General features: G+C 39.9%; 1 protein-coding gene across 8 annotated transcripts; it reads right to left on the bottom strand.

The window, feature by feature from the left end:
- Positions 1 to 39,663: 39,663 nt before the first annotated feature.
- Positions 39,664 to 87,528, bottom strand: MAP3K7 (mitogen-activated protein kinase kinase kinase 7). 8 transcript variants are annotated; one of them, XM_061460292.1, is made up of 18 exons: positions 87,251 to 87,528; positions 76,416 to 76,526; positions 74,731 to 74,796; positions 73,779 to 73,824; positions 73,012 to 73,150; positions 71,564 to 71,688; positions 68,459 to 68,587; positions 65,515 to 65,645; positions 65,041 to 65,122; positions 61,554 to 61,705; positions 60,790 to 60,949; positions 58,135 to 58,215; positions 51,659 to 51,726; positions 45,961 to 46,069; positions 44,013 to 44,099; positions 43,125 to 43,186; positions 42,460 to 42,575; positions 39,664 to 40,499 (listed from the first exon to the last, which is right to left on the bottom strand). In XM_061460292.1, exons 1-18 carry the CDS (start codon positions 87,338 to 87,340, stop codon positions 40,319 to 40,321), a joined length of 1,935 nt encoding a protein of 644 aa, XP_061316276.1. In that variant the 5' UTR covers positions 87,341 to 87,528; the 3' UTR covers positions 39,664 to 40,318. The 8 variants fall into 8 exon arrangements, with proteins under 8 accessions (XP_061316276.1, XP_061316269.1, XP_061316270.1 ...); XM_061460285.1 differs by lacking the exon at positions 44,013 to 44,099 and having other exon boundaries at positions 87,251 to 87,522; XM_061460286.1 differs by lacking the exon at positions 44,013 to 44,099 and having other exon boundaries at positions 51,659 to 51,723; positions 87,251 to 87,522.
- Between the last annotated feature and the right edge of the window lie 56,651 nt (positions 87,529 to 144,179).

Here is a 144,179-nt window from a genome sequence, read left to right as displayed (position 1 = left end):
CGATGATAACTTGCCCCCCAAGCCCGACCAAGCACCGACCCATACCTCCTCCAACCCTGCAGTCTCCCAGCCCTTCCGACTAACTCCCAGTTACATCCTGGACATGACATGCTGTGGTATGGAATACCTCTTTGGTCAGCCCTTCCAGGTAACTGCCCCCAGTTTATATAGCGATCATGACGTGCTGTGGTATGGAATACCTCTTTAGCTAGTTTGGGTCAGGTGTCCTGTCTCTGCTTCCTCCCAGCTTCCCCTCCTCCCTGGCAGAGCATGAGGCTCACAAAGTCCTTGGCCAAACCAAAACATCACCATCAGCTCTGTTCCCAGGCCAAAAGTCAAAACACTGCACTGCACCAGCTACCAAGAAGGAGAAAAATGACTGCTACTGCTGAACCCAGGACACTGAGCAACAACTAAAAACATTGATGTTATCAGTACTGTTGCCAGGCTGAAAGTCAGAAACACAGCACTGCACCAGCTACTAAGAAGGAGAAAAAATGACTGCTACTGCTGAACCCAGGACACAGGGGAGGAGAGTGGACACAAAGCAATGTTTAAGAAAAAGGAAGAGTAGGGTGGCCCCAGATGCCAAAATGTCTTCACCTAGCTCTGGACCCAAGCAGAAATGTTCAGGCACAGCAAATGCTGTGATGACAGCAAGTACGAAACGAATTGCATGCTTCTTGTATGATTTGTGTTTTGGTTTTGGGGACATTCTTTTCTAGGGTTATATGTCCAGTGGGGAAAGCACAATACAAGTGGAAAAAAAAAGGCAAGTGGGATGAGGGGGGAGGAATGAGAATAGGGGGGAAATGGGTGAGGAGAAAAGCAGAGAGTGAATCCAAGATGAAGAGATCATGAGAAATTTACGTAGATTTGAAACAAGGAGCTGACCAACCCAGGCCAAAGAAAAGCCACCCTCTACTGTGGAAAATTTTGAGTGCACCATATCAGACTTTAGCCTTACCCTGCCCAAAATGTTCCACGTCCATATCAGACAGATAATAAAAGTTCCTATAAATTTCTCACACAGTAGCAGCTTGAAAAATACAGTGAATCCTAAGAGTGTAAAAATAGATCGAACACTGACAGTCATTCGGTTTACCTTGGAAAAATTAAGTGTTGCATTGGTTCCACTAAAATTGGGACTAAAGTCAAAAGGCTAGATGACAAAACTTGCCTCCCTGGTGCTGTACAGCAATTCCTTGCAAATGGTCACTAACTCGTGGCTTGCCTTATTTTCCCTTTTTCTGATAAAAGTACATTTTTTAAACTGCAGTAACCTGAGCTAAATAGAAACTTTTCTACCAGATACAGGACGCTGAACACCAGACATGCTACTTCATGGCCATGTCTCTTGGGCTTATGCTTTTGTTTTGTGTATTTTTAAGACTTTGTGCTGTTTATAGAGTAGCCCGCGGTTGAAACAGCAGGCATTTATAATATATCCACAGTCCCCTCCTCGACTAATTTGATCCCCAAAGACACAGAAACAGGTTCTCAAGGCAGAATTCTTCAGTCAGTCCTTCTTTTCTCTGTGCTTTTATTTTTCAGGTTTTAGTGTAAAAATGTCACAGTCATGATCTGTCTTGTTTGTTTGCTGGTAATTTAATTTCACAGCTTTGTTCAGTTCCCCTTGAGCTATTTAATCCAAAATGCACAACGGAAAACTAAAAATACTTGAGTCTAGTGGGGTAGGGTCAGCTTTGGGCCTGAAGTATGAGTGGGGGAAAAGATAATCTCTGGCAGTGTGTCTTCATGCACATTCTGCAATGGCATATATTAATTTTTAATCTATTAATTTTCTAAATTATTCATGTCAGAGAAATAGAATAAAGAGAGGAAAAGCAATAGCAGTCAGTACCTAAACCCATCATTCCTGTGCAGCTAATAGCCTCTTTCTTCTCTCGGTATGTTCTAATTCTCCTTCTCTCCATCCTGGTACTCTTGTGGCACAGCTGTGAATGGGCTTATGTTATCCATCAGCAGCAGAGGTGGCCATGCCTGATGCTCTTGAGGCTGAGCTTTGCAGACATCCCAGTGCTGGTGTCAATGCCATTTTCAGGAACATCCATCCCACTCTTTTCCCCTCTGTGCACGATTCTTTCCTTTCAACTATGCTGACAGTGCTGCCTGGGGGGTCCATGCTGTAAATTAGATCAGTCATCAATTCTGTTTGAAAAAAAGAAACAAGTGTGTATTTTTTGGGTTCCTAGGTCTAGAAGCAGGCACAGCCCACAAAGGGTTGTGTCGATACAGATGAGGAGAGGGTTTTCTGTGGTGTGAGGGTGGGAAATAGAGTAGGGTCGCCTTGCCAGTATTGCTGAAGCCTCTGCATTGCTACACCATAGCCCAAGTCCATTCCTCCATGAGAGGCGTAAAGCACTCAGGGATGAAACAGGCTTCAAAATGTGCAGCTTTCCTGAATATTTCTGAGTAGCTGGCTCACAGCTCAGATGCCTTCACAGCGTAAACGGTTGGGGTGCCCATGTGCCGACTCACTACATGTACATATGCGCAAAGAGTGGACTGAGGATTTTGACTATCAGCTCAGGAAAACAGCCAAAATTCAGCTAAAAGTACTCTTAGAAAGGATGCAGTGCATGGACAGAGCTACGATTTGGTGACTCAGATCAAGTTTTTCTTTGACAACACCTTGTTTTAATAGTGTCAGTAGTGCCTGTGTGTGCAGTTAACACTGAGCAGACCTGGCCTCTGGCTTCTTCAGCCCTTCTCTCTGTCAAGTGAGAGTTACTGTTACCTCAAGAGGCTATACAGATCAAAAGCAGCTAGTTAAATATGCGTACAGATTTTCAGACCTGTATCTCTGTGTATTTGGGCAACACAGCACAACTGATGCTGATCTCAATTGTGCCTTTTTTGCATTACCGTCAAACAAACAATGAAAGAGTGTGAGCAGCATTCTCTAAGGTATTGCTGTCTGTGTGCTGTCTCCCCGCTTCATTTCTTCAGGTCGGTAAGACTGTAAGAGCCATCCTCTGCAAGAGCTTTTGTTTTAAATTAAAGATGCTACAAGACTATTATGTCACAAGACATCATGAAAAATACCCTTTCAGAATACCAGATTGATGCTTCCACCCTGTAAGTGCACAGTGCAATGGCTACACATATTGCTAATGTTTGTATAGGCACAGCATAAGGTCCTTGAGGGCAGGCAGGGAGGCACTGCTTTGTTCTTCCACCTGTGCTGAATAAAAAGGGCTATGGGTATGCCGATAAATCCTGCCACAGAGTTTCATCACGTTTGGAAGGAAAATAATATGTGTTACAAAGCCTGTTAGGTCAGAAGAAAAGAAAAAATTTGCTTTGCTTTGTTTTAAATAGGGGTTGTTTTGTGTGTAGGCATCTGCATAACGGGATACAGCAGTGATGAGGATATTGATAGCTGTGATTAAAGACCTAAATTCCAATGCCCTGCTCTGTGCTTGTTTCTTAAGCCATCTTCAGCACAGTCTTCAGGTAAAACACTATATAATAAGTTAGAAAATTGTCTGGTTTTGTTCATTGCTCAGCTGCCAGCTGTCAAAGCAGTGTGCATTTCAGCTAGCATCTCTAGGGGTGAAACCTGTAAGAAACCTGGCTTTATATTGCCCTCCACAGCATCCATTCTTGGAAAGATGGATGGTGCTCTTCAGTACCCTCTCTGGAGTTTGCTCTGAGTCCTCCTGTGCACAGCCATGAAGGTGTGAGAAAACTGTGTGACAGGATGGATCATATCCTCATGTACCTTCCTGCAGTTTGCCTCCACAGAACCACCGAGACACAGATAGAAGATATATCCTGGTTTATGGCCTGCCTGAAGTCCTGTGTCCTCCTTTACATACTGATTGAGTAAGTATAGGATTGCTGCTTTGGGAAAGCCACCTGCAACAGCTACCACTGCAAAGAGGTTGTGGCTGATGGCAGCAGGGGTTATGGATAAATTCATGCCACAGAAAAAGGGAAGAACTGAGGAAAGCCTCCAAGTTAAGGGTGGAAACAGCCCAGGAATGAAGTAAGGATGTGGAAGGGCAGTTCTACCACAGATGTGAGATGCTCCACATGGCATCTACCAGTGACACTGCAGACAGCCCTGGGAGAGATGAGTGGCTGAGGCGGCACATCTGCAGGCTTGTAGGTCTTCTTCTGACACAGCTACATCAGTAGCCCAGCAGAGATCTCCAACAGCTGGAGCCGAGTCTCCACTTTGGCTTGGTGGTCTGCTTGTCAGGATTAACATGCCTTCTGATTGTTTTACAAAGCTCAGGTAGACTGGACAGAGTAAAAGACATCCTGGAGGTTGCTGAGAAGATGAGGAATGAGTTTCATTTGGAGAGCTCCTGTAAGTCAAATGCTTAAGCAGTGGACAGCATCTGGACTGTTCATGTGCTCAGGAAGACCCTGAGGAGTAGCAACCCAAGGAATCCTGAGGACGCTTGGCAGAAAGAACTTGACTGCCAGACCTTAGCTCTGCACCACTCTTTACAAGACCATGAATGCATAGCCATAGTTGCCCCCCACACCTCCTCAGTCCATCAGAGAGGGGTTATACAGGCTGGTCTCACTACTGTGAGCCTCTGGCCTCTGTCATGGTAGCCCTGTCTGTGGGACACTGACCTCAGAGCTGGGCAAGTGAGCTGCCAGTGGTTTAACAAGTTGGTAAAGCAAAGCACAAAAAGAAGAGTACCCAAGGGAAGACCATCAGGCTATTTTCTGGATTTCCAAGCCCTTTGATTTTCTTTCTGTCTCTGTTCTTTTATACGTAATGGTAACGGATCCACTTTACCAAGAAGATGGATGGATAGCCCATAATCTGGATTTGAGACTTGACACGGTTAAGTCAGAAAAGGCTAGTGGCTGAGTTTTATTTATATCACTTCTGCAGACTCCAAGTAAGTGCTAAAAAGGCAGACTATACTTTTTACTTATTTTTAAGGTTTTGGCCACATTACAGTTTCATGCTTTCTGTTTTTCTGCAGTAACTTATTCCAGCCATAAACCAATGATGGTCTGAGCATGTTTAATCTGAGGGAATTCCAAATGGCTGTCGTAATAGAGAGTGACCAGTCTTTCAGTGTGTGGTCTGTGGTTAATCTGAGCTGGCCCAAATAAAAAAGTGATATGAAAATACCTCTATAACTGCGGATTCCCCAGTGAGGAAGTCCAGAATTTTTGTAAAAGTTTTATTTTATTTTTAGTCCTTAATGGCACAAAGCTATTAAATGTGGACTGTTTTTCATGTTTGCCCTTTGCCAGTATCCTCTCTGGAGGAAACCATTACAATTTTCTTGCATTTGAAGACAGAAGTTTTTTGCATTTGACAATTGAAAAATATTTTTGCACTCTACAACATCTGCTTGTTATTTTGACTTAGGCCCTTTAGCGAACTTTTAGTTCACACACTGTCTTCCGTTTCATCTGTACAAAAAACAAGTGAGGCTCGTGATAGGTACCCTGTATTTAACAGGTCTGAGCTTGGTGGAAGCAGACTCTAGAGATTTTCAGAGCTCCTGGTACAGGGGAGAACAGTCTGCCTGTGGCCCTGTGTGTTTGATCACCTGGGTGGTGTAATTAACCCCTTTCTAGAAGGTCTGCCATGATCAGTGGGAAGCTGAGGGCTGCAGAGGTTTTGACACCTCATGTATCTACACTTCCAGCAGTTGGGATCAGACAGTGTAAGACATTCAGGCATGTCAGTCTGAGACTGATGCTTGGAGGCTGGTTGTATGGTCAACCATACCCCTGGGCTGATGGCAGCAGGGGTGCTCTAAGGACTTGCACCGTGGTGGTGGCCTTCAAGAGGGATCTCACCAAACTCTATGGGCACTGCCTCAACCTCCTGGGGCCTCTGCTGTGAGCATAATGGAAGATCACAGTGCTCCGCTACCTAACAGAGACATTGCATTTGTGTTCGTAAGGTTTTCTACAATGGCAGATAAGTAATTATCTAAGTAGGGGAAACTAAGTACCTAACAGAAGTAGATGAAACTTCTCATTTGCTTTGCCTCATCTCTGGCTGGACTAACTCCAATGACCAATGGTAATTCCCCCTCTCCTTAAAAAAATCAATACTCCACTAAATCATTGTCTTTTTCAAGTCAAAACACGAACAATTTATTGCACAATGACATCTACCTTAAATCCAGGCAATATTTCATCCTGAACACCAGTGAATTTTAGGGCCCGATATTTGATGATATTGAGAATAGCATAAATGAGTTATGTAGGGTATTTTGGTCTACAGGTTCTGAAAAACACCAGTAAACTTGAAATAAATATTCTGTCAAATGCAGCACAGAGTGTATACTGAGATGGCATAAACACACCGTCTACTATTCCTGGAAATATGACATTACAATTTACTAGTCTAGCATAAGGTCTATTCTCTTAACTGGTCAGCCAGCACCATATGGGAGTCACCTGCCTATATGTTAATTACATCTTATAGTCTGGCACCAGAGCCACCCTCACCATGTGTCAGTAAGCAACCCATTTTCTAGTGCTGTCAGACCTTTTCTATAGAAAAAAGGGGAAGCAGTGGAAGGTAATTGTTATGTTCTGCCAGAAAGGCCAGAAAACAGTGATGGGGACTTCTGGGGTTATTCCTGGCAGGTTTCCATTGCTCAGGGTAGATGTACCTATGTATGCTCCCATGGTGTCATGAGATGGGGCAGGGTGGGAGACCAGGACATCAGTGTGAGTGCCAAAAATGCATCGGACTTGCAAGCTTGAGTTGGGTTGTCATCTGTCCCTGTATGGCCACCACAGATGTTTAATGCACTGTAGGACTGCTACAACTAAAGGTTTAAACTAGCAACACTGATCACTGCCAGCATTGGTCTGGTGGCCCACTAAGAAGCTGAATGAAGTGTCCTTCCTATAAGCTATGTGACATGTTAGGACAGTGGCTTGTGTGCATCTTTATCCATTTCTTTATGCAAAGATGACAAGTTTATTGAATCAAATTGTGAAGCTTTTGTTCAGTGGTGGTGGTTTTACTTGAGGGGAGCTTTGCCGGAATAAATCCCAAATGAAAAGGAGGCAGGCCTTCAGGTTTTGATGGGGTGTTCTAGCTGACATTTTAAGTTGAAGCATAAGTTGAAGCATATTTACTAAGGGACTTTACTGAAAGAAACTTCTTGTGATAAGTGTAACAATTTGGGATTCAAAAGAAGTTGCAGAATTGTTGCCACATGTGCTGAATCTTATCCCATGCAGGACTCCTTCAAATTGACCTTGACTAGTGGAGTGGGTGAGATTAATAATGATTTGAATAATTTATATCATTGAAATATTTTTGCGGGGGTTTTGTACTTCCTACAGATGTCTCAGTTGGACTTTCAGCCACAATGTCTAGCACTTTTGAGTATATGATTACAAATGCTTAAACGTATAACAACCATGTCATACTTTTTCATGTTATTCACCTATTACTAGACATCCAGAATAATAAAAGCTGACCAGGGCATAAGGCTTCCTTTCATAAGATCCCCTGTGCAAATATGAAAACAGAGGCATAATGAAGGTACTATTATTTTCTGTTCACATCACTTACATGTGCCACAGAGATGGAATGGAGAAAAAGTTTACTAAATAAGGAGAAAAGGAAAGCTTTTAAGTGGGTCCTGAGTGGCTTTCTTTCCCAAACAGAGATCATTTGTCATGGCATTAATACAGAAGAAGAGAGCAAAGGTGGGACTCTCTGGCAGTCCTGACTCTAGGCAGATCTCAAATTAACACTGCCACTCTACAGCTTCGCGACTGCTTGTACAGTGGCAGGGGTGGAAGATATGACACCTGCAAAGACTTTGCCTCTAGAGGGGAGTGGAAAGCCTGAGCCAACTGCTGGCGCCATGCAGTACCCACTGATAAGCCACTTGGTAGCATCATGTCAGTGCTCCTGTCCTCCCGCTCACAGAAACTGCTGCTGCCTAGGTCCTTGCATGTGTGTTGTCTTCACATAAAATCATAGAATACCAGATTGGAAGGGACCGCAGGGATAATCTGGTACAACCTTTCTAGGTAAAGCACAACCTATATGTCCCAGCACCCTGTCCAGCTGAGTCTTAAAAGTGTCCAGTGTTGGGGAATCCACTACTTCCCTGGGGAGATTATTCCAATGTCTGATTGTTTCCATTGTGAAAAAAATTTCCTCTTGCGTCCAACTGGAATCCCCCCATGGGTAACTTGTGCCCATCCAGGTCTTTGAAAGAGGGATGGATTTTTTTCTGTTACAGGGGAGTAGTGTCTTGTCATGTGATGCCATGGTTTTCATGTTACGTCATGGAGTTTACCTTCTACTGCTGTTGATGACAGTGGTAGCACTGAATCTGGATTCAAAGAAGTAAAGGTGAGATGTGGACTGAATAAATGAAGCTTCAGAGACCAGGAAAGACGTAAATGTATGAGGCCTCCTGCATCCCTGTGAGAGAGCCCTTCTCCCTTGCTGTCCTTCCGGTGTCTTGGAGGGGAGGGGGACCTTGTGAGACCTCATGAAAGAGCTGACTGAAAATGAGCAGACGTCATTAAAATGATCCAGTGGACCTCAGTAAAAATGTACTTAGCAGTCCTGGCTGAGAGAGACATTTTTTCACACTCTAATGGCCACACAGCTCCCTAAGTGGAAGAAGGAATGTCATTTACTTCACAAAAGGGGAAAAAAAAAAGTCTATGAGATCATTTATAACATTACTCACAACCATTATCTATCCCAAATCATTCTTATGCGTTGTCTGTGATACTGGCTGCCTTGCAGCGCTCAGAGTCTCTCTTAACATAAAACTCTTTCTTATTCATTAATGGCATACCAACTGAAATATTTAAAGCATTTGCAGACAAATGTAGCTAATTGTATCCTAGATGCAGGAAGGCCCAGGGGAACGCTAACTGCTGCCACAGTCACATTTACCTGCCCTGGGGGAGGCTGTTGTTTCACTAAAAACCCTGTCAAATACAGGTTGGTTAATAAGAAAATGCTATTCTACAAATAGAGCATATTTAGGCTCACATCCTGCGCTGACGCACTCGTCTGAGTGATAAAAGCTTCCTGACCTCACCCGCATTCCACTGGCCTACTGCATCCTGGTGAAAGAGCTTCATCAGCTGAACGGCTGGCAGCACTCAACCCATCCTGGACCAACCACTGAGGTACCCTTTGCCAGTGGTTGAAGAAAGCCAGGGTTACGGGGACTAGGGTGTTCTACAAGAGGCTTCCTCATTTAGGTCTGGTCCTGAGTGCGTGATTAAATTCAGGTGCAGAAAGAAAGACCTAAAAACTTGTTCAGGAAGCTCAGGCAATGAAAGAAGACTAGATCTTTGTCACCCTTGAGGCATACAGTTTCATGCTTGATTTGTACTCAAGTCCTGTTTCCCATCCCCACACGAGACCAGCCTCAACCCTGACGTGTGTGGCAATGGTTTCTCATGTGTGTCTCTAGCAGATATCTCCAGGCTCCAGCCCACTGCTATGGCTGACACAGTGAACATCTTGAATAGCTTCTTGCTTGTGCACAGTTTAAGCGGCTGAACTAGCCATTACAGAATAATGCCCAGTTCACTATGTGCAGGGCTGCTAAGGATTGTTCATGATCTCCTGAATATTTTTTTTCTCACTCACTGCCTTTATTTGTCTGGGAATCCTACACTGCACTTTCAAAAACATTTGTTTTGACTCTGAGTTCATGCTGCAGAGCAGGATTAATGCATTGCAGGGCCCTTGGGGAGTATCTGGGGCCTCCCACCAAGTCATCATCATATTTTCTTCAGATCTGGCACAGCTGCTTCCTCTGACTGGGGCTATCAAGTGGGTGCTATTTACCATTGCCAGGAACACGAGAAATGGTGATGCGCCTATGTGAGTTAGGGCATCCAAAAAGAAAAACACTTTGTGGTGTGCCCCAGTGCTGGAGAAATTGCAGCTATTGCTCAGGTTCTCTGCAAACAACCCATGAACATAGCACATTCAAAATGACCACCACATTAGCAAGAGATTATTTGAATAGCAGACAACTGTGGAAACATTTGGCAAGAAAACGTGGAAGATAACAAAGCAATTGCAAATTTTGGCTGCCACAAAGCACAGTGTTTGAAAATCCTGCCCAGAAAGTCCTGAGGTGAAAATGTTACATGTGGTGCCCCAGATTATTTGTACATATGAGACGTCGACGCTTTTGATGGTAATGACTATTGCTTTTCCCATGCTACTGGCAGTGCCCTAAACTGATACAAGGGCAAAAATATATTGTCTTGGCCAGCTCTTATAACTGGAAAAAGCATGCCCTATTCTGCCGAATAAAAGTGGTTGAAGGATCTACTCTAAGAATCATGACTGCAGCTATTTAGTGGCAGTGCAGCCTCAATAAAAAAGATAAATAAATTGAGAGGTGGGTGGAGAGCAGCTGAGAGCACCATGAATGAGCATGGGTTAGTCCTAAACCTGGGTTAAGGCTCACAGCCAAAGAATAAAGGATCTGGTGAGGGGGGAACATGTTGTTCTCATTATCTGCCAGTGGTTGCACATCTGCATTGGAAGTCAACAAAAGGGCTTTTTTTTCTTTTGTACCATTATACATTGTGTAATAAGATAAGAATAAAACTAATCCACATTTATCTCAAATTTCTCAGAATGGCTGTAGACCCTGCAGACATAGCTGACTTTATAAAATGTGAAAGTCTGAGTCACACCAGCAGATTGTACATGGCAGGGAAACTAATCTGATGTAATAGGAATGTTTACAAGCCCAGTAACCCTTCTCCCTCCACCCTCATCTGCTTTAAAAAGCCACGTAAGGCCATGGATCAAAGCAATGCAGTGGCAGCATGCTGAACACTGAAACAATAACAGCCCTGACTTCCTCAGGCATCATTAGTATGAGTTACCAGAGGATTTTTGCATTCACCAAAGAAGGAGGTAGTATAATCATTTACATCAAAGACTGGAAGTGGAGCTTTAATACCACCAACTCTTATCACTAAAATATTGCTAAACATGATTAAACACAGTTCACTGGAAATATCAGAAGCTGACTACCCAGTGGGATCAAAAAAGCAGCAAACAGCTCAGAAATGTGTACTCAGTTAATGCTTACCAGATGCAATCAATTTAGCGTAATAGTCAGTTCCAGTCCTTAATTCGTATCTTTATGAATTGAGTGCAGATACACTCCTGTCTAATAGATTTCCTGCCTCTGTTTTTTTCTTTCTTTTCCAAGCAACACACCACCTTTGGTTCCTTGAACTCTTCGTCACTCCCTAGGAAGGCTGGATGTTCCTTTCACATTTCAAATTTGATATTGGTCTCTGGGCAGATCTCAGGCTTGGTAAGGGTAAATATGATGACAACACATTTAGGAGTTTGTAAGATATGTGACTTCACTGCTCATGACACTGAAAATAAATAAGAAGTGCAAAGTCAAAAGAGCCCATGCTGAACAGATTAAATGCTGCCTGTAAATGAGAATTTGTCACCCTGGGGATGTAACTTGCAGGGTCCCATGGGTTTCCTTTCTGGTGCTGGTAGAAGATCTGTAGATAACAAAAAAACTGGGAAGAAGTGTTAGGGATACGTCAGCCAGAAAAATTGGTCTGGATTACTTGTTAAAGGAAGGTCAGTCAAACAGTATACATTTTGACAGCCAAATGAAAGACCATGAAGCTAGGGATAAGTATAGGCAGCTTACCTACAGGAATGGGGGCTTTATTCTAGAAAGTGGTGGTTTAGCAAAGGATTTAGGTGAAAAGCTGGTAACCAAGACTACATGGGAGCTCTCAGGATAATTCATAGCATAAAGGCCAATTTGAATCTCAAAGAAGAGCAGCAATATATTTAGCTGCCCTACTAACATGCTGGAGAAAGCTCAGACAAAAGTAACAAGAGTGATCAGAGGTCTGGTAAATGTGAACTCAGGGGTAAAAGTGAAAGATGAGACTGTGTCTAGTCTGGAAAAGCGAAGGCAGGACAGCTTTCAAATACATAAAAGGTAGCTGCGAAGGAGACTGTAATAAACTGTTGTCCATATCTGCTTGCAATAGCACAAGTAACAGCTTAACTTGCAGCAGGAAAGATTTATGTTAGCCATCAGAAACATTTTCTAATGATAAGGACCACTGAGCAGCAGAACATATTGCAGATTACCAGAGGATTAAGAACTGGTTAGGCTGGTGATTTCCAAGCTTTACTTTACACCAAACCTCAGCTGAGAAAACTAGCAGGGTTCTGCCTCCCATTGTTAAATGGCAAAATTGCTTTGTCTTAAAGAACCTTGAATACGGGAAATAATGGTGGTGATGATGACTACTCACATGAAAGAAACTGTGCAGGGAATGCACCAGTTCTATTAAAAACAAAGGAAAAGTCAGCCTGGGAGTTAGCCACCTTCTGTAATGGTATTTAAGAGTAAGAGGGTGCTGGAGAACTAGCTGGGATGTGACTAGGGCATGCAGGAGCTGATACGGTGGTAGAGGTTGGGAGGCTGTGCAAAGAGGAACCATTGAAGAAAACCATGATGAATCAGTCTTAAAGCAAGCAGGAAATAAGTGGGTTTTGGGGTGAGTTCAGATGAAGGGGAACTAAGGACTTTTGTGAGGTGACCATGGGGTTATTGGCATGACACAGAGCTGGGAGCAGAGAGGGCTGATGCAGGGGACATGAGATGATAGTAAAGCAGAGGACACAGCTGGGTGCATTTGCGTTTGGGTTGCAGCTGCTTTTCCTGCTTTCATTCCTCCTCAGCTGTGGTGACCCCACAGTGTACACCTCGCTGGCGTGATACCCAAGAGAAGCGGCTGTGCACCTCTGAGGGATGCTTAGACCCAGTCTTGGGGTGACGTTACTCAAGCAGACTTTGTTATGATTGCAAATACCTACTGAGCAGCCTTTGTCAGAGACATTGCTCTTGACAAGCAAAAAGTAATGCAGAGCTGCTGACAAAGGGGACCATCTTTCTGTTTTCCATGCTTCTTACCCTGTTTAAACTGTACCTGTCTGAAGCCTAAGGAAATGTGCACTGATGTAAATGTGCGTGTGAAAATGGGGAGGTCCTGCTCTGCTGGCAGATGGTGCCCTCATTTACCCCTTTCCCGAGAGCCCAAGGGCATGTCCTCATGTTGTGTCACTCCTACCACTATGACCAAAATCCCTTATTGCTCATGTCTGGGAAACAGAGTCACGATCTCAAATGTTGTCACATCAGCTGAGTAGAGAAATGCTAGGCCTCCCACTATGTACGTGTGGGTAGCACCTTTTCTTTTATTAGCTCAGAATACTTTCTAATAGCAGTTAACCTTTGTGAGATCCTTGAGGGACTGGCCTGCTATGATTAATCTGTATCTTGCATATAGGAAAATCACTACCAAAGCAAGAAAAACTTAGCTCAAAATCATCCTCTAAATCATTGCTTGAGCCTGGAAAAGAATATGCTATTTCTTGTTTCCCCCCACAGTGAGCTGCTCTAGTGATTAAAACACACTGCTAGATATAGAGAAGACGACAATCTGGAAATGCAACTCCTTAACAGTATCTGTACGTTAAAGAAGGCTTTACTGCTATTGTAAGCCTTGCCTGGACAGATCTCTACATCCTCTCAGTTCCTGGCCAGTGAAGACCTGAAATGTGTGGGGCTGAAGCCGCAAGGGTGCAGTGCTGCCCTGGTTGTGTATATACTGTAATTCCTGTTGGAGGTAGTCCCAGCCCATGCTCAGCACCCCAAGATTAAGAAATGTTCATAACTGTAAAAATACAAATCACAAAACAAGCTTGGTGAAGTTTGAAGAGCAGTTTTTGAACACCCCAATGTGGACGGTAAACCACAACAACAGGAAAAGCAGCACCACAAACGAAAACCCAGTACTCCATTTGAAACTAAATTCATTTAATAAACTAGAAGAAATTGCTCAGCAATGAAAAACTTCAGCACACCACCCTGACCACATAAGATACATGAGAACAAACAGACTTGTGGGCACACCTCGAGCAATGTTCAAACAGCAGCCTTCTCCAAAACAGTCTCCACACGAGCAAGGTGATCTCACTGTCTGGTAGAAATAATGCTCATCAGCCAACTGTAATCAATCAATTTCACAGCAGTGCTTGCTATATATAAAAAGTGAAGTTGTTAAAATGCACAGGACGTTTGTACCAGACCACTACCTTCTGACCTCAATGAACAAACAAACTGAAACTATTTCTCACGGGAACCAGTTTTAGGTTACAGATGAAGTAGTAATTTGGGAACTTCAGCAAAGAACAAATTAAAGCCCAGCAAAACCTCCAGAAAGCATTTGCAATGATGCTTTAGATTTGGTGGCAAAACTCCACTTGGGGTCATCTTTTGCAAAAGGGTCCAAGAAAAGAATTTTATTCTCACTAGTGCCCTGGCAAAGCAACTTTGAAAGGTGGGCAGTCCATGTTGGAGAGGCAGTTCATGAAGGGGATGAAGGTCTACTTGTTGCAGCAGGTGGCAGGCAACCAGGAGCCCCTTTTTGATGCTTGGGACCAGTTGGCTGAGCAGGGGAAACATCTAGCTTCTCTGATCATGAACAAGGCTGTACATATAAAACATATAGACACACAAGTGTTGTATCAGCAAATGGTAAATTACAACATTTCTTACTCACTGTGTAAGAACTAATTTTCTGTGATTTGTATCAAGCAGTTGATGGGTGGAAGTGGAAAGTCAATTAAAAGCACACAGATCAGATCTTTTAACATCATTTGCTATTAATAAAAAAAAGCTCCCAGCTGCTTCAAATATGCTCAGCGATTTGTGGGGAAGGTTGAATAGACGAGGCATCAAAACAAGTTTTGTACTTACATCTAACGGATGTATTAAATAAGGGAAGTAGTAACTGCAGTTAATAATGGACAGGCTGTTTCTGGTTACTGTGAAGTAGATACTCAAAGACGTAAGTTCTTAAAGATATAGATGAGCACTTTGTGATGTTTCCCAAGGCATTGCACTGGAAATCAGTGACAGCTGTGTGAAGTGAGAACGCTACCTGCTTGAGCTGCAGTTTGGAAAATCTCACCTACATCCTTCATGTTTCTAAAATGAGTGTGCCTTAACATTGCCCACCTGTTTCTAGTCATAGACTGGAAGAGGAAATGAGCTTTGTTTCTTCCACTCTCCATTGATCTCTCAACTGTGAATGAACAAGCCCAAATGAAGATAGTGCCCTTTTCACACCAATTAGCTAAACTGAAACTGAAAGTCACTACATGAAACACTTTTCTGCATAACAGAAACCAAAAGTCTTTGCAATTAAAAAGGGTAAATACTGAGCAGAAAAAATATTGATAATGCTATACATGATGTAAACCAGTCTCAAGTGTTAAGATGATTTCCTCTTTTTTCCTGTGATTTTGCAGTTTGAATTGAAAGTCACCATTATCAAACTGACAAATCAAGGGCAGCAATTGCTGGAGCTGAAGAGAAAAGTTTGTCTGAAGTCTCCTACTTCTCTGTGTGGTTCCTTCTGCTGGGCAGTGTGCACAATCTCCACCCAGGTGCGGGGCCTGATGGCACTAGGCCTTCTCCCAGTGTAAAAGATGTAGTGAAGCGTTTAGATGGAAAGGATAAAGAGGACCAGGAATGGCGAAAACTAAAAGGGTCTATGAGGTGCTGGGAGGCTGGCTGCATTGTCCAAGGCCACACAGAAATTTGGGGCAGACAGGTAAACCAGCCACTCCAGCCTGTGGGAGGTGTGCGCTGATTTCAGTGCCTCTACCCTGAGAAGCTGCCAAGGCAATGATATGAGGATTATCAGCAGTCACCAAAGAATCCCTTCACAGTGACATTATCATTCATCTACTGGGAGAGTGTGTCCACAAGTGACTTGGCAGGGAAAAAATGATCTTTTGTGCTAGATGACATTCTTCAAAATATTTTGCACAAAGCAGGAGGTATCAGAATATCTAGCAAAAAGTGAAGCAACTGGAAGACACCTTGTGATAGACACCATAGGGATACATTTAATACCTAGCCAAAGCAACTCTTCTAAAATTATTGACTAATTCAGCCCAACCCTGGCACACACAAGCTGCAGGACTGCATTGGCATGTGCAAGATTGGTGCTTAACATGGTAGACAACTTAGTCTTCATGGTTGAAGACACCTAGCAGAAGATGTTGTGAATTACTCTGTCTCATGGTAGCTGATTAGGAAGGAGTTTCTATTTTGACAGCAGCTGTGCTACCAAGATGGGACACTATGAATCTTGATGTAAGCATGCGCTACAGGTAAATAGCCCTAAGGGAGTTTTACCATGTTCAGAATGTTTGTGAGCATAACTACTCCTGGGCAGTTATTATCATTGGGTGGGGAAAATGAGGCGGGGAGTTACCTGTCTTTGCTATGGCCACAGAGGTAGGTAGCACTCCAACCAAATTCCTACACCTTGTTTGCAGAGGTCCCCTGGGTGTCTTTGTGTCTCCCTCATACATACTCCACAGTGCCAAGGCTGGGGACTGGACAGATCCTACAGGTGAACTTTGCAGAACAGGGAGCTTCAGGGGTTATTTAATCTCTAGAGGTCTGTGAAGGGGAATCAGAGAACGCAAACAAAACACTATAGACTTTCCCTAGAGGAGTAGGGCAGCGCCTACAAATAGAAAATGGTGGGTTTACTTTTGCAACATGCATAAATCTGTACTTCCTTTCCTATTCCCCACACCCTGCTGGGATCTTCTGCTGAATTGTAGCTCCCTTGACATGGCCCTCAGAGCAGTGTGTGGCTTTCAGCCATAGCGTTTCTAGCTCTCTTTGGGATACAAACTTTGGGCTTCATTCAAGAAAGCACTTAGGCATGTGTAATTCCTTGAATTTCAATGTGACTATTCATGAGCGTAGAGTTAGCACATATTTAATTGCCTTCCTGAATACGGGCCAAAATAGAGAGTATCCCTGGGGTGCATGGGAAAGAAACTTAGTTTTCATTGCTTCAGTAGAGATAGCTACTCTACTTAGAAGCATTTGCAAATGGTTTGGGAAGGTTTGGGACTTCTTGCTAGCACATCTCTAGAGGGCAAAGCAGGCAACCAACCCTACTGCAAATGAGATGAGGATTACCTGTGCCTGTACCACCCAAGAAGAAGGGCTCACAGGAGATTTGGTACTTTTTCTCATTTTTTTCTGTCTGCCCAGCAAATGCTCTGCCCCAATGTTCTCCCCATCCATTGGGGGAATTTATCAGTTTTTATTAATGTCCTTTGAGAAAGAGCTCTGGATTTAGGATATTCAATTGTGCAGGTAAAAACAGAAGAGAAAACTCCTTAAGTGTCTCATTTTTAAAGACTCTGGTTTCCATTTGAAAAGTAACTAGAAAGTGATGAGGAGAAAATCATGCTTTTTTTGTTAACTCTGATGTGGTAGCAACCTGGAGGTACAATACCAGCAGAGATGGTATATTTTCTTAGTGCTCAATTTGCCACCTAATCCAACAGACCTCCATTGTATTCCACTGAAATTGTTACTGAGCGTGAAAAACCACAAAAGTCTTTAGTATTTACCACCAGTTCTTAACCAAATACCCTCTTCACTTTTCAAAAGCAGCTCTAAAACTTGATATGGTGTTGTTAGTGAGTAGCAGTTTCCATTTGATTTTTCAGTTGTAACTAGTGAACATCTGAAACTGTTCTGGAATTTTGAAAATGAAGCATTTTGCCCAAGACCTACATTCATTCACATATAGGCAATTACAGTAGATACCTCCACATCCCTGATGAGAATCATCTCATCTTAAAATAGATGTCTTTTAGATATTTATTAGATGGCTAATTGAGGCTGAGAACCCAGTTTGCAACAAAAAGCTACTTTCCCCACGGTCACTTTTATTGGTAGGTTGGCCTACGACAGTCATGACCCATATATGAATGCGCCAAGTGGGCTGAGCCATGATGCTGAAGATCAGCATGCTGACTGCTGCTGCAGCCTCGCAGGGTTTTGGGTTGAGTTATGTGTGGGTGGGGGTAAGGCTTTCTCCTTCATAAGCAGTGTTGTTTTCACTGGCTGGCTGGGCAAGAACGGGGAGGAAGGAGGTTAATCAAACAGCCTGCTTGTGGCAGCATCCAATGCGGCTGCTCAGCATGCCAGGATTGAGAGCGGGTGTCTGTCCTCTGCACTGGGTGAGAGGCTGCTGAAGGCTGGAGAGGGCATGTAGATGGTCCCCTGGCAGCATGAGGCCCTGGGGTGCAGGATAGTCCTGTTCTTGTGGAGAGAGGCACAAGCTGAGTCCTGGGATGGGGCTGTTCCTCTCCTACAGCACTGCAGAGTGCTGGGGACAATAGGGAACAGCTGGAGGTGATGAGGGCTTGGTGCAGTGCCTTCGTGCTGCCCCATCCCACCTCTCCTCCTGCCCTGTTTGCAGCTGAGCTGCTTTTCATGGCATAAAGGCTCCTTTAACTACAGGATCCTGGGCCATTGCAAAGCTTACAATGGGCAGAGCTGCTTTGGGCCATAGAGTGAAAGCAGATTAAGACACGGTCCTTCCCTGCCATGCAGGAAACAGGGTCAGTGTGCACAGGAGTGCACAGTGTGGCTGATGGTGATATGCGGCAAAGTACATTGCTGATATTGCAATGCGCTTCTCTGCCTGAGATGACACATGAGTATCTCCCTGTCAGAGGTGAGAGAAGTACTCTTGAAAGACATAGGAGAGAACTTGAAAGATAATTTCTGCTTTAGCTGTTTCTGAGGAGGATGGCCCAGGAAAGGCAAAACACAAAGGCATACTCGCATTTACACACAAGTATGTATGTTGTCTGTGAGGATGGTGATTATGCATAGTGACAGGTAATAGAAAGTTTGCCCAGGAAACATGCAGTTCTAAAGCAAGGCTGGCCTGCACAAAGAAAGCACACTCTAACTGAATGGACTATTTTCAAATTAGCAAACCTTAATGGTTAACTTTGGGATTTAGAAAAAAATAAATCTTATTTCTAAATATAAAGCCATGCTTACAGTGGCATCTAGTGGCTCTTGCATTTATGGACCTCTCCTCCCCAGCACGGCTGTGAGAATAGGACCAGGAGAGATTTACAACAGCATTTGTTCATCTTTTTGTCCAAGATTGATGTTCCAGCAGCGCTTTTCTTGTGCAGACTTCCCCCCCACCTTAGAGTATTGTCTAATGGATCAGTGCAAAGATTAACACTGAAGTCAGGGGAGTCCCAGCCTTGAGGGTTAGTGTTGGGTTAAAAAAATAGGTGAAGTTCTGGACTCAGATCTTTATTTTATTTCATAATTATAGAAAAGGAATTTGAAAAGGCAAAAAATTAGGGTGTTTCAGATTCACAAAAGCTGGCAGCAGCTCAGATCCAAGTTTCCATTTCCCATGAACTGTTAATGTTTCAGCAAGTATGAAATGCACACATGCAGGTCTATCAAAGGGCAAGGGAGACCGGTTCTGGCTGTGCCTCCCTTCATGCTGGGTGGTGCCAGAGTCAGGGCTGAGAGATGGGCCTTCTTCTGCCAGTAAATACCCTAAGGGAGGATATTGACAGCCAGGTTGCTGATAAAATGACTCAGTAAGCACTCTTCCTCTCAAGAGACTGATCTGGCAGAAGAGCTCTTTCCCACAAGGCAGCAAGAAGAGAGGGAGGTCAGTGCTGATGGCAGCTGCGAGGATGTACCAGGGAAAGTGTGACCTCCTGCTCCTTTACTTCACCTGCAGCCACCTGACATTGCTCCTCTTAGCTGTCTGCCAGCCTTTCCTCAGTGCAGGCTTCCCCTTCATCTTCTTGGGGATTCACCAGCAACCCCAGCTTCCTCTGCTCCCACCATCCCAGCTCTCCTCAGACTTCCAGCCTGTCAATGCCCACACACTGCTTTCTCCTTTTGATATGCTTAAGCCCAGTTCCTCACTGCTCACAGCTTCCAGAATCTCTTTGGTCCCCTCCTGATCTGCTCTCCAGTGGCATCTCTCACCTTCCCATGCTGCGGACATCACTGATATAAATATTAGTGTCACACTGAGTTTTTCGAATGAAGACTCCTCTGTTTCGTCTATCTATTTTCTAGCTGGTCCCTCCACTTTCATTGAATCCTACATCAGGAATTTCAGCTCCTTTTAGAATCAGAATCATAGAATGGCTTGGGTTGGAAAGGACCTTAAGATCATCAAGATCCAACCACACTGCCATAGGCATGGACACCTCACACTAGACTAAGTTGCTCAAGGCCTGGCCTTAAGCAACCTGGTCTAGTGGCTTTTTCACCTGCTTTGGCTCATGCCTATTTCCTTCACCACATTCCCTGCTGCCCCTTTCTGCAGAGCACAGCAGGTTTTGCTAAGAAAAACAGTGAGCTATGCTGTGACCTGTCTTCTGGTTTGACCCACTCTTTCCTTTAGTCACAAGCACAGCTTTGACCAACATTATTCTGGGGTTTTTGTCCTCTCCTTCTGTGAAGTTCAGACACAACAGCCATGCCTCTGCTAACAAAACTCAACAGGCCAAGGGAAAGGGCCTGAACAGTGGCATATTGTTGTCCATACAGTTAGTTAGCAAGGTCCTGGCACACTAGCGTTCTGTTGACCATGCTTAGGCATAGTTCAGGACCACTCCTATATAGGCTACAGCAGCTGGACAGGGTTACCTGTGTGGTGTGAGCACGTGTGTGTCAGACCTAAAAAGAAGTCTCAGAACCATTTTATTTACTAAGGTAGCTGCAATCAGCATGATCAAAACTACTACGACAAATGACTCATAAGCCAGAAGACGATAGCATCCTCACTGAATAGCACTCTGATCCTTCCTTCTCAGCAAGCAAGGGCTGTACTTGTACAACTGTGCACCTCCCATGAGATCTGCCCTTCCTCACCATGCCTATTGGGAAGATGTAACAGATTTGGGGAAGCATTGACATGAACTCATGGCAGAAAGACACACCAAGGAGCTTCAGACTCTTCAGGCTTTCTTCAGAGATCCCTAAGCCCCAGGTAACTGTGAGGTGAGAGGAGTGATTAGGAGAGGAAGATCACCTCATACCTGCTCTGCATCCGACATGGTTCCCTAAGTGCTCCTCACCAGCTGCTCTCAGGGATGGGCTGGATGTGCCCTTGGCTGCTGTTCCTCTTTGCTTGCCCTATACGCAAGAACAAAAGCACTTTCAAGGGCCAGACCTATACAGGTGGTGTTTTCTGCAGTGGGAGGACAGCTATATTTACATACTGAATTGTTGTGTTAAAACAAGTCAGGTCAGGCAACAACACAGTGGAAGACCTAGAGAACTCATGCACTACAAAAACCCAAGGGAGTTTTTTCTTATGTGCATACCTTATATTATAATGTATGAAATATTGTAGCTAATGAGTCCTACTTACGTGAGATGTTAATACATCCACATCCTCTACTACTTTGTCTTTTGACATTTTAGAGCCTCTTCTTTTCTTTTTTTTTATGGAAGCTATAATTTTCTTGAGTACACTATCATGAATTCATTTAAAGACCTAAAAGCTCAACTGTAGTCTAATTGTGACATAGATATCAGTAATACGAAATCTGCTTTTGCAATGCAAATGCCTGTCTATTAGCAGAATCTTGTACATTTGATTCTGAGTTTGGAGCAGCAGCTGTTTATTCAGTTCGCAGGTTTCTTGTGGTTTGTGGTTTCTTGTGGTTTAAACATTTGCAGGGTGTAGACACTAACGAGAGCACTGAATTGTTTACGGTGATCTTTGAAGCAGCATTGCAGATTTGTTACGACTTTTTGCCGGGCCAGCAGAAACATATTAGCCTCTCCTTATGCAAAGTCCCACGTGCAGAGTAACTTCTCTAATCCAGCACTTCAGGACCATGCCACCATGCAGGTCAATGAGAGTTTATACTGCTGCTGTATGGCAGTTGATCACACCCTTTCTTCAGCTCTTTCATTTGGAGGTTTGTCTTTTCCCCAAAATAGGCCATTCAGGCATAAAGGGGAAAAAAAACCCAACCCAAAACCTCAAACCAACTAAACCAAAACCTAATTTTAAAGTGCTAGCAGCAAAAGCCCATGTAAGATCATTGGACAAGGAAGCAAATTAGGTCTCATCTCAACAACTCATGAACCAGCTCTGTAAAGCCGGCTCTGCACCAGGAATACAGGAACACCCTCTCCTAGTTGGGAACCCATCTCTTACAACAACAATCTCTTACCAGAAACTGTGAGGCAGTGCTCCCCTCACCTTTCCTGTGTACTTTTGTTGGTAATTCCAAGCCAGTTCCACCACTGCCTGTTTTCCACTTCAGTAGTCAGCAAAATGACTTTCCAGGAGCCTGTTCACTTCATGAAAAGCTCCCTTGCATGAGCTCTTGGGAGAAGGGGCTGTTTGTCCCAGAGTAAGTCATTAGACTTGTCCTAACAACTCCTAACTTGATAAATATTGATTGCAGAGTGGTCCACTAGATCGTTGTTGCCTCCATTGGGAAGGAGAGGAAGATTTAGTTGAAATACGTTGGGCAAACCTCTGGCGAGATATAATTGTTGAAACAATATTGTACTATGGAGGAACAGGAAAAATTAATCTCACATTCCCCTTCTACCTAATTCTCGATTACATGCAGTCTTCCTTAGGTATATGGCAAAAGGGAGCCCTCTAGGGTAAGAATTGTATAGGAAGGACTCAGTTTTCAAGATGTTTCACAGCTGGTTTTGGTTTGTACTTCAGCAGTTATGAAGGTTCATGAAATATGATGATTTATGTTGTAACCTCCAGCTCAAGGGAAACCCAAGCTGCTCACTGAAGGCCAGGACACTGCCAGCAGAAAGATCGCCATGTCTATGCCATGCTTCTCTAAGCATTTGTCAAAAAACAGGCTGGAAGGGCTGGGAGTCCTTTGTAACGGCTCAGACTGGCCCTTCTCATGCTCCCTAAAAGAGAGCGATGGAGGATGAGAACAGCTGAAAGGAGCAGGATGAATGTGATATTTAAAAATACAAGATCTTTGTACTTAGCAAGTTAAGTAGCTTATGGCTTATGTAGGTTCTCTTCCATGCTATTGACTGAATGCAAGACTCAGACCTGCTCTGGTCCTGTCACCACAGCCCCAAGGACAGGAGAGCGCGACATCACCTCGTGGGATGGATGTCCTTCAAACCTGGCACAGCAGCAGCCTTCCCGTTGCATCCAGCTCAGAGGCAGCACAACTGCTGGGCACCATAGCCTCGTGCTGTTTGCTCAGGCAGGATTTACTGTCATGTCTATAGTGTAATAATACTCCCTCCATTATCCCTGCCATTTCACTAAAGCACATGGCCATACCTCAGGTAAATTACAGGCCCTCAACAGAAATTACTGGGTGTAACTCCCTGGCCTGAGTTAAAAGGATGGTAGACTAGACCTGGGGATTGCAGAACTTCTTCCTGAGCCTGAGAAACCGTGAATTGCCTTGTGAAGCCTGTGGCTTTGCACAGTACTGCAGAGTCTTATTGTTTTCAGTCCATTTTGTTTACCACCCCAATGGCAGTGATCTTACTGGCTTGGGCAGCTGCATTGCTAAAGGATCATATGACTGTATATTCTCTGGTCTTTCCTTCTAACACAGAAATACCATAGACAGTAACAAATTCTTACTGAGGAATTGCTGTCAGGGAGGCAGTGTAAAGTATTTTCATTTTAACAGGATTTCCCAATTCTTTTTTTTTCAACCCTCACACCAAAAAAATGAAATAAGTAGTTTTGCCTTGGGTGCCAGCCTATGGTGGTTCGGTGGTTCCTCTGCCACACACAGCAGCTCAGCACTGTTCTTCCACTGGGAATGAGGTTTCTGTGCAGCGCCTTACTTCAGGCAATGAAATATGAGGTGAGAGTGTTTGGGTGAGGCAGCTGTTTGGGTGAGAAAGGCACCACAACTCATGTACTACTGTGCTTCTTAATATTGGAGTAGAGCAAGGGTAATAATAGCAAAATCCATTTCTGTTTCTTTCCTGATCAGATTCCATGGCAGTGTCAGAGAAAGTTATGTGAAAACTTCCTCTCAGACCTCAGTGCTGACCTGAAGTGTGCTTTGGATTTCAGGTTTTTAATTCCTCTAAAACTTTCAGCCAGTTTTGAACTGGCTTAACTGGGGTCATCCCTATGTTGATTTGCCCCTCTGCTATCTGCTGGGGTGCCATGAGTGCAGTGAGCATTCTCTGCAAGGATGCTTCCTTCTCTCTATCTCTCCTATCATTTCTCACTCTTCCATCTGACTGAATTTCTGAAGTGCATCCTGGTAACAACAGAAGCAGAGGGGCTTCAGGCACGGGAGCATGGCTCACAGGAGCAGGGAGGACTCATGGAGAGATCCAGCTGGAAGAGAAGACAAAGGGAGCAATCACCAGCAGGGCAAAACAATTTCAAGAGCTATCATATGGCACAGTGCCCTTACCTTCCCCTGATGGGAACAGCTTGTCTTCATCAGAGAAGTATGAAGGCTTCATCTTGGGTCACCAAATGACATCAGTCTGCCAAAATACCTTCCCTGTTGTAGCACAAATCTGGTTATTGGGTCAAGTATATTCAATACCCAGAAACTAAAACAAGAGTTTGTCTGTGACAGATGCTGATTGCAAAAGGCTTCACCTGGTAAAGAACTGCTCAATTAGTCTATGCGTCGCTCTGAAGGAACAGAGAATGGCAAAAGACCGGATTCTGGGTAATTGGCTGCCACCTCTGGAGTGACAGAAATCAGTGTAAAATGAAACACACAGGTGAGCTGCACAGTGTTTCCAGCCAATATCCCGGTCTCTGGACCAGAGAGGGGAGGTCAGAGCATGACTCTTTTTTTTTCAAAAAGGCTTTTCCATCCCAGCAAGCTCAATGTTCCCAACACTGAATACTTTTTATCCAAATACTCTGTCCTTGGAAAAAAAATCCTTTATAAAGGATTTGGTCAAAACCCAACCCACAACAACCAAATAAACTAGCAAGCAAAAACTCCAGGAGCTCCCTCAGGATAACAATTATGTTGCCTCTTGAACTTGGGAGAGGCATTTCCCATGGTAAATGTGTCTAGGCAGCATGAGGCCACTTGTAAATAAGTGTCATCCACTGTATTACAAAGAGTCAGACTCTGGTACAGATGTAGTAGCTCCAGAGCATTTATGAGACAAAGGATAACTTAACAGCTCCCAATTAGCTTCTAGAAAAGAATACATGGCGCTTAAGGTGCTCCAAAGAAACAGCATGCAACTCTTCTGAAAAAGCAATGCTGCTACTCCTTGTGATGCTTTAGCCTCCTGTGGTGCCAGATGTAGCTAGTGTTTTACTATATTTCTTTCTTCAAATAGCAGTGCTCAGGGGGGATAAACTTTACTTAACCTAATTAATTTTAATCACAGCTTTCAAATCTCATACTGTGCAAAGAATTACAAATTGGAATACATTAATAGAAGCCATGGTTTATGCTGCAAGCTAAGAGGGAAGTGTGCATTTACATTTTCTGCATGAGTTTGCAATTACCATTAAAGTAAAATTCAGTTATGTCCTTTTAAATTACTAAAATGTGAAGAGCAGATTGAGCTGGTCCCATTTGTTGTAGAAAATGACTTGAAAATGGCCTTCATTTCAAAGAATTAAACGATTCTTACTGAATAAGAGGTTTTAGAAAATTATTTCCAGTTGTCTAGAGTTAAGGTGTTTCCAAGCATTTTGTTTAAACAATCTTTCTGTTAAAATAATGGATCACTTAATGTTTCCTACCTGCTTCAGTACAGGTTCATGTAAGGAACAAAGAGAGTTCTCCCACGAAGCCTCACCGATGTATTCCTTTAGGAGTAAGCCAGAGAAACAACATCTCAAATGACCACATCCAAAACATAACTCCGAGGTACCACAGCACTGAGGATCTATCAGTCCAGACAATTTCCTTCCCAATGGGGAGATTCCTTCTTATGTTATGAATAATGGGAGACGGAGGTCAAAAATACCCTCAAAATATTAAAATGCAGCAGCTCTGGGGTTTCATTACAAACACAAAACTCTTCCATGTGTCTCTGAAATTCTAACTCTAGTGGGACCAGGCTAAAAACTTTATGTATGCCAAATGATTTAAGAGCCTTTGTCCCATTTTAAAAAAGTATGGTCTTTGAAGACTGATCCCTTCAGCCACTGGTGGTGACTGGGGGGCATTCCCCAGTGCCCAGCTGTGCCACTGCTGGACCACTCTTAGCAACACCTACTTTTGTATCTGGAAGACCAGGTGTTAAATTTCAGTGGTCTGTGCTGCCCCAAGTGCAGAGGCATCAGTTCCGGGGAAGACAGAGCACAAACAAGGTGGTCTTGGCCTTGCATCTATTGATGCCAAAACAACCTGGTTAATTTTACAGCACTGTGATACCAGATCAAAATGATCTGGCCAACTAGTGCTCATCTTCAGAAGCAACTTGATCTTGTAAGAAACTAAGACTCATTGACTTAGTGGAAATCTAGATACCAAGGTGCCAAACATCCTTTTGAGCATGCAGTTCAGATAAGTAAGTCATCTGGCTCTTTTGAGAAAGCGTTGTCTTCCTAGAAAAGGCCTTGCTTGCAAGAAAAGTTGAATCTTTCCGAAAGGAGTGTTGTCCTCGGGAGTGTATTCTGTGCTGCAGTCTGACAGTGCCCAAAATTGGTTTTCATGTAGTGTTGAAGACAATGTCTGCAAGAGTACAGCAGTGTTTGTATTTACTTCCCTGTATAAACCTCCTGTAACTTATCCTTTTTATTTTTTTAATTCAAGATCATGTAAAGTGAGCAGTGCAAGAGGAAAACCACAGTCTTGTCATAATTTGTACAGACACAGAAACAGTTTATACCTTTGTATAGCAAAAAGGTCAAAACACATGGCTTTGGGGAAAACAAGCAGATGTATCTATTATAGATGACAACCTTTAGCTAAGCTGTAAACTTCATGCTTATTAAATAATTGATAGTACATCAGAGCTTCAGGAAAGCCATGCTTAATGTGCTAAGCTTAAATAAAACGGCTTGTGATAATGATATTTTGTAAAACATAATATAAAGTACAAATTGACATACAGACCAACAGGATGAAACATTCCAATTTTATTAAACAGATTATTATACCTAAAACAGCACTGAACCTCTGGAAAAGGAAAATTAACCATGTTTTCACTGTGAAATATCACTTCAAACTTGTATTTGCAACAGAAAGCTTGTTGAGGGTTTCTTATCTTTAAAAATGCAGCTAAAATGCTCTGTAGAGTGCTTATAACCACAGAATGATATAAGTAACTTTAAAGGAAATGATGAGCTGATTCTTAACTGATGCAAATCACCAGAGGTCTGTGAGAGTAAGTGGAAACCTACTCAATGGACAATTTCAATTTTAAATAAGATACAGACTGCAGATCTACCAAAATAGTTTCCACATACTTTCTTTAAATTGCAACAAGAGGAGGAAAATCCACTTTTTCACCAAGCCAGTTTCCGTAGGTGACCTTGAGAATACATACTCATCTGGCAGAAGGAAATGCAAAACCATACCTTGTTTTCCTTTCTGTCATGCCCAGGTAAATCACTGGTAAGTTTAGAAGGTTGCACTGCTGTAGAAAAACAGAGGCAGGCTGTAGCTGAACAGAGATGCCTCATCTCCAAGTGATTTGTCTGCATCTTTTATGCCAGCTAGCAGGATTAGTGGTGCAAATGCCACACTTCTGCCTTCAAAAGAGCCCTGTGTGCTGCTGAAGCAGAAGCTGGACTCCAACAAGCACTTTCTGAATCCTTTCAGGGTTAAAACTAAGAAGCCACCATGGGTATGAGGCTTATGCCAGGGTTTACCCATAGCAGTCACCACCTGGAGCAGAAGAGCTCTGCACTTGTCCTTCTCCCCTTTGTTGGCAGCTGCACATACTGCAAGCATCCTCTGGTTGCCGGAGTCATTTCAAAGGCTACTCTAGTAATTAATCTGAGTGACTCAGGGACTGTGTTGTTTTTTCTTTTATTTATTTATTTTTAAATGTGGAAAATCTTAAATCAAAAGTACCACCCAAGGTGTTTATTAAAAGTAAATAAAGGCTAATTTCTTAACTGCTACAATCCAACTTCCTTTTTGTTTCTAAGCCTGTCCAGCCACCATCAGAGTTAGCCTGGGACTTAAGCAGGCTCTTTGTAGTAGCTGCAAACCCCAACTTTTCCCCAAGCACACATTTTCTTTGCTCTTCAATTATTAACAATGTCTAAATCCAGACACAAAACCATTTTGTACCCATTAGAGAGGCTTTGTGCATTGAACAGGCTCCGCTCAACGTTCCTTCCCAACAATTCAAATTCCAGACCAGAAGGAGGATACCATACCACTGCAATTCCCATTTCCAAGCTGTAAAGCCACTTTCAGCACCACAGATGATTACTTAGTGCATTTCAATTAGCTCAGGAATGTTCCCAGGCCACGGTGTTGAAATGAATTGTGCGCATAACTGAAGACTCGCTCATTGACAATCACATTTTTAAGTTACCAGGCCTGTCGTGTTCTCTCTGTGGAGCAGAGATGCTTCTTCAAAAGCAGTGATATTCCTCTGGGGGCAAGGGGAAAAAAACCCAAGCCATATTTTTGCATAATCACAGCATTCAGTAGTACAAAATTCACTGCTCTGTGGGAAATGGCAAAAACAAAAAGCCTCAGTAAGTACTAAGTGCTCAGTGCTCTGACTTGTTAATGCCAGGGAGAAATTGCCTTGCACAGGTGAGAATGTGAGGCCTACTTTGCACCATTTTTCTGCTGCCATGCCTTTATTCAGGGTCTCATCACAGTTACAGAGCATAACGTCATGGTTTGAAGGCCTCCATGAGCAATACTAAAAAGAAGCTTTCTTCTGCTGCTCAGTCCTCCTTCAGCAGAAGTCCTTCAGGAAACCCAGGTTATACATGACGTAATTTAGCCTCTGCTGGCAGTCTCAGTACTGTTTAATTAACTGCTTCAAATTTATTATGGTTTCTTGCAGATCCAGCATAAATGCTGTGTCTTGGCTACCACAAAGCTGACATTGAGAAATTCTCCAGAAAAACTGCATGTATTTATTACCACTTACATAGTGAAAATATATTGCTCCTGTCTGCTAGTATGCACAATAAAAAAGGAATAACACATTTTTCTTCTTCACTTTGCTTGAATTTAGAGGCCAATTTGTATCTACCATGTATATTGGCAAATAAGGTCAGCAAGCAGGAAGTTTATAACCCCTCTATGCCCATGTCCAACATTACATCAGAGACTGCAAGTAGAGGATGACTGCGTAAGACCTCTGTATTTGCCTAAATTTCAGTGATGAAGAGCATGGGAAAAAGAACGCTAAGCTGGGCATGAAGAAGCCATTGAACACAAACTGTAACTGATTGTGTCCCTCTTAATTTAGGGTATTGGTGGTGCAGATCTCGGGTACACTCCACTGGACGGGCGTTTGCCTTGGCTGGCTTCCTGGCTGGGGCTGGCAGCACCCTAAGCAAAGCATGTATAGAGATTTCTGCAGGTCTCAAAAGGCGATCCCCCCAGCAAGAGACAACGAGTCAGGTCTTCGCTAACAGCAACGGCATGCTGAGAGCAAACACAGAACACGGTGCCATCCTGGAGTGTGCTGGGCTTTGGCTATGCCCTCCTGAACTCAGCTGTATTTTCCGGATCACTGAAAGAAACTCTGGCACTGATTTTTATTTATTTAAGGTAAAGAGGGTTTGGCCTCGTTTCTCAAGCCAAGTAGGCCACAGCTCTCTCAAAATGATAGGCCTCTGGGGGGCCAGGAGTAACTGAGCTAGTCAAGAGATTAGCAGAATTTATTATTATGTAGCCCTTTAAGGGTTTTCTCCAGATATAAGTGAAACATGCACTTAGTTAAGTTTTGCTTGCTCGCTCACTGGTGTCTCGAGAAAGTAATGCTTTTTTATTTATGCCTATGCAGTCACTGCTGGATTTGTGAAAGGCAGCTGATCTTGCATTTCCTGTGTTCTACATAATAGAAAAGAAAGAATTCGAGCCTGGTGAGGAATTCTTTCTTCTGATGAGCACTGCATGTGGAGATACAGCTTCAGGCACATTCCTTCCTAACTCCATAGCATTTTAATGCAATTAAGCACAGTCACTTGTAAGGACAATCACGAAGCTATACCATCTCTGCTTAACTCTCTTTTGTCTTTCAACAAAAAAAATACCATACTTTTTAAATACTTTTACAGATTTTTTAACAAGTAACAATGTGTTTGGTTTAGAATGTTTTACCCTCTCCCTGAATTATAAAGTTCTTTAGAGCATTACCAGAAAGTTGTCTCTTAGATTGTTGCATTTCATTAAAAGTTATGATCCTGAACAAGATTAAGCAGAGTCAGCTAGTCTGTAGCAAGCCCCATGGTCTTTAATAAAAGCTTTTTATATGTAGGAGACACATTATCTCATGATGTAATTTCATCATCCTGCTATGCATATCCAAAAGATGTACCCATTCATACATTTCTATCCTACTTTCACAAGAGCTGACCTGGTTTGTAATTGTTTTGCTTCCATTTGTACCAGTTTAATGATCTTAGCTGCAAAATCCAGCTAAAAATAATAATAAAAAAAAACCGAGTTAAAAATAGAATAAGAAGTATCCAATCCTTCTTAAAACCAAAAGCATGAACTGTCTGGCCAAGCTAGATCTAGGAAACCTCTCTTGAAATGTGCTGTTTAACTGATACTTAATCAGCAACAAACTCACTGGGGCCCGCTACATAAATTACTGGATGAACAGGCAGGAAACTTCAATATTACCCCCAGATAAGCTACGCACCTTCTGGGAGGTCAGCTATGATCCCTTGGGACTCTGTTTTCCTGTAATCATGCTTTTTGGAAAGTGATTTGAAGCCTTCAGGTGAGAAATACTTGGCAAGTGTTACACATCAGTAATAAAAGTAGGCCTAATGACCACAACTTTTTCCCCTGCATGCTTCCCATGGGGCCAGAACCACCCATGGAGACTGTTCCGCAGCATTTTGCCGGTGTTTTTACCCTATGAGTTGTTGCAAGATGGGCTCCAGTTGCTGGTTTATCATTATAAGCCTGTACTGGGACTTGTGGATTTAAATACTGATGAAAATCCAGTCACTGGTGGAGATTTTCTTATTACCTGTGCTCGCCACATTGCCAAATAAGCTTTTGACTCCTGGTTGCTGTGATTACATTTTTTACAAGATACTGCAACCTGTGAGACTAGAAAAGTGTGCTAATGACCCCATGTCCTTGTTCTCTGCTTCCCTTGCTTACGCCTCTTGTTTCTTCACACTCAAGTAAGGAAAGGTATTGAGGTTAATATTCCTGTCCTTGAAACGGAATCTATCCTTGCCCCACAGGGCAATTAATGAAAACAATTTGGATACAGAGCCTTTCATCTCTAGGTCACTGGTTTATTTAGTAGGAGTCAACAATGACTCACACCATTCATTTGCCTGCTGGGTGGCAAACACAGGAAGAAATGGCTGTGCTAGCCTAGATTATACGCTTTTACCTTGCAAAAACACTGCCACAAGTTAACACCCCTGCTGCTCTTTGAGGTGAGTTGCGGTGGCTACAAGACTTCTTGTACCACAGGTCCTCCTGCAGCCTACCTGCAGGCACACACCAAAGCTACACATGGCCTGTGCTGCTTTTCATACTACTAATTCTAGGCATATTCAGATACACCCAGCTATTATATGTCAAACACTAGCCTTCATTCAAATAACAGGGAAAGTTATGCTGTGCACTTTTACTGGGAGAACTGCAGGTCAATTACATATTTGTCTATGAAATGATTTTAAAGTCTAGAACATGTTCAATGCACAAACACAACAGATGGGTCAAATGGATGTAGGTATCATCTCTGGTTTTCCTCACTGGCAGATGCTGACAAATAAAGAGTTCTTGGGGTATTAACATATGCTGAAGGCATCTGAGAGTAATTTCTCCCAGATTCACCTGTGTATCCTATAGGGAGGCTAACTTGCAAGGCAGACACATGTATGTTCTGTGTCATCTATTTCAGGAGCCTAAATATTGAATTACTGTGGAAGAACACGTCTCTCCCTTGCCTGTAACACAAGTAGGAGAAAGCGTCTTTGTGAATGCTTCTACTACCCCTCCAGTTACCTGCTCTGAGCTCTGAGAAAATGGTCGTTAGGGGAAGAATAACCATATACTGCATAGACAGCACCATACCCTACAACCCTGATCCTTGTTATAGGGCAGGCTGCATATCTTCAAGCCCACAGGAACTTCTTCCATTTGCAAGTAGGCTATGGGTAGGCTTTCCAACTCTGACAAGCACACTCAGCTCTTGAAAATAAAGAGAAACCTGCAGCTTTCCTTCCCATGTCTCTTCAGAGCAACTCAAAAGCCATCACCAGAGTCAAGGTTTGCTTACAGTCATGTTGAAAATTTTTGAACTCTGCTGTGTCTGAAAGAAAGGGGAGGCAGCATTAGTGCATTATCATCACTCACAGAAACAATGATTACGTCTGAGCAGATACCATGGGGAACATTAGTCCAAGTAAATATCAACTACTGGATCATAAAGGTTCAGGAGAGCTCAAAGTGCTTAGTGTTCATCATCTGATTCTTAAGGGATTTGTATTTATGCCACGTTAGTAAGTGAACATCATAACCCGCGATTCATTGCCATACTGTACAGCAATATTTTATGCATCTGACTGCAATAACACTGATGTGTTGCAATTTTTAACTGGCTTGTGGAGGCAGCTACTTTTCTACTTTGGACACTCTCAGGCTGGAGCACAGGGCAGACAATGGAGCTGTGAGATTTGAGAAATCTCCTGTGATGATCTTGCAATAATCCTCATAACATAAAGTGCTGCTGTGGTGGCTTGAATACAGATGAATAAATACCTTGCCTGAACGCTTCTGTATTTAAGGCATATTTTCGAGCCACCGCACGCTTGTCCATTACACAGCAGGAGGGGCACTGAGGCAGAGCATAATCAGTCAGCACTTTCAAACTTCTTTTAAGCACTTTTTAAAACATGCATTTATCCTGCAAGCAAAAAGGGCTCTTGGAGCCTGGCAGCACTACAGATAATTTTATATTGCAGTGGACAGCTCTTCTAACAACCACCACCACCAAGATCTTCAATATTAATTTACAGATCACCTTTTAATTGTTTATGATTTCTCTGGGGGGGGAATAAGTAATTCTGAGAAATGCTGTCTTTTGGTGCAGGAAGAAAATTCAAACAAAGAAACCTTAAAAGCAGCAAGTTGCTTATCACTATAAACCATTCCCAAGAAACTTGGCTATTGCTGCTGCTGTTGTGACAGTAGTGAGACTTCCTTGGGAAATGTGGAAGAACATACCCCTCTTCCTGCCCCTGCACATGCCGTTAATGGTCAAGGGCTACCATCCTGGGAGCTTGATGTTTGTTAAAGAGCGAAGAGCACAACAGTGTTTGTGGTTGTGACAGAGAAGGGGTCTCAGCCAGGCATGGTTTGCTGGAAGAGTAATACCTCTCAGGCCAGCTGACAGAGTTGGAAAAAGCCATTATTTTTGCAACACCATCATCATCCTGCAGGTGTGAGGGTAATACAACCATTTGCTTCCCTGCCCAGCCAGTTATAGACACCTGGATTAACATGCCAAATAGACTGTAAATTCACTTTCCACATGACAGTCTCCTTAATTTTTCCTGCAAATTTTGGAGATCTCTGCATTCTGTTTGATTTCAGAAAGGGACTTTGCAGGTTCACCTCCTGTGAACCCAAAGCTCTGCTTTCTCTCAGCCACTTCAATACGCAGACTAGAAATAAACACTCAAAGACATAGCACTGCTTAAAAACCTGTAATACCAACACCTGCCATTAGTCTGATGTTCTCCCTACTAAAGATACTCTGAAAATGACTCTCTGCATTGTTACAAAATGTGCTCCCAAATAAATCAAGTAAAGGCTAAACTTCCCTAGAGCAATCTTCTTTGTAATCCGATTTCATGGCTTTCTTCAGCAACTGCCTGATCTCTGTACATGAGCCTCAGTGGCAGAACTAGATTTGTAGGAGCTGAATAGAATTCAGACAAATGTGCGATGTGTTGAATCAGCTAGCTCCCCTTCCAGCTCTGAGACAGGGCACCAGAGAAGGAAAACGTCCCTAGAATCTGAGCTCTCAGACAATTAAAACCAAGTTAGATTCTTAATGTTCATTCCTTTTCTCTTCTTTCTTTCATGACTTACCACAATAGGATTCTGTTAAAAAGAAATCGAGTTCTTAGCCTGAGGTCCAGCTCCTGAAGTGGTCAGATAAAAAAAAAATGCTCTATGGAGAAGCAAATTCGCCTGCTCCTCCACCTTGCTGAAGTCACTGACTTGGGGAAAAAAAAGTTGCTGCTGCTGGTAGCTCTCACATGAGTTTACTGGCTCCTTCTGCTCATGGAAAGGACTAGCCCATTCACCTGTACCTGCTCAAAGCCAGCCAAGGCTGAGGTGCAGCCCAGGAGGTGCAAGATACATGGTCCTAAAACCACTGACTTAGAGCAGCTGAGATTGAAAACTCAGTTTGACCTATAGCATTTCTTGGCCAAGGCATGCCATAATATGCCAAACAAACAGGCCAGCCACATTCAGATCCCCAGCTGTGTGGTGAGGCTTTTTCCTCTTTTACTCTTTCAGGTCTGAGAAGTCAGAGCACTCAGGAGAACAGCCACAAAAGCTGCCACCACACCACTTGTTTCACTGCTTGGTTCCTTTGGTAGTGCACTCAGAGGGCTTACGCCAATACTAAGGGAGGCTTCCCTGATCCAGAGATGTTGAGATAGAGTGCACTCAATGATCAGCACACTTGGTTTTTTTTTCTCCAAAACAAGTAACAAAAATCCCTCCTCAGCCATCCCTTGGTATCTACTGTTTTTGATGAGCATAATGACCACTTCATCATGATGATCATTTGGTGATCACCTTAAACCTCACACTTTGCTACAGCTTCAGCGTGTTGCCAGCATGCAAGCACATCTGGATCAGTGCCCGGAGTCCTCTAACAAAAGCCAGCAGCACGGCTCTCACCAGCAGGCTGGCTAACATTTGGCCATTGCACTGTGCTCTGATGTAAGGAACAGCTGCACAGACCAAAATGACTCCTTGTGCTGTCTCTGCCTCTTAGATCCTATCTGAGCACTTCATTGACAGAAACAGTTTATGCCTGACAGACCTCAGAGGATGAGCTAAATTAGCTTCACCTCCTACCTCACAACAATTCCCAGCTATGCTCTAGACACATTGCTAATGATGATATAATAGGACTCTGATTTCCATGCACCAGGTTTAACTTTTCGGAGACAGCTGTTAGAGGAGTCTTATGGTGACAGGCACAGGCAGGCTCCTTTGGGGCCTTGGAGAACAAAGACGTTCACAGGAACATTTCTGCAGTGGTGGCTTGGCAAATATGGCCATCCTTGGTTGTCAGGACACTTCATTCCACCTCTTAGCTTCATCTTTGTAACCTAGTCTGAGTAGTCTTAAACATCTATTGCACTGACATCAGCAATGCTGCATCAGGAGGTTCAGTGCAAACAGCTCTCCTTTTCTTAAGCAGTTTTTTGGCCACCCCTTTTTTCACATTGCAGGAGCTACCAGGACAGTCACAATGGCTCTCTGCGCATTGCCCAAAGGTGGCCCAACAGATCCACCTTGCTACTCCTCATGAAAAAGAAGATTCAGATACTGCTCATAGGCATGTCTACCTCATCATATGATCTTCAAGACTCCTACAACTAGGAACTGTTTTCTTCTCATTTTCTGCTATAAGCTAAAATCGTGCCACATCCCACACGCTCAGCCCATGGGTTATATGAATGCAAGTTACTCCTTGATCCTCTGCCTAAATAGCACATAAGAGCAGCCTACATGCAGCTGCTCCACAGCCTCTCCCATTCAACACCAATGTTGGGAGGGAAAAATGCAGCTGGGAAAAGGGAAAACTATGGCATTCCCACCAGCCTACACATCAGCGTTAGCGGACTTGTATTTAGACAGGGAGCACTCACTGCTTAAAGGACAGGAAAAGGTCTGAGGGAAGCCAAAGCACTCCATTCCATCTGCTTCCAGGTTTCCCTCTCCCTGTGCTTTTTGCTTCATGAGACTGGATAGCCTTGAACTTGTTGCAATGATCTGCACCTCTTTCTATCTGTAAAAGGCAATAATTCCCAAGTGTAAGAGTAACTGGGCTGCCTTTGTCCAAGTTAGAATAGGGGTATCAACAATGCACGTGCAATTGTGTGAACACAAGCCTTTTTTATCCCTTGGAGTATTTAAAATGTTTAGGTACTTAGTGTAAAGCACACAGCTGTTAATAAAAACCTTTTTCATTAATACTTGTTTAGTATTAAGCCCTAGGATTGGCAGTGCTGTTCAATTATTTTAAGATACAAATTAATAATTAAACCCAAAGTATTTAGTCTAAATTCAGTTCTGCCCTCTCATTAAGGGCAAATGCATGACCCACAATCAGGATACAGGTTCAAAGTCAAAACATTTCCAGCAAATCTGTCCAAGTGCAGTAGAAGATATGAATCATCCCTGCAAGTAGAAAAGCGCTCTGCAGGCACAGAAAATAGCTGATGCACTCTCATGTACGCGCACCTATATTTATCTGTCTCTACAGAACTCAATCCTCACAGGCTTAGAGCACCACTCACCTAGTGACATTAAAGCTAACTATTAAAGCTCAGATTTTGGAAATAGAGACATTTATCAATTCTGATTTGATACATCCAGCTCTCTATGCCTATGCACGTAAGTACATAACACCATGCGTACGTGCGTGTATACACATACACAGACTTACTTTTGTAAGATCCTCCTCTTCAACCAGTTCACCACTGGACAATCTGTATTTTGAGGATTGAGTGTGCCACACCTCTTTTTGCACTTACCCTTTCAAACTTCCCTGTTCGGAGCAGGGCACCTGAAACAGCTTAGTTGTTCAAAACAACTCAGAACAGATTTGAAGCCTGATTTTGTGTTCTTCACAGGCACTGAGAAAGTTAAGGAGGGATGTCTCTGTCCGTGGTATGGCAGTGGAAACTCTCAAGCAGTAAAATCCATTACAAACAAGATAGGGAAGTCCCCTGGAATGGAATTTGTCTGAACTGAACAATGAAAGATGAGTGCTTATATTTTTGTGGAACACGCATACGAAAGATGCTGAATTCTTAAAATATCTTGATACTCAGTTATGAGTAAGACTATTCATCCTACACCCTAATTCTGCACACAGCAAGGGAAGAGCTAACAGCAGAAGAATTTTCTTTTGGTGGTGGGAACAACTGCATGATGATTATTCCCCACCCAGTGTGGGATTCCATTGGAGATCAAGGATGCCCTGGCAAGTGCTGGGGCATTACTACATGTTTGTGGAAGTCTCTCAGCTTTTATTAATTAGATTCCTGACAACACAGTAAAACCCTGTAGCAGAAAGCCACACTCTTCATTCCTGAATCATATGAAATCATTCACCATTTTATGTACAAGTTTTGAATTACAATCTTCAACTTCTTATCAGAAAAAAATACCCAAAAACCTAAAAAGAATATTTTGGCAGAACTGCAGAGTGTACAGAAGCATACTTTCAATTATACAATATCTTACAGAACACATACTGTAACAAAAAGCAGAGCCTGTTACCTTTTCTGAGAAGGCAGTGCCCAGACAAAACTAGGTGTTTCACCTCCATTATTAGAGGAGCAGCTTTAACTGGACGAAAAAAAAACAAAACCCCATGAAAAAATTCCTGAAAACTCCAGATAGTTTAACACAAAAAGTACATTTGTAAACAACTTTAAAACAAGAGCCTTATGAAAATACTAAAGGTCACTGAAAGTCAAGCTGTTAAAACTGTTCTTAGCCCAAACCACTATATTCTACCCTTATAGGATTTTTTTTGCTAATGATACAGAGACTTAGCCACACAGAACACTTCACTGTGAAACCTGGGCAAATAATTTTTCAACTTTTGGTAGAATTAAGAAAGGGACCATTTGGAGGCAAAAGTTCAAACTCCAAATTCCCTTTGAAAATTGGAACAAGAGCAATATAACCCAACTACCGACTGGAGCAGAGTTCAACAGTGCATGTAGCACAGCACTTATTTTACAATCTGAGACCCTTTTCAATGTAAACCCTAGCAAGTCATAAGCAACTGCTAGAAAAGACTTCTGTATTATGTACCATCAAGTTAGCATTGCTTTCATTACTCCAAGTTTGCCATAAAGTGATTCTTCATATACAATAATGATTTACCTAAAAACAGTGTCCGTGTTTTACGACAGAGCAAACTGCAAAAACTGTCCTGGGAAATGATTTTGTGTATTATCTACCATGCATGTGAAGTTGAGCATCAGTATTTATGCTGCCTTACTTCATGCTTCAGCATGTGTTAAGTAAGCTGCTGATCACTGCGTGTGTCCATTTTGGTAGAAGGACAGATGTATGTGAACAGCAATGCTCTGGATAACTTGTGCTATTCCTAATACTACAGTTATTTTCTCTGCCAATTACATTTTGCTATAAATATGTGTGCCCTTAAGTTGATCCCAATATCAATTTCAGCTAACTAATCAAATTATCTGCTAAGGTTTTAGGAATGATAACCCTTCCTTTATTTAAATAAAATGAGGGAAGGGTTTCTGACTCCCAAGGGTTTGCCAGTGATAGATTTATTTTCAAGACAGGATGACACTGTTCAGTAAACTGTTCGTCATCAGTAAACTGTTCGTGCATCCACAGATAAGCACAATAGTATTGATGTTTTTTGTCCAGCAGGTAGGAAGGGGAAGAGAAAAATAGTGTGAGGTTTTTACCCTTAATATTTTTCCAAGTTCTGCTCACTGGCTTTTGTGAGTAATTATTAATTTGTAGTAAGTCCAATTTCAGATTGCTTCTCTTGTATTTCAAGAGCTCAGCAGCTATACGGCAATTTTCTGTTTTCCTTTTGCAAGACTGTTTGTTAGTAAAACCCTGCCCACAACTGAGCATACTGAGAGCTTATGTAAGGAATAATTTCTCATTATATTTAGAAGTGCCTCATTTTTGCACCAGTTAAAGTTAATTCATAATCCAAATAACCAACCTGCAATGTAAACAAGTAGTTATTTTCTCCCACATAATAACAGTAAATAATGACACTGATCATTACATATTCTGCTTGAGCTCATTAAAAGCAATTCTTCAGTCATGAAGACAGCAGGCATTCTGTGATGGACTTCCTCTGAACTATGTTCAAATGAGTGGAATAACTGAGATTCCTGATGGAGATCTAAGCCATTTCCCTCATTCTCTTAATAGCTTCCTCTATTTGCATACTCAACTCCATTTCATAATTTGATTTAAAATAAATTCATTTCCCCAAACCCTTCTCCTCCCTAGCTAAACAAAACTTATTTACATTTATGGTAAAACTTATTTACATTTATGGTAAGTGCTTTTCAGCAAATAAGGTTTAAGAAAAAAAAACCAAAACAACCAAAACCCAAGAAGTGGTATAAGTGAGGGAGCAAGTATTTAAAGGTTTGTATTAATTTGATTTCTGAATTTTCTTCCAAAGATGCTGTAGGGACAAAAGCTTTAAAGGTCTTAAACACACTTTCACACAATTTTGATTCTCCCTCTCTTTTATAGAAGCGAACAACTTTGCCCAGTAAATCTCCTTCCTAAATTTTGCCCAGTAACTGCATGTCATTCCCCCAAGAAAGTAAAGAAAATACAAATTTTTACTTCAAATATTTTATGAAAGCAAGATTACAAGAAATATATTAGTCAAAATGCAGGGCTTATCAAGCACTGAACCAAGGATGCTGGCATCAGTCTGCCTACCATTTTGCAGGTGGAAAAAATACACTACGTTTAAAGGTAAAAGGCATTATTAATGCATCATGAATTACTCTAGTCGGCCAGCATCACCTCTGCAGCTTGATGCATGTTTAAGTCCTGAAAATAATCGTCATATTAATAGTCTGAGATGAGACACTGGAACAAAACCATTCTTAAACAGGGAAGTTTTTGTTTTGCTCATATCGAGGTAATAACCAAAAACTAAAAACAAGATCTTAAAATTTAGCAGCCACTTTAACACTTGTTAGGCTAGCCTTCACACAAGGAGCATGCATACAGCCACTGTTCTTGCTTTAAATTGAGTGCTGTTGGTTAATTCAAGTCACTGTTCTCTCACCTTATTCGATTAACCTGTTGAACTGGATGTCCACCATAGGAAAAAGAAAATTAAACGATGGTAAGTGTAGCAGACAAATACAGATCACACCAAGAAGCTAACACTCATGAGTTGTCATAATAAGGGATAATAATAACAATAAAAAAAATACAGTCTTTTCTGTGCATATTTTTCATTTGAAAGGTCCCAGGAAATCATGATGTGCCTGGCCGTTTCTGTTGCTGATTTCTGATGACGTCTAATTGTTTTTTGCATTGCTGATAGTAAGTTGAGAGACTTTTGTTTTCATCTAACAGCTTTTTATGTTCTTGTACCAGACGGGAGGTATTTTGCTGGTCTTTTTCATCCTGGTCCAGTTCCGCTATTAGTTCTTGTCTAAAAGTAATAAAAAAGTAATTGTTATTTAGAATATATTTCTATTTGTAAGATGACTTTATGCGTTTCAAATCGGTATTTGACTATCAATCTGAACTCATGGCTGGCGGTATTTTGTGCAAAAAAATTTAAAACCTTATTCTTTACTGTAGTCTGGGGAAAAAAAAAATCTCTTCCAAATCAAATCCATATTTAAACTTTAAAATAGCTGCTTGCCATAGCCTCAGTCTCTGAAATTGTCTTTTATATAATGTCTTTCAGATGTAATTCTACAGGTCACAGTAAAACAGCTAAGGATCCACACAGAACTTCATCAATTTATTCAACTCTAAATTTGCTGAACTACATGTATATTTAAAAATTCAAAAGGCAACTTAAAAAGACAAAATTGCAGTAATTTTGGTAACTTTTTACTGAAGTGCTGTTCTATTTGGACTTGAACTTCTTAAAGCAGTGGAAAAGCAGAATCAAATAAATTATTTTTGTAACCGTCATTTCACTTAATTTATGCCATAAGTGCTCAATATGTTTTTTTAGCAACAATTTGAGAGGAACAAATACACTGATAAACTTACTATAAATTATCCTGCAAAACTGATGTAGCAGTTTGTTTTACTATTTGTTTATGAGGTGACAAGAAGGCAAGCTGCCAGCTATATTTTAGCAACAAAATAGTAGAGGAGAAAGTTCATGTTAATTAATTGTTGCCATATGGTTTGTAATTACAGTTAAAGAAAACTTAATCATTCTATAAAGACTGAACTAATAACTACTTTAACCAGCATTGAATTCATCAATCACAATACTGTTTTTTTGTTTTAACACCTATGGGCAATTATGGTCTAAGAAAAAACAGTTTGGGAGAAACATGTATGCAAACTTCCTAGAAAAAAAGATAAAGTAGGAATCTAAAGGTAACAAGTCAACAGTTCTGAAACAGAAATACATTTTAATATAATTTATTGACCTTTAGAGACAACGGAAATAAAACCAAATTGCAGATCTTCAAGCCAGCTTCAGGATCTCCTCATGAAGTCTAAAAATTCTAGTTGCACTTGAAAACTAAGGATGCTAAGCCAAAAGCAAATAGATGATAGGTCAATCTCACTGTAACTTTCCCCCCCCTATTCTGCATGCTATTTCTAATGTAGAAGAGGTTTATACACTCATTAGCTATTCCACAAACACCAACGCAAGCTCCTCATTAACAACTGCTTGCCTGCAGTGGCTCAGACACTGGTGGGTAACAAGCTGATTACTTGGTCTAGCATGGAAGTATATATGACCTCTCAGAGCTGCTCTCAGGCATCATGAAACAGAAATTATAAGAAGCACAACTGAAGTTCTGAAACAGCTATAACTTTGGCCTTAATCCAACATTACATGCAGTTACTTCACTTATAGGCAAACAAAATCTAAGAGGAAAGAGTATTTCTGGTGCACAAGGCTGAGAAGGTACATAATGGCTTTTAAGTAGTAGGTCCTACACCCCCAGTAGAAAAACATCAGATGCGTGTTAATAATATAATCGTAAATGCAATGCTTGAAGTCAGATATAACTGAGTAAAATGAGTTAACTTTGACATATTACTCAAAATTCTATAATCCATCAATCAAGTGGTTATCTACAAACTAAAACTGAAATTCTTTTACTGGACAGTATTGGAAATAAAATTCCAACATTCCTTGACAGTCCAGATTCTTCATTTCAGATGATACAAATACTACTAGCATGTCAAATACACAGATGCACCACAGACTTTGAAGTAGGATTTCTCTAGAAGAGTCCTGATATTGATTAAAACTTCCAATTACCTTCTCTAAGCATCTTATTTGTACTGAACAGCTCAGTATTTCTATGAAATGTTACTTCATAAAGCCAGAAATAAGTTACAGATAACAGACTTGGTGTAAAAGAAACATACAGAAGAACAGAAAAGGTTAAACACATTTAACTTACTTCCTCTGCAACAGCAATGCGATTTCTGTCTGAACTTTCATATATTCTTGTGCCATTTTGCAGTGCTGCTCAAACACAGCCATAGATTCTTTGGAGTTCGGGCACGGTGCTAGAGGCTGAAAATAAATCAGACATGTTAAAAACTAATGAACCGACATCCTAGTATACAGTATGTTAGAATGTCTCTGCAGTGTATTTATAAAGGCTTTTCAAAACCAGTAAGCTTTTAAAAATAAGTGTTAAACCATGCCCTGCAAAATGTTACTGCAATGATGTCAAAGTTGACTTAAACCCCAAATCTATAGTTATTGACACAATAGTCTCTCCATCACAAAAGTCAAAGTAGTATTTAACCTCACACACAATAAATAAAGTATATCCAACAATTTAATTCAGTAACACTCAGCAAATAATGTCTTATTTTGACAGTCAAACTCAGCTTGTATTTGGTTTTAGGGATCATGTTTCCCAGGGCCTGTTTTTAATAGCTTGATCGAATCTGAGTCAACCAATCTCAGATTACATAATATATTTTTTTAGCCTTGGTCGAAAGTTAGACAGAATATAAACACAGGTAAATATGTAGCACTGTATTTTGCAGCCCAATATTCACACTTTAGAATAAACTAAAAGATAAAGAATCTAATAAAGCATGTATTTATTACCTGTAATTGATGATCTAATGTAAGATATGCCATTGGGATGGAGTTATCTGACCCATTGGTCTCTGTAACAATACCAAGAAAATGTTAATGTATTTTGAGAGCTAATTCTCTTCTTCCAGGAAAAAACCAACCCAAGAATTCTAAGTAATTTCACAATACACAGTCTGAATGTGAAAAGGCAAATGGTAACAGCAGTGCTCCAATCCCAAGGCAGATGAATCATTTTTTCTGATAAAGTTAAGAACTTCAAAAGTATGGTCTGTCACACCAAGAAGGAATAAAGATTAATGTTATCAGCCTACACTTCTAAAAGCCATGTAACAGCACACAGATTTCTTAAATACTATTTTTATACAGTTTGCAATCATGCTCTCTATTTATAAAAAAATTGTCATTTCATTCTTGTTTATGAAAGATCAGCCAGCCAGCCCATGCATCTAATGAGTTTAAAATTAGAAGCTGTGCAAATCAATTCTGCCAAAACAAAATAAGCACAACCTCCTGCTCAGTTTTGAAACCTGCTCCCAATGAAGTCTGTTAGGATCTTCCTCACAACATGCTCTAGGGCATCTTCTCTGCTCTGTAGAGATATTTGCGGGTAGCAAGGAACCCAGTAACCAATCTACCTCCTGGGCCTGGCTGCTCTCTTCTTGTATTGCAATTACTCTGTATTTCTCCAGTTCTTTCATTCCAGATTTAACATGGTTCTGAATTCTTAGAGACCCTATCTTTTGGTAGCCCACAATCTGGGGATTACAAGGTTACTGTTAAGCTTTAAGAGATATAGGAGTGAAGACACATGGAGAAACTACTGATTTTACAGCTGCATTATCGCTACTAGAGGATTACACAGAGGAGGGTAGGTGGGAAAAAAAAGGGGCTGCTTACCCATACCCCAATAGCACCTGCCACAGAGTAGTCGTGGTAGAGAAACTAAGGTGTTGCCCTCAAAGACTATGCTATCCTCAAGAGCAGCTTCAAAAGGAAACAGAAATAAGAGGGTAGAAATGGAGAAAAAGCGGTTAAGTGTATGCTTGTAAGGAAACTGGAAGGTGGTAAAAAAAAAAAAAAAGAAAATAACCCTAAAACCAGAGACTTAATCACTGCTGTATCTTAAGTGAGAACAGTCTAAAAAGTCCTTCTCTACATGAAACTATTACCATATATGGAATACTGTTACAGCAAAGGAATTAGTGTAATGCTTCAAATATATCAATACATGCAAAATACTTCAAGATGACATTCCTGAGCCTTTCACCACTGCGTCACAGAACTGTAATCCCACCTGCGATTGACCAGATTTGGCCGCATCCCGATTTTATCATTTTGCCTCATTAACTTCAAAACGTACCCTCTTCTACAGAAAACTAAAATGACTTCCTTCTTTAGAAATTCAAACGATTCTTTGTTCATGGACTGCATAAACCTAACAAGAAAAAATATACATGTGGTACATTCTATATTTACCCAAGTATAAGGTGTGTAATTTCTGTGGGTCAGAAAGCGGACCTGACTTTTAGCTCTAGTGCAGTGCTGCACATAAGGCCAAAGACTTGGGGCAAACTGTCTTCACACTGGCATACAATCAGCAACTTTCAGTTCCCAATGAACTATTGACTGGGTAAGAGCTTGTTGCCACATAAGGCAGCAACTGCCGTTAAGTGCTCACTGCCCAAAGCAACACAGGACCCATGCAACACAAAAGAGGAAACAGGGTGGGCTGTAGCAGTGGACAAGAGTTTTGGGAAATTATAAGTGATGAGGCATAGCGTGTGATCAGGTAAAGTGACAAAAGACAGAAAGAAAGAAGCACAGAAGCAAAATACAAGAGTATGTTGCTCCCCCCCACTAAAACAGGGTAAGGGGAAAGTACCCATCTTACGTAATCACCTTATATTTGGTAAAATACAAGTGTGCACATATAAACACGTGTGTATATATATGCTTGTGCAAAAGTCAGTCCAAATGAAAGTTTCCATTTCACAGTTGGTTACAGGAAAATAATGGAAGAGTGATCAGCCAAAGATGACGCAGATCACATGAAAGAGATTTCAAAATTTGAGGCACTATGAGGTACCAGCTTGAGTTTAAGATTGAACATGTACATTCTAGTGACAAAAATGTAATTCTTATTTGTGTTTCTAAAAAGAAAAATTTGTGGGCACCCACTGTTTTCATACAGTACAGTACTGGTTCTTTTCATAATGGAGTGCATGATGACTTTTAAAATTAAATTGTACTATGTAAATTACATGTATCCTTAATGCAATTTCATAACAAAAGAACAGTGATGCTACGGAAATATTTACAATACTTCTGCAGACACATGTTAATTCATTTAAAACCCAGTAAGATTGTTTGCATGTGTACATTCTGCATAAGCAAAATTACAACACAGATCAAAAATAGAATTAATGAAGCTGATACTCACCTACACAGCATTTCACTCCAGAAGTCAGAACAATGAAAGCTTTAACTGTGCATTCATGCTACAATTGCACAAGACTAAATACTCTAAAATCTCTTTCCTTAATTCCCTAAAACCACACTACAGTCAAAAAACTCATGCTAAACCACCTGCATTACTATCACAGTATGTACAGTACTTTAAATGCAAAATGCTTGCAATTTTATGTAACTTAATATAATCTGTGCAAAAAAAGTCCTTCAAGCCAGTGTGCAAAACAAAGCAGTAATGTTTTAATTAAAGCAGAACTAAAATGGACTGCAACTTTCAGTGCTTAATTTTGTTAAATGCCTAGGCACACATCCCATGCCATAATCTAATATTTCCTATTTTTTAAATGCAAAAATTAACTAATGAACAAAGGAGTACCTGCATCATCAGGTGTCCATGGATTACGAGTTGGCTTTTCAGAGGTTGGTCCCGAGGTAGTGATCATTCTCACACTAGGACTAGATGATCTACTGCTGTTTCTGCTCTCCTGAAGTGGTAGAATAAAATGACAAAAGTTAACAGAAAATTTTTTTTTTTAAGGCTTAAAAACCCAACCAAACAAAAAAACCACCAAACAACCAACACACAAACCCTAAAAAAACAAAAAAACTGCAACCAAAACAACAAAACATTAATAACAGAAAAATAAATGTGAAGAAACCCGAACCTATAGTCCTACCAGACACTCCCTTCCACAAGCTTTTACCCTGAAAGCTCTCCAGGTAGTTTGATGAACTTCACATGCATTGCATGGCCAATTCCATCTCCCTTTCTGCTTCATCTTTACCACAAAAAATAAATTGATATAATTTTGCTATTCAGCATAATACAAAGCAGTGCTGAACAGTATGTTTGAGATCTTTATATAAATGTGTGACATGATGTCTAGTCAATTTTACACTTCCATTCAGTGAAATCTAGCAGCTTTGTAACATTACGAAGAAATAAAGTTTGTTTCGAGTGTTTAATCAATGAATGGAACTAAATGAATGCAGCTTAGCAGCTATACTAGACTTCAGTATATGAATCTACAGTTTTCTTATGGTTCTTAAGTTAATTCAGGGGTTCTGCGACTCATCTCCAGAAAACATGAAAAACAGTATTTAATCAATAAGGATCAAGAAATCAAAGCAATTAGAAAATAAGTACATTATCTCTCACAAAGCAAATCAAGAACCAAGATAAAATTATGTAAGAAGCTCCTTTATATACACAGCTTGACTCCTCCAATCCCTTCATTTACCAAAAGTGCAAAAACCTATCATGAAGACTTCATTATCCTACTGAGCTGCTTCTTCAGAATTATTACTTACAGTTTCTTGTATTTCACATACCCCCTTCACTGACATAAAAGTAACAGAGTAAAGGACTTCAGACTACAAACCCCATTGAGTTTTACAGGGAAAAAATGAAATAAAAAGATGCTATTAAAACATACCTATTTTCAATATGGTGTATTTATAATAAAATTATTAAAGATCCTGTTTTTCAAAAGAACCACTCAAATATACATTACCTACAAACCGTGTTTCTTCATGACTCTAATTTCCAAATATCCTATCTTAATTTGACTTCTAAAAGTCAGGATTTCAGGCAACTAACAATCCAGAGTAACAAGATTTTACACACTTGAAATATCCATTATTTCAACTGCATTATGCCTGTCCTGTAATTCTTATTAATCATTCAGTGTTTTATGTCAGTAGACAGAAAAAGGGCTATAAACTATTGTGGAAATAATCCAATGGATGATATTATCAGGATAATGGCATTTTCAAAAAGCTTTTGTCTTGAAGTCTTTTTTAATATCAAGCAAGGTTTAAGTTGCTTACTGTCATTGTCCTGAGTTATGAAAGAAAAACACACTCTGCTGACGTGAAAGGTCAGAAGACAGAGCATTTAACAGCATGTAAGTCCTTTAAGCACAGATTTGTTGGGTATCTACAGCTGATAGCAAAGGGCACCTGAAAAGTACTCTAGTTACGGTAACTTCTCAATGCTATACCAGATTTCTTGCTGTACCAGATTGTTTTGATTCATCAACAGGAGAAAAACCCTCTTCCTTGATAACATTATTTAGACAAAATTACTAGAGATAGATACAAAAAAACAGTATCCGAAGCATATATAAAAAGCATTGCAAAATTCAAGGAAGTTCCCCAAAGTGAACACCTGTTAGATTACAGAGTTGAAGTATGTGTTAAGTGAGCTGCTTTAGGCCTCCTAGACACCAGCCCCTCTGACAGATAAACCAGAGCCTGTTCTTCAGCCACCCGCTTCTGCTACACTTCTACGGGTATCCTTCCACCCTTGCTTCCTCTGGGTGTCTCAATACACTCAAACAGACTTGTTTTCAGGTATTCTCAAGTAATTTTTGCCAGGCGGCCAAACCCACATGACATTGTTAGCTTCCATTTCCTCAGACTTCCAGTCTTGAAAAACTGCCACACTCCAAGGAATAATCTTGCCCCAGTTTAATTTAAACAGGCAACCCAATTTAAAGAAATCATTGTTACTAGCCCTCCTCAGCTAGGATTTTATCTCACTGTGAAAGGGGATGAAATAAAGTATATCTGTGACCAGTTCTGAAAATGATGCAGACAGAATGATTCATCTGTATAATATCAGATCCCCTAAAATATCACACTTAGGCTGTATGCATGTGGGCATGTACATTCTAAGCTTGCTTCTCAACTGTTCAATAAAGTATGTGTTTTTTTTTTAAATATATTTTTATTCCACTTCAAAGTAAACTGTAAGAGTTATGAAGGCCCAGCAACAGTTACTAAAAAAAAGCATGAAAGAGGAGATAGTTTGGTATTAACTGTAGTGCTGTGAAGGAGGATGTACCAAAACAACTAACCCAATAAAAGATTCACAGGCAAGGACATGGCTACCTTACTAGACACCTGATCATAATCTGCACTACTTGAGTAATTATGCCAAATAATCTCAGTACCTGTATAAATATCAAATCCTGTAAAGACTCTATTCAGGGTAAATAGCAGGTTTCCTGTGTTTCTTCAAGCCCCAAAAAGTTTTTATGGCTGCAGTTCAGAGTCTGCACATCTGCTTCTGTGTTACAAAGGTGTTTAGGCAGGAGCAGTAGTGCTGGACAGGTGGCACAACACAATGTTTTAAAATGCAGGTACGGGGAAATAGAAACGTGGAAGAAATAATTCACTGAAAAAAAAAAATTTGGTGGAAAAAAATGAATAGAGAAACACATGGATGGAAACAAATGGAAATGTAGCATTTGACTGGACAGCGACAGTTGCATCAGCGCTGCTCAATGTCACTTGGAGTAATGTACAGTCTAAGGCCACCAAGCACTAGAGAAGTCCGTGAAAAATCAGACTTAAACACGCTCTCAACACCAAACCACACCAAAAGCTGATCCAATGACAGAAAACCTTTGGCTTCACGTATTTTCCTATCCAAACTGTTGATGTAAAAGGCTCAGTGGAGTAGTAAAATCATCTGCAAAGCACTAGTACTGTCTGCACTTGATAACATGAGTAAGAGCAATGGTGGAAAATGCCTTCGGTGTCTCAACAGCATAAAAAAAGTGATAACCAGCCACAAAACCCCCACAAAAAAATTTCTTCTAACAGTACACAGAAATAAAATACACACACTATCAGAAAACATTCATGAAGGTCAGATTAAAACAGACCAGCAGTTAAGGAGGGAGACAAGAGTCTCGGTCTACACTTTCAGGTAAGCAATCCAAACTATGGTATATTTATTATTAGCAGTATATTATTGGCATTATTATGATGAGGTGTTTTTCTCCACCTTTAAAAAAAAAAAAAAATCCATACCAAACTGGAAAAATCTTCCTGATTAAAAAAAAATAAAAAAATTGGTTACAACAGAATCATTCTCTACCAGCACAGCAGCAATTTTCAGGAAAATCACATTTAACAAAAAGATTTCTGATCAGCTTTCGAGTGTCAATCAAATAGTTTAAAAAAAAAAAAAGTGGCACCACTGCAGTCCTTTAATGTTGAGCATGACAGGGGCTTACAAGGCTTGCGTGCGGGAGCAGAGGCACGCAGTGAGGGGAAGAAGGATGCTTGCAATGAAGGGAGGGAAGGGGAAGAGGATATTCCATTAGATGGGATAACCTATATATGGTCTGGTGTGTATAGGAAGACAGGATAAACTCACCAGAGCTACAGTACTCACATTTTTTTCTGCTCTGGTTAGTAGATTGCTTATATGGATGGCATTTCAAGACTTTTAATAAATTCAAGGCAATGCAGTTCAGAGCTACAAAAACCCATAAAATGTCATCTTAAGTATTTTGCCACAATTACATTGTGCTTGCCTTTTTCATTTTTTCCCTTTTTTTTAAATATACAAACCTATGTACATCAAAAGTAAGCACTAGTTTCAGCAGACTTTTCTATTTCTTCTCACACTAAAAAAGGGATGAAAATACATTATTTGTTTATAGAGATAGTGCAAGAATTTCTTCCCAAGAGCATTTTTCATGCCTGTTAAAATATTCTTTTCTAGATTTTATCAGAATGTTTCTAAACCTGCAAGATAGAAGCATGTAATTCCTATGCTTAGATCTCCAATATGTACACATCAGAAGCAAGAAAACAGAATGTGATGCTAGTACTTCTACAGACCCTCACCAGAACTCAGTGAGGTAAACAAAAAACCTTTTCTGCATCCCCCTAGTCACAAGAGCAATTTAGCTAGAACATCCAGACAAGCAGTAGAACAGCTTTCAAATAAAGAGTATGATAATAGTTATTAAAATCTAAAGTAAATGCTGATACTATATATTTTAAAATATTAACTATTCATTAAAATTAACAGAATGAAAAATTTAGAATAAAAAAGCTATAATTAAATGTATTCATACATCAATCAGTGCCATTTGGTATAACTGATGTACTGTCACTTTTTTTTCTTATGTCGTGCGTAATTTTAGTGCTACAATTAACTGAATAGGCTAACCTATTCGACCAAATTTTGCAGTTGCATTTCTTTCTAACAAACCTGTACCCTCTGAAGATATTAAGATGTGTTTAGGACAAATCCTTTATTTTCTGATAGCTGTACATTGCAAATTCTAATAATACCTGGGGAATTGATGAGGTTTCTGTGGCACCACACTCCACAGAAATAAAGGAGGATCAAATGTTGATCTCCTGATAACTACATGTATTTTACCCCCAAATTATCAGGTATTTTAGATTACTGCAGAAGGTTGTTTAACATGGAAACCCGATTAACCTGATGAATATTCTAAGCTCCGGTTTTCTACATCTAAATAACAGTAGGGATCTCAAAATTGCCAATTCATACTAACGATCAAATAGCCTCTGTGAATTACTGAAACAGACAACAAAGCAATTAAAACCCCACAAAATAAACATATCTGAATGAAGCATTAGCTGTACTTTTCTCATTTAAAGTTTTCTTAGTTCAACTGTTCTTAGTTTAATTTCAATTTTATGAACTGTACCACTGGGTCTGTTACCATGGCAGTTACAATACCAGATGAGAAGTTATGTTGTTATAAAATAGCCTATTGAGACAGTCTTTTTTTAAACAAAACTTTGTGACAGCATCCTGTAAACCTTACAGTATATCTCTCAATTTCTTGTGAAAGTTACAATTCAGGGTTCAGAGATTGGTAATAAAAACATTTATAATAATGATGTACATGTGTTGTATTTTATGGAAAAAGTGAGTCTCATGTATGTGTAACTGCTTCAGAAAATTGTAAGTAGCAATTACAATTGTTTCCTACATGGAGAGAGGTGAAGAGGCTTTCCTGCACAACATTTGCCCTTCACCAAATTAAGTGGTAGACAAAAACTATGTATACATAAAAAAGTAAGAGCTATACAGAAAACACTTCTCATCTAAGGCTCATTCATTAGATTATCCTCATGGAATCTCATTTAAATACAATACAAATGACATTACAGTCTGCCAAGCATCCACATCATTTCTACGAAAGCATCAAAGGTGAAGATTTCCAGACCAATCTCCCTGTACAGATTCAGTGTTGACTCTACTGAAAGATAAGAGACAAGAAAGACCTTACCTGACTGGACTCTGTTCCAGCAACACTCAGATCTTGAATGGATCTACGCCTCTGCTGTCCGTTTCCTGCTGGGAAAAAAAACAAAACAAAAACAAACCAGTGAAATCTATTCAGAACAAAATAAGAAGGGTGCGACTGTTGCAGAGGAGCTTGGAATTTGTACAAATCCACAGAGAGAAAGTGAGAGAGGGGGAGAGAGAGACAGCTGCAGAATTTTAACTCAAAACATGCTGGCCTGTCAACAAAAAGTATACCCTAATACAATAACCACTCCTACCACATGAATAGCTGCTGCACTCTACTCCACCATCTTCTGTCACATGTATTTGGTCAGGCTTAGTACTCAGGGCAGGAGCTGATGACGACATCTATTTCAAGTGCGTTACGTTATGGGGATTTCTAAAACCTAGACCGCGAAGATAACAGGCTGCCAGCTTTAACCTGTTGCTCTTTGGCATGCTTAAGGAACACAGCAATGACTTCTGCCCGTGTGCCGCTCCCCTCACAAAACTTAAGCAGCGAAAACTGTTCCTTCTGGTCTTAGCTCCCTTCTAGGTCCTATATTCATGCTCCAAGAAGTGTGAAAAGGGGACTGCTCGGCTGAATCACATCTCACCATCAACCTACTGAGCACAATGCTGTAATCTTTTCCTTTTCCACTTCCACCTGTTAGCAATTATCCACCAGTGACAGCTACATAAAACAGTTTAAATTTTCACACTGACACGCAATCAAAGGCATTTCCAGGAAACAGTCTCCTTAAAAATAAAAGGAGATTATGCAACAGAATCCCCCTTGCTACTTTGATTTGTATTACGGTGATTGTTTATAGTGCCTCTTGAGAGCAGGTCAGCTGTCCAAAAGGAAACACCAAAACTTTCTGAGTAACAGCTGACAATGCTCAAAATTCTTGCTCTTAGCTCTGCATTACATAACTTTTCTGCTGGAGGGGAGCATCCGAAACACGTACTGCAGCCGGGGCAGCCCCTCGCCCAGCGACCCTGCATGCAGCAAACAACCCACCTCTAACAGGCATCGCACTTTTAACCTTTTAGATACTTCCTATCCGGAATCACTTCCATGACTCCACAGCCTATCATGACAGGTGTTTTGATTTGCAACAGTTACTACTAAAATGTAAGCCTATTTAATAGCAATCAATACATCTAATGTCATCATACTTTAAATTTTTAAATATAGATACTCTTACATGCAGGAACACATTACTACAAACCAGCAATACAAAATTCTCAGTGTCACTTTAACAATTTGTGGCGACATTTTGTAGTCTAAAATTTAAAGAGTACTATCAGAAACAAGCATATGAGACAATCAAAAAGCATCCTAGAACAGGAATATATTTCTTTGCCCTGACTACAAATAAATCTGAATTGCAACTTCTCTGTGGTCTTGATCTTTTGCTTCTGAAATTCAGGCTAAGTATATACTTACCTAAGCAACAATGTCTATATTACATATAATACTTTGATATTAGAGATTGTTTGAATGACAAACCTACATAAAAATTTCTGAACTTGTTCATTTGCACTGAACTTTTTCATTATCTTATCATTTAGCAAATAAGACCATACATTTAATAGAATTCTGTGCTGTTAACACTTCATCTGGCTGCCACAGCTCATCTCAATATTCAAGATATGGGTGATCCACCCATGACTGACACAAAATTATGTGCACATTTCATTCAACAACACTGTTATAAAATTAGCTCAGCTGAAATAGGCTTGCAAAAATATCTGAAATTCTCATTTCAGATTAGCAACATTTGTGAATTTAAAGAACCCAGGACATGTGTTGCTGAAATATTAGACATGGCTGCCAAAAAGTTAAAATAATCAGGGTGGGGTGCAAGAAAGAAAAGGAAACGCTTTGGGGGCGGGGGAGGGGAGGGAAGGAGGGGCCAAAATTACTGTGTTGTAATAAATGAATACCTTTAAATGAAATATCTTCATATTAGTAGCATGAGAGAAGAGCAAGCTCTACTAGGCAATGCCATTTTAATTAGTATAACTACTGCAGACATCTGGCAAATAGCTTAGACAAAGCAGAAACAGACTACGAATCAACAAATACTTATTGCTCCAGATTCAAGGCAAATTTCAATTGCAACATTATACATCGTTTTTATTTGAAATCACAGAATCCTAAAAATGATCACTGCTATTTATCTATGCTCTCCTTTCACAGTTTTGATTTTGTTTTTACCTCTATGTCTCCTTAAATTTATTTTTTTTTCTTGTTATATAAACTAATAAGAGATTTGCAAATGCACAGAAGTTACGATACGGTAGCTTGATGCACTGTGACAGGATTTCAGTGGTTTACAGGAGTTTAAGATGACAAAAAAAAGATGATCAAACAACATAAACATATTTCCTGGCCTCAAAAAAAACCCCAAGCCCAACAACCAAACACATTTCACATACTGTTATTTTCCACAATGAAATTCAAAAGGAACAGGAAACTTCTACCTTGCCTTGCCCTATGTACTCTAGACAAACCAAATTCTATGACTTCTTAAGGCTTCTGATCACTCCCCCTGCCAAATAGTCACACCAGCCAAGAACTCTTCTCCCTGCCCTTTAGCAGATGTTTGCGTCTCCCTTTACAGTTTCCTGTTGGTGCACCGTACTCTCTCTTCCTCATGCATCTACAAGGCCCAAACTTCTCTCACAGTGCAGGATGATCAGGGAACATAACAGTGCCAGAAGACATTTTAAAGTTAAAACATGGGTCTGAATTCCAGAAGAATGAAGTGATCTGTGGAGACAAAGGTGGGATTTCTGGCTTTTATTGATTTTAAAAGTAGACAGAAAATTTACAGACCTAAAGTATCTGCAATTCCTATCCACTTTCTAAAGCCACTCAAAAAACGTGTCTATTCTGAGTAATCATTTATGCAGTCTCAATGCTGTAAAAATTTTAATGCCATAGCACAGCTTCAGATGACAAAATTACAATGGCAAGTGCATGCTATATGCATGAGATGTCTGATGTTGCCAGTGAAGAAAAGGCTGTACTTGAAGGTGTTATTTGCAAGATATTGCTTAATTAGTTTGTATCAAAAAGGTGCTCTGATTATTTTTTTTATCATACTACAAATTATACTTGATTTTTTTTCTGTTTCTTTAAACATATACCTACTTAAGTCTTCTGTACTTACTAGGGTTTTTATTTTTCATATATATATATATAAAAAAATGTTGGTTCTTATTATCTGTATTATATATTTTATATACTATAAACCGAAAACCAGCCAACCAAAAGATGATACTTCACTTTGCCATCTGGTTGTAGAATATCACAACTAAAAACTCATTTGCCAAGTTCTTACACCAAAACAGAATTAGTTGATCTCTTTTTCAGTTTCTAAGTTTCGCAAGCTAGTAACATAAAATAGCATCTTGAATGAACGGAAGCTCTAAACAGGTTTAAATAAGGGTGAACAGAAAAAAGATCAAATAGATATTTAAAAAAAATCTAGTTCTGTCAACATTTTACCTTCAACTGATCAAAATTCGCATTTTATGACCTTGGTAGCCTATCAGTTCATGGATGAAAAGCAGCTGAGGCAACACATTATGAAAACCCCCAATGATAGCAGACGCAGTACTCATACTTCTAAAATAGCCCTGCCCCAAAGCAGCTGACTCATGGTAACATGCCTGTGTGGCGCCTCCCCTCTCTGGGAAGCAGCTGCTTTACCATGTGCTCAGCAGAACTTCAGGCAGCAGGAGAGATTAGGTCGGCACTTGTGCTGCTCCAAGGAGGAAGATAAGTTGTTTGCTTCACTAACAGACATACCCAAGGAAGATCAGGGGAGCTGGGTATGTGGCAGTAGTGCTAAGGAAATTAATAGGGTGGGATTGAGATGGAGGTGCTTCTCTGGGGGGTCTTGGAAGTATAACTAAAAGGGGAAAAGCATGTTAAAAAGGCCAAGGCTGAAAGCCTTGTGCTGAGAGAGTATGGAAAGGAGAGGTGAGAAACTGGCAACACTATACTGTCTCTAAAAGAATAACTGAGTAATGTACTCATTAATAACTGCTTTAAGTATACAGAAAAATATAATTTAATGGGCTGATGATCACATCCCTGCCACATAACTATTAACCTCTTTAAACCCTCTTAAACCTTGGGATTCTTATGGAAAAGCTGTTCTGACAACCAGAAAACTTTAAATATACAGCCCACACTTATCTGCAGACAATTTATATATTTTTTTTTCTTTTCTGTAGTGCCAGTACTGTCTCTTAGCTTATGTAGTTCTCTCTTCCTACTCTCTGGCTGCAAATTCATCTATAGAAAATAATTATTCATTTCCCAGGTTTCATTCTATGGGCTAAAAAAGCTATGCCTTCACATTCTTCTTTTTACTGTCCATGCCATCCTAGTAGCTCTTCTTGCTAATATTTCAGAGCACACGTTTCTTTCATATGGCTGTTCAGAACAGTATGTTGAATCTGTGATGAAATCTCAACAAGGGCCTGTAAATAGCATTAAGACTTCCTTATTTTTCCTGGAAATGAACTCTAAGATTTCAGTTTTTCACAGCTGCATTACATTAGTGACTTATACTACCTGGGATTAACCTGCATGCATCTGCTAAAGTCCCATGTTATCTTATTAAAAGAATTGTTGCTAGTGTATGACCCACATTGCATGACCCTGAATTTTACCCTATTTCTGTTTTTTCTCCCCAGTCACAACAAAATTCACTCTATGTGATACTAGAAGTCCTCCTCTTTATGAATAGTTGCTTCTGATAAAGCATTAACATTAAATTTCATTATTGCTTATGTAAGAATTAAATACTTTAAGAGCAAATTTTGAGAAAATTCATTATTATACTTGCTCCAATCCTATACCTTCTTTCATTTCTACAGGTTGCTATTTCTCTTGTATCTTTTTCCAAAAGCACCTTGGAATTCCCGTCTTGTCAAATTCAATTAAAATAATCCAGGTAAAGAATAACTAATTGACTTTCTCTGCCTAAGTAAGTAAAACCGGTACAGCTTATTTTGTGAAAACAACGTGGCATTCCATTTCACTTCCTAATTATTTTCTGAAAGTTTCAAGGTTTATTGGAAGCCTCAGTGCTGTTACATGCAGCAGACTGTGCACAGACCAGAGACAATCAGCTTCTACAGTTTATTTACAAGGCTCTCAAATGCTGGCACCGCAAAACTTGATGGATCTCTTCACTTTCCTTGCTCTTAGGATCTTCTTTATGTCATGGCAGGCCAGGACTGTTTGAAAATTACAGTGGAAAGCTACACTGTAAATTAGTACACTAGTAAACTTTCTAACTGATTTGTTAGCCTTAATGTCAAGTAAGTTTTCTTTTCATGGGTAGTACTATTGCTCTTTGGAACCCGTTTTGTTTCTTTTTTTTACATTCTGTGTCTTTATATGTAAACTTCAATAAAGTTATTTACAAAATAAACTTGTTTTACAAAATAAACTTTTGGAAAAAAATGTATTTTGCATTCTACTTTAAAATACCAAAGAATGTCAAGATTTACAAGGAAACTTCCTCAGATTACACAAATTTAGAATAGGGTTTTCTACAGTTTTTAATGTATCGCTAGACTAGTGGTAGATAGTATTACTTGCATCTCCTGCCTCTGACAAATAATTCTGAAGCAAGTTGCATACTGCTAATGATATATCAGTTCAGGACTGATTATATTTATTTTCAAGGCTTTGAAGGAAATAAATCCACTTTAATTGTAAAAATAAAAAATAATAATAAAAAAAAGAATGCAAAACGAAAATTATATGCTGCTAACTAAATACAGACTTGGGATATATAAGAATTATTCATATATGCCCCAACTTAAATTATCAGTTATGGTGCCTCATTACACTGATTTTCTTCCTGACAGAAGCCTCTCCTAATAATTCTAGTTTGCATTAACTTAAAAAAAAACAGAAATACCTCATGCAGGCACATTTTAGCTCTAGAAAGTTGTAGTCAAATATAAGAATTACATGGATTACAACTTAATTTATTTAATCACAAGTTTCATGTGAATTTGAAGTTCTATATGTAATGTATTTAAATTGTTCTATTGGGGTGCTTAAACACAACAAAAATCAGGGCAAGATAATTACCCAGAGAGGCAATTTTCAACCTAAGTCCATTTTCACCAACTGTGGTATTGTAATAAAAGACTGCATGTATAGTTTTGCTCTGTAAGACGACTCTGAACAAGAAGATCAGAGAGGAAAAAATCATTCATCAATAGAAATAAATCTGAACTAGAAGACTGAATCCTGATAAAAGTAGGTTTATAGTGAAATATCATGCTTCTCTTCATAGAGACATTATTGAAAAAAATTACTGGAATGATTCCTAGTTCTGTCCTAGAGCAACTGGAGCAAGAAGTATTTTAGCAGTCTGATCATTATTCCGGCATCTTAACCAATTGACCCGTTCACCTGGTCTGCGATACCTGGTATGATGATCTCAGGGACATCCAGTATGTTGCCAAATGAAGCAGTTTTACGATGGCCTCGTTTAGGTTTGGAATAGGCTGAAAAAATACACATATACAATACACATGCAAAACACTAAAATAGCAATAGCAAAATTATTAAATTCCTAATATTGCATTTTTCATAAACTTGGTTAAACTATAGTTCATGCAAAAATGTCATGCAGAATAAACTGCATTGCCTTCCACTCATGCTTACACATAGTAAAGCAACTGTTAAAAAGCAAAAAATGCAGAACTAGCCATCATTACAACACTGTGTAATTAGTTATAGTTAGCAACACAAAAGTCAAACACAGAAAGCAGCATGGCAATAAGGAAGGGAAAACCAAATGTAACTATCCAGAAAGAGAACATATTAAATTATTTCAGATCACCTGCATATTCAGAATAAATTCTTGATTGCCTGAATTTATTTAACATTTTCTATTTTGTGTTGGGTACCAACTATTTTATAAACAATATTAATAGTTGGGTACTTCTGTTTCTTTAGATTACCTCATTTCAAATGAAATCTCATCTGTCTCTGCAAAAGTGCATACTCTATAATTACATTTAATAATTCCTGCCTTCCATTCTTTTGACCTATTAGTGAAGATTTTTTGTTTTGCAAACTGGGTATCACTAGCAACCTTTTAATTTTTGAATGATGTTCGAGAAACGTCATCTATTCTGTAATAAAATCTAATAACACATTTTTTATTTTGTTTTACTACTTGTATAGATTAAGATAAATAGTTCCCATTTTGAGAAAAGTCTGAATACATCTCCCAAAGTTAGAACGTTGCAGCGTATCCATCTCAAACTTAAGTACTGGTTATGTGCATTATCTGATTTACTTTTACACTTAGCTATAGATGGAACAGGAAGATTAAATAATTCTTGATCTGATTTACTCTTAACAACAGCTCAATACTCTCCCAACCACACAATTTTTTTTTTTCAGGTTCACAGCATATTATTTCTGTCACACAGTTCACAAGAATAAAAAAACCCCAACAAAGCAAAATCAAGAGTGCTGTTTCAGCTCTTTTTGAAAAAGTTATAGTCAGATGGGTGTGACCTCATTTCTAGTAGTCCACTAAGGCCTGAAGCGATTTCTTAAAACAAAAAAAACCTCAATTTAGTACACTCAGTATATAATTTTGTTTCAAGAAAAAGAAACCTTACAGTTATTAAACTAGATGAACAAACCTTAGCAGATTCTGAAATAATAATTACTATTCAGGACAATGTACTTAAGGAAGACAAACCAGGAAAATTAAAAACTCACACAAAGGAGGGCTAGTTATCTCCACTAAGGTAAAATCTTATATTGACTTTAGAGTGTCAGCGACCAAAGCGAGTCCTGACACATTTGAAAATAAAACCAGCATGTTATTATCAGGTAAGTACACAGTTGCCTTCTGTGTTAGAAAACCCTTAGATATATTCACGGTGAGATGTGCTACACAATCATCCAGTCAAAGACTGACAATACAAAAGACAAATCTCGAAATAAGGCTTTAAAATAAGAACATGAAAGTAAAAAGTGTTTTCAGGCTAAGATAAATATTATTTAATGAGTAACTTCAGTATTTAGTAAAACAAGATTCTGGAGTAATCATAATACAACGGACAAAAATAGAACAGTTGTGGTGTACAAGAAAGCTAGAATATGATGTAAATTTCCTTATTACTGCTCCTTGATTACCATAATTTTCAGATTTGTAGGAAAATACTAGAATGGCTAAATAACCCTGGACTAACCAAAGAAATTTTGTTTCTTATTCTGTGGTTATATACCATAACAAAAAAAGAAAAAAAAAGCTTCATAAAAGAAATTTATCACCTGGAGTTTGCATAGATTAACAAACAATATATTTGATGAAGAAAAGAGACAAGAAAGTGTTTGCCAAGTATACACATTTTTATTAACTTGCTCTTTTGGGAAGAATAAAGATTTTCACCATAAAAGAATGTATTTATACTTACACATCAATTCCAATTCACTCAAGGATTCGATGTTTAGACACAACAGTTTATAAATATCTGAAGCAAACCTGGCAAAACACCTGTAGCTTTTGTTTTGTTTTTAAACAAAAGATAATGACACTTTGTTAATCTGGCCACTAAAAAATTTAACTATGTTTCTTTTCCTAAAATCTGTCAAAGTGAATTTTAAAACTTATCTGGGAACACGCTGAACTTTAAACCCAACTCAATTTCAAAATATTATAGGAATAACCTTGAAGGAAATGTTATTTTTGAAATAATTTACCCTAGCAGAAATGGTATAATATGATTTCAGATACAAAGGAGAAAGTTTTGCATTTGAAATAGGACTGATATTTACAAGTCTCATAATGATTTTTTTTAAAAAGCTGAAAGTCTAATTCAGCAAAAGTAATCTCTTCCACAACCTTAAAAGTATCCAATTAAAATACGCAACCTTGTCAAGCATACAACCATGAATGAAGCTATTTTTCCCCACAATTAATAAAGGACAATAAAGACAACACGTAAAGTGAATGGTATTTACATTCTCTATGAATATGCACATTCTGCATCTTCCTTTCTCCTTTCTTTCCTTCCAATTCCTTAGTCTATCCCCCAAACATCCTTTAATTTTACCTGTGATGGAAGCTATTCTTGCTTCTATTTCAGACATGTCAGCACTCATCCTTTTGGCTTCTCCTGAAACAAGGGATGACTGTGGTCGTGCACGAACATCTGACAAGCTCTCCACACTGCTCCCACGAGATGGGGGTAAACTCAAGCGGCCAGCATCACCCTGTTTCAAAAGTTACATTTTTAAAAAGAAAAAAAACCCAAACCTGCAGAAGCCCCTCCATGACATATGCACAGTATGTAGGTTAAAATCTATTTCTAATAATGTGCTGGTTAAAAGTGACAAGATTTAACATTTATAATTCAATAAATGGTAATAATACAGCTACTAGTTGCAGGAACCAACTATCTGCAATGTTCTGAAAAGTCTAACTTTATGCAGATAAAAATAAAGTAGAATTAGGCTGATACTGTCACAAAAGAATCTTTGTATTTTTTCATCCCACTTGAAAACAAAATGTAGTATTTTCAAAATTCATGTAACTTTAATCCTTTCATATTATACTAATACTTTCATTCTAAGTTAAGGCAGTAATTTTCAAACACATATCTTTATATATTTAACGTAAGGAATCCCTTTAAAATTAAGTGGGTTTTTTATTTCATTTGAGATGATGTTAGAGACTTCCAGCTTACCTGTCTGAAATCATTCACCACTTTTCATCACTTTTCATGTTCTTTTCTTATAACTAACTGGCTCCAATTTTGTATTTTTGAAAGATGTTACAGCACTTTTGTCTGTGGTTCAAAACTGCACATTGGCTTACCGGCTGCTTAGCTGTATTTTTCATTTGTTGTGCCAATTTTGACTCCAAACGTTTAATAGTATCATTTGTAGAAGCTCCTTGGAAGTCACTTGGTTCCATGTTAGCATCACTCTTGTTACTTGTGTTTGTAGAAGTAATGTCCATGAATGAACCTAAAAATCAGTAACATGGAAAAATATCTGAGAATTTCAATTAAAAATACTAAAGTACATCTCTTCACTTGAGCATTCTCAGAAGCTTAACTCTGCTTTAAAGCATGACTTTTGAAAACTGTTAATGAAAGGCAAGCTGCAAGACTGCAACAGATCCATTAATGTAAAAAGAGTGAAAAAGAATACATGAGTAAGTACTGTAATGACATTCCAAAGTCAATCTTTAGCTTGCTCTCAAATAGTTTTGGTAGATGCTATAGTAACAACACAGCCAGCAATCTAATTCACAATTAATGACAAAGTCCCCCGTTAACCATAAAGGAGCACAGATACGTGAAAAATAACAGGCAATACATATTCACAGTTTCAAGTGGTAAATTGTATCTTGAAGTCATGTGCTGAGGGCTGGAGAACAGCTAGCAGAGTCAGTACAATGTTACAGATGAAAAGATTTTGAAATATATAGGTCACTAAGTTGCAAAATAGCCAAGGAAACTTCAACCAAAATAACAGCAATTTGTCTGGAGATGATTAAAAAAAAAAAAAGCACAACCAAGCAATGGAAAGTAAAGACACCTATGATTAAAAACAACAGAAGTGAGAAAACTGTACACTAAAAAAGTGAGATCAAATAATTTTTATTTCCTATTAGTAAAAGAATTCCTCTGAGGGCAGGACTAACCGAAAAAATCTATCCTGCAATTTGTTCCTTTCTCCTTTCTAGGGATTTCCTTGCACTTATATTTAAATTACTGCATTTCCTGCATCTGAGCATAAAACGACTGCAAGTTTAAATTGTGGAGAACATAACTGAAAGCAGGTGCAGTTTTCAAAAATGGCAAAAGATTTAAAAATGTCAGCTCCTAATCACTGCACGTGAATGAAATCATGTCAACTGCTAGCAACCTTGGGGGGGGAGCGGAATAAAAAGGGAGGACCTGGACATTCAGAGACAGCTTTTATTATAGGTGTATTCTCCAGTAATGGAGATGTAGCACTGAGGGGGCTGAGTACCATAGGTGACACCGACCTCAGGCAGGCTCACTCTGGGAAAAGTGAATGACCCACTTCTGCAGGATCAGCCCAAAACTGACTTCCACAGCCACAGCGTGTGGGTAAAAACACCGTTACTTTGTTTAATCTCGCACTGCAGCCTGGCTCCAGCTTTAACCATCATCTCCCTAATCAAAACCCCCAGCTTTTTCAGTTTGCACGAAAAACGCAGTTTAGAGCGGATTTAGTCACGAGCTTGCCAGAAGAACCAAAGCACAGCATTTGAAGGGTATATCCTCCAAAGCCACCCTGCCACCAATTCCTGCCAGCTCAGGCAGCTGCCCACAATGTCCTGTTGCATCTGCGGGCTTATCATGGAATCATAGAATACTTAGGGTTGGAAAGGACCTTAAGATCATCTAGTTCCAACCCCCCTGCCGTGGGCAGGGACACCTTACACTGAATCATATCACCCAAGGCCTCGTCCAACCTGGCCTTGAACACTGCCAGGCATGGAGCATTCACAACCTCCCTGGGCAACCTATTCCAGTGCCTCACCACCCTAACAGGAAAGAATTTCCTTCTTATATCCAATCTAAACTTCCCCTGTTTAAGTTTTAACCCGTTAGCCCTTGCCCTATCACTACAGTCCCTAATGAAGAGTCCCTCCCCAGCATCCCTATAGCCCCCCTTCAGATACTGGAAGGCTGCTAGGAGGTCTCCACACAGCCTTCTCTTCTCCAGGCTGAATAGCCCCAACTTCCTCAGCCTGTCTTCATATGGGAGGTGCTCCAGTCCCCTGATCATCCTCGTGGCCCTGCTCTGGACTTGTTCCAACAGTTCCATGTCCTTTTTATGTTGAGGACACCAGAATACAATGCACACAATACTCCAGGAACTGCACACAATACTCCAGGTGAGGTCTCACAAGAGCAGAGTAGAGGGGCAGGATCACGTCCTTTGACCTGCTGGTCACGCTCCTTTTGATGCAGCCCAGGATACGGTTGGCTTTCTGGGCTGCAAGCGCACACTGAAGCCTGCCCATGTTCATTTTCTCATCAACCAACACCCCCAAGTCCTTCTCTGCAGGGCTGCTCTGAATCTCTTCTCTGCCCAACCTGTAGCTGTGCCTGGGATTGCTCCGACCCACATGTAGGGCCTTGAACTTGGCATGGTTAAACTTCATGAGGTTGGCATCAGCCCACCTCACAAGCGTGTCAAGGTCCCTCTGGATGGCATTCCTTCCCTCCAGCGTATCAACCGAACCACACAGTTTAGTGTCATCGGCAAACTTGCTGAGGGCGCACTCAATCCCACTGTCCATGTCAGCGACGAAGATGTTAAACAAGACTGGTCCTAACACCGATCCCTGAAGGATGCCACTCCTTACTGGTCTCCAGCCGGACATTGAGCCATTGACTACAACTCTTTGTGTGCGGCCGTCTAAGTCAGAATCCCTCCTAGATGTTTGATGTTGTGCTGTTGTGTCACTGGTTGCTTGAGATTGACCCAAGAGATGACAGTCTTGCTCAGAATGCGTGGGTAAAGCCCTTCCAGAATCTTCATTAGCGAGGACAGGCCTTCCTCATAGGAGACTGAAAACTCCTAACTTCAAACCCAGGCAGATAGACCTTGTCTAGCTTTGTAAGGTCTTCAATCCAAGAGAAGGACACTTACAAAACCTACGACAGAGGATTTTGCTGTCACCATCCTAGCTAGCTAGGCCATGGCAGATAAACCTCAGGTATAAAGGGTGGGGCCAGCTCTGCGCACGCTGTGCCTCACCTAAAAAATCCACTGCACAGGCTGGAAGGGCTTACCCTTGCTTGTCTGTATGGACAGGCGAGGGCCGAAATGGCAGGTGACACATAATACTGACACTGTAGATTATTGTTACCTTCAAAAACTTCAGGTGCCGTCCAAGCAGATCCAACCTTGCATGCAGGCAACTCTGGTTGCTCGAGATTGCCTCAGCAGATGACAGTCCTGGTCAGAAACTTCCCGATTGCCTAAGCAGCCTTTTTTCCAAACAGACTTGCCTATTCCACATGCCCTTAGTCAACATGCTTGTAGTAAACATGGGTAAAGATCTTCCCAAATCTTCGCTCGCAAAGCCAAGCCATCAATTCTCCAGTAAAGGTACACTTCATCAAACCATTTGGCTGAGAACACTAAATACGATGTGGCATGAGGTCTTAAAAAAAAACAATAGATTTTTGCCAATGCTTAAGTTTTTGGAAAGGTTACCTTTCCCAGTTTGAGCTCAGAATCAGTATGAGAATGTGCTTTATAATCCATCTGCATAATTTCATGTTGTTGTTCTTTTATTTATACAAGCGTACCTGTACTAGTGGCAGAGTTGCTTTGGCCTTCATCTGAATACTGGCAAGGATACTGCAGAGGTTCATCAGCTCCTGGAAAGTACTGTGAAAAACCAGCAATGATTTGATAAAAAAAAAGTAATTCAGAATTGTTTTGAAATTATTTAAATAGCAACTCATAAAATTTGTAAATATAAATTACATCTTAATCTATTTAGAAGAGAAAGAAATTTACTTATTTTTAGTAATGCATTTAAATACATCTATGACTCTTTTTATTAGTTTCCCAAAATCTATGATTTAGTATACTTCTCCCATAAACAGGGGAATGATTTCCCTTTTTTATTGTAGTAATTTGATAATCTCTTATCAAAAAGATAGGAGAAAGAAAAGATGCAAGCCCACTTTTTGAGTGCGATAAAAGGCATGCCCTTTATAATTCAACTTTCAAACTTCATAGATTAAAAAATTACTAAAATACTAAAATTTTTATACCCGCATCAAGTGTGTCATTATTTTAACAATTTCCTCCATGGATGGTCGTTGTGAGGGATCCTTGGACCAGCAGCGGGTCATTAGACTCTCAATTGGTTTAGGTAAGTTTTTGATCAGGGGTGGCCGAGTACCTGTAAGTTAAATTAGAAAAAACAATTTGTTAAACTATAAGATGACTGACAGTGACTGATCTCTCTCTGGTATTTTGATAAATAAATATAGAAAACAAAACAGTTAATTGTGCTCTGAAAGAATTGGCCGGTACTTGATTTTCTCTCTTACAAACAAAAAACTGACACAAGTTCTTCTGTATTTCATACAAGTTACAATTACAACAAATAATAAGAAAATTAAATTTTCCTTCAGTAATGTTTTGAATAAATTCATGACCTGACAAAATACAACATATTACCATGGCTAATGAATAAGTTATCATTTTCTAAAGAATAAAGCTTTAGACCAAACTAGGAATCAAGTAGCAACTTCTTTCCTAATGCCCTACAGGAAAAAAAAAAAAAAAAAAAAAGAAGGTGTGTATTTTTAAGGGCTGATTTTGTTCTTAAGAACTTCCTGAAAAATTATTAAGCACTGAAGTACCAATTTCAGGTGACTTTTTCACAGCCTATACACATTTTTGGTTTTGTTATACAATGCTTAATGTAAAATACTATTCAGCTGTGTTTTGGTTCAAGTTTCTACTCTTTTTACTATTTCAACAATGAGTACAATTGCAATGAGTAGATACCCAGTTGTGTTCAATACATGAGTTATAGTGACATTTTGCATAGAAAGCAGCGAGTATTTAAAAGTGTATTAACCACAACAAGTAATACAGAAAGAAAAAAAAAAAGTTGTGGGAGGGGTAAAAAAAGAGAGAGAAGTTTTTAAAACAAAAATACAGACAGACAGGTGATTTGTCTTCCCCTAAAGGATACTCCCACACCTTACCAAAGCTTTCCAGTTTATGACTACTAACTACATTTATGCTTCCTTGCACAGGTAATGCTTTTATGCAATGCGCTCATCAGTCTTAAACTCAATGACTCAGTAAAATGGAGAATCGGTTTCTTCGTTCAGAAGTGCCATTTGCAAACATCTATCTTTGTTTATTATTACAACTGTAATGCTCATCCAACCTATCACTGTCTGCCTAAACTCGTGTGATCCCTTACCAACCTGACCTTTATTTCCTGTAACTCCGCTAAAGTGATAACCAACAGTGGCGGACATATTGGATGTGTCTGGTTATGATGACTGCAGCTGACTCAAAGTGGATTCAGGGAAGACTGGTAACACCACAAGAGCCAAGGGCTAATTTAAGCAATGCACCCACCAACCACAGTGTTCGTCAAGGTGCAACTGAAGTTCCAAGTCTGGAAGAAACCAACATCTGTAGTCAGTATGCAAATATCACTATGAGTCAACTATCTTACTCCATAAGTAGTGGACAGTCCATGGCTCACTGAGCTCTCTTGCATGGCAGAGGGCTGTGTGCCAGGATCTCCCCTTGAGTAGGGATGTCTCTCAAGGTTACTCCTTGAGGTTGAGAGAATCCTTATGTCAGATACTTGAAGAGATGAATTGGGAATAAGTGTGTTGAAACTTTTTAAATCTTAGCTAAGCAATATAAAGGATTGATTGTGCACATATAATCTTTTAGACATAAACCATTGACCAAGTCTGGATTCAGCCACACCTAAACTCCCCTCTGAGAAGCAGTTTAGAACACAAAGAGGTCCTTTCTGAACCTCATGACTCAATGGAATGTCTCCTTGACAATTCTGTCTGACCCTGTCCCTCTATGCGGTAAGTAATCGAGTGTACTTTGCAAATGAATCTTGTTAAACCACTGCTGTATTTAATAGCAAACTTTGTTAAATAAACTGGTTATATCAATAAACACAATGCTATTTTTCTCTTACATGTGAAGTGCATCATTACATCTGCAACAACTGCTCCTTTCTCTTTTTCATCAAACAGGATGCATGTGCTCACATTATGCTTTTATCCTTTAGTACTGAAGCAATGACACTTAGGCAGAGTGCAGGCCTTCACTACTTATTTGTTCATTACATCTTCCAAACAAGTCTGTGCTTTCTTTGATGTTGATTTCACAAATGGCAGAAACTCTTTGCAGACATTCACTGAACTACACTATCATTACTTTTCTGAAAACTGCTTTGCCATGGTACCTAAAGCCACACTATTAAGAAAGTTACACCAATAGCATGAAGATAACTATGGCCTATTATTCTGACCCAGGTTGTATCACTGCTTTCTTTTGTCCATTTTAGTCCAACAATTGTCTCCTGTTTATATTCTAAGCTTCTGAGAATGTGTTCTGTATAGTACCTAGCACAGTAGAGTCCTACTCCATGATTGCAGGTACCTAGATAAAAACCTAAAACAATTCAAACAGCAGGACAAAGATAAAAGCAGATGAAAAACAAAGTAACATTTTCAGTGCCTAGTGGCCCTGCAGGAGTTTGACGTTTTCTAGCATTTCTAAAGACAGGTCAAGTTACTTAAACTCCCACATTTACTGCAGATGCCCAATTAGAAAAACAAAAGGAAAAAAAGACAAGACAACTTGGCTACTAAAATATTCACCCAGACAGGGGAGTTGTGGGGGTATTTTTTAGCATATGATTCAGATCACTTTTAAAATGCAGCATCATAAAAAAAAACAAACAACATGGCTTGTTTTGCTTGTTTGGTCATACACTAGTTACAGGAGCAGGAAACGCAAGCATTGTAGCAGGCAAATAACATAAACCCCACACTGACACAAAAATGGTGGTATCTAACCATTAAGTCATTATCAGAAAAATGCATATTTTAAGCATAAAATACCTAGTAATTTAAAGCTAGACAGTTAAGAGTGTTTAGCAAATGTATGGGTCAAATACACAGGTTCAAATGCAATTAAGTATTTTCAACTCACCATTGTGAACTGCCCACATTATGCGGAAAGCTGGACCACCAATCTCATCAAAAGGTTTCCTACGGGTTATTACCTCCCAGAGAATAATACCCCAACTGAAAACGTCACATTTTTCACTGTAATTGCTACCTGGAAGAAAGCCATTGATATAATTTGTCTTTTTTATATAACACATTAAAAAGAAGAACAGTTTGAGCTGATAAATAGCTCTGTATATGCTTCCTTTCACTTGTCATTTGTTTTGCTGAGAAAAAAAAAAGTTTTTTAAAGACGGCTGATTCATGCTAACTTAAATCTGAAATCATTTAACCACAGGATCATTAAGAATGCTTATCTCTGGAAACTTGGAAATCAATCCTCTTCACTTGGAGTCATCCTGACATGATAAAATGTGTCAGTTTTCTTATAACATTTATTAAGTTTCAAAGTTCTCTTCAAAGATAATTGACTATGCTTGCTTCCTCTAAATATTCTTCAACTCACTTCTTCCATGTTAGTTGCAATATCCAGCCAATAACATCTCTGTCATATCCACTGCTCTTTATTACAAGTCTTTAGCAGAACTAGTAAGTTAACATATGTACAAACTGGCAGACTCCTCAATTCCTCATCATCTTATTTCCTTCCTGTTTATTACTCTTACTCTTTTTGTCATGTCATTACTAAAAGTTCTTCAAGAAAAAGTACAATATTTCTAAGACTCCCACTGAAAATGCAGAAGACATGTAGGTATATAGAATAATGAATAAAAATGTTCAGACACTGCAAAGCAAGAATGTATGCTCTGTAACCATAACTTATGCACATACTAAAAAGAAACGTGAATGACATGATAATAAATGTGTGAATGATAACAGATGTGTGCATGTGATAGAGATCTGTTCATCTGTCTTCAGAGGAGGATCAAATTGGCATCAAGTGGCCAGGAGATTTTTTTGTTAATACATAATCAGAAAGCATAAAGACAATTTAATAAATAGCAGAATTAAAGAAGCCTAATTTCATGTGGACATGCACCATACAACATTCAGTTGCAAAAGCCTGCACTCTACCTGTAAGCCATCTTCCTCTGCCTCCATACCTCTGACAAACTGTGCAAAGAAAGCAGCATGTTCTCAGGCCAGTTCTTGCAGACCAGCCAGTTTGCAAAGGCAGATAGAAAAGATGGGCTGCAGCATAAATCACAAATTCTAAGGCACTAACGTCTACTTCTCCCAGCTAGTGTTTTTACAAAATCGTTTAAGAACTTGGCATCTCCAAAACTCCTTACACCTTTATCAAACTAGATAAACATGTGAAATGCTATTCTCCTATTTAAACAATGAAATTTATTTTGCTGATGAGAAGCCTTGAATTAATTCTGAAAACTGAGTCCAAAGGAAGTGAAGGAGTATTCTGTATTGTTTCATTATGTAACAGACCATGGTAGGATAGACACAATGACACAGCCAATCCTCAATTTATCTTATTATCCCAAAGTAATTTTTAAATATTTTTTTCTAAACAGAATACCCAGATTGGACACTTGCTCTCTTTCACTTTATCCCAATCTAAATATTATTTTAATGTAGATAGTTTGATCTGCACAAGTCTTTAGGTGCCCTAATATTTAATATGGGGGGGGGGGGGGAGGTGGTGGTGATTGGGCCTCGAGGGGTAGGTGGAGGGGAACAAATCTTAATATTAGGGCAACGACTTCAATGAACCCTTTACCACCTACAAATGATACTTGTTGTGCCTTTATTGTTCTTACCTAAAAATGTCAGTACTAGAACAGTACTGAAACATTACCATTTATTCCATTGTTGAATTCTGATGCAGTAGCACAAGCAAACAAATTTTAACAATTTTGATATTTGGCGTGATTACTGTAGTAGTTTAATGACTGCTTCAAGAGTAATTTGATATGCTACCTCACAGAAGCTACTAGATTCCCTTCTTTCTTGTTCTTGTGTAAAGATTTGTGTCACTATCAGTAAAAACTTTCAGATAAAAGTACATAAAACCAGCTGTAAACTGAAGGCTTTTGCTCTGTCCAACAATAAATTTGCAATACAAGAATTCATTGTTCTGCCTTACTGAATACAAAAAGTGGTGTTCCGGAGAAAACACCTCCTACAACTGTGTATGGACATACATAACTCGCTGCTCCTCTCCAGAATAAGGACAGTAAAAGAGGCCACTTAGATCCAGAATCTGGGAAACCATTTCTGCGCAGAGGCACTTGCCAAATATTATATCAAAGCCAGGATACCTGCTTCCTAAAGCAGGAAGATGACTTCTCCAGGCCACTCTGCTAATTGCAGTGGTAATTTAAGGTACTGACTGGCTAAAAGGTGTTTAATTTGCAATCTAATATTGACTAGATTTTTTTCTCTGATAATCATGCAGCAATTACACCTATTAATTATGAAGTGTCATCAGCCTTCCCCAGCTACACTCCAAAAAATAACTTATTTTCCCACTTAACTAAATTAACTGTTAACATCAAGTTCCTCAGTATGCAGGAAAAAGGAAGCACATCAAATCTCTAGATTACACCAAAAGAAGATGAAGATGGAGTTACAAGAAAGTAGAAGACTGAAAATGAAGTCAATTATGTTCAATTCAGAGACACTAACAGGAAAATTCTAATGATAAAAGCTGATCAGAATAGGGAGTTAAGGTAATGACAGTATATTTAAAATGTCAGAGTTTGTGCTATTTCTGAGATTCTTAAGTAATTTCAATCATGGGGAAATGGCCCTCTGGCTATGTTTTACTTACTTATAAAACAAGAGCAGCTGTCTAAAGGTGTTCCTTATGTAAATCTCAGCAATAACACAAATAAAAGTTCCACATGTTATTGTAATTAACTAATACTAACATGATAAGAGTCAATTCAGTGCTGCTCTTCTAAACTCTGCATCATGATTTGGCAATACACAATCATACTGATTTGTAAATAAGTTCTGCCAAGACTCTTTCAGCTGTTACCTCAAACTTTAATATAAACTGACAGAAAGAATAGAAGATTACATGATGAATTTATTTTCTGCACCAAATTAATTTACAGTTGCATTCCTAGAAAGGATACCTAATATTGACACTGTGGATTATTGTTACCTTCAAAAACTTCAGGTGCCATCCAAGCAGCACTTCCCTTATTGTTGGTCATGTGTGTTTGAATATCACAGGCTGTACCAAAGTCACAGATTTTTAGAACTGTCCCCCCAGCTACCAAGAGCAAACTGTCAAAGAAAAATAATAAATAAAAATTTTTAATCATAGCATTAAATAATCTGGTAGTAAACCAAATTTCTTTACCCCAACGATTATATTCTAATACAACTGAATATCTATGGCTTTGCTTTTCAGTGCTTAGCTTCACAATTTGAGAAATAAGTAGGGTCACTTGTGCCTAATATGAACAGATTTTTAAAATAATCAAATATGTTGTAATTTATTAATATTTCTACATGCTAGATTTTTCAATAAGTATCTTTAGACACAATAAATCACTAAGCATAAATTGACAAAATTAGTCTTTCTGATGCCAGAGGTTGCAAAACGACAAGAGCTGTTAACAATTTTACCAAAAGAAGTGCAATCAAGGCTCTCATTAACATCAGTTAACGTAGCTATTTATTTAAATGAAAGCACTTGAAGTTACATATTAACAGCTCTCTAAATCAAAACTGGGAATACAAGAAAGAATTAAAGGGTGGCTTCACATTGTAATTTTAACTGGTAATATCTGCAGGCTACCACCAAATGGGAATGACCCTGCTGATCCCCAAATCTGTTTCCGCCTAATCAGTGGAGCCAGATCTGAAGCTGTAAAATCAATCAGATCAACAAACTGCCTGGGCACAAAACTATTTATTTTTCGTTTGGTAGAAAATGATGGGAGATTCTGGCAGGGGTAGTGGAACAGGCTGACAGAGAGGACTGAAAAAGATGTCATGTGGGGAAACAACTCTAATATATCCAATTAAATATAATGTCAAAACCAAGAAACCAAACAACTGCCCCCACCTAACATTGAACACCACAGCCACTGTAAATTTTGGGCATTTCAAATGCCTCTGATTAGAAGCCCTACCCCTACCAAAATCTTCTTCCATGATGCAGGGCAGAAGCAGGATGTTTTTCCTGCTTAACAGAAAATAACAGTACAGTTCATTTCCTGTAGTGTGCACCATCACTCTGTAACTGAAGTTTCAAATGCACAGTTTTCATTTAGAATACAGAATCATAGAATGGTTACGGTTGGAAAAGACCTTAAGATTAACTAGTTCTAATCCCCCTGCCATGGGCAGGAATACCTCCCACTAGCCCAGGTTGCTCCAAAGCCCCTGGAGCCTTGGAGGCCTTGAACACTGCCAGGTATGGGACATCTACCACTTCTCTGAGCAACATGTTGATGAGTGCCTCATCACTCCCATATACATATAGTACATCCAAAAAAGAGAGTATCAACTGAAGGTATTTCTTTCAAATGCAATGAAATTATTCTAAATTATCTTAAATTCCAATTGTAAGAAAATATGAAATATGAGACATAAACCTACTTTGGTGGTTTCAGGTCTCTGTGAATTAGAGCCTTTGGTTTCATACTGTGGAGATAAGCCACTCCTTGGGAACACTGTAAACACCAACTCATGGCATGTGCAGCAGTATAATGAGGCAGAGGTTCAGCACCATGCAGCACTGCAAAACAAAGGCACAAACTAAAAAGAACTTTATTGCATATTACAACAGATACAATGGAGTTAACAACATACCAGTCAGAAAGTTCTACAGGATCTAAGTAATTATGAATGTCTCAATACTGAAGCTGAAAATATCCTTCTGCAGACTGTTGAAATACTATATCAAAAATATTTTCCATTTTTTAGTATGTTATTCATATTATTTATGTTAAAATTCAGTATGAAAGGAGTTGCTTGTTCTCAGCTATCCCTGGTAAAGTCAGTATTAAGCAAATGCTCAGGGCTTTACAAATTAAGGAGGAATCTTTCAGATGTTCCACTGGAAAACCTTAAATGAGTTGCATAAAATATAACAAACTAGTATCAAGAAACAAATCAGTGGACTCCAATCTCCTTAAAATTATTTTAAGAATTTTAAAGAACCGCAGAATGGTTCGGGTTGGAAGGGACCTCTGGAGGTAAACCAAGCAGGATCAAGCAGGCCACCTACAGCTGGTTGCCCAGGACTGTGTCCAGGTGGCATTTGAGTATTTCCAAGGATGGAGACATATGTATGAAGTAACATATATTTTAGATCATGCTTGCCCTAATACTAGCAGAAGTCACTACGTTGAAGCGATACTCACCATTGTATAGAGAGCCTCCTTCAGCATACTCCATAACAAGACACACCTTGGAGAGGGGAACAAAAAAACCAGGAATGTTTTAAATGTAGGGGCAGAAAACAGCTTTTGCAAACTGAAAGGAAAAGTTCTTTAGGGGGAACTGCAAAATCTCTGTATCTAAGCTAATGGAAAATTTATCTATGCGATAAAGAGTCAGTTTGAATGGTACATATTTACACATAAGAAACAGAAATCAGTTTTATACTTAGTACCCACTGTAAGTTAAGAAAGAATGACCTCCCTCTCCTCAGGCTTGAAAAGCAAATGCTGCCTTCAAATGGCAATTCATTAGCCTATACTTTAGTGGCTTACAATAGACTTTAAACACTATGTCAAAAGAATACCACCAGTACTAATTAAAAAGGGATGCAGCATTACTTTAACCAATTAAATCACCCATACTAGAATAGCTACGGATACATCTGGCCTGTCACATCCTTGCTTTTCTGCTTTGAGAATTTGTGGGACTGCTTGCAGCTGTGACAGAAAGAAAGCAAATCCTGAAAATTATATATGTAAGAATAGGAACAAGTACAAGCTATGAATCATGTGTTGCTAATGTATTTTCATATTGCTGATTTGCAATTAATAAGACTGCAGATATGAATGACACTACGTATTTAATACATCAGATGCCATTCTGACAAACTGAAGTAAAATTGGTACTTAAAAATAGCTGTGGGGTTTTCTTGAAAGAATTTACTTCTTATAGCAGGGGAAAGAAAAAATAAAACCCTGAAAATATCAACCAATCTACGTATCTGGATATTTCCTTCTGATGGCTAAAACATACTATATATATATATATATACACAATATACAGTTTTTTGTATATAAAATACACATCTTGTACAGTGGTGCTTGCATATGTTGAACTAGTCACCTTTGCCATACTGACAAAGATATAACTTACTGGGTTTAGACAGGCTCCATATAACTTGACAATATTGGGATGGTTTACTCGTGACAGTTGTCGAAGCTGCAATACAAATCACACTTCATTTCAAACTATGGAAAAAAATAAGCCTAATGCTTTATTTTCATATTTGTAATTCAAACATCACAACAGCAATTACAGTTTTATACATATGCATAACCCTAGATGGTGATTTTAGGTATTACTATTTGCATTTTAATTTGTGTAATTAGGGTTGTGTCTAACTGGAACTGTATTTGAAAAGAAATTCTGAAGAAATTAAATTTAAAGAAAGTATTTTTTTCATGGTGTAGTAAAATCACTCAAGTCATAAGCACTGTGCAACTATGACCTCTACGAGTTCTGTGCTCTTCCTGGAGCCTCCAATTTTGGAATCCTGACTGCCTGACTACATAAAAAATCTGAATCATATTGTCCTAATTCACAATATAGAATACTGTTCTAGAAAAAAAAAAAACAAACCCAAAAAACCCCACACCAAACAAACCACCCCACCAAACCCAAACCCCTGGAAAATAAGCCAGACAATTTGTTACTAATGTGACATAGTTCCAAGAACCTACTACTGCTTGTACTAATTGACAATCTGACTATTTTCCACTGAATTTTTCTTTACCAGTAGGTAATAGACAGGAAAAAAAAAAAAATCAGAAGGAATTTTTTTCCCCCCTTTATACAGACTTCTGAGGTAGCTTATGCTGTTTGTTGTCTAGGGAGATAATGCTATTTTTTTCTGTATACTTCATAAGTTCTAAAAAATGGAATGGAGTATTTCAACTGATGCTTGCCCTGTGTACAGGATCCTGAATGCCAGTAACTACTGAAGCATTTCTGGGATTACCTTCTCAGATCTCTAACAAAAATGGTAATAGACTGATTAGATCTACTCAGTATCAAATTAGACTCAGATTAGTAACATTAAAAACTTTCCATGGTAATGAACAACATATAAATATTTACACAAAGGCTTATTACAAATATGCTTCCTTTAACCCTTCAGTGCGTCACACTCTTACTTCCAAAATTGAGATTTTTTTAAAACGTATTTTGTATATATTGAACATCCTAGACCCTCGCTGACTAAATACCAAGCAGTATATCATAATATATCTCATTTAAATTACATGTCTAACTTTTGATTTCAGAAAACGTTGCATATCTTGGAAAGTTTATCAGTATATCTGAACTACTCAAGTTCTTTCTGAAGAAGTAGACATTGAATTAAAAAAGTGATTGCCCTTAAGTGAGTTACATGCATTCATGAACTTGCACGTAAGTAAAAAGAATTATTAGAATTGTTGACAAAACAAAGAAACAGCTTTAGGTATGGCCTGGAAGTGTTAACCACTGAGATTTTGGTGAGTATTTCAGCTGCACCCTGAATTGGAACATAACTTAGGAACCAGTGTTTCCCCAGCAGTGTGCACTCCTCTCTCCTCTCTTGCTTTCCAGTTTTTATGGGAAGCAAACTAAAGCAGCTGCAATGTGCTCCGACAGCTGTCCTGTTCTGTAAGACAAGGGGTTCAGGCTTCTACTGGGTACCACAGGCTGCGTTTATCTTGTAATACAGACAAGATAAATGTCTGTAGGTGGGTGTGCTGAATGCTCCCATGAATTTAAGAAAATACCAAACCTTGTATTTTCCAGCAAACTTACTGTACCTCTACAATGAAGGCTTTTCTTTCAGATTCACTTTCTATTTGCTTAATGGCTACATCTTTAGCTCGCCATTTTGCCTTGCAGACCACACCAAAGGCTCCTCTTCCAACAACCTAGAACAAAACATGAAACACTTGAGTTATAACTCGAAATGGTTTCATTAGCTACACAGGACTTCAGGGACGGAAAAGAATTTAACTTGGAAACAGCACTTAGGTAAGCTTCCTCCAGAGATCATTTATAGAAGAATTGGAAAACACACAAATATTTTATTAACATGCAGTAAGAGAATGTCAGCAAAGGATGACCTTAATTATTTCAAACAAAATTTGCTCAGGAGAAAATTAGGGGAATGATGGCAAATTTAGTTTTATAGATTTGACCAGTGAAATTACATCTATCTACTGTATTTTTTATTCTTGCTAATAATAGGAATTCAAACAATTGCACAGGACTCTGATACAGTCATGATGAGGTGCTCAATGTGATCAGTTATTCTTATAGGCTTACTAGTGAATTCACTCCTTACCAGGATGGCTTCTTAAAAGAAAAGTGATTTGCAGGCAATCAGTGAATGACCACACATTCCCAATGCTAAAACAATGCCAACTGCCTGCTGTCTGAATGCTTATCCTTTGAGGGAATAACATTTAATATTTTATTTTTAATGTCACCCAATATAGTAATAATCTGGAACATAAATTAACAGTGCTGATCCAGAGAAAGCAACTCAGTAGCTAGGAATGTACAAGCACCAGACTGTACTTGTCAAAGCTCCATGTCAAAGCAAACTGACTATCATTTATGTAAACCATGCTTGGGTTAGGTTCCCACTACATGCTTTCCTAATGAATGAATAAATAAATAAATAGCGAAGCTGATTTCCCTTGAGAATGGGATGGAAAAGTCTGCAGGTGCATAGTTCAAGACCTGCTAAACTTTCACGACGAATATGAGAAAGCCTGCAGTCAAGGGCCAAATTTGAAGACAGGTAAAAAGAAAAACTGAAAAAATAATCAAGAATTTGCATTCAGAAAGATTATAAAAGGCGAAGTATGCTCAGTATTTCTGAAGGGTTACATACAGATAGGAGAGACAATGCCCAGCAATGGCGATCAGCAGCATTTTCCCCTTCTGGTTTCCTTACTACACACAAATAACAATTTTTCTCTTCTACATTACAGCATGCACTTAGCCTTCCAGGAGTTCTTGGCTTCTCACCTTTACTCTCCACAACAGGGGTTCACAGACTGAGTCTACCACAAGATATATGCAGCAGCTCCACAGAACATGTTCCATTCTGCCTAATGTAAAAAGATACCTGAGTGTAACCTGCCCCCCATCTACAGTAGAGGGCCTTGACTCTTCACTTGTATAACACACACCAACTATTTTCTTGCAGTCCACAACTGAGGCTGGAAACACCAAGCCATACGAATGATAGTCAAGCAGCCTACAAAAATAGTACATATAAACAAATTGGAAACAATGAGTCACTGGAAGACCTAAAAGTCCCAAGTACAAATAGTCTCCCTTGGTATTTCCTCTTCTCTCTCAGACCACAGTTTGAATAAAATTGCCCAGTTTCTTGGGTTTCACAACCCCCGTGCCCCCAGCACAAAAACTGCTCATTACAACCCCTCTATCCACCTCACACAGAAAATGACCAGACCTACAGTTCAAGAAAAATTTCATCATTCTGTGTCTGTGCCGTAAGTCTGCATTTCACAGCAGTGCGATATACTGACCACATGGAAATTATCCACCATGCAAGCACACGTAACTCAGATGGCATTCTGCTCACACCTAGGAAGTACTAAGACTAGACAGTTAACATGAGAAGGATGCCACAGAGGAAGGATGCCACTTTGTCGGTGGGACAAAGTGCACTGGCAGCAGCAATTCAGTTCCAAGACAGCTGCTCCCCTACAATACAAAGGAAACCAAACTGACCAAGTAACTGAAAAACTCTCCCCTCCACTTTGGGAAAAGGAGGTGTGCATATAATGATTTCTCCTAGCTAGGTACAATTGGCCTTATGGTACAAGGCTGAGTGAGACTCCTGTTAAAGATTCAATTTCTTAATGTACCTTTTCTTGTACTCTTTCATGGGTTTTGACTACAGCCCAGTTACATTTAATCCAGTGACACTGGTCTGGTAAATCAGGGGTCACAAGTTCTCCTATGAAGATAGGCTGAAAGCTGGGGTTCTTCATCCTGGAGAAGAGGAAGCTATGGGGAGACCTTATAGCAGCCTTCCAGTGCCTAAAGGGGGCCTACAAGAAATCTGGAGACAGACTTTTTACAAGGGGATGGGACAAGGGGTAACAGCTTTAAAATGACAGAGGGGGGATCTACATTAGATATTAGGAAGAAATTCTTAACTATGAGCATGGTGAGGCACTGGAATAGGTTGCTCAGAGAAGTGGTGGATGCCCCATCCCTGGAAGTATTCAAGAACAGGTTATATGGGCCTTTGAGCAACTTGATCTAGCAGGATGTGTCCATGGGGTTGGAACTAGATGAGCTTTGAGGTCCCTTCCAACCCAAACTGTTCTATGATTCTATACTCAAATTCAAAATTCAGCCCATAAGCCAATATAATTACATTCGGTTCCCCTTAAGATGTATCCGTATTTGCAAGTTTAATACCAAGAAATGGTACATGTATTTCCAGTTCATATACTAGAGGAAATGTTATTTTCCAATTTTGATTCATTTTTAAATAACATTTCTATTCAATAAAGAAACTAAGATATACGAGTATACCTCCCAATGTAATGTTTTATATTGTGCCATGAATGTCACAATACTTGGGCTCTAGTCGAAAAGTATAATAAATTGAAACAATCAGATGTACTTTATGAAGTCCTGCCGATGACTGAAAATAAAACCAATAATAATAAAAAAATAACAAACACAACAACAACAATAATAATATTATCTATGTCAGGCATCAAGAGGAAGAGCTTACCAGGCAATCTAAATCTTAATTACGTAATAGAAAGTTGCAAGAGACCATCAGATATATAAACTTTATAGTTGGCAAAAAGAGCTTGATAAATGACTATGCAGTCAAGGTATCATAACAATTTATCAGTGACTTGGTGCCTGCTTAGGCAGAGGATTGAACTTGAGAAGAGGACACGAATGCACTGAATATTTACCTAGGATACAGGGAAAACAGAAGAGCTGTTGAGTAAAGCAGCTCAGCTCTTGGACAGCATACGAAAGGAACAACCGTCAAAAGCAATGACGGATCCAATCCAAACGTGGAGTTTACCATGTGTGAAAGCCCAATCTGTTTTTCCTACTTAATCTGGAAAAAGTACCTTATTCATCATAAAAACATACCTTATAATTGACAGAATACAGCTTATGGTGGATGTCATACTTTCTTCCTTTTAAGTTTTCACTAAACCAACTCCTTGAAAATTAAAAATCTTAGAATCTGTCAGAACAATTTAAACACTATGTACACTTCAACACCATGCACTGGAACTAAGTAACTTAATAGCACAGGAGGGAGGCACTGCCTGAACTTTAGTTTCTTCAAGCTCATTCCTTCTTGTCCCCTGCTGTTGGTGCCACACCATATGTTTGGGCACTAGTGCATATTCTGAATTATATGAAGCACAGTTAATGGAATTATTGACACAACAAATCAATAAACAGCAGTTGATCTGTAGCACTGTGTATGTTTGGAAAATGATCTAAAAATAGACACAATGTTTTGGTAAACGATTTTGGCCCTCTAAATATCTTCTAGGAGAAAAAAGAATAATACAGGGCAGATGACACGGTTAGAAATAGAACACCAGTGCTTCTACATTTCCACAGAACAGAATTAAGTTACTACTTACCACTCGGTTAGCACACGAAACAGATACATTTTAAACTGGCAAAAATGCTTAAAGAGCTTTGAAGACTGAAAAGCATATACAAATTTATTCTTCTCCCTATAAAACTCATACCAATAAAAAGCTATGTTTTACTGTGCAACAAAGTGACATGGTGAAAGAAAAGCGCATGTTTTCCAGATTATGTATTTAGAGTTTTATTTAAAGAATATGAACCATACAAGAGCCCTGGAACCAACATTACCTCTGCCTCTGTGTACAAATAGTATCAAATGCTGTACATAAACAAAGATACATGATACTGACTTGCAAGTATGAAGACTATACTGACTGGTAAGTATGTTGACTAGGAATGCAGGAAAGACTGCAGGTACATTAAAATCTTAGGATGTATTTTATCCTAAGGGATGTGACCAATAATATCCCCCCCTCCTCCCAACAACAAAACCACATCTGTTTATTCAGATGTACCCTGTTCCCCTACCAAATGTTGAAACTCAGGAAGAATTCGTTTCACCTTTGCATTAAGAGCACAGGTTTAGTATTCACTCAAAAATATGAAGATGCAAAGTTTACATCTCTGTTCATGAAGTTTCCATGTTAGTTAGCTCTGCATGCTGAATACCTAGTACTTTTCTGTTTTAAAAAAACCTTGCTGGATACATAAGACAGCAATAAAATATAATAGCTCCTTAGTTAGCAGATTCTTTGGAGAATTACTACGATAATTTGCAGTACCTACATGCCATATTTGTTTACAATTTTGAGAAGCAAGACAAGCAGAGTTAAAAAAACCCAACATAACACAAACCAAACAAAACCCATGCTTCTCAATAGAAAGCAGTCTCTAAATTATCTTTATTATCAATATCCCTTTGGTATACTTGCAGATGAAAGGTTTAGGCAAACTGAACTTCGTGTAAGTTAAAAAGGTAAATAGATACAAAGTTCTACAATGCTTTGCAAAACCAGAAACATGTTTTTAAATTTAGTTGCTTCTACTCTTTCCATCTACCACAGTTCAAGCAGTACCAATATAGCATACTAATATTTTCAGGTTTTAACACATCTGCCTGTATAACACATGGAAAGGATATAGATAAAAGAAGTGCCAAAAGAAGCCATGAACAACCGTTTACCTAAAAATACATGCCTACATTTTCTACCATTCATTCAACCAGCTTCAAATTCCAACTTTGGTTCCTCTGTGTATGCTATGCTTTATTAAGCAGGTTGAAACAAATCGGCCCCATGCCACAAATGACTGTGGCCAATACCCTGGCAGCACTTTTACGAAGGAGTTCGGGTCTGCCAATTCTTACAGCTATGTTCTTTGACTTGTTAGATTTTTTTTGTACATTTCTAAATGTTGCTTTCCCTTTCTGGGATTCATACAGCAATGAAAAATCCAAACCCCAAAACTGACTGTCATCCCCCCTTAATCCATAAGCAATCCCATTAACTTTAAGTAAACTAAATAACTTAGATTGAGTTTCCAAGTTTCAACTTCAAAGTTATACAAAACACCATAGGAAAAAAACCCCACATTTCTTAATGAAAAAAAAAATGTTATTAAAAAGAAACTTATATTCTCAACAAATATACATAACTTCTGCTTGCCACAAACTAATACAGTTGGTCCATATTTAGGGCATCATCTGTTAGGGTACAGCACTTTACAGTTATTATTTAGCAACTTGGCTATCTGAATGTAGTTCTGTCTTAAGAAATCGCTCTCTCTTCAACTTCTTCAGAACATGTCATAGAGAATCAAAGTACCATCATATATTCCTAAAATTATGGGTGTTTCCAGAAATTTTTCACTTGCTCTAAACACGATCAATCCCCCTTGCACTGATAGCTTAGTCATTCTAAGAAATGTGTGCATCTCAAGCAAAGATAACAATTTATCAAGGTCATACTTCCATTCCAGCTTTTGCGTACTGATAGCCTTTTACACATCTGTCTTTAGTTAAAAACATTAATACAACACTTGCTTTATGTTCTAGTATGAATCCATTTGTTCTGTTACAGCAGCCCAGACAAGAGATTCCAGTTTAAGACACAAAATATTGGGTTATGAGGCACTCAGGGTGAAAGACTCCGATATGAGCTGGTACAGTCTGGAAATACTGGTCTTTGAAAAACAATCATTCTGCAGTCAGTTAGTACAATACTGCTAGAATCCACTGGGTGGGAAAAATAAGGGACACACAGAGTTTGTTCTGTTGTTTTAGTTTTTTCTTAGGAAAAGGCCTTCTACCCCTGTTTCTGATCGCAGTTACACTGTCACTCAGTTGTGATCTTAGATGCTGCATTAGACATAGAACTTCATTTTATAACCTTCTCATAAATAACACGTCTTATTTTCATCACTAGAATAGAAAAGCCTGTGAGGTTTCTTTCACATACATTCTTTATGAGTAAAATACAAGTTTATTATATAGGATGCAGACTGGTTCATTGGATAAATCTGTACATGTAGAAATAAGTGTGAAGTCTTACATTAACAGTTTAACAAGCTTATTAGCCATCTTCTAACACTTAACTGCACACTACATTTCATCCACATGAAATTCGTGTTGTGTAAACCACCAGTATAAATTCACATTCTGGCTGACATTTCAGGTATTTTTCATTGTAGAAGAATGAAGAGAATCTTCCACTGGTATAACTAAACTAAATTTAAATAGTGATTTGAATTAAATCAGAGATGTATTTAGAGTAAAATCACAGAGGATTCTGGAGTACGTTTTCACCATGTACTAGCTTTTTGCCTTCCCTCCTGGATGCCCAACTTTGCAGCTTGAAGGCTTACTTTCTGAAAAAGGCTGAGAAATTGTAGAGGTGACTGACTTCAAACAAATTCCTAACCATCAGCCCTTTCTCTCGAAAACCAAGCCTTTTGTATTTGGTGTCAGATACCCAAGAATATTGTTCAGATCTCAAATCACACCTGTGATTCTCATCTGAACTTCAAGATTGGCATTCTACAACTGGACACAAACCCCCACGACATAAAACCAATGGAGGTGGTAACAACTCCATGCTCAGCAGCAACTTCAGCAAATGCAAATCTGCTTTACTTTGTAATGCAACGGACTTAATTAGTCACTGCATCTCATTAACTTTTTAAAAATTAACTACCATAAAGGGGAGCAAAACCCAGTCGTCTCACTGTATTCCTCATTCTCTTGTCTCTGAACTGCTCTGCTCTGTAATTGCAATGTACACATGCAGATCTCAGCACAGCTAATGAAATTATTGAACTGTTTCTAAAATGCCATAAATTGCATTTCCTTAGTTGCTGGCACCTTAACTAGGGCTTCTAAAATAAATATTTAGAAAGTTTGTCTGCTCATCTTCAAGAAAAAGTTACCCTAACCCCTGCAGAATTAACTAGTGTTGTTCAACTAAGATTGCTGAAATAAATTTCAATGTATACCAGAATACCACACTCTACCAGTAGATCGTTAACTAATTTATGCTTTCAGACTGTTTAAAAGTAACCTGCAATTACATAAATATGGCAGTGGTTTTCAACCTGGTGACATCAAACAGTCATGGGCAGGGCCACAGCATACATGACCAGACATGTATCTTCTGGCCATGCAGTCCAAGGCATACACACATCATGTGATAAAGAAGTCTGTGTTTTGGTCATGTATGGGATTGTTATCAAGTTACATGACCAAGAAAAGGCTGTATGATTTTCAGGAAAAAGTGGCAGGGAGCATGTTGCCAGAACAATCAAAAGCCATAGTCTGTTCATTGCTTAGATGCGCAAGCTCCTCTGGGAAGAAAAGGCAACAGTTTTTAGCCTAGATTTAAATATGAGATTTTAAAATAGGGCTGTCAGACTGTTAACTTGATTTCAGTGATATTAAGTTTTCAGATAAATTCTGCAGTTTTATTTATGAAGTTTCTAATGATTTGTCTATTAATACCTGAAAACTTCAGAGGTGACATTCTAACAGTCAAAAATTTCCACAGTAAAGTAGGGTTTGTTGTTGTTGAACACAAGTTTTATACTGTTTCTCTCCTTCTAGTTTTGAAGATGCTCCCATTGTGTCACACTGATTTTGATTTGACTCCAACTTGTTCATAATAATTATCTCTATATTTTACTTCAACCTAAGCACTTTAAATAATGAAAAGGCAGCTTGAAGTTGGAGACATGCTTGACTGGTAGGAAATAACAATACAGTACAGTTAGTCATGTGCATGGCAGCTAAAATGAAACATGGTATATTCTTGGATTTATCCAACAGAGTTCAACCAAACTTAAATGAAAGCACACTTATAGATCTCACATTTATTAGCAAGTCCTCAGGGCTTGCAACTATTCCAGAACTTCAATATCTATTAATAAACCAGTGGCAGAGTGGGACTGCTATCTGCTGACAAGACAGCCTTGATAATACAACAGCAAAGCTACGATTATACAAGCATTCATTACAGCTCTTAACAGTGTAGGTCTGTTGACAACCCGTTTTGAAACATCTGAATTTTGCCAAGCATATCAAAACCTGACCATTTTGAGTCCTTACAGCCATTTAAAAGTCATTGAAAACTTCCAAGCCTGAAGTGAGAGCACAGAAAACCCTCAGTAACTATGTGTTTTGTTATGACTGTAAAGTTGACTATTTGTGCTGAAATTGCATTATAAGTAAGAGGCCAACACCCACAGTTGAGAAAAGCAAGGCCTAAGTATGGTCTCTAATTCACCTGTTTTATTGTAAAGTAGATCTTATTTCTTCATCTGTGCAATGACTTTTAGACTGCGTTCAGCACTGCGATATCCCCATTGCCTACAAGAATTTCTGGGAGGACAGGTACCCCGAGTATAACTTCAAATGCTACATCAGCTGTCACCAGTTTCTCATGGAGCAAACACTTCATCAGAGCTCCGCTGCTTATATCCCATGAGTTTTGTCATCTCCAACAGAATACTACTTTGAGGATAATGCAACAATCACATTAAATAAAGCACAAATTACTGTTTAGGCATTTTCTCTACATACATTTTTGTGCATACAGCCCTGTCTTTGAGGGTGCTAGACAGGTATGCAGGCCACAGACAAGCTCCAAACACTAAGCCTGAGAATGATAAATTCTAGTTACACCAATTACACACTATACAGCTCCACATTTCCTGCATGTAAAATGGCAATATAATCCTTGCTAAGAGCCTTCCCAAGGGTGTCATGAGGATTAAAGATTTGTATAGCATTTTATTAATTCAAAGTTCTATGCCTAACATGTGCTACTCTGCTCTACGAGCCATCATAGGGCATGTTTTTTTATGACAGATAAATTCACATGAACTTTATTTTCTTCTCTGGGTAAGAAAAGCCATTTCTCTCAAAACATGTGATTTGATCCGTGTCTATTACTAAGTGTTGCAAAACCATCAAATGCAAAAATACCTTCGGTCCCAAACACTGAAATTTTCTCACTTCAGAACAGTTGAATGCACAAAGGGAAGATTAGACTTAGAATCAAATATTGTAATGATTGCCATTTTCACAGAGAGGGGAAAAAGCAATCTTTTGGAAGACACCATCTTCTGAGAACTTTCAGTGTCTGCTGCAGTGAAAAATCAAAGTTTCCACAACGCTACTTGAACACAACAAAGTGCCCTGATGTTCCATGAAAATACTGGGGATTCTATGTTCTGCAAACTCTCCCAGGCCATGTGAGCCCAACACAGTAATGACAAACAGTGTCTAGCAAACCCTTTTAAAAACATGAGACACTGTTTGTTATACCTACAAAACCTAGACCTCAAAACTAAATTCACTTCCACATAAACTTTTTAAGAAAAAGAGGGCAATTAATAATGAGAGAGAATTATGTCAATCTATGAATAAAAGCACAAAGGCAGTTTCAGCAGTCTTGGGTGTCTGTTAGGTCCAACATCTACAAGCTGGCCTCATCAAATTCAGTGTAGATTTTTGATGTCAGCAAAATCAGGATCTGTGTGAAGCAACATCATTCCTGTAGAGAATTTAACAAGGGAGGAAGAAATTCAACAGCAGCAATTATTTTTGTGATTCTGAGAGGTAAACAACATTGTGATATATGCATACCACTGAGCCCTTGTAGTAAAGCATGTAAGCTATCCTACATCACACCCATCCTACTTTCACAGGAAATCCAGACAGATGAGAGGTACATCCAAAATTCTGCACTTCACCAATCTCATTACAGCCTCGAAGAATTTAAAACGGCAACTTTACTACGAAACTTTCCACTTAAGAAATACTTGCTTCTAGCTATGTTATATGACAACTGAATGCCACTTCCTGGGTAACATTCACAAATGAAAAGTTACAGATCCATGACTGCAAATATCACGAGGCTATGTTAAGAAAAAAATAATTAAAAAAAAATCTGTATGTCCTTACATCTAAGAGACCTCTAATTTAACAAATAATTAACACCGGTATGATAATTATATATACAATGGTCCAGTTATGTGGTAGCAGGAGAAAGCAGGGGCATACAGAAATAGAGACCCAGAAGAAGTATTGGAATTAACAATTCTCCCTTAAGTCAGTGTTTGACAACAGCTTTTGCCATCCATACTAAAGTAGGTGGCAAAACAGGAGGAGAAACTTCAAAACTTAAAAGTCCCGAATAAATGTACCCCACTTAAACAACCCCCATAACCCAGCACCAAGGTTAGCAAAAGTAAGCTGGCACCTCGGCTCCCAGACATAACGCCTTTGTTCTCCGATGCCAAGTGCTGTAGCATCCGGAGGAGAAGGGAACCCCCACGCAGGCACACTGAGGGGTGTCCCAGCAGTCTCACACACTCAGGAAGCCTCCGCGGCCCCTTCCGCAGCGGGCGCCGGCCCTGGGGAGGGCCACCCCAGGGGCTGAGAGGGGGAAGCCGTGGCCCCTCCTGCCCACTAAACAGGCCGCGCCCGGGGAGCAGGGGAAGGCGGCCGGGCTGTGTGGTCCTCACTCACCTCTTCCACCTCGATCTCCTTGTAGTCGATTTCTTCGAAGTTGAGGACCGGGGGGGTTTCAATCATTTCAGCGGAGGCGGCAGCGGACATCCCTCCTCTTTCACCTGGGGGAGGAGAGGCCAGGGCCGGCTGCAGGCGGAGGGCTCGGCGCCGGACAGCCGAGGGCCTGGGCCGGGGCTACGCGGGACGCGGAGGCGGCTCCTGCCCTCCGCGCGGGCGCAGGTCAGGGGGGGCTTGGCCGAGGCGCCGCCTAGGCCGCCGCTCGGGGCGAGGCCTCATCCGCGGCGGCCGCGGGCCTCAGTGGCGGCGGGCGGAGGCCCCGCCGGCGGCGGCACCGCTCCGCATCCCGCGCCCTCCCGCACCGCCGCGGAGCGCCGCGCCGGCCGCCCTAGGCCGCGGCCTCTGTGGAACCTGGGAGTCGCCTCGGCCGCGCGTCGACAGCGGGGAGAAAGGGGCGCCCCCGAGGCCGAAGCCGGCCACCTCCGCCAGCCCCGCGGCAGCAGCAGCGGCGGGCAGGGGGGCCACGGCGGGGTGGGAGTACAAGAGCCGCTCAGAGCCGTGCCGCGGCTACCGCCGCCGCCGCTGACATCAGAGCCGCTTCCTGCTACCCCGGCGGGGGAGGGAACACTGAGGAGGGGGCGGGAAAGAGAAGCGCGGCAGCAGAGGCTGCTACTGAGTCAGCCGCGACGGGGACACGGCCGGGCAGGGGCGGACACGCCCCCACCGCGCCCCGCCCCGCCGCCCGCTGCCGCCGGGGGGCGCAGCCGCCTCCCCGGCCGCGTTTCCTGTTTCTGCTCCGGTCGGCTCTCGCTGGCGTGAGGGAGCGGTGGAAGTTGCTGATGGTCGGTGCTTGATGCAGAGGCGGGCAGCGTTGCCCGACACGGAGGCAGGAAGGACGCCGGCGTCTCTTCGCCGGGGCGGGCGGGGGGGGGGGCAAAGGCAGGCAGGCCTCCCCGAGGACGCACGGTGCCCCCACTCCTCAGGGGGCCGGCGGGGCCACGGAGCACCGGCCGGGCCGATCCGCCGCCTCCCCCTGCGAGTTACCGGCGTGCGGGTGTGGGGTCGCACGCCTCAGTCCTGAATGTTCCGTTCTGTAATGCGTATTAAATGTGTTTCTCCAGGGGAAAAGTATACGTATGGAGGACACGCGTCTGGGAAAAAGGTTTCTCTGAAGGCAGAAGTGCAGCCGTGTGTGGCCTGCTCTTGTGCGGCTCTTTGTCGGGTGAGGTGTGTGTAGGAGGGTGGTCGGGAAGCTGAGGGAAGTTAAGCAAGTGGCACACAGCAGAGGGGTTAGGACTCGGGAATGAACTTTCACTGCTTCACTTCTTCAGTCCCCAGTTAATGGGAATCTCAGCTCATTCTTCCAGCACCTGAAGGGTAACCCATGGTGTGAAATCAGTGCTGGCGCAAGTGGATATAGCTGCTGTGTTTCAGTGAAACAGCCATGCTTTATTCTGATATGTTTAGATTCAGGTAGGGCTATATGTAAAAAGTTATTTTTTTCTAGAATGCTATTAACAGTATGTAATTTTAGTAGATCTGTAAACTTTCTCAGCTTTCTCGCCGCTAAAATGCTAGTGAAAGTCTGTACCTCCCACTGCAGTACTCTAAATGGGAGATACAGCTGGTTTACAGAGCTAACCTGAGAAAGCTGCTTAAGCAATTGAGCCGGAAAGAGAAGATCACAGAATGAATGTGGGAAGTGACCTGTTGTGATGGTTCATCTGCTATTAGAAAAGCTAAAGTGAAAGTGCCTCTATCGGAGCTACTACAATTTGACAGGCTGTTTTTTGGGGGTGTTTGCTCCCCTCTTGCCTTTTTCTGTCAGCTTCAGTGATTTGACCAGGATTTCCAGATGGCTGGCAATCTGGAAATCCCAGGCAAGCAGTAGTGGTACATGTATCAGTTGACTCTGTTGCATGCAAGACGAAACTAGTCTCCAGAACAGGTTGGGTTGGTGTAATTACATTGCCCAAACTATCTGTGCGCGTGGGGAACAGACTTGTGTCCTGAATGTGTTGAGTTCCTGTTGCTTTTTGATTTCCTGATACATGGTCTGGAAATATCTCTAGAGGCTTCTGTTAGGCTTGGGAAGGTTCCAGGTATCATGAAATCTGCTAATACCTGCTTCATCCAGCAATGGGATTATTCAGAGCCCCTAGTTTCCCAGAGGCTCTGTATAAGTTTGGATGTTCATACTGACCCTGGTGCTCTCGAGTCTCTGGAAGCACCTGCTTATACCCAGAGGTGTGTTGAGTTTTACTTTCATGAAAGCCACCATTAGTTCACATCTTGCTCATTCTGTGACATAGAGTCACAAAGTGCTGTGTTTGTACCTGGGCCTGATGAATTCTTAAAGGAAAGCATATCTCTTCTCTGTAAGCAGGTGCTATTGTCTCAGCTGCTGAGTGTGCAATGTACTGATTTTTGAAAGATTAAGAGTATGGATTTCTGAGGTATGGAGAAACTGTGTATCAGACCAAAATCACACTTTTCTCAGGTAAATTTATAGAGCTTTATGAATTGCTTCAGTTTTTGAAGCACTTTTAATATTCAAGGAAGCCAACACATAAAGTCAACTGAAGCCGAGGAAGAGGAGTGAATGAAAACAAAAAGAGGACGTGAAATTCTATCACTGCTGGTCTTGATACCTAGTTGCAATCTTGAGCATGGTTTCAGGCAGAATTCTGAACTTAAAACTTCTTTTCTTTTTCCTTTTTTTGACACATTACATATTGGGAAAGGTGAACTGCATCAGTGCTTTTTAGGAAGGTGGTCGGGTGGGTGGTGGTAGTTTAGGTGGCAGTTGGTGATCTCTAGTAAAAGTAACTTGAGTATTTAGCTTTTTATTATGTTGCAAAGACCTTTCCTGGGAATATACATCAGACAAGTGACAGTTGTATTATTTTATATTTTAGTAGTGAGATTTTTCTGTTGCCTTTATCTTTTTTTGTTCATGAGAATTAAGAGCGCAGAGGAGAGCATTCCAATTATAGTTGCTTGTAAGGTTCATTTCCTTTCAGAAATTAATATAGAAATATGTATCTCAAAAAAATGAGCTCTCTTTGTGAAGGCAGAGTCATCACTATCAAAATGTCACCTTTATGAAGATGAGGTGGGATTTTAAGGATGTGGAAATTTTGATATTAATTCTTTTTGGGTTTTTTTTGACTGACACAGACTGGGTATAACTTATACATCTCCAATATAGAATTTTTTAAACATCTATTAAACACATTTGAAGGGTGAAGGAAAAGCTGCTTCTGCCACAGACTGTGTTCAGTTTGGAGGAAAGCTGCTTTTGTGTTTAGGAGAAAACCCTGGGAAGCCCATGTTCTGGATTTCGGTCACCTGTCTCTTAGTGGAAAGAGGTTACACTGCCAGGAAGGTGACTACTTACAGACTATTGGAAGTCTCAGGATGCCATGGTCAGAGCACATGCAAATGCTGAAACCTGAGATAACTGCTGGGGAGTTGTTTGTAGCTCCTGTCATAGGGCAGGTTTACGGGCTATATTTTTTCAGAAGATGAGGCCATAGGTGTTATGCAAAATATAAAGTAAGTCTACATGGCGAGATTGAAAAACCTGAGGCTAAGCCCTAGCATCAGTATATCTTTGCTAAAATTTATCCAACATATACAGAATGTAACAGCTTAGAATTTGGGTACATTTTCACTAGTACTGACAAAGGTACAGATACATTATCCTGGCTACTCTCTATCCAGCTCCCTTGAAATCATTCTGTGTAACAGTTGTAGAAGTTTTTTAGAAGAGCAAACCAGCATTATTTTTCTCTAACTTAATTTAGAAAAAAAAAAATTCAGGTTGTGTTGTATTTTCAGTATATGCAATTTTTTTTTTTTTTTTCTCTTGGTTTAAATATCTCACTTGAAGCAATGGAAGACTAATACTAGAAAACAGTGGTAGAAGATGTTGGATGGTCTCAGCAACTGGCATACTTACAAGAAAGGTTCCCTTCCAGTTCTCAGCGTAGGAACAGTTCAGGTTTCTGACAAGACTATTTTTTTCTTGTTAAATATTGTCTTATAAATATGAGGTTATGTCATTTCAGTTCATGGGAACCCTGTGTGATTGAAGTCCTTGACACCAACAGTAGAACTGATGGCGAGCCATCAGCCACATCTCACCTTTGTGTTGGAAAGTGTCTGAATGCACAGTGTTCATAGGAAACCTGCAGAAATTAAAATGAGAGGAATTTGTCTGGGTGATTGAATGACAAGAACTGGTGGGTGAACTGTCTTGTGCCCTGCCTTGTGAGTGTGAGGCCAATGCAGGTCTCTGCTAACCAGTAGTATGGAGCACACCATAAAACACGTGCTGTACAAATTCAGGTCCCAGCCAGGATTGACCACAGAGAAGCCCACTTCTTGTTCCAGTGCAGATACAATGAAAGTATCTCATGAGGACAAATCACCATGGTGATATTGAAAGATTGCTGTTCAGCGTGGCACAGTTGTTGTCTAATCCACTCTTCTCATGTAGCTCCTTTGGGTCTTGTGTTACAATTTCCCAAGAGCAAGTTGCAACATTTTGTGTTTCAGATTTCACTATGAATCTCAAATGATTTCACCAGTTCTGTCTTCCATTAGTGGTCTGCATACTCTTGCAAAGCAGCACAAGGGTGCCTTATGCCAAATACACTGAGATAGCAGCCCCAGCATGCTTCATGTTTTCTTATTTATTTCTTGCCTTTCTGGGAAAGCTTCTCCATGCTATGTAAAGTCTTCTAAAAGCCTATGAATTCTTTCAATTAGGTGTGCCTTATCATTTGTAATAAAATGCCCATGTTAAAAAACATCCTTGCAAAATAAATATATGAGCTGCTTTGATAAATAGCACACACAGCCTTATACAAGGAACTGTACTCAGTTTGCTAAAAGGAAAAAATAATTCTCTTGTATGAGTGTTACAGGAACTCAAATGGTTGCAATTATTTCTGAACCTTACTTTGAGAGATATAACATGCTGCAGATGAGGAGGTAGAGTTTTCCAGCAGCCTGAACCACCAAGATTGCTAGGAAAGAGGAGAAGGCAGCCACTGTGCAGTAAGGACAAAGTAAACGTGAGAGATGATCTAGATGCAGTCCTGAAACCAAACTAATGTGTTTCCTCTATTGCAGCTATCAGCAGCTGGGGTTGGCTGACTAGGTGACTAGTGGGAAAAGATACTAAAAAATTTAGCACAGAGAAAAGGAGACAGATGGCAGTAGAGTGGCTAATTTTCAACTGGGAGATCTGAGACATGGTAAATGAAGTTTCTGTTACAAGATGTGTTAGAGAAAGGCAGAAATGTTACCAGGTAACTATAAAGTAGCAAATGTGTCTTAGAAAGGTGCAAAAACTGATCCAAGCATCTTAAGTATGTGTTGGTCTGCTCTCAGTAGTCTCTAAAATGAAATGCCTAGGACAAAGTAATGAATGGCATGGAGGTAAATGGAATGAAATGGCACATCTTTTTAATCAAAAGTAGATTATCTCAGATTAACAAAAGATCATTTTTGATAAATTCTGTGATATTTTTAGGCAAAGGGAATGGATATAACTATCTTGATTGTATTTGATATATTGCCCTGTGGGAAATTATTAATTAAGCTGGACATGATAAGAATCATTAAAAGAACTGAAAGTGGGTAAAGAGAGTAGGGGAGTAGTCAGGAGACTATAGGGACCATCAAAAGGGAAGTATTGAAATAAAGGTACTAATAGATTCCTGTCAAGATTGAATTTTGAGAGCAACCTTGCTAATCTTAATAATTTCATTAACGATGTTGATAAGAGAATTACGAAAGTGACAGTGATTTTTGGTGACACGAGTTTAGACAGCATAATTAATAGAAAGGAGGATAAGAATATCAAATGGGAGAAATTAGATGACTCCGAGGACAAGAGAAATAAAATGGCTAGTATTTAAAATATTAGAGTGCAAGTTCATGAATTCATTTGAGAACTCATAAGATCTTGCTATCCTATAACAGACTTCTTGGGAAGAGATGAATAAGAATACAACTTGCATGTTTTGACTGGTTTTAGGAGGACTATGAGTCTTGTAGATAATGCACCTGAAAAAAGTGCAAGGTTATATACCCTGAATGATGTATCCAGTGAAGCAATACAAGGTTATGCAGACCTCATTTGAAAGACTCTACAGCAGTGGTTATTTTTTTCCCAAGAAAAATGAGTTGAGACCTCACTAGTTGCACAGAAAAGTGAGAAAGATGGTCAGGATAAGACAGGGCTTACCACAGAAGGGAAAATTAAACACCTTGGCATGCTTAATCCTGCAAAACAAAGAGAGGATATATGTTGCCTCTTTTTAAAGAGATTGAGAAGTTAAAGATACTGAGTGAACAGTACTGATGGAAAAGTGATGTTCAAGCAAAAGGAAACTTCTTTTGGCACAAGAATCCTGTTGAGGCATGCTGATTGGAAACCTGAAAAATGTCTCTTGCCATCAGGGCAAAAGTTGTTTCACTGGATGGTGCCTGATCAGTGAAATCATTTATCTGTCGTAACTGTCTGCGAGAGCTGAGCACTGTAATTGTTGCCTAAGGAGGTCTCTTCCAATTGTATGTTGGCCAAACAAGTACATTAAAAGTGTAAGTAATACAATGAATTCTTACGGTCTTTCTTTAGCTGGGTATACAATGAAATGAACTGGTAGGTTCTCAAGATGAATTAAAAATTATACTGATCGAAGTACGTGAATAAGGCCTTTTTCTGAAGTAGGAGGTGAAATTTGGAGGGAGGATTTTTACTTTTTTATTTCTTGGAGAAGGGATATCAGTACTTTTTATCTTTTAAAGCTTCACACTCATGAGTGTCTTGGGTTCAGCAGTAGCAGTCATTTTTCTCCTTCCTAGTAGCTGGTGCAGTGCTGTGTTTCTGACTTTCAGCCTGGCAACAGCGCTGATAACACCAATGATTTTAGTTGTTGCTCAGTAATGTTTACTCTGACCAAGGGCTTTCTGAGCCTCATGCTCTGCCAGGGAGGAGGGGAAGCCGGGAGGAAGCAGAGACAGGACACCTGACCCAAAGTAACCAAAGAGGTATTCCATACCACAGCATGTCATGCCCACTATATAAACTGAGGGCAGTTACCTGGAAGGGCTAGATCACTGCTCAGTTGGGCTGAGTATTGGTTAGCAGGTGGTGAGCAGTTGTATTCTCTTCCCTTGTTATTTCCTTTATCATTATTATTATTGGTGGTAGCAGCAGTGGTTTGTGTTATACCTTAGTTACTGGACTGTTCTTATCTGGGGGGGGGGGGGGGGGGGGGGCAGTGAGTGGCTGCGTGGTTCTGAGTTGCCAGCTGGGCTTAAACCACAACAATGAGTCAGAGTGAGGACAGGTATTACTTTTAAGCAGTATTAGAAAAGGGGGATGACAGCCTTGTATGTTTTATGCAAGATACCCAAAAGGGCGGAGTATACAAAGCACTGGAAGCAATGGCTTTGAAGCAGAGGGGAAAGCTGTTCATGACTTCCGTCTTGTAATGATGATAAAGACTAATGTAGCCTGAATGCATGTACACTAAGGCTTCTGTGGATGAAGAGCTTGTCTTAAAATTTTTTACATTTTGGAAGATCTATTATTCTGTTCAAATGAGAAACAGAAATAGATGCTCTGTGTGCTTAGTTTCTGGTTCATACCAGCTAGAGCTGACAGAAATGAGAAACTTGTAGAGCTGTAAGTCAAGTGGATAACATGCCCTGTGAGGAAGGTCTGAAGCAGTTAGCTCTTTTCTCCCTGGGGAAGAGAATGCTCAGGAGAGGATCGTATGACACTATTCGAGTACTTAAAGGGTGGTCTCAAAGAGAATGGAGTCTCTCTTCATGAAGAGAAGAAAAGGGGCAATGGGTACAAGTGCTGGAAGAGGTTTCATTTTGATTCAGTAGATTTTTTACAGTGAGAACAGTCACTCACTGGAACAACCTCTACAGGGGCTTTGTGAAATCCCCATTTCTGAATGTTTTCAAGACACAGCTGGACAGGGTGCTAGATAATCTCATCTAGCCTCCCTTTCCCACACAGGGTTGGACCACATGATCTTTTGAGGTCCCTTCCAGCGTTGGCTGTTCTGTCTTTCTAGGAAATGTGCTAGCGGGCTAGAAACATCTCTGCAGAAAGCAGCCTGATTCTTGTGTGGTTCTCAGTAGTGCCAGTGCAGAACACAGACCACCAGCTGCAGCCTGGCTGGGCTCATCAGTTGTGAGTGTGTTTTTGACAAACATACAGTCTATGTATGTGTACGAAGGACACAAAGATGCCACCAAGTAGTTGTATTTCTTATTGATATCTGATTCACATGTTATATAGGAAATATGCTAAAAGTCAGTGCTTTGAAATGTGCAATAAAAATCACCAAGATCTGGCTCTTTTTAAAGAGGTACTAGTTACTGTGCTTTCCTGTATGTCGTTAGGATGGTATATGTTTCTGGAAGGTATCCTAAAAAATGGTAAGTCCAAATCATCTGTAATCAAGATAACATGTTCTCACCAGTGGAAAATAAATCAAATATGATCATAGAAGAAGAAAGTAAGGTGTTTATGCCCTTGTATCTCTTGTTTGGTAATGAAAAGCAGACATCATTGTCTTCTGATTTACTGCGGGCACAAGGCATATGGTGCTCCCAGTTAAATGAGATCGGATAGGAGCAAAAGTCACAGTAAAACTGGAAGTGACAAAGCAGCAGAATTTTTCCCATCCCTCCTTAGAAACTTCCAGTCAGGTGGTACTTGTCCACTGTCAGTAACTGAGTGTTTCATAAAGCCAGTCATTCTTCAGGCCATTTCTGTAGCCATTATTTCAACAGCCAGATCAATGTAATAGAAGTGTTCAGCCAATTAACTTGCTAAGACCTAAGTTTTGGTATAACTTCAACAAGTTCTAGTATCTAAACATATAATTCTTCAGTGAGCATAAATATATCTATCTCCTGATATCAGAGCAGTAGGTTAAATGTTAATGGCACTTGAGAGATTTTTCTTCTCAGTGAAGGTCAAGCTGCTGAATGTAAAATTATTATTCTCTTTCATACCTGGTAGTTCATAAATTTATGCCTTGCAACAAGGCTCAATTTCCTTAAAAATCATGAGAATTTTAGCCTGCAGATGCTGCCTGCTAGTGGAGAATCCAGCTCCAAAACACTGAGTATTTTACATGGGAGGTGCTCTCAGTCATTCCCCTTTTGCTTTTCCACCCCATATGATCTGCCGTTTATTGAAGCAAGGGAAGGATCCCAGAGAATGTGTTGTTACTCCCTGACTCAATCGATTTTTCACTTTTTTTTTTTTTTTTTTTTTTACACAAAGCGGAACAAAAGAGGATGAAGAACACTCCATTCATTATGCACTAAAAATGGTATTTAATGACCTCTTTGGGAGATGAATGTCTGATGAATGTTTGAGTCCCCTCAGGCAGAGAAATAATTTGAATGGTGGTCTATTGCACAGTGACTGAACTACTAGATAAGAGCTTGTAATAGTGATACTTTTCTTCATCTACTGTTGGTCATTCCAGCACAGAATTTGGTTTGATTTTCTTGCAAAAAACCCTATACCAGAACATTAAAGCTGAGCAATTAGAAAACCTGAAAATAACACAGCATGCTAAAGTTTCAGATCAGTGGCTAATTTGTCAATTTGAGAAGCTTGTACTGACTCGTGTCATGTGAAGAAGGAGAATTAGAGGTGCAGCTGTGAATCCCCTTCACCACTGCTTGGCTACGTGGTGCTTTGCAGCTGTTCTCTTGCATCCAGGAAGAGTCTGCATCGAAATACAAACTGATACCACTGCCCATATCACTTTCTGCTGGAGCCAGGTAGATCAAATTCTCAAAGGCATTTAACTGTGTAATTCATTTACCTTGATGAGACTTGGAGGCCTGTGCCCTCTTGGGAATCTAAATCTGTGTCTGTTGACCCCTACTTGTGAAGAGGAAGGAATAGAAATTTTTGTAAAAAGATTAAATACATAGATGTCTATCACATTCTCTAGTGCCACAGCAGGCACTCCAAGGTAAATGTGCCAGGTGATGGCAGTAGCCATGGCTCTTGTAGAATGATATCTACTTGGGGTGTGTGACAGATCCACCCTGATGAAGACTAGGGCTGTGGAGATTGAACTTGGGAAATGTGAAGGAGGCTATGACTTCAGGTTATTGGTTTATGGAGGTGGAGAACTTGGTGAGAGGGAGGCATCGGTTTTGAAGTCTTTCTGCCAACTGAAATGTGTGTTTGGAGAAGAGAGATGTTGCCTTGCCTGTGTTGGGAAGAGAGCAGGGAAGGCGGGTCTGTACAGCATGGTATCCTAGAAGAGCAGCTGGGTGCAGAGGCATTGCTTCCTGCATATGAACACTACCTAGCAATAAGACCACATTTGCTGCTGCTGATGATGATTAAGGCCACCACTAATGATAGGACTTGAGCTGGCTTTTTGGTATCCTTCTGCTGAGGCTTGTGGCATCATGTGTACATTATAGTTTAAATCACATTTTCCAAATCATATGTACAATGTGCAACCTGAAGTGTATTATGAGGATGCAAAAATAGGGAGAAAGTCTATAGTCTGTTGTACATATATGATAGGATGTGACGAATTGCTATTTGGAGATGTCTCTTTGTTGACTGTAGATGGAGTCTATATGACAGACTTCGGTTAGACACCTAGGGCTTGATTCAGCTTCCCATCCGTAGCTACCTAGTGACTTTGGAGGTCCCCAGAGATTACAGAGACCTCTGCATGGGGCTGGTAAATAAGACATAGGTCATGAGCCGAAGGTCCAGGAATCTTGAGATGACACTAGATAGGTAAGTATTAGTAACTAGACTGATTGTAAAGTTTCTGGTTAAAGTGAGGTGAGAGGAACCCCACCATTGGCATCTGACCCTAAACCAGTTAAAGTCAGTGTCAGTCTTCTCTCAGCAAAATATAACTGCAGATGGATCACTCCAGAACTCTGAATGTCTAAATTCACAGCCTAGTTTTGTGTGAAGAGTAAACAATTTTGTTTCTTCTGGGTTTGATCCTGCACTGTTTCCATTAATGGAAGATTTTCCATAGTGTGAATGCAAAAAGGTTTAACTTTATTTTTATATTGGGGGAAAAAAACCCTAAAGCAACTAACCAAACAAAAATTCTCTCTCTCTCCCCCTCCCCGCCACCAATTCTCCTTCCCCTCCTTGCCTTCTCCCTCCAACTTTGTATTAAAGACTATTATATATACTTTGGCACAGTTTATCCCAATTTGACCTGACTGTTGGTCTCCAGCAAAGAATACCCCAAAACAAAATGTGAGGAAGAGCTATGTTAAGAGTGCTGCTCATTGGTAAAATGCAAAGCGAAGTCTGCCTGTTTGTTTGGTGAATGCTCAAAGCGCTCAGGAAAGAAAGAACTGGTTGTTTTATTGGTGGCATTAAATTCAGAGATGCCTGTAAGAAGTTATATTTGAAAGTGTGAAAATGACATTTAATAGAGCTCTTCAAATATGATGACTAGGCAACTGTTTCTTCTGACAGCCAGCAATTACTTAATCATACAAATTTCTTCGACTATGTGAAAGAAATGGAGAAAAGCAGGTGATAGTTCCCTTTGGGCATCTGAGGATTTGATAACCTTATTTCTTCAGATATACTCAGGAATATTACTGTCTCTAATCTCTACATCAGTTACAGAAAAGCAATAAAAAAAGTCATCTCAGAGATCCTGGCATTAGTTTGGTTTTGTCATAGCCTTTAACTTTATGAAGCATTTTGTGGGGGTGGAATTTGACATGCCTGATGCAATTGTTCTCTTGATTCAGTGTAACTAGAGAAATAAATTTTGCAGCAAGTGGAAGTCGAGAAAGGAATGCAAACAAATGTAAAATAAGACATTTTTCTTCCAGAAAGTCTTTACATTAGACTTATGGGGGATTTTGGCTGGAATGTGGATTCTTCAAAAAACTCAGTTGACACTGGGAGAAATCATGCATCACATAATGTTGCTGGTGACCGAGTCTGTTTCATTTATCTTAGAATTTTATGTTATCTGATGGGTATTTCCTGAAATTGTGCAGTGCAATTCAGTGCTGAGGCCATTTTTATTTCCCCACAAGGTGGTACTGTGGTACTGACTATAGAACTCTTGTTTTGGCTGTAGTTGATTTATTTCTGTAACCCTTCTGCAGATATTTTAAGGACAGATCTTTGTCTGTGAATACGACAGTTTTGTTGTTAGAATCAAATTTCTTTGTAGAAGGGTCTTAAGACTTTTTTGGTGTGCTTTCTTCACTTTTTGTCTCATTAAAAATAGATTTTATTGCAAGTTGAGATTGTCAGAAAAACTCCATTTTTGCTGTTTGGGCTTTTTCATCTTTTACTGCATTTAAAAAAAAAATGTAATCAGTCTATTTGAGACTCCCTTGTTTTTCGAACTAAAACAATAGCTCTTGTAAGTTTATTCAGAAATTCGTCTCTTTTCCCCCCACCCTTTAGTTACATGTAAGTAAAGAGGACCTGCAATTAATTACAGAAATTAAAATAAATTAAAACCATTAAATATTCAGGAGAATGCAGTTCCCCCTTGAAAACAGATCTAACCACTATCAAGCACAGAAACAAAACATAATTAATTGCTTATGTGCAGCAGTACATGGGGTTCTTCCAGTTGCTTGTGGAGGTCTGTAATATCTATCATGAACAGCTCCATCTGTTCGTGCACCCACCATTGCATTTGAGAACATGCATTATTTCTGTGGTCGTGGCTATACTAATACACTACTGTAGTTCATAGCTGATATTAGAAGATGTAATAAGGGTAGAGGTCTGAGCACTAGTCTGGGGATCTATACACTGTTAAATGGTCAGCATGGTCCTTGATAGGGCTTTGGCACAGGACACCGAATTCTCCCCCAGACAGGGTTTATCAGGGTTTGACTCTAGCTTGTGCTTTACAGGGAAGAGAGTTAATCTATACTGGTATGTGCTGTGCAGTGATTATTGGTCTCAAGACTAGAGGACAGGCTCTGGTCCATTTTATCGACTGTTACCAATGCAGCCATTAGGACCTACTGAGTCATGCTTGTACCTCTTTTACTGAGGCAGATTGAATGCCTTGAATCCACAAGCAGTTCTAGCAAGCCTTGTTTTCTGATGCCCACAGCCTGCTCTTCCAGGTCGCTAGGTCAGAGGCGAGAGCTGGTCCTGCTGTGGTGAAAACAGGTTAGAAGAAACTCCTCTTTTGAGGAATACGTGACTTCCCAACATGGATGTCAGGATGTGGGAGGCACGGGAAGAGCAGAGAGGGGCTAAAAGAAGAGCTGAAAGGCCACTAGTTCCCTGGCAAAATATATCAGTGGGGTCTGCTGTCAATATTATGGTCATATTATTCTGCTAGAGGCATAGGACAGGAGGAGCTACACAAGAGAGCTACACAAGACACTTCTACTCAGGCATTCTGTACGCTCCACAAATAGGAACCTTTTCTCTAGGCATCAGATGCCTAACAAGTAATTTCTCTATGATTATATCTTCTCAAAGCATAAAGCTATAGTCTATTAGATGTCTGTACACCCTACCTGGAAAATGACCTAATAGGATTTTCAGCTTTTGGCTCTGCTTTTGGCCAATCTCCACCTATTATTGTTGATAAAGGCTTCTTTCTTTGTATTATTTTCCCCCATTACAAAGACGTCCCCTGAATCCTGTGACTTTCCTACAAATGTGCATGCTTAAAATAACACTTTCAGTGGGTTCTTTTAGATTTCAACTTTTTCTTGATGGAGCTAATTAAGAACATTAATTCTAAATGAGAGAAAAATATATCCAATGCCCTGTGAAGGTGTACTGGACCTGGGAACAATGTCTCAGATGTATTTGAATGAGAGCTGATAAAGAAGAATAAGCATTGTATGTGTCCTAGGTGGGCTTTTAAGACTGCAGGATGGGAGAAACAGGCTAGAAGGAATCTTGTTGAAGTGCTTTGCTGGTAGTACTTAGATAGGATTGCTGGGATATTTAGTAACATGGGTATGGTTCTTGTTTCCAGGATTTAGAGTTCATAAAAAACAGGTGAAAAGAGATTAAGTGCTTCTCTGACATCATTTTTTCATGTCAGAATTTGCTATTGGTGCCACAAGTCATCTTTGCAGGGGAAAAGTGAGCTACGTAGCTAGGAAGGGAGGTGTGCTTATGCCCTGTAAACTGAGAATCTTGTTTCCCATGGCACTGAATCGCAGTAACAGGATTTCTTTGTTATAAAAATGCACTTCAGAAATTGAATTGAAGCCATACAACACAATTTTAAAAATCGTACTTGTGAAAGTAGAAGAATATCACACAAAGAGTAGCAGACACTATAAATATTTGCCCTGTGGCTGCCAGCTTTGGTTTCTGTTCCTAAATGCTCCTTCTCTGAAGCCTGAGAAAACTGTTACACCGGACTCACCTCTACACAGGCCAGACCTAGCTTACATTCACTCTGAAACATCTGCAAACTCTGATGTAAAACAAACAGAAACCCCAGTGTTTTATGAGCCATTTTGGGCTTTAAGGAATCTCTACTAAAGCACAGCTTTGGTATTACAGAAAGAAAATTAAGGGTCACCAATTTGAGATTGTCACTAAAGGGGACAGCAGGATCAAGATTATAAGAAACCTTTTAAGAATGCACTTAAGAGGTAACAGATCCAAAAAATGACCTTTTTAAAGTCTCTTATTCTCCTGTAATTTCTTTCTCAGTTGTTTTTGCCTGGTATGTCTACATGGTGCTCTGGGGTGAAGTAGCTGATCCTCAAAGTTTATGAGTCCATGTATTTTCCTCTTCCACTGCTTTTATCATTTTTTGAAAGAATTCAGACATATATTCTAGTCACCCACAGAAGAATGGATTCTGGTTTATCTAATAAATGATATAAATTGCTGGTCTGTTCTATCTGGAAATGAAAAAGACCTCAGATAAAAGCCTTTCTTTATTAAAGAGCCAAAGACATTTTAGCTCTCATTTGGCCTTGATGCCCTACTCATTCCTCCTCTCTTTATCTAGTGGTGCTTTGCTGATACAGTTATTATCCTTTTCAGCTACTCTAAACATATATTATTAATTCTGCAACTGGCTTTCTACCTCCAGCTTTTTAAATAGTAAGCTCACTAAAATCCTGTAAGGCTGTATACCCTAGGAACACCTTCCATGTTTTTTAGCTGAGTATATGCATACTCCAGTTCCCTCTGAATGGCCCATTTGGGTCATCTTCTTGCTCTGTTTGTTCCCTTTCTCCTTTCTGTGCTTCACTATCTGCACCCCTTCTTCTCTTGTATCAGGAAAACTTCTTTGTCCTCATTTTCTGATGTTTTTTTCCATTTAACTGGAAGAAAAAAAACCAGGGAAGTAGGTGTTAAGATGTGGAATTGAATCCTACCTGTGAGGTTGGTTCAAGACCTAGGTTGAAATATTTCAGTGAATGTCCATTTTGACATTACAGCCTGCTTCATGCATCGTATAAAGTGGTTGGCCTAGACTATCGTAATGATCATATTGATCATGGATCATAATCCATGGATTCTTCTTCAAGGCGTCACTTAAATAACCCACCACTTCAAACCATTACTTCTTTCTCCTTTCATTAGTAATCCCCTCACATGCTCATTGCTGCAGTGTTGTTTCATCTTGTGTTTGTTTGTCCTAACTAATTTAGATATTAAGTCCTTGGTGACTGACAGTGTGTCTATCTATGCAAAGCACATTTAAATAAATATATTTAATAATAATTAATAATAAATATGCCATCTGAAAGCTGTGGATCTGAGCTAGCAAGGACAACACTGACATTGATGCGTTTGGTTTCAGGAGCAGTGCTTGCTCTTCTCCTGCCATTTCTCTTTGGGAAGCGCTGTTAATAGCTGCCGCCATATGAAGGGTGTCAGGTCCCCTCTCACAGTTCTCCCCATCAGAGGTCCTCTCTGCCTTGACCCTCATTGTACACCAATTGGAAATTCAGCCTTCAAAGCTAACATTCTCCTAAAGGTGCTTAAAACCATGGAATCTGTTTTGGGGGAGAGGATCCTGCAAATCCCTGACATCTCACAGAAGTCATTATTCACAACTAGAAACAGTCCCTTACAGGCAGTAAAATTTGTACATCCTTATTCATCCTTCTGTGTGTTGCAAATTAATTTTTTCTCTCCTCTTTCCCTTATCCCCCCCCCCCCCCCCCCCGTTTAACTCCATCCCTCCCCAGTTTCCTATGTGCAAATGCTTGCAAAGCAAGTAAGCGCTTTTGTGAAACAGGCTTCTGTAAACTCTCAGGAAGAATCATTGAAGCTGGCGGGAGAGAATTCATGTGGTGTGCATTAACAATTGTCTAAGATAGAACACTATTTAATCTGTTATTCCTGGTGGGCACTACCTTGTAGAAAAATAACATTATTACAGATATAATCTTTCAGTTAGTAATAAACCTCAGGAGTGGTCTGGCAGAGAACGGGGAGAAGCGTGTCCTTCCTGAGCAGAGGTAAACTGGGCAAAATCTGCCCTTCATGTGTCTGCCTGAAGAATTATAACTTCTGATAGAAGCAAGTTAGTCATGGTATATATTGCCTTTTTGTTTCGTTAAGGGAAGAAGGGATTACTTTGCATATACTTTCTCTGGTCAGTCACATAGCTAGAACTGCAATAAAAGTCAGGAAAAGAATAGCTAAATAATATGTAGCAAATGCAGAAAAAATATTATATTTTCCATTATTATTAATCCATCTGAACATGACAATTTTTATCAGAGATGGCAGTCTAGAATGTGTTCACTGTAGCAGCAGTTTTCTTGCCATCAAAATCTTAAAGTATTTATTGCCACAAGTAACATTTATTGCTTGGGCTTTGTTCTTTTGTTTCATCCCTGGGGAGGCGGGGTCAGTGCTCATGAGCTTTAGCTTTTGTAGAATGTTTAATTTTTCACATAGACCCCTTGGTGGAAGCAGTGGGGTGCTCTGTGGGATTCAGGGGCTGCAGACTAGACCACAAGGCAGTTCTTTCTCAGGCAAATAACTTTTCTTCTCACCCTGTAAGGCTTCATTTCAACAGAACTTTCTGAGGTCCAGGGAGTCCTGGACCTTAGAAACACTGCGATCTTGAGCTTAATTCAATATTTTGCGGAGTCAGTGGAGAAAGTAATGTAATTTGTTCACTGTAATCAGTTAGTAAGTGTCTCTGAAGGTCTGATTGCTTCATGTTCAAATAAAACACACTGTTACAATCCAGATGGGAGTTAATAATGGCATAAATAACTAAGATGGACTTGCTTAGGATGGAGTCTTTTAACCAGCCAGAGATAAAAGAAAGCACTATCATGGATACAGCTCCTTGGGAGCTTGGTCTGAATGAGAAATCCAAACCTAAACTAAATACTGTGGGCATGCACTGTCAAAGAAAGGGTATTGCACAGTGACTGCAAACTTTCTGAAGCATGCAGCACATCCTCCAACATAACCTTTGTGTCTCTCAAGTTCCAGGTTGTCCAGTCATTTTTCAAAGACAAGCTACTTTTGGCTCATGTGGTGATGCTGGTATATTCATCCTCCCCATCTCCCCAGCTTCTTCCACAATAGCAAAGGTGTGGCCACCCATGGCATCTTTTATACTTTATGGTATATATATATGCATATACCATACAGTATATGGTATATATATAAAGTGTATATATATATATATACATGTTTATACTTTATGGCATGGCTTGTTACTGGTTTGGGGATGCAGTCAGTGCATTCAGCTATCACTCGTGCAGCTGTGATTTGAACAGAGTAGGGATAAAAAAGGCTATGCAGTGCCGTGTGTTGTGGATGGATTATTGTCATTTCAGTTCATGTAGTCTGACTCCACCATTTCATGGCTACACCTAGATACTGACAAGGCCTTGAGAGACAATTATTTCTTGCAGAGCTCAGTTTTTAAGAAGTCTATTAACGGACAAGCAGTAGTCCCATTGATACTTGTTTGGTGCTTCTAACCCTGAAATAAGCAGCTATTTTAGCCTATTCCTCATGATGACTTTCTTTTCTAGGCAGGACAGCAATACCTGTCAAACCCTTTAACAGGTTACATTTTCAGCTTACCCCTGATGAGATCTTATAGGATCTCATTCTCCCTATATTGAAGATCCTATAGCTGTATGTGAAGCAGGGAAATACTACATTACAGTCTTCTAATTTTTGTTTCTTTTGACAGCTGAATACCAAGTCATTGTGAATGAGACTCATCTGCCCAAATGCAGCTGTCTGTAGCTGAACTAATCACCTTCCTTCATTAATTAATGAAGAAAACTAGGCTCATCTGGGATGCAATTTGTTTTATACCAAAGTAGATACCTCAAACACGCAAGAGGTGTTGAGACCTGGAAGTTTCACAATTAGTGATCTAAATTAGTTCAGGCCAGGGGACAAGCTGCTTAGGCTTAGGGGACAACAGGTGATTATTTATAGGTTTACTTATTGAGAGGAATCTTGGTAATCAATATTGCCTTGCTTTGCAGTACTTCATAGGAATTTTCATTTCTGTCTTTTTTTTTTTTTGTCTTTGGGAGCGATGAGGTAGGATTCCTTTCTTTCCAATTCAAATGTGACTTCCATGATATTTTTGAAGGGCAGTTCTACCCAGGGATCCATTAGAATGAATGAGGTGAAACTGAAAGATGTGTGCAACTCAAACAAACAAATGCAATGAGCTCAAGACAGGACGACCCGGATGCTGTTTTAAAAGCAATACAGGAGGTCAAATTAAATGATTTGGCACTCCCTTCTAGCTTTAAAATCCATTAAAAAAACTGAACAAGTTCAATGAAAATGTAATAGTGGTTTACAGAAATTGCTCTAAAACCACTAAGAATTAAACAATAGTTATTAATAGCCTTTTAATGATGTTTTCACTATATATTTCTAGAGCTACAAATCCTATAAAGAGGGATATATTTCTCTTTAAATTGATGATGTGTTGGGGAAATAAGTCCTCACTTGAACAATCAGCCCTGGTATAGCAAAAAAGCTTGTTTCTTAATGTGGATGTGTCATATGCATTTGCAAGTAGGAAGAACAGTAATTTCGAAATGGGAGTGGGATCTCATTTTACCGTGAATTTTCAAAGCATCACTCTGTGTGTCATTTAGACAACCCTTGGCTATGACAGCTGTGTACAAATGCATGAGCCAGTGTGTGTGGGCAGCGTGAGTCATTCAATTTTCCTACTATATAATAATAAAAAAACAAATGGCGGTGAAGCCAGCATTTAGGTCTAGAGAAGGAAGCTGTGATAATGCCATGAATCCTTGCACTCAGGGATCAACAGTGGTGGCATACAAAGCAGACACAATGACAGGCAGATTCTTGCTTAGTGGATGTTGATCTGAGCCACAGACACATTTATCCAATCTTATTTATCTTGCACCTCATGTACCCTGACTAATACCTCTAAGAAAATGAGTGGTGCTTTAAAACATGGTAACTCAAGCCTTTAGGAATCAAACACATTTGAAAACAAATTAATTCATCCTGGTTAATATCACAGATTTCTGGACTTCCTTCCTCTTATTCCCCTCAGTTATATCTGCCTTACATTTTAATGTAATATATTGTACTGTAGAGGCAGTAGTTTCAATTCATGCTAGTGGAAAAGAATAGAAACCCAGACTGCTGCAATACCATGTGCCTTCTGGGGATCCCTGTAGCCAAATGTGTCTGGAGAGCTTCCTTCATAGGATGTAGCTGCTGCATTGTCCCCAGTAAGAGACATGATTAAATGTCCTGTAATATAGTTATATGCCTACTCTGCACACATAAACAAGTTTGTCATGACAGAAAAAAATACTTTTTATTGCTTTTATTAGTTTTATTACACAAAGACTGGACTAAGAATTGTTCTTACAAATTTTATTTGTGGCAAGACATGGGTATTTAAAGAAGATCAAGTGTGGAAAGAGAAGATGATTTCAATAATTTTTAATAATCAGACCATCACATTCAGGTTTACAGTCTGGTTGGAGATAATGTGATAGTTCAAATTAAGAGAACTGAGAATGATGACTGTCAGAAAGGGAGTATTAAATAGACAGAGAAAGAGTCAAGCTTCTAATTCCATTATAGTATTTACAGATAAAAAGCAGTCAATTCATTGGCACATAAACCACTGACATGTTGACTCTAGAGAAACTTGGTGAGGCCATTCACATGAGTAGAATATTAATTCTGATGGCAGAAATTCTGTATGTAATATTGACTCAGGAAACAGCTTCTGAACTGCTCAAAGCTCAGAAAAAAATGTGGGTCTCTCTCAAGTGCTTTCAGGGTGAAACATTATTTTTGCGTGTGTATAACATACTGAACTATGGCGACTCCAAATGCTAGCAAAATGTGCATCTCAGTGATGTGGTGATGCTTAGTGATGCAAAGAGAAATGCGGAAGTGCAGGTAATAATACCCTTGCATAATTTTTTCCTTCATATAAAAGTGATCAATATATGAAACAGAAGTGTGGTATGCCATAGCAATGCCCACAGTTCCTCCCCAACCATGCTAGGCTTGGAATCCTATAAATATTCCTGTGATACTTTGATGCAAAATGGAGCACAAATTATGGGAGGGCTGAAGACTGTTTACTGCTGCTGGAGCATTAAGATACAAATTAATAAAGAAAGCAGCACCAACAAAACGCTGCTGGTCACAGTTTATGGTGTAAAATTAAAGTAGACAGCCCAAAGGAGCTAGTGACAATAAGCAAATAACATTTACAGATATGCTGGAGGAAAAAGAAGAAAAGCAAAAGCAAGAGAAGCAGTCAGTCTCTCAGTCTCTTGATAGATGACAAGGGTAATAAAAAACAGAGGGATGAGGCTTTGCACAATTCTCTTAACTTTTTGTCCTTGTTCTCAGTCATGCATCCTAAGCTGGAAATGGGATCCTCTCATGTCTAATGGGAAGGGACATATAGAATAATACAGTATAAAAGAAGATCAGACATATTCCAGTGCCTTCACTGCTGCTTGTGTGTGCTTATCACCATACGGGGTACACAATTTCTTCAACCCTGTAGCAAAGCTAGATGTCTGTCAAGACTCACAGCACTGCAGGCAAATCCTGCCTTTCCTGCTAGGTCCTGTCCTCTCCATCTTCCCACAGCACCTCCATCCTGGTATAGATGAACCCATCACAGCCCTGTGTGGGTGCCCCAGGACCAGATGGGTCTCACCTTCTCTCTGCCTCAGCTCTAGTTCCTCAGCAAAGGGTTTCTCCTAACCATGTGCCCCCGCACTGCTGATTATCTAAAACTCTTCTGTATCTGCTAGAGTTGTGCATCACACGAAAAGGACATGACACACTTGGGTGACTTCCCAGTTTTTGGCTTCCCAGATTCCCTCCTCTTGTAGGTGAGACTTTTTCAGGGGAGCAAACTACCACACCAATGTTCCAGTCCTTGAATTTCCCTGCTGTGGTCTCTCTGGGTGCCTTGACATCAGCCACCCAGTCCAGCATGCTCTTCCAGGACTCGTGTCACAGCACTGCTACAAAGCCTCCTTCATCAGTCTGCCTTCAACCTCTCTTTCCAGCAGCTCCCCTTTACAGCTTTTCCAGGACTCACATATTTTCAGTGCCATCCTACTCTCTTCCCTTCTTCCCCTTCCCCTTCATTTTCCCAGCAGCAGCAGCAGTCCCCATCTGACTGCTGAGTTCAGTTGCTAACAGAAATCACTGGCATAACATACAATTACATGGTTATGGATTATGGGGCTCTATTTAGTAATCAAATCTTTGCTTTGCTCCAAGTTGCAGAATACAAGTAAACTTAAAGTTTTACCTTCCATGGAAGTTTTATGGCTGAGGCAGGGAGCCACATCTGTGTGAAAAGGAAACTGGAAAGATTTATGGAAGGAAGGTTATGAGAGCTTGATAAATAGGGAAATTATCACATAGAGGATCCCTGTGCTTCTCTGACTGCCTTCCTCAGAGCCGGAGTAGCGCTGGCCTCCAGGGCTGTTCAAAAGGGGCCTGCAAACCCACAGCACTGCAGGAGTGTGACAAATGCAGCCAGAAATGTGCTGGCAGCTGAGATCTCCCTGGGCCTGTAAGCTGCTTCTAGTGAGAGATGAGTGGGATGGAATGGGAAAATGGAATAACATGGAGGTAACTTCAGATGAAGAAGGTGCTTGGGGTGGCTGCACACAGAACCCTGGCACTGTGTGCAGATGGAGCCCAGGAGGGCCACCTCAAGAAAAGGGGTTGGCCAGTGGGGAGGCTTATGGGCTGCCTGAGGGAGGGCTGGCTCCCCTGGACCATCAGGACAGAGAATGCTGATGTCCCAGTGTCCTGGGTTCAGCAGTAGCAGTTATTTTTCCTCCTGCCTAGTAGCTGGTGCAGTGCTGTGTTTCTGACTTTCAGCCTGGCAACAGCGCTGATAACACCGATGATTTTAGTTGTTGCTCAGTAATGTTTACTCTGACCAAGGGCTTTGTGAGTCTCATGCTCTGCCAGGGAGGAGGGGAAGCCGGGAGGAAGCAGAAACAGGACACCTGACCCGAACTAGCCAAAGAGGTATTCCATACCACAGCACGTCATGCTCGCTATAGAATCTGGGGGCAGTTACCTGGAAGGGTGAGATCACTGCTTGGATCGGGCTGGGTATTGGTTGGTGGGTGGTGAGCGGTTGTATTCTCTTCTCTTGTTATTTCCTTTATCATTATTATTATTGGTGGCAGCAGCAGTGATTTGTGTTATACCTTAGCTACTGGACTGTTCTTATCTCAACCCGTGGGAGTTACATTCTTTCGATTCTCCTCCCCATCCCTCTGGGAGCAGCGGGGAAGAAGGGGGAGTGAGCGAGCGGCTGCGTGGCTGAGTTGCCGACTGGACTTGAACCAGGACACCCAGTGAACCTGAACTGCGGGGACAGCCCCCAGGTGTCTTTGGAAGTGAAGAAGCGTGGAGCTGCCTGCAGTCTCACCAGCCTCAGTGGACATGTGAGAAAAGGAGTCTTCCACACTAGCTTGCTGCATACGCCGTTTATCCATTTCTAGCTGGTAGGAGCCTAACCTGGCTACGCTGCTTTTGCTAACGCAGCAGATTTATTCAGAGCAGATTGCCAGCATGTGGCCTGGGTTAGCCTTAGGAGCCTGCTCAGAGACAGAAATTTAGGAGAGCAGTGAGTGACCCTGGAAGCTGGCTATTAACGCCTGCATGGGCTGACATTCTGTGGCCTCCATCACCTTCCCTCAGCACAAAACTCGGAATAATCAGCAAGTAAAACGTGTAACATGCTGAAGTAGTTTAACTAATGCAAAGTGATTTTCTACCCCTGATGCAATTATGAGCTATTGCTAGTTCTTCATTTAAATAAATACATTAATATTTTTTCCCCACTAGCATCCAATACCTACAATTGCTTGTATGAAAGCTTTGTTTTAATCATGCATTCATGTTCCTTGATTATGTGTTCAGAACTTATATCACATATGCATTGCTTCTGTCTATATAGTAAAAAAAAGAGAAATAATTGCAGTGAAATGCAGTGAAGTATTTCATAAAGTGAAATTCCCACAACAATGTTGCTGAGCAGGACTAAGAGCACACATTTAACCTGAAATCCATTCCAGAAGAAAAACATGTCATATATATTATGCAGTATGATAATGCTAATACCTCTCTTAGCTTTGGATCTCGTGATTTTTGTGTGTTTAACATTTTCAGACTTTGTGTTGTAATAACAATCTTTTCCATCAATTTGCCATCTAGTTGCAAAAGCAAAGCACTGCTTTTGTTTTGTTTGTTTACAGCATTCCTGCTTTACCAGAGATGTGTTAAATTATTAACAGGTTATGTCCATGTTCATGGAAAAAGCTAAATTGAATCCAGGACGATGTGGGTTTATTAAAAGACTGGCTAACAGGTTCGCTTTGCCCACAGAACTCTGCACTGTGGTCTGAAATATTCCTTTTCCAATTAAAGCTATTTATTTATTTTGGTTTCCAGCAGTCACCGTGAATTTTTGTCAGTGGTATTTTTTCCACAGAAATGCTCTGTATTTTTGCAGGACTGAAACTGCATGTTTAATTGGTTATTTTAACACCTTTAGTGCAATATCTCCGTGCTTTAATAGGGCTATAATTTTTAAATGTAGGTCTGTTATTTTCTATGGCATGAACATTGGCAGACTTCTCAAGTGTCTTTCTTCTCACTGGTGTCTCTGATTTCACATTAAAATCCCTCTTTGTCCCTCCTTAGTCCCTGCTGATGACCCTTATTAACCAGAAGGAATTCTAGAGCTGAAAAGCTTATCAGGTTAGAAAGAGGCAGGTTACAAAAATGTGATTTTGTCAGAACTTAAAGTAGCCATTAGGGTAAAGAAAGAAAAGCCTATGGTGTTGCACTGGGCTGCATAAAGTATAATCAGCTATAAGCTGATTTTTTTCTAAGCATTTTTTTTCTGCTGTGGTGGAATGAAGCATTAGAAACATTTAAGTTTTATTCCACTAAAGGGTATCAACTCTGTGCAATATCTTGCTTACCTAGCACTTGAGTGAGCCTTCAAGTCAGCAGGTCAGGTCTCATAGATGGTAAGAAGAAGGTCATCTACCTGCTTTCCAGATGTGTTTGGGGGAAACTCTGTTGAACTCTTGCCCTTTTTCTGTCCTATCTAGTAGAAAAGGATTTGAAGGATTGAGGGAGAAATAGCTGTATAACTGGCTCATGCTGAATGCCTGAGACCAAACCTTGCACTGCTGTCGGCTGGTGTCATGCCATGGTTGGCGAGGGGAACTCTCCTCATTGATTTTGGTTGCGACCTGGCTTTTTGAGTTATGCCTCTTTAGATAACAGAGTTTCACTGACTGAATTAGAACATCTTATGTAGCTTTCAGAGCTTTCTATAAGTAAATTCAGCAAAACTGGGCTGATTGTGGTAAGAAAAATCATAGTATTATATCCTAAAATACAGTGTGACTGAAAAAAGGCTAGGATTCATAATATGCTTAGCTACTGAATGGGGAATTTGGTGGGAAGTGCTAAGGACAGAGAACAAACACAGTGTTTTTGTGTCTAGCGAAGAAATACCAGGTATTCCACATTGTTCAGTGATGGGGAGATACTTACCAAAGTAATAATAATTCAGGCTAGAATATCTTCAGAAAGGATACTGAAACCCAGGGAAATGTCACTGCCCTTATCACAAACCTTTCACCAAAATTTAAGAAATATAGTTTCAAGTCTATAAACATACCATAAATTTAGACATATAAGAAGCTTGATGTATTTTGATTCTCCAGGAGGAGATTAAGAGGTGAACTGCTTATCATTTACACTTATGTAAGTAAGATATTTGTGGAGATAGGTCTTTAATGCAGTGGAAAGCCATAATGGGATCCATTGGTCAGAAAATATGATGGACAAATGTGTGGTTTTACTATTGAGGGTGATTAATCCACAAACAAGTTTAACTTGGAATATGATGGCTTTTCAATAGCCTGATGTCTTTGAATCGATACTGGATATTTTTCTCAGAGGTGGGCTGTAGTTCACTGAGGCATTATAGACTTGTTGCAAGAGCCAGTTGTTAAAGCTCTGTGGGGAAAAGACAGATCACACATATTGTATATCATAAGATATCATAATCTACCCTTCTGATCTATGAATCAATTATGTTATCTTGACCAGCTCTAAATTTTGATTCCTTTTTATCTGACCTGGGTTTGGGTATAAGAAGCTTTATGCACAAGTCTATGATAAAATCAGGGAGAGGGTCAGCAACATTTCTTGTGAAAATTTATAAACTACTAATTTTTCTGCTTTTCCAACATCAACTGTAAAGGAAATGGACCTTGAAACCCTCAGTAGTTCCTTCCTGCCATCCTGACCAAGATCAGCTGGTACATGATAACTCTTGGCTGGGTTCAGGGTTCACTGTCACAGCTACGTAGAGATGCAAAGAAGACAGTTTTGCTCAGCATGGACCCCAGTGAGAGTCGTTCAGGCTAAGCAGAGTATACAAGAGGATTTGTATTTCTTCTCTATTTAACATCTCATTCCTTTTAAAGTGTGTCCTCTTTCAAACAATACTGTAAGGGAGGGGAGTGGAAATAGAAAAGATCAGTATTAGGAGGGTTTTTAATTTGTATCCACTTAAACCAAGAACGTAAGTGAGGATTAAGCTATCTGAACAAATAGAAAGCTTTTTCTCCAGAAGTTGAGACATGAATCAAAGGAAAGTGAAAATACCTCCTTTACAAAAGTATGTTATTATGTTGCTGGTGCTATTGAAAACACTTGTTTTATTCAAAAGCCTTGTTATAAAACCTTCATGGGAGTGAAGAGATGGCTGGGAAGCAATCCCCATAAGCCATAATTGGAGGATCATAAATCTAACATATTTTTCTGCTCCTGGAATCTGTACAATTTCTTTCTCTCATCAAGGATTAAAATAATGACAAAATTACAATCATGTTGTCAGAGCATGGTCCATACTTTAATTCAAAGTTTGTGGGCTAATCCTGACAGTGGTATAACTACAGTGAAGTTTACTGAAGTTACTCCACAGAGGGATTAGATGCTGTTTGTGTCCTCATGCTTCTGCTTTCGTCTCTGATAAGATGTCTTTATGTACTCAGTAAGATTTTTTTGACTGTGGGTGAAATATTGACTATAATATTGGTTTTAACACTTTGAGCTGCATCTTGATTTTTATTTTGTTTTAGTAATATCTTTGCCAATTGGCAGCAAACTGTGGTGAGTATGTTTAGCTTCTGTTTAGGCTGCAAATGTGTGATGAATGTATACTCCCCAAGTAAGCAGAAGCTGAACTCTAGTAATTATGATTAAAACGGTTTGGAAATAAATTGTGTTAATTTAAAGTTTAATGAAATTCCAAAATTCGGATTTTACACTAAAAATTATGCTTGCAGGATCTTGAACCAGCCCCCACCTCTGATGAATTTGTTCACATCACAGTGCTGTTGTTTGTGTGGAAATCTCAGCTTCATTTTGCTGTGTAATACAATTAATGGCATGAAAACACTACGGTCTTGAACTGTGCACTTCACCTTTACAAATGGTTAATACATGCTTTTTGATATGCAAATAAGGAGGAAAATGGAGGAAAAAAAAAAAAGAGTGTGGGGGTATTTCTAGTTCTAAAGGCTTTGACATATTACCAGTGAGGAGAAGCAATATGTTCTTACACCCCAAGCGCAGTAATATCTCCTGTGTCATCGCGTTACAGAGGGATTACACATATTTAGGTATCCTTTAGGGAATTTAAGAAGAAATGCGAGACATATGTCATACTGCTCTTACCCTTAAGATATAGAGGCACCTAGAGAAACCAGACTGATAGCTGTGTGCATTTATAGAAGTCTTCTTATGCTTGGTGAGCTGTGCATAGTGCAACACCGAGTGAGTTTCCTGGAAAATGTAACACCCCTGAACTGTTCCATTTGCAGCACAGAGTGTGCACCTTCCCAGTATAGTCTGCAGGAAGTGAAGCAGCCTTTCTGGGACAGGCTGGCAAGTGTTTGCGTAGCTGTAGGTGCAGGTGCACAGTGACCCACCAGAATGGGAACAGGGAGATGAACGAATGGTGTATGGCCACCATTATGGCCATTTATATGTTACCTTTGTCCATAGGCCAAAACTGTAGGGTGTCACAGCAGGTTTTTTTTTTTTGAGCAGTGTTAGAGCACACCACCCAAGCAAGGAGTGTTACCTGAGCATGGAGGGATAACAGGGAATGGTCCCTTCATCTTTTGCAGACATTGGATTTTTCCCAACATCTTGGAAATCCAGTCATTAGTGGATAGAGAGTGAGATTTCCAGCTGTTTGAGACTGTATATATTCATGTTTGTATAAATAGCCTTTAGTTTTAACCTAAGCAGGACCTAGTTCAATATCTGTAACACCTGTGGCAATTAAAGTAGTTATTTAGTGTTTGATTATATAAAGCTCACCTCAATGAACAGCAAAACTCTCATGGGTGTCTGCAGGATCAGGTTATTGCCTCCTGTTCTTTGGCTACCCCCTGTCAAATGGTGGCTCTTCTTTGCTTGCAAGGCAAGCTTCCAGGCTCTAATGGTTGCCAGCCAAGGAGTGTTGTTTACCTTTCCTGCCCTTGTATCCTATTTGTCTCAAGCTCTTGACAGTGCTGTCTGTCGGTGTGGCTGTTCTGTTTACTTTCTTCTATATTTCCCTTTGAAAAGAAGAGAAGGAATATAAGTCATCAAAGCCATGATTATGAAAATATGAAACCCTATATCTAATAAATTGTATGTAGAACAAAAATAAATTCAATGCAGTAAGCAAATGAGTGAAGTTTTGTGTCACTGGGGAAGTGTTCTTTAAAAGCTGTGACAGAGATGAGTAATATTTATTTTAGTTGTTCTCATGTTTCATAGTTTCTCAGACTGCAATGCCAAAAAGGCCTATTAGTATCATCTAATCTGGATCTCTCCTGCATAAATAGAATTTCACCCCCTAATTTCTGTGTCAAGACTGATATTTCTTTCTCTAAAGATGTATTCTTTTAGCAGCTTTGTGCTTGTTAATAGTTATTGATTTAAGCGTTCTCCTTCCAGCTCTTAAAAATACTTTGTTTAGAGGGGGAAAAAGTACACTTTGTTTCTTGTCTGAACAAAATAATCTTCTTTACTCAGCATGGCATTTCTCTCCTTTCTCTATAAGGAGAAACTTCTACATAGCAGCTCAGGACATTTCAGGAAATATTCTCAATTGTCAGTGGAAAAACCCTATTGATTTCAGGTAACAATTGGAGAAAACAAAACAAAACAACAACAGAAGAAAACAAAAGAAGATGTGAATACCTGGCATATGATTAGCAGAGTCAGCAGCTTCACTCACTTCTCTAATTATTTATAGATCAAAGGACAGGTTGATAGCAATCACTCCTTCCAAAATAATTATACTGTCCATGTTAGCTTTGCTTATCCTTCCAAAACAGTTTGAAGAGCTGACTCCCTGAAGTATTTATTCCTTAGTCAAAAAGACAGGAAAAAACAGCGATGGTGGTATGGCATGAGTTTTCTGAAGTGCGTTTAAGGAACCAACAAGGAGAACTGGAAGTGTTAGTCAGCTCCCAGAGCTGCAGTACCACTGGTGTTAGGGAGACTTGGTGAAATGAGTCCTATTATTGGAGTGCTGGAATGGAGGACTATGGGCTGATCAGGAGGGATAGCCAGGGCAGGTGAGGAGGCTGTATTGCACTGTAAGCAAGAAGTTTGATTGCACAGCCCTTAGAGTTAGTAATGCTGTAGTAAAAGGCCTCTGGGTAAGGATTTGGGGGATGGAGAACAAAGGGGATGTGGTAGTGGGTATCCACTACTGATCACCCAACCAGGATGTAAGCAGATGAATTATTCTGTAGGCAATTAGGAGATATTTCTGGATTGGTAGTCCTTGCCCTTATGGGAGACTTTAACTTAACAGAAATAACTGGAGATATCATGATGATGTAACAAACATGTCTTGGAAACTCTTGACGTTTGTAAGAGAGAACTTCTTGTCACAGGTACTTAATGGGCCAGCTAGGAAAGAATGCCTTCCAAGGCTTGTTATCTGTGGATAGAGGACTCATGGGGAATGCGAGTAGGTGGCTGTCTTGGCCACAGTGATCGTGAAAAGGTTGATTTTATAATTTTCAGTGTAATGAGAAAAAAGCACAGCAGAGTTGTTACCCTGGACTTTAGGAGAGCAAATTGTAAGCTATTCAGGGAGCTATTTATCAGAGTTCCTTGGGAATCTGCTTTTAGGGGCTTAGCAGTCCATGAGTGTTAATTAGTCTTTAAGAAACCCCTTTTTAGAAGCGCAGGAGCAGGCAATTCCACTGTGTTGTAAGTCAAGCAAGCAGGGCAGAATACCAACTTGGCTGAACAGGGAACTGCTCGTGGAGCTCAAGAGGAAAAAGAAAAGCATTGTGACCTTTAGAAATGAGGTCAGGCTTCCCAGGAAGAGTACAGAGCTGTGGTTCATTTATGCAGGGCGAAGACATGCAATGGCAAAGCTCAATTAGAGTTGAAACGTCCCAGTGTTGTTTCAGTTAAGGGCTCTTTAAGGTATGTTAATAGCAAGAGAATGTGTAAAGAATATGCTAGACTGATCGACTGTTGAAGATGGTCATCTGACTAATAGCGATGAAGAATTGTGGAGGCATTCAATGTGATTTTTGCCTCAGTCTGTTATAATACCGATAAAACTTTGGCCTGACTGGTTCTTTAAGTCAGAGGATCACAAGTATGGGAATATTTGGACACTGAAATTGTAAGGGACCTGCTATATCAGCTGAATGTACTCAAGTCCAGGAGGCCTAATGGGATTCATTGCAGAGTACTGAAGGAACTAGCTAATGGCAGGACTGCTGTTGATAATCCATCAAAGGTCTTGGGAGTCTGGGGACGTTCCTGCTGACTGAAAGCTAACCAGTGTTATTCCAATCTACAAATGGGTGTAGATTTGTATCTAGTGATAGGACGCATGGGAACAGTTCAAAGCTGCACCAGGGGAGGTTTAAACTGAACATTAGGAAGCATTTCTTTGCTGAGGGGGTACAGGCTTCCTAGAGTGGTGGTCAACCCCAAGCTTATCAGTGGTTAAGAGGCATTTGGGCAATGCTCTTAACAACATGCTTTGACTTGGTCAGCTCTCAATTGGTTAGGCGATTAGAATATTTCAGTTGGAAGACACCTACTACAATGATCATCTAGTCCATTTTGTTCTATTTGAATAAAGGTGGCTAAGGGAGGAGGCTATAGAGGACCTACTGATAGAGGTAGAGAAAAGAAGGGGGAAGGACTATCCCATGCGTACCATGTACACACAAAGTGTGTGATGCTCCACTTCAAATGACTTGTTAGGGGGTTTTAAAAATGCTACAGTGACAATGTTCCTGGAACACTGCATGTGCCCGCAAGTTATTAAACACTTTGCATACACTGATAGTGGCAGGAACGGAAGTTGGGAAACATCCTTCTTAACAAAGACCCAGGACTTGTAGGACCAAGCTAGTATGCTTTAGCAGTCTGAATAGTTCAGGTCTGAGTTCTACATTGATGATTATTTGAGCTGCTGGTTCCTGTACCCTTGCAGGCAAGAAGATGGAAGAGACAAGGAGGTTCACAGCTCTAGTAAAATAGTCTGAAAGAGAATATAAGGAATGGAAAGAAATAGAAAATGTACATTGTGACTACTAGAGGCTTTTATAGTAATATACATGTTCATACAGTTCTTTGTATTTCAACTCTCAAGTGGCATAATGTTTCAAACTAACCCTCTCTAGGGTTAGGGCAAAAAAAAACAACCCACAAACCAAAGGAACAGAGAAGTAAACAGTGCATGTGGACATCTGTACTGCTTATGTTGATCTTTGTTTTTACTTCTTCAGTTACAAATGGGAAGAGAAAAGAGCACAAGGAATGGCAGCTGGCAAAAGGCATACTGTTTTCCATTTTTCATTGCTCATTTCGCATCTTTTGGGAAGGGTGCAACAGGGTTGGCAGGGCATGGTAAGCAGGAGTACTGTACAGCAAAGGAACCCTTGTGTCAGCAGTGCATTTGTAATTGAATATTGGTACATGTGCTATCATATCATGAGGTGAATGCTGTCCTGCAGATTTGTACCTGCCAAACAACATGAGAGAAAATGGTTGCTGGTAAATACATCTTAAATTTCAATAAATAAATTTGCAAATATTTATTACATTTAGAATTTGATACAGATCATGTAAAGAATTTGATACAAATGATAGTTCCATTATGAAGATGAGATTTTATTTTTCTGGAAGCGCCCAGTTAAGTCATAAACTCCAAACTTCCAGTGTAAATGGGTTATGAAGGACAGCAGAGCTTTAAGGATTTAATTTGTTTTCATTTTGTGGCCATCTGTTGTTATTTCTAAGATGTGCTTCTTAGCTTTCACCTTTGATCTTTGCAGTTCCCAGGTTTTTAAACATTTATAGTTCATGATTACATGTTTTAGTGGTGTCAGTGAAAGGACATTATCACTTTCAGTGACTTAGTGGGAGCTTATTATTAGTTTACTATCTTGAGAATTGCAAATAAATAAGCCAGTAAGTAAAAATTATGGAGGGATGGTTGTGTCTTCAAACTTGGAGGTTGTGACTAAGTCTGTGTTTCAAAGTTGATTATAATGTGCTCCCTTACAGGAAAGTTCACTAAAACCAAAGCAAGATGCCTAATAAATCACACATGAAATGTCTTTGTGGAGGTAATTCATTGTGCAAGCTTTGAGGATACTCAAAACAAGGCTGGACTGGAGTGTACCAGCAGTATTTTATCTCTTTATAGACTCAACCTTATTTTTTTTTTTTTTCAGTTTGAACTCAAAATTATTTTCTTGAGTAGTACCACATCTATGCATGTAAACTAATGCAGAATGTGTCACTCCTGCAGTACTGACTGGGACACAAATAATTGGTGGGATAGCAGTTAGCACTCAATCTTCTTCTCTCTGTCACTCCCCACAATTCATTTTAAAGTAGTCATATTCCTGAAATGAAAAACATACTCTTCAGGAAATGACAAAGCAAAAGAAAGAGTATTTATCTATCACACTTTCATTGTTCTTTCTTAATCCTAGTCTTCACTAGATCGTATTTCAATATTTCTTTATCACTGGTTTATATTCTCATTCACCTCACTGTGCAAAATGCTTCAATTGCTCCTTTTTTGCCAAATAAGCTTTCTTTCAACCAAGCCTATCCCAAGCCACACCTGCCCAAAAAATGTTCAACCTGGATGAAAGTATGCTGAGAATATCTCCCCTTCTTCTGTAACCTCTGCCTGGGTCAAAACAAGTCTTAATTCACTGCATGATGCTTTTAGGACTCTGCCCTTTACATCACTTCTCTCCAGCTCCCGACACAAGGAGGCAGGGAGTGGGTTTGGAAATCAGAGCCACGCTGGGAGGGATTCTTCCGGTTAGCTGTACACAGCTGCAGCCCAGGTGTCTATGCCTGCCTTAGATGTGTAAACTGCCTTTGCAGGCAGCAGGAAGGAGCATGCACATAGAAGGTGCTGTTTATTTCATCTTAAAATAAACGGAAAATAAATTGGATGAGTCATGTCTGAAGGGGCCAGTCCTTAAAAGGAGGTTGGGGTGACTGGCTTGGATGTGCACAGCTGCTGTAGGTGTGACTGCTCCTATGGCTGCTGGTGTATAAACACAAACCTCTGCAGCTCACATCCTCCATCACTCAGAGCAGAGCAGAAGCAGAAGGCACCATTTTGCTGCTATATCTTTGGTGTACCCTGTTTTTAACCACTGTGTGCAGTTCTGGGACAATGTCAAGACAGACATAGAGGAGTTAAAGGAGATGCAGAGAAGGACGAGTAGAATAAGTAATAGTGTGTGACAGCTTCCTAATGAGGAGGGGTTAACAGATGTGGGATTCTTCAGGTGGAAAGGAGAAGGCTGAGGATGTAGGGGTTTTTATATTGCATCTCTGTGGGCTCGTAAGGAATTCAAGCAATCAGGGTCTGTTTGTATGACAGTTTGGGGCGTAATCTGCAGAAATGAGCTGTGCTTGTGAGGACTCGATCATCCCAAGAAACAAAAACCTTAATCCCAGGTGACTGGGGTTTCCAAAGTCACCAAGGAGCTAGAGAAGGTAAAGGCAGAAATGCTGCTATTCACCAAGCCCTGTGCTGTTGCATCGAGAGGGCAGTACCAGAGGCAGGAATGTATCTTCTGACACAACTACAGCAAAAGCTGTGGGTGCTGGGGGTACACAAAAATAGCCTGTAGAAAGCAGCCTGGCTTGTGGTTCCTTAGTAGTGTCTCTCTTCTCAAGTCAGAGGCATGATACTGGGTTAGATGAATTACTGGTGAGACCCAGTGGGGTATATCATAACATTTCCCACCACTGACTGTGTAAGAATTGAAGAGTAGCTGTGTTCCTAATTTCTATTTCTTGACAATTAATATTGTCTGGCATCAGTCCCAGGCTGGGTGCTATGGAAGCAGCTACATCTGGTGTTTGTCTGACTTTCTGGACCACAGGGGTCCACCAAGAGCTCTGTCTTTACTAGTGAGGTTTTGTTCGTCAGCCTAAATGACCTGGGAGAGAGCAAGTTCTCTCCCTTGTAATGAAATCAATGAGAATTACGGGTGCTGAGTGTATTCCAGCAGGTGTTCGGCCTCCCGCAAGGTCAGGCACTTGGTTAATAGACTGGAGTTGTATAAAATGGTGTATTCTATTAGCAGCCAGGGCAAAAATCAAAAGGTAGAAAAGGACATTGGGCCGAGCTGTCAATTACATATCGGAACAAGAAGAGAGAAACTCACTGTAGCACTTAGAGCAGAAGGATTTAGACAAAAGAGAAAAAAAGGGGCTAATGTTTATTGCTATCAGATTTATTCTGCCTTTCAGAATACCAAGTATATTTAGTAATGAAAAATATCTGCAGCTTCAAATGTATTAAAGAAACAGCAGTGCATAGCCACATTGCTCAGGGACACTGAATCCTAACTTGCTTCCAAGTTTGAACATATTCAGGCTTAGGTTAGCCTTACATATTTAGGTAAAGTTAACATGATTTTGGGTGCTTACCTGCACAAAATAAGCACGCTCCAAAAGTCTGGTCAACTCAGGTCAAAACAAAAATCCATAAAGCTTTTGAAATGACAACTTCATGGAGCTGGTAACCTCCATTTGACCATTCACCACACCAGTGATATTTGCTAAACTTAATTTAGGGCATCTATACAAGCCTGTGTCTCACAGTAGCATAATTAAATTCATAGAAGCTTGTCATACTTTTAACTTTGCAGCTGGATGTAGCATTCAATAAATAATACCAATCTCATACCACAAATTGACTCTAATGCAAACAGATACAAAAATCAAGCCTGTTCAGAAGAGGTTATTAACCACATAATGGAAACAATAACTGACCTAGAATTGCTCAGCTAATCAGCGCATGTTATTATCCCATTGCCTTTTCCTCCAAGTTCTAAGAGACCAAATTAGAAGTTAAGTTACCAAGTTCAGTTTAATTCTTCTTCAACAAAAGCTTCGGCTCTGAAGGACTGCAAAGTCCTATACCATGTCTTGCATTCCAAGAGAGGTTGTGCATCCCATGTAGGTATCAGGACCTCAATGCAGTTGGTAGTGCACTGAAGTGCTCAGCATCTGACAGCAACGGTGGAATGCTGCCAGCAATATTGTTCTCCTAGAATCAATTATATGAGAAATTCTAGCAATTAGTAACGCAAACCCTGTGATATTGCTATCATTGATTTGGTGAGATATTAACATTGGTAAATCTGTAGTTCCTTCATTAAAAGTGGCTCTGAAGTGCGTCTACCTCTTCATCAGGACTGCAGCGGTAGGTTCTGGGTTGCTCTGCTCCTCCTGCACCCAGGGGAATGTTTTCCACCTGTCTCAAACCCTCTGGGCCAAGAAGGATCTCCCTCAGATCTCCTTCATTTTAACTCTTCACAGTACTCCTTGCGTTGTTCTTGGGAAATGTAGCTTTATAGTTTCTCAAGAACAGGCAAGTATTCCTTTCTCATATTTGATTACTGAGCCTGTGAAGACTTCAGGGCATGCAATATCCATTGCCCTAGCACAGTGTTTTTTTTTTCACTTGTGCTGAGGCTGCTGGGTGCTTCTGCAATAGGAAAAAGATGATATTTTTCCAGTTTTCTAATCATCTGATATTGCATTCTGGTATCAAAACTCCCCTGAAGTAATTGTTCATCCTTCTGATCCCTAATTGCATTTATCAACTCAGTATGAAACCTATTGCTACCTGGAGCTTTGTCTTCCTTTATCCAAATATTTCCTCACAACTATTTTCATAATCTGCAAAAGCACCTACAAAATATATCCTCACAGGAGGAACTGTTAGCATTCTTCTTAAGAAATACAGAGAAAAAAAGTCATTGAGTTGTTATGTTACATTCAAAATTGCTGTTAATATGAAGGAATATTACTTTTCAGCATACAAATCCCATGCAGCACTATAGGTTGTGAGATAAAAATTGTTTGTATATTATTAAGTTCATGCTGTTTTGAACTACAGAATCATTTTGGTAATATTTTTCTTGGAAAATCAATTATATATAAAATTGTGTAGCAATTTAGCAACATAAACCCAGGTAATAATATAATTAAAAAGAAAATATTTGCTTGCTGCACGGGGTATTTTGTATGCATCTTAATTATGTACCTTTGCTTGCTGACTTGTATCATGTTTATGACCTTTGGGTAGGTTTAGCATCAGGCAGATAGGAAAATAGTAAAACCTGATACCATAGAGACTTTAGTTGTAATTTGAAAAATTTTTGGTATCTAGATTTTTGCTGCCATTGGCACTGTGAGTTAGGAAAATGGATAAAAAAATATATTCCTCAGCATGTAAGTCTTACATGGTAGTGTGAGGGATCAGACCCTAGGCATCCAACTGACCACGTTTTAAGTATTTTAAGCCAGACCAGCCTAAATGGTGTAAATAGTTTGACTCTAGCAGTCATATTCTTCATAATGTTTCTCTGCTGTAAGTCAGCTCTGAATTTGATCCCTTGTTTTATTGTTCATTTTAATAAAAAGGACTTTGGCAGATATTCTTCCCAGCTGTTGACATTAACAGTGAGAGATTCCATTTTTCTTCTTTTATCAGGAGTAATTTCTTTGGTTTCTATATCGGAAAGATCCTCTTTACACATCTTTTCACTTGGGCAAGCTGTTTTATTAGGAGCTGAAGATGATGGAATCACCACAGTCATTTTCAGCATCGCTGAAGTGAATGAGACAAGACTTGACCAACTTACCAGCTGAGGATCTCAGGCAGATATATCAATATTGGTCGAAGTATTTACAGACTTTTGGAGTCTTCAATTAGCTGTTGCATGTTGAGGATTCAGTTCAGTGAAGACAAACAGGCTGTATTCCCTTCAAAAGCTGGATGAGATTTACTGCAGTACTTACTTGAGGATTTGTTCTGTGTTGCAAAACAAATCAAGCACACTGTGATTATAGCTCCCAATTAATTACTTTCTGCATTGTTTCTTTACCAACCCTAACAAGTTTTTTCTCCAGGACTTTTAAATTAAGTCTAAAATCCCTCAGGGATACATGTCTTCACTACTCAGAGAGCTTGGGCACTTTCATTTTAAGAAATTAATTTTACCTGGTTTTAGGTGGGGGTGTCCACTGCTGAGTATATGTCTAGTTTCCTGTTGTCATTGCCATCTAACCGAGACTGTCAGTGGAGTTTATTCATCTGAAAAAATGCAGGCCAAACAACTTGGTTTCTGTACTCCCTATATAAACTCAGATCTCATTTATGCTGTGTAGACCTAAATATGAGATGAATGCCAGTTCTGGTGCCTAAAATGTAGTTGAAAGTCAGATACCCAGGTTAGGTAGACTTGATCTTTAAACTTTCTCTTCATATGAGGTAGCCTGTGGTTCAGGGATATATGATGAATGCCTCATGTTGCAAAGATATGTCTCAGGTATTGGTGGACTTTGCTGATGTTGTCACATGGCATTTTACTCATTTTGAACTACTGCATTTTTAAATTCTGCAAGGTTAGTGCATTATGGTTTCCTTTCCTCCCTAGGACCAGCAGGGCCTGCTTGATATATTGATGTTCCTGTTTTCTTCACTACATTCCTCCAGTCTTACATCCGTACATATATCTCCAAAAAACAAAAAAGGCTTGCTTTATGCTTTATAGTCCCATCCTTTGGGGGAAGAGAGGGAAGGGAGAAGACTTTTTTGTGACCTTCCAGAAGCAACACAATCTCCACTAGAACCTGTTTTTTTGTCACTGAATTCAACTTAAGGTCTCTGTGTTGTTAGAGGCCAATATCCATTATTCATTATTCTTTATTTATACACAGCTGAGGTCAGCATCAAATGCTGTAGCTGGACAACTGCCAGGGCTGGCAAGTCCTTGTTTTCTGTGGAGAGTCCCACGTATGGTCGTTATTTATCAAAATGGCAACTGGCTTTTTCTGCAAGTAATGTAGGATTTTGTAGATGCTCAAAGGGAAAGTTCCCCACCTAGTAATGAGGAACCCATTTTATCCAGACCATCCCCCTGGCTGTTCTCTGACAATCATCGTATCGTGTAACAAAACTGCTGTTAACATCTGACAACAAAAAAATCAAGTGAGAAGATGAATGCTTCTTTTAAAGTAAGTAGGGATTTGAAAACTCTCCCCGACCCTTCCCCAGCTCCACCCGAAGTCCTGGTGGGAAATGCCTTCCTGTCTTTTGACAAAATCTTAGCCTGCATCACACCAACAGAAAAAAGCCCAAACAAGGTTCTTTGGTGGAGGTGGATACACCAGAAAAGCGGGAGGTCGTCTGATCTATATGCCGTTGTCATCTCTGTGCAGTGGGTTGTTTTACCATCCAGTTCAAGGTATTTAGGGGTTCCTTGCCAGCAGGGATCTCTGTTTGTGGAACAGAGGCTGGTGGTGCGGTCCTGTGTGAAAGCTGCGCTGAATTGACCTCTTCTTTTTGCCTAATGCCTTTTTTTCAGGCTGTGCTTTTTTTCACTGGTACCTTCTTTTATTTATACATACCTGTAGCACTCTGGTGTGAGGTGTTTCGTTGGGATCTAACCTGAGAAATTTCTGCCAGTTTGTTCAAACTCTTGCCAGCAGTCTCTTCCTAAAAGGTGTTGATTTAAGCTGTAGTCTGGCATATTTTTCTTTACACTTTAATATTTGAAAGGGCAAAATAGAGCCTAGACCTCCTATGTGCTTTTACTGTTATAGGTATTGCAAGATACCTCCTTCTTTCCCTACCAGTCTTAATCTTACTTTGATCTGTTTTTTTTTTTCCCCTCACTAAGTATAGTGTATCAACCTTAATACCCACCTCCAGCAGTACTATTTTTAAAGTGGTTGTTATTGGATTTTCTTCCTTTTTCTACAGTGCATACTTTTCTACCTTCTTCTATGCGTCTTACTCCTTTTTGAAAGTCACATAACTGCTGGGTTGGTTTTGTTTTTCACTTTGGACCTTTTGAGTCAGTGTTTAGGTGGCTTTAAGATCCAAAACGGATCTTGAATTGAGTTGGAAGGAAAGGAGACTGGAAGGAAAATAACTCACTATTGCAACTTTTTGGGTTGGTCAGCTTGCTTCCTGATGGTTACCTACAGTACAAAATCTCTGTACTTACTCATGTGGCCCTTTCTAGTACATGATAAGAATAGATTAGAATTGGTTAACCAATTGCATATGCTTAACAAAAAAAGAATGACCCTGCCATTATATAAAAAAGAGAGGTACTAAATTTTGCAAACAATAGTTCTTCCTCTTTAAATCTCTACTTTGATTCCACAGTGTGCTGGTTTTGGTTGGGGAGAGTTAATTTTCTTTGTAGTAGCTGGTAAGGGGCTATGTTTTGGATTTGTGCTGGAAATAGTATTGATAACACAGGGATGGTTTGTTTATTGCTAAGCAGTGCTTACACAGTGGTCAAAGCTGTTTCTGCCTCTCATCCCACCCCACCAGTGAGTAGCCTGAGAATGCACGAGAAGCTGGGAGGTGACACAGCCAGGACAGCTGACTCCAACTGACCAAAGGGATATTCCATATCATATGGCATGCAAAGCTGGGTGAAGAAGAAGGAAGGAAAGTGATGGTGTTAGTCTTCCCAAGTAAGTGTTATGCATGATGGGGCCCTGCTTTCTTGGAGATGGCAGAACACCTTCCTGCCCATGGAAAGTAGTGGACAAATTCCTTGTTTTGCCTTGCTTGTGTGCATGGCTTTTGCTTTACCTATTGAACTGTCTTTATCTCAACCATGAATTTTCTCACTTGTACTCTTCTGATACTCTCCTCCATCCCGCTGCAGGGAGAGTGAGTGAGTGGCTGTGTGGGGCTTAGCTGCCTGCTGGGGTTAAACCATGACATACACTTTACTAGAAAAAAAAGCAAGGAACTGACTTTTGTTTAAGATAAACAAGTACACAAAAATATTCTTTATCTCTTTGTATTCACAGTCAAAAATTCATATTTGCAGATAATAGAAAAGCTCCACACAACAACCTGTGACAGCATAAACTTGGTTTTTGGCCAGTAGAAAAGTAATTTATTTTTCTGACCCAGAGGGAAGAAGAAAGACTTAATGCAACAAAGACAGATACCAGGACATCATTTAAAATTCCAGGACATAATTTTAGACCCTGGTGAATCGTTCTTCAGATGTCACTGAATAAGAAGAGTATGATGATAACCTGTTTCTCTGACCTAAACTAGAATGCCAGCAACGGCAAATTTGCCTGTGTGCCCCCATTTTCTGTCTGCATGAGCGAATAGGCGTTGAACGTGTTTCAAGCAATTCTCTTGTATCAGGCAGTTGGGCAGCCCAGTGTGAAATCACAAAATTAGGTAAATATGATAGATTGATGCTGAAGACATTTAGGGTGAATGCGGTCTAGTTTATACATGAGGCAGCCAGGTAAATTAATAAGGGAAATTGACAATCATTTACGCATGCCAGCATCAGCAGGCGTCTCAGCAAAAGTGCCGGTGAAAGGTCACAGCTCATCTGCCACTGAGACAACCAGCAGCCTGGCTAAAAATTATTCATTTTCAGACATTGTTTAGGTACTTTGTGTGCCGTGGAGGCAGAGGAGCTTCTTTTTCTTCTTTTTTTTAATTTTTTTTTTTAGCAGGCAGAAGCAATAAATCAGCTAGTTTAAGAAGACCCAGCTAGCCCAACACAGATTGATTTCATGGGGAAGTCAATGGGCTAATAGAATTACAACTACCTGTCAAAATAGGGAAAACATATCTGTGACAGTGACAAAGGGCAAATCAATTGAAGAAGTGTTGGGGGCTCATTTTTCTTTTTTTTTTTTTTTTTTTGTTTTGACGTAGATGCAAACTACATGTGTGTCTGGCAAAGACGTGAAAAACAGCAATAGGTTTATCTCTTTATGGGAGTCACTAGTCCTGCAATACTGAATTCTGTGGACACTTTATTTCTAGTGCAATCATGAGGCTATTCCTGCGAGACAAGCCTGAAGAGCCAAATCCAGAGCTATTTGAGCAGTTTCTCATGCATTATGAAAGCTATTTAAATAGGTTTTATTAACAGCTGTAATAATTTGCTCCAGGTGAAAAACCTTGGCTCATTTTGTTTACCACAAACTAGGTTTGTTTCAATTACACACAGGAGCCTGCCAGTTTCAGGTGGTTTCTAGTGTTTGTACAGCTCAAGCAGAAAATCAGTTACAACAGTATTGTTGGCTCAGAAATTATGTTATAATTTGTGATAATTAGATAAAAATTGAGTTACTATAGAAAGTTGCCATTGTGCTGCAACACTATGCTGCTGCCTGCATAGCACGTACATAACCTATACCCTTAGTATGTTACGTATCCGCATTAGAGTTCAGAGAAGTTAAATGTAGTTAAAAATGTAACTAAAATACGTAAATTCTTATTGACACCACAGTTTGTGGTGGCCCTGCAAACGTCATGAGTACTGAAGTTGTGAGATACTCAGCATTTCATGCCAGCACAGGCTTCTGCTCTGCTGATACGGCTCCAAAATAATAAAGAAATACTACAGGAAAGTAAGTAGGGTGATATTCCCTATTCTTCTCTCACGGCAGGCCTTTCTCAGTTTAAAGCTGCCTCTGACTTTCTATAGGGAAGACCACATACCTTTATGAATTTTGTATACATGTGTGAATGGCGACTTTGAACAAAAATGTAATCAAAATAAATTATTGGGAATCTTTCTCTTCTCACATTAATTTGGTATATAAACCAAAGAGACATAAGTCCTTTCTTAACATGTACCAGTTGGGACAATCATTGGGTGACAGAAAACTGTACTGCCAAATTCAAAAAATCAAAAATTCTCCACAATTTACTCATTTATTCAAACATATATGTGTACACGAATATACATATACACATGTGAATGCCACATTTATGGAGATATCCTGCCTTGTTAAATATCCTGAGGAGCAGTTGAGGTGATCTATTTTGCAGTGCCTCCTGTGTACAGGCCCAAATTATGCTGATTTGAAGTATCGCATATAACTAAATTGGAGAAACTTCCTCAAAGTCAATTGAATTTATATTTAAATAGATGACAAAACTTCCATTGACTCCCAGTAAGAACAGGATTTCATACAGTGTAATTAAACCAGACTGTAAGAAGATTCAGGGTCAAAATTCTCAGACCCGAATGCTTTGCTTTTCTTTCATTTCTTTGCTTGCTTTGTTTACATGAAATCAGTGCCCAGATGTGCTCTTTATCATGCGGCAACTGCTGTCGACTTTGTTGGGTCCTTCAGGCTTACATGAGTATGGCAACAGTGTCTCTGGAGGCAGAACTGTGTTTCAAATTCTTTGGAGCAAGGAATAAACTATAACATTAATCTTTTTGTAGAGCATTCTATGCATTTTTAGCACTGTGATTTTTAATAGATAGTAATAATAGCAATTTTGAAGTACCCTGCAGATTCTAGTAAAGGACTTTCCTTCAGAAACACTATCCCCTGCTGCTCGTTTGCAAATCTTCTAATTCACTGCCACATGGAGTGTCCTATATGTGTAACATTTTTTTTTCTTAAAACAGATAAAACTATATATTTTACTAACAAATGTTCCCCAACAGCATGTTACCATTTCTTCTGTGTGAGACTACAGCTACTTGAAATCTTTTCAAATAATGGTAGTGGATAGTTTAAAGATCATGAATAAGTCATTTATTTAAATTAAGCGTTTAGATTAGCCACCTGTATTTCAAAGTTTATAGATCTGTACCAAACCAGTATATTTTTCCTGAATACTGTTTTCATTTTGTGGGTTATTTAGTGCGTCACAATATCCCTCAGTCACATCATCCTTAAGTTATATATATCTGTAAGAAGTGTCTTCCCACCCCTGGCATGATGTGGCTGTGGATCTTTGTGCTGCATAGACTTCAGAAGCCCAGCGGGGAATGGCTGGGCTGGAGGTTGACAGCTCCTAAGGCAGGGAAAACAACAGGGAAGCTATTGCTGAAGCTCTCAGAACAAACGGTATGGAGTTAGATCCAAGCACTGAGTGATGACAGAGTAAGTGTCTCTCTACATAGACCACAGCTCTTTCTGGAGCCTTACTCACATCAAAAGTAGCGTGAAAACTCCAGGAAAGAGGGCAGATGTTCTTGTTATTTTCAAACCGATATATAAAACCCTGGGTAGCCAAAAAAGGTTTAACAACAGCTATGTAATAAAACTTGGCTATGTAATGAAACTTGGGAAATAGCAAGTGGCTAGGGCTTTGTCATCATGGCTTCAGAGTCATCTGGTTTATGCAGCCTGATTTGAATTGTGTATGCCACTTTAACTTTGATCTGTATTTTGTAAAGTAGGGCTTAAAACTCAAAGCCTTAGGTGGGAGAGTTGCCATGAACTTTTAATGTCTCACAAGTAAAAAAGCTTGAGGGAAGGTTTGTTTTTCCAGAAATGTCAGAAAACCCATTTATATGGGTTATATGCATGGTGGAATGGGTTATAGAGACAGCGAATTGGAACATCAAGCATCTTGCCACCACAGGTCTGTGCCTTAAAAACTTGGCATCTTTGTGCCAGGTTGTACCAGGAAGACAAAGCTACTGGGGACAGAATGTGTAAGCAGCGCTTTCTGCTCAGCACTGAATCACTCTTATGGTTGTGTTTGGCCCACTTTTGTAAACTGTGTTTCAATATGTATTATGGACCCTTCACTAACAAAGGTATTCACTTTTCTTAAATAGAATTTCAGTGAAATATATCTTGAGAGGATATATGACCCTTTTAAGGCAGGAGCAACTATTAGTTACTATAGAAGCCTAGAAAATATTCGTTCATTGCTCTCTTAAGCATGCAGCCTGAATGCCTTGCAAACGCAGCGTCGTCATTATAAATTAAGCAGAAACAAAGTGCCTGACTGTCTTCTATCATTCCAGTTTGATACACAAAATCTTGTTAACTCCAGGGCTTTTCTGTAGCATCACATCAGTGTAACACAGTGGAAAATCAGATTGGAGGGGTTGGTTTATTAGCACTTTTGGCAGGAGATCGTGCTTCTACCCGTTTTGAGAATTGTGCTTACTAGATACTCTTTTAAAAGGGCTAATGTTTAATGTTGTGCTTTAACATACATAGTGTATACTGAAAACATTCTCAGGGTAAAAGAACCCAAACTGGCTTTTAAAAGACGTAATTGGAGCCCGTTCTTGCACCATTCAAGCCACTGAGCAATTAAAAGAGCTTCTGACTCTCTGAGGTACTCAACACTTACAGTGCAGTGCTACTGGAACTGCAGATTTCCACTACATTTTAAAGGAACTGAAGAGCTCTGTGTCTATTCAGGCATTTAACAAGTGATCTAAAATGACCCTAAGCACTAAATAATGAAAAGTATAGCTAAAGGGTTTTAGCCATCTTGTATGCTCATTCAGTTTTTTAGTAATTTCATTGCAATTTTCAGATGAAAAGAATATAAAGAAGGTAAAAGAACATGAGGAAAACATTAATTAGCTACTAAATTGTTCAATTTTAGTGCTTCTTACTATAAAAAAAAGCCTTATTCCACTGAAATAAAATTTAAAACAAGCAAAAAAGTATCAAAATTGAGCAAAAATAAAGAGCTCCCTCCAAAAAAAGCTCAAGCCCGAAACAAGGCAAAGTCATTCTAATTGATATAGTTTAAGCCCTACCCACACCCGGAGAATTTATCTTCTACAAAGCTTTCACCCTAATTCATTAGTTCCTTCACAGAGTTATAAACTGCGTTAAATCTCCTGTGTAGAAATCAGCACTGTTATGGAGTTCTCAAGCAGATGTGATACAAGAGAGCCTTTTGATTTTATTTTTTTTTTTAACTCAGAGAGTAATGACACTGCAATATCATGTGGTGAAGGAGAAATAATTTGATAAACATTGTCTTTCCATTAGATTAGAGCAATTAATCTGATTCTAATTTAGCTGAAACATTACCATACTGGAATCCCTAGAGCCCGATGAATAATCTCTAAACACATTGACACACTCAGCAGACAAACATGATCTCCACTCATACTGTTATTCCATATGGTCTCCTCCCATTCTGATGGAGGGCACCCTGCTGTTTCAATCAAATAAATGTCAATTATCTGAGATAGATTTTTTAGTTCACAAGCACAGGCTTACAATTCGGCAACAGTGGCTGTGGAACAATTGTCTGCAGTTCTCCCCTGATTGTCACTGCCTCCTTTATCAGCTGCAGACCTTGCCGGATTGTTGTCAAACTTTGTGGTATCATGCACAGTTTCAAAGGCTCTCTCTTGAAATTTGTAGGCACAGAAAATCATTTGCACCTGGAGAGAAAACAACAAAACATAGAAGAAATGGCAAAGTCTTTGCTATGTAGATTTCTTTACCTTATTAGTTGGGATAGTCTTTATTGCCTTTTCTATTTGTTGTTCTAGCAGGGTGCCAAAACTCTATGTGACGAAAGGTTGCTTAGATGATTTAATAGGATCTTACTCTTCTAAGGCAATGGCTCCCAAGCCTTTTGCTTCAATGGGTTAGGAGCACACTCACCACTTATTACAGGCTACACTGCACTTCTAATTGAAAACACTATAAAGGAAGACAGGCTGAAAACTGAAAGCCCTTGCAAACCACGCTTCTGACCACTGCTACAAGGTTCAAAGCTTATCCAAAATACCCCTTTGGCATGGTAATTAGACAGCTTAATGTATTTGCCTAATGTAAGCCTTGTGGCTACTGTGGTGTCTAACACTGAGGGAGGGATGTGCAATTGAGGTTACTTATTGCCTAATAACACCTGTAGAGAGAAGCAGTCAGAGCACCCAATGGAGATCCCACTCAGTGGTGGTCAGCACTTTGGAGGCTGAACTCGTATCATGTACGACCCCTATTATTTAGGGTAACAGTTTTCTTCTCTGGATGTTCCATGTATTTGCCATTAGGCAAATACAACCAATGAGAAGGAAAGATAGATAAGGAAGATTTTGTTAAACTGTGCACTCCTCAGCTTTCAATTATTTGGATGCTCAAAGTAATGCAGCATTAGAGAGGATGTCTGTATATCTGTGTTGAAAACATCACTCGGAGATCTGACATGGAGAAAGTTTTACAAACTGAAAATTTTGCAACATTTTAATGGTACTTGGCATTCCTCTTGACCTAAATGACATGGCCATTGCGAGGAAAAAAGTTTGTTGAATTTGACCTGCGATCTGTGTGGGAAACTCTTCCTTTGATAATGTGTCTGTGGGCCAGTGCAGCATTCCTCTGGCTGAGAAAACCTTTGGCATGAAGAAGTTCTTTTAGGTCCAGTAGACTGAGATAGTTAAGTACAGTGGGAATGGTTTCTCAACAGCTTTAAGTTGTGCCTGTGAAGCTGGCTGTATTGGGTTTTGTGGCAAAGTTTTGGGGGGGTAGGGGAGGTAGCTACAGGGGTGACTTCTGTGAGAAGCTGCTAGAAGCTTCCTCTGTGTCCAACAGAGCCAATGCCAGCCAGCTCTAAGATGGATTCACTGCTGGCAAAGGCCAAGCCCATCAGCCGCCGTAGTAGCACCTCTGAGATAACATAGTTAAGAAGGGGAAAAAGTTGCTGTGCAGGAGCAATTGCAGCCAGAGAGAGGAGTGAGACTATGAGAGAAACAGCTCTGCAGACACCAAGGTCAGTGCAGAAGGAAGGGAGGAGATGCTTCAGGCACTGGAGCAGAGTTTTCCCTGCAGTGGACCATGGTGCAGACAGGCTGTGCCTCTGCAGCGCATGGAGGTTCATGGAGGAGCAAATCTCCACCTGCAGCCCAGGGAGGACCCCATGCTGGAGCAAGGGGATGGCCAAAGGAGGCTGTGACTCCATGGGAGCCTGTGCTGGAGTAGGCTCCTGGCAGGACCTGTGGTGCTATGGAGAAAGGAGCCCATGATGGAGCACGTTTGCTGCAGGACTTGTGATCCTGTGGGGGATCCATGCTGGAACAGTCTGTTCCTGAAGGGTAGCATCCTGTGGAAGGGACCCACAGTGGAGCAGTCTGTTTCTGAAGGATGGTCACCCCGCGGAAGCTTTGGTGGACACCTGATGTCTTGCCAGGGTCAGACCACCACACTGGCCTGTTTTGAGCCACTCACATGTAGTTTACCTGCTCTTTCCAGCTCTCTTCCCACTTGCCCTCCTCACTATGTTATCTTTAGCATCTATTACATAGACTTGAGATGCTGTAACACCTTACAGCTTAGAAAAAGCCTTATTTTTTCAAGATACTGGCTACCTTCCCCTCACTAACATCGAATGGACTCTCAGATAATTCAATAGCTCAGGAACAAATTCATTCATCCCTTTCTATCAGATATTCCTCTTCCCTGGCACAAGCAGCTGGAAACAGAGAGAATCGGTCAATAAAGTGGGGTGATTTGTGTGCAGCAGTTATCCATACATTTCAACAGAAGATAGGGCTTTCAAACACAGCCATATGGTTATCAGTTTCTAATCTAGAATTTTAGCCTAGCTGTAATTGTATGTTATAGAAATAAAAAGTGTCTTCTACTTTGGATTTGGACATTCTGTCACCATTAATGTGCCAATAAAGGCTTTGCTTGAGGACATTGTGGAACAACACACTTCTGTTAATGTTGCTCAATAAAACTATTAATACGATCAATTTGATTTGAAATGTCTTGTCTTGTAAAGTATCAGATCATTAACTTTAACAATGTCAGAGAGTTCTGACTATCATATTCAACTAAATTAATGTCCAAGGAATAGCTAAGAGCTCATTTTGCATAATGGAAAGTATTAATGTGCCATAGTGGAAACTATTAATGTGCTACTGGATGTAAATAAACTGAGCAACCTTCAGATGCTTCAGGAAGGATGTAGGCTTGTACATACAATAAAAAATAGGCAATGAGAAACAAGAAGCAGGGAAGGAAACAATAATGATTCTTGAACTGAAGATATGCGATAAAGAGAAATGGCACTGAACACCTGAAATTCTCTTGTAATTACAGGGATATATTGATTCTCAGTGTCTCAGAATAAGGCATGTTATATGTTTGTGGTGTCAAATCATACAACAAGGGGCAACAGCCAGAGATGGCATTAAGGTTTGTCATCAGGAAAATGTTTTTGCTGTAAGTGCAGTGCTGGAGCAGGTTACTTAGAAACACTGTGTAATCTTTAATGTTGGATATTTCCCCACAGTTGGACAAAGCTGATCTAGTGCTTGTGGAGGACCTGCTTCAAGTGGCATGCTGGACAAGGTGACATCTGGAGGTCTCTACCAACCAACACTGTTACTACTGTATAAGTCTGTGAATCAGACTTCAGTGTGTATTCGGAGAATGACAGGATGAGTAGATTTGTTAACTAGAGTATTTGAATTTGGCCTGGCATAGCTTTGCAGAAGCTCATAGGTAACTTAAGCTATATCACTCACTGGAACACCAGAAGTCTGTAGCAGTTACCTGGGGAGTCTATCTCTTTGCATCTAAGATTTGTTAGCAAGGAGAGGGGTAAAACCAAGGCAGAGAAAATAGAGGGAGAGTCTTAGGAGCCTTGGGGAGCCTGACTTACCAAGAGGAAGGGCAGGGGCAGCAGTTGCTTCTTGAATGAGTCTTCCCATTCTCCCACACAAGAAGGAGCTGCTGCCCTGCACATTTCCAGCTGTAGTGACAGTGACGGCTTATTTTCACCCTGGAAGCCTGCTGCCTGAGGCAGCTGCCTACATCATCTCACCTTGATGACTAGCTCCATTCAAGACTTGCAAACTTGCTCCAGGGAACAGAGCAGCTGTATTCAAACTATTGAGCAGACATCTTCACTTCCACCTCAATACTGAAGGCTTGCCTGTTCCTCCCTGTGGGGTGGCTCAGTGGCACAGGTTAGGAGCAGAGACAGGTGTCAGCATGGCCGTAGTCAGACATCTAATTTTTCACAGCTTTACTGAGATGCTGGGAGATAAAGCCACAAGCTGGCCTCTGAAATGTCACACATATGGAAGAGCAACTAGATGCGACCCACAGAGGCATAGCTGAGCAGGTGTCTGCTTGAATAGCAGCTGCCTGGGTAATGGCTTTTCTTCAATGCCTTTGTCAGTTTTCTCATCCAAAGTCAATGGGATCGTGGCATTGGAATTATGAAGTACATTTTTTCACCTTTGATTTTAAAATTTAAACTTTCACAATTGATACCTTTTTCTTTTAAAATACTTTTTTTTTTTTTCCAGAGTTTAACTTTTGTTCATGGTGTTTTGGTTAACATCACAATTTCGATTGTTTTTCTTAGAAATCACTGGCTCTTTTGTTATTGAGTTCCTTCCTTATAATGTTAGTGATGCAAAAGAAACTTTCTGTGTTGTGGGACTGAAGAAGCAGGCCCCATTCACAACACAACAGTCTGTTAGCAAATGGTAAATATGACCTATGGATGTAAGAGTCGAAATGGATTTTTTTTAACCCTGATCTATTTTCAAGATGTAACAAAATTGCTAGGTAGCCTGTGTGTATCCAAAGTCTGAAATACACTGGGAGCTGAATACTGTCGACAATACCACAGAAGCCTGATTTTAGCTCCATTGCAACACAGCGGAGTTCTGCTTTCATGGTGCATTAATTCAACACCTGCAGGTGCTCTCTTTCCTTGCTGAAATTACAGGCTGTCTAGCGGGTAGTTAAAGCTTTGGACTGCAGTGTGGAGTAAAGTCATGCAGTCTTTATTGATCCACACAGGGCCAGATCCTAATAGCATGAGGTAAGTTACTGATGCTCCCTCATGTTGCCTAAAATGGAGACAAAGGATGAAACAGAGCTGAGATGTTTTACTGACATGTCCAGTTTTTTGAGTTCTTCACCTTTAGCCAGTCACCTTCAAAATAGTAGTTTTTTTAAGTTCAAAATCATGGTGCTGGAAAATGATCAGTATTCAAATCTGTTTATTTACGTATCAGTTGAAAGTATAATTTAAAAACAGCCCCAGCCTCTCAAAAAAGATTTTGAAGCACAGGACCACATGAATCAGAGAAAAGCCAAACCAAAAGCATTGCTTTTGTTGTGTGCATTAATACATTAAATTAGAATCATTAGAGAAGCTAAATTTAAAGTAGGCAGTTGACAGCATTATTTGGCTGTTGGACTATTGAACCACTTTGGCTGCTGTGCTGGTAGGAGGGGCTGGAAGAAAGAGAGAGTCTAGAGGGGAGGCCATGAATAAAAAAGACATTTATTTCAGTATCTTGGGTGAATATTTAACAGTCATAATGAGACTGCTGTGGGGCATGTTAATATGCTCCAATAGGCAATGTGTTATTGTCGTTTCCTTGTTTTAGCTAACATGGCAGTTACGTGATAAGGTCTGCCCTGCAGAGTAGAAAACAGGGATGTTTCTGAACTCAGTGAAGAGCGAGAGCTGCTGCCTCAAAGCGAGGAGGGAACCCACTCTCTTACGCCTGGACCAGCAGTGCTGTAGGGTTCCTGAAGTGCCTCATACGTGACATGCACTGAGTTATGTCTCTTGGCTGGTTTCTCACCTTCAGGCCGACAGTATCTCACCAGAGCTTTGAATTGAGAGCTGCTGCACCACCGGCAGCACGTGCTTGGTGGTATCTGGTCTCAGTGGTGGAAGACTGTGCTGAATTCCTGCTGGTGTTCACACTGAGCCAGTTACCTAGAAGTCTTGATATGATTCAGTTTATCAATGGAGGTATGCATATAGCTGCATGTATTGTTCCACTGAGTGGTGAACAACTTGCATAGAATTAATGGCAACTAGTTGTATGTTGTAGATTTGGGACATAAAAAATCAGACTGTAAGGCACTGAGGAGGGTTGTACCACATGGCTCGCTGCCTTTCTGTCTTGTCCATGATGGCCACCAAAAGGAGATGTCTAGGAAAGAGTATAAAACCAGGGTGCGTGATACATGACACTTCCTTGGGTACTCTTCCCGCTTCCAGTCATTTGAGGCTCAGAGACTTCTTGACCTGGAGAAGTTTCTTTTAATTTATAGCCTGAAAGTATTTCTGCTCTGTGAACTTGCTCTGCCGCTCCTTGAATCCATGTAAGCTTTTTGCATCTGTATCATCCTGTGGCATGGAGTTCATCAAATGCACGCGCTTTTCTAAGGTCACAGCCTCATAAGTCAGCCTGACTCCTCATGTCCACAGTGTTCAGTCCCCCATTGCCATCACAGCAGGATTGTGCTTCAAAGCCAGCTCTTCTTCAGTACCCTCTCTCTCTCTCTGTACCTGTTAATACATGTTAATACTGATTAATGCACTCGCCACATATGGTGTAGGCACTTATCTTATTCCCTTATACCTGGGATGCACATTAATCAACAGTGCAGCATGGTATAGTATGTCATGTCTCATTGCTTAAACATTTTCCTACTCCCTTATGTTGTTTTTAAATTGAAGAAAACTAAGTACTCAGACAGAAGTAATAGATCAGTATAACTGGATTTGCCTTAATACACCCCAAATGAATTTGCCCAGAAGAGTTTCGCAGAAAATCTTTTCTGGCATACAAAATCTTTTTGGGGAGTTATATCACTGAGGATTACTTTCTGCAAATGCAGTAAAACCCCAAAATGCCCTTTGTTCTGTTCCCGTGTCTCCCACAAGATATTCTTTCTCTCCCTCCCCTTTCCCATTAAAAAAAAAAAAAAAAATTAGGTTACTGGCTTCAGAAAGACAGCATTCCCACTTTCCAAACTTTTAGTGTCCCAAACAGTGTCCTGTTAATAGGTTATGGGCTAAGTACAACTATGCTATAGCTTAGTTCAGTTGAGCTCAGTGATGGTGGCAGTCAGTTTCCCTGATGTAAGTCACCAGAAATCAGGTGCCTTATCTGAGTGGCTGGTTCTGTAGTAAACACAGGGATGGGTGCCTCCTAAGAGAGATTTATTTTGCCCTGTGGTAGGTGTTTAAAATCAGTCTCTAGAGATGTCTTTTCTGCTCTATTGATTAGAGTTTATTGATTCATTGTAAAATAGATTAGACTACATATTTCCTCTGGGAAAAGTTAGACCCTGGGACCTGCAGCTTAGAGGACAAAGCAGTATGATGGAGAATTATTTTAGATGTATTTGGTTTAACAGGCTTCAAATATATAAAAATTCATATTCAGTAGACATAAAAAAATGGAAACCCCCCAAGTTTTCATAGAAGTATAATGCACAGAACACAAGCCAAAAGGGCTTATGGGCCAAACAGCAGGTCCTTCCACTGTGAAGAGTTACAGGTGTGAATTGCTCTTCTATAGCCATATGACTAATTTCAATATCTAACTGATCACTGAATAAGTATTGTTACTGGTCTTACTGTAAAGTGAAGTGTTACTCACCAAGAGCGCAAGTGAAGGAAACTATATTGATTTGGTGTGTCAGTGACAATAATGAAAGATCAAAAGAGTTAAAGACGATCACAAGAGGTTCTGTACTGTGTGCTGTACTGTCTGATCTGTCTCTAAGGTACATAAAGTTTCTTTTCTGAAGTACATAAGGAGTTTCTGAGATTATGGACACAACTATGTCTTTTGTTACTTAAGAAATTTCTGAGCTCATACACAGCCTAGTAATTACATGCTATATTTTAACATGATTACACAAAATGACCAGGTTATTGTTGCTCATGCAGTCCTTACCATACCATTTTATCACTTCTGAGTGCAAGTTCCATGGTCCATTAATATAGTTTTTGATTTTCCTTTTTTTTTTTTTTTTTCTATTCTGTCAAATAAGCCTGTAGCTTCCTTGGTGTTTTTATCTTCTAGACGTGTGAAGGCCATTATCAATATGTCTTTCAGACTACTGGTACTATATGAATATCAGTTAGAAACTATGATGTTCTTACATTGACTGCAAATCAGTTACTGTGAAATAATGGATCAGTCAGACCTTCTGAGCATTGCAAATGTAGCTTGTGATGTGAAGAGTAAGTCCAGAATAACTTTGATGCAGGAAGTATTTTGATGCATAATTGAGAGCTTTTTCATGGAATGATACTTTCCAGAGTATTTATGCAGTGCCTCACATCTTTAAGCAACCGTGTAAAGAATGAATTATCCTCCTCATCAGTGTCACTACATCCTATTGAATGAGTCCTCAGGGCACTATAAAGAAGGTTATCCTGCAGCCTTCAATAACAAATGGAAGAAGGATTTCCTCACTGACTTTTATAAAGTTTTCAGTAGTGTCTTGATTTGATTCTGCCTTTGTGACAGTGGTGTAGTGTTTGTGTGACTACTTCAGATGTTCAAAGGCAAGCAAGTTTGTTCACAAGTCCTCCCACAAGAGGACTTTAGGAGCTTGCTGGGTAGTTTGGTAACTTCTCAGCAATCCACTGCTTTCCAGGGTACATCTGAAACTGTACTTGCTTTGAAACCTGTGTCAGGACTGTCCATAGGAATGCCTATGGGATGAAAACAGGCCAACCTGTTCTTGCTTTAACCAAAAATTACTCACTTAGGTTAAGGGCAGCTTGTATAGCTTTCAGCCACCTCAGAGTATTACGCAGCATCATTTTGTGTATGGTTACCCATACCTACTTAGACACCCTGTGTCTCTAGATAAATATACAACCCTCATCAATGTATGATGTGAATAACTCCAAATGTTAAACTATTACCTAGTACTCCCCATGAGGTAAGAAACTAATGGAAGTTTCTTATAAGGCAAGAAACTGAGGCTCAGAGGCAAGACAGTTGAAGATACTGTTAAAGATACTTCTGATATGCATAGAATGGGGGGTCTCTGAATGCTAGTAAACTCTTAGCATAAAAGATGCTAATAATTTCACTTGAAGGAACCTGTTGAATGATGTCAGGGAATGACCCCTCCTTACTAGATATCTGGGATCAACTTTATTATCTTTTTCTTGCCTTCAGTTTAAATCAATTAGAAGGAAAGGAGGGAAACTTGTTCAGTAAAAAAATATGCTAACTATAAATCCATTATTATTCTTATCTTACTTTTTTCCTTTGGTCTGAAGATGCCTTCTTCACTTACTAGTGAAAGAGCCATCTTCTATGAGCACCTTTTGGCTTCAGGGCAGCGGGTGATACAGGAGGTGAATGCAGTTTCACGAATGAATAAAGAGCTCAAGGCACAAGTCACATGGACCCTCCAGGTGCCTAAATCACTTTGGAAATGGGACAATGGGGTATGAGAGTCAACAGAAATAGGTGAAGCTTTGCTGTCTCAGGGCTCTTTCACAGTTTGCCACTTCTGTGACAGTGATTAGTGAATTTCATGTTAAACAACTCTTAACTACCTTACTTTTCAGACCTGCATATTTAAATAAGCTATAGTTGCCACAGGAGCATTTCAGTGGTGATCTTGACCATGACCAAAGCAGCTGTAGCAAGAAGGGTTATTATCTACCTCTGAAAACAACACCATTGGCTCCTAAACTGGCTTCTAGTTACTTTGCAGGTCAATCCTTCTGAAAAAGCCTTGTATTTGAGTCTTGTGTATTTATTTAAAGTCTTGAAATTTGACATTTAAGAGTGTAGGGGCAGATAGGCAATGCCTCCTCTGTTCACAGAGAATGGAAGTTGAGAATGCATGGTGTAGAGAAGCATACTAGCAGGGTAAGACACAAATCAGATCTGTCCCACTTGGAAAAATGTTTGACATGAGCTAATGAGCGGTGCTGACACTTTGAGATCATCAATTTATGTGCAATAAGGAGCTGCATTTAATGTGATAATGACAGGCTAATTCGGGCCAAATGTGCTCTCCATTTTGAGCACATCTGGTATGGCAGAGTAGCACCCAGAGAACCAGCCTGCACAACAGATCCTATGTATATGTATGGGAACTCCTGTTCCCTTCAGTGGAAGTCCTCTTATGCATGTTATATGACAGGGCAAGGTTTTGATGTCAGAAATGGGTGCTGGACGGTTCTACCTCTTAACCACCCTCTCTTATCCCTCTCTGGGTTCCAGCTGAGCTGTACCCAGTCAGGAAGATCTCTCCACCCTTTTTCTTTCTTTTAACCTCTGTGTCCAGTAAAGTAATCTTCCTTATGCCTGATGTTATATGGGAAAAAAAGGACTTGTCTTTCATACCCCTTCAGTAACTAAATACAGAGGAGTGAAATTCAGAATTTCTAGAAGACCAAGTAATTCCTGAATCATACTTACAAATACTTTTTACGTGTCATGATTTCCTTACTTATTCCTATGGTTCACTCACTCAGTGGTGATGAAGCTTCTTGTTACACTGGATATAAATTGTGGTTTGACTTTTTAAGGTCATGCATGCTGGTGGTTTATGTGAAAGCATTTCCCTGGTCCTAAGCAGTGACTTTGAGGTGCCTTTGACCGCTGTCCAGCAGCATACTTTGAGCAATGCTTTGCTGTTCCTGTCACTGGGACACGGTACTTGTTCTGTTTCTCTTTATTTGTATGCTCCTCATGGTGAGACGTTTTGTTTCCCACCCCTGGGAAATAAAAGTACCTGGAAGAGAAACTCAAAACTCAACCAAAGGAGAAAATGGAAAGAAACGCTCAATGATATCAATCAAAGAAGACATGCATAAGCTGAAGGAGAGGTGAGTTGTAGATTTCCACATTCAGAGGGTACTGCTTACCTTGTACCTTTCTAACTTGTTAGTGCAGCTGCTGATTCAAGCAGTATTTCTGGCAATTCTCATTAAGGCTCTCCTGCCCAATGTCAGTGTGCTGCCCATATCCTACAACACAAGGACTAAACCCACTTTTGCGCTGCATACGCTAAAAATGTGGCTGAAATGCTACCTACTCATAAGAGATGAAAGGAATCAAGAAAATAGCCTGTGTGGGAACTAGTCTGATATGAACTCCTTCTATGACCTTTATAGCATGAAAATCTGATACTTCTGAGAGGAATAACACAAAATGTTTCATAAACATTTCTTAGGCATTAATATAAAAGGAAAAACTTTACAAGGGCTCCAAACATCAGCTAATCTCATTACCTTTTATTACTTCTAAAGGGGGTTTTTATAGAAGGCTTTTGCTTCTTAATTGATAATACTTTTTTAAGAGAAAACAAAACAAAACATGAACAAAAACACTAGATCTAGAAATGTTCTGATTTACTGCAACAGCAAAGACCTCCTGTGCTTTAGCAGAGACCTGTGTTTTGCTCCATGCTTTTATGCTCCATGCTTTCGTCATGCTTTGTCTCTCTGTGTTTAAATTAAATCCCATAGCTAGTGTTGGGTCGATTTCTGGTAGAGCACAAGTGGCATAAAGCCAGTTTTTCTTGGTTGAGAAAATACGTTCCCTCTGTGATAGTGTCTTTTAAAAAAAGACGCTATCAGTAAAGTAATCAGTGAAGTAAGAAACAGCAAGGTAGGTCCAATAGTCACACCAGAGGGTCTATTCATGTATAAGAAAACTGCCTGCTTCTCATAACACCACCATAATAGACCACGGATAGTTTTTGTTTTTAATTTTATGACAGCATGGGCTCTGTTCTGTATGTACACTATAACACTCCTTGCACAGACAAAGTGGAAATGACATCTATCCAAACACACTGGCTCAATGAGCTTTGGTTTTGATGACCTTATGCCTTTTTGGTCTTCTGGTTTAACTATAGTACTTTTATTTTTGGCTTTGAAGCAGTTAAATGTAGTCTGAAAGACTTTTCTTCTTTCCTGCTTTTTTTCTTTTTCTTCCTTTTTTTTTTTTTCCTTCTCATTGTGTAAAAGTTACTGACTATGTCAAGGACAAACACATAGGTTATGGACTTTTTTTTCTTTCCTATTACTATTTTTATTACAAAGCAGCCCTGAAGACCTTTTAATTCTCTTGATTGTTTAAAGAGGTTTCCTGAAAACATGACATTTCAGATGTGGAGATAGGTATAATTGAGTGCAAAATTCTGTTTGCCAGGACTTTACTGCAGTAAGATCTTAAG

The sequence above is a fragment of the Pezoporus flaviventris genome, unplaced genomic scaffold, assembly GCF_033815535.1.
Source record: "Pezoporus flaviventris isolate CSIRO_AGI_PZ_B2104156 unplaced genomic scaffold, CSIRO_AGI_Pfla_v1 ptg000031l, whole genome shotgun sequence".
NCBI classification, from domain to species: Eukaryota; Metazoa; Chordata; class Aves; order Psittaciformes; family Psittacidae; genus Pezoporus; species Pezoporus flaviventris.
This window is presented reverse-complemented; position numbering and strand designations above follow the sequence as displayed.

Coding starts and splice junctions, on each gene's coding strand:
- MAP3K7 (XM_061460292.1), bottom strand. CDS start 87,340: ATGTCCGCTGCCGCCTCCGCTGAAATGATTGAAACCCCCCCGGTCCTC. Junction 65,123..65,514: donor TAATGACACACTTGATGCGG/GTATAAAAATTT, acceptor GGTTTTTCACAG/TACTTTCCAGGAGCTGATGA. Junction 44,100..45,960: donor ATGGACACCTGATGATGCAG/GTACTCCTTTGT, acceptor TTCCTTTTGAAG/CTGCTCTTGAGGATAGCATA.